The following is a 144179-nucleotide window of genomic DNA, read 5'->3' as shown; positions in this document are numbered from 1 at the left end:
ATGTACATTCCCACCATCAGTGTTTAAGGGTTTCCTTGCACCATCATCCACATTTTATTACTATTTTTAATTAATTAACTAATTTACATCCCAATCACAGCTTCCCTTCCCCCCTTCCCTAGTTCCTCTCATTTGTTGAAGATGCTTTTTTTTCCCATTGTATAGTTTTGACAAAAAATAAAGCGTCCGTAGGTGTGTGGGTTTATTTCTGAGTCTTCAATCCTATTTCTCTGATCAACTTGTCTGTTTTTAAGGAAATATCACACAGTTTCTATTACTACTGTTTTTTAGAATAGCTTGAAATGAGGTATGATGATACCGCTAGAATTTCTTTTATTGTACAGGATTGCTTTAGATATCCTAGCATTTCTGGTTTTTCTCTATGAAGGTGAGTATTGTTCTTTCAAGGTCCTTAAAAAATGTATTGGAATTTGATTGCAGTTGCATTGAATATGTAAATTGATTTTGGTAATTTTTATGATATAGTATTTAAATTGATATGGCCATTTTTACTATGTTAGTCCTATTGACCCATGAGCATGAGAAATCTATTTTCTGATGTCTTCTTCAGAGACTTGAAGTTCTTATACAGGTATTTCACTTGCTTGGTTATTGTGATTATTCTGGAGTGTTGTTTCTTTAATTTTTTTCTTCTACCTATTTATTGTTTGTGTAATGGAGGGGTAATGATTTTTTCAGTTAACTTTTTATTTAGCCGCTTTGTGAAAAAGTTTATATGCTGTAGGAATTCTGTATTAGAATATATGGGGTCACTTATGTATTTTATCATATCATCTGTGAATAGTCATACTTTGAGTTCATATTTTTCAAATTTTCCCCTTAATCTCCATTAGTTGTCTTAAAGCTATGGCTAAATATTTAAGTACTATATTGAATAGGTAATGAGAGAGTGGGCAGCCTTTTCATGTCCATGATTTTAGTAGAATTGCTGTAAGTTTCTCAGTTTAATTTGATGCTGGTTATCAGCTTGCTGTATATTGCCTTTATTGGGTTTATGTATTGGCCCTAAAACTTTGATCTCTCCAAGACTTTTATCATGAAGGGATGTTGGATTTTGTCAAAGGCTTTTTCAATATCTAATGTGATAATAATTTTTTCCCATTTAGTGTTTTTTTGTGTACTACATTGATGGGTTTTTGTATGTTGAACCATTTCTGCATCCCTGGGACGAAGCCTTCTTCATCATGGAGCATGATGTTTTGGATATGTTCTTGGATTTGGTTTGCATGAATTTTTGAATATTTTTAATCAATGTTCATAAGGGAAAATGGTCTGAAATTCTTTCATTGTTAAGTCTATTTGTGGTTTATGTATTAGAGTGACTGTGATGTCATGAATGAGTTTGGCAGTATTCCTTCTGTTTCTATTCTTTGGAGTAATTTGAGGCATATTGGTATTAGCTCTTCTTTGATCATCTGGTAGAATTCTGTGCTAAAGTCATCTGATCACATTTTTCCCCCTTGGGAGAAGTTTAACGACTGCTTCTATTTCTTTAAAAGGGTTAGGAGTCTACTTAAAATGTTTACATAGTTTTGATTTAATTTTGGTAAGTGGTATCTATCTAGAAAATGATTCATTTTATGGTTTTTAAATTAAGACTTATTTCCTCAGTATCTGATGCAATGTTTCCCTTTTCATTTCTGATTTTGTTAATTTGGATATTCTCACTCCACCTTTTAGTTAGTTTAACTAAGCATTTGTCATTTTTATTTTCTAACAAAAACATAAACGAATAAACAGACAAAACCAAACAACAAAACACCTATCCAGGATTACTTGTTGTTCTAGCTATTTCTAGTTTATTCATTTCAGCCCTAAATTTGATTATTTTCTGTCATTTATTTCTCTTGATTTGTTTGTTTGCTTGTTTGTTTGTTTGTTTGTAGAGTCTTCAGGTGTGCTGTTAAGTTGCTTGTATGTGATTTCTTCAATTTCTTTATGCATACTCTTAATGTTGTGAATTTTTTCTTAGTATTGTTTTCACTATATCACATGTCTTTGGGTATGAAGTGTCTTCATTTACTTTGAATTATAGAGATTCTTTAATTTCTTTCTTTATTTAAGCCTTGGTCATTGAGCAGAGAGTTGTTTGGTTCCTATGAATTTGTAAGCTTTCTTTGTTTCTGTTTTTGTTGAAGTCGAGCTTTAATCTATGGTAATGCTGATAAGATACAAGGGGATTCAATTTTCTTGTTTATGTTGAAGCTTGCTTTGTGACACAGCAGATGATCACTTTTGGAGAAGGTTCAGTGAGGTGCTGTAAAAGAGGTAAATTCTTTTGTGTGTGGGTGAGAAATTCAATAGATGTCAGTTAGGACCATTTAGTTCATAATATCTTTTATTTTCATATTTTTCTCTGTTTAGGGTCTGCCTGGATGACCTGTGCATTGGTAAGAGTGGAGTGTTAAAAATCTTCCCCTTTTAATGTATAGTGTACAATGTGCGATTTAAGCTTTAGTCATGTTTCTTTTGTGAATTTGGGTACCCATGCATTTGGGACATAGTTATTCAGAATTGAGCTATCATCTTGATGGATTTTTCTTTTGACAAATATAAAGTATCTTTTCCCATTTATGTTGGTTAATTTTGCTTGAACATCTATTTTATTAAACATTAAATCTTGCTTCTTCAGTCTATTTGGAAATCTTTTTTCCAGCCCTTTATTCTGAGTTAATGTTTATTTTTGATGCTGAGGTATATTTTTTACATGCAACAAAATGATGGATCCTATTTTCACATTTACTCTGTTAGCCTATGTTGTTTTATTGTGGACTTGAGTCCACTAATGTTGAGACATATTTGATGACCAATGATTGTTAACTCCTGTTATTTGATGTTATTTTGATCATATAATCTCTCTCTCCCTCCTCTTCTCTCTCTCCCAACTCTCCCTCTCTCCCTCCTCTCCCTCTCCTTCTCCCCCACCTCTCTCTCTCTCTCTCTCTCTCTCTCTCTCTCTCTCTCTCTCTCTCTCTGTGTGTGTGTGTGTGTGTGTGTGTGTGTGTGTGTTGCTTCCCTTCTTCTGGTGTTGTTGGTACAGGATTATTTCTTCTATTTTCTTGGTTATAGTTAGCCTCCTTGGGTTGGGGGGGTTTTTAATTAGTTTCTTCTATAGTGCTAGATTTGTTGATAAATATTTGTTTACATTTTCCTTGCAATATCTTGTTTTCTTCATCTATTGTGATTGAAAGTTTTGATAGGTATAGTAATATGGGCTGTCATCTGTGGTTTCTTAGAGACTGCAAAACATCCATCCAGGCTCTTCTGGATTTCAGAGTCTCTGTTGAGAAATCAGGTCTAATTACAATAGGACTGCCTTTATATGTTACTTGGTCTTTTTCCCTTGTAACTTTTTTATAGTCTTTCTTTATTCTGCATATTTAGTATTTTGAAAATTATGTGGCAGGAAAATTTTCTCTTATGGTCTAATCTATAAGCATCTCTTTCTTTAGTTTGGGGAAATTTTCTTCTATGATTTTGTTAAAAATATTTCCTGGTCCCAGAGATGGGAAGCTGCTTCTTCTATTCCTCCATTTCTTAGGTTTATCTTATCATAGTGTCCTTGAATTCCTATATATTTTGTGTTAGGAACTTTTACATTTAACATTTTTTGGCTGATATATCAATTTCTTCAATTATATCTTCTATGCCTGAGATTCTTTCTTCCATCTTGTATTCTCTTGGTGATGCTTGCATCTTACAGATCCTCTTCTCTTTCCTAGGTTTTCCATGTTCAAGATTCCCTAAGTTTTTGTTTTCATTACTGCTTCTATTTTCATTTTCAGGTCCTGAACAGTTTTATTCATTTTTTACACTGGTTTGCTTTTATTTTTTGTATTTCATTAAGGGGTTTCTTAATTTCTTATTTAAAGTTCTCTATCATCTTTATACATTTGGATTTAAGGTCATTTTGTTATGCTTTGGCTGTGCTAGGATATAAAAGGCTTGCTGTAGTAAGCTAGTTGGCCTATGGTGGTGCCAAATTGCCCTGTATGTTGTTGATTGTGTTCTTGTGCTGGCCTTTAGCCATCTTGGTTGTCCCTGGTAGTCCCAGATGCTGGCTGGCCTCTGAGAATGCAGGCAGACTTGTGGAAATGGTGTGCAGAGGACAGGATACAGTTTGCAGCTTCTTGGTGTACCTAAGGGGACCAGGTAAGCAAGGGCCTGGGACAGAGACCTACCTGGTTGTCCCAGATGTTGGTAGGCCTGGTTGTCCCTGGTTCATGGAGATGTCTGGAAATGCAAGCAGAGTTGGATGTCCCTGCTGTCAGCAGGCATCCAGAAAATGCTGTTTGAGTCATTCTGACTAAAGTGAGGTGAAGAGTCAGTATAAACTTGATTTGCATTTTTCCATAGCTAAGGGGAGAATAATTTTTTCCATATTTATTGGTCTTGGTTTTCTTTCTAAGTTTAGGTCTCTCAATAGCCACTATATCTGCAATTACTTCCTCCACCGAAATACTGAAGCCCTTAAAGTCATTCATAAATGTTAGACTAAGCTTTTGCCTAAACTCCTGTTTCTGTTGATATTTTGACCTCTTTTTATAAATCACAAATGTTCTTAATGAATCTAGGGTTGTAAATCTACTACAAAGGTTTATAACTTGCTTTGCTCAGAATTCTCCAGAAGATTCACTATTTGTAACAGTCACAATAAAACCTAAAATTTGGAATTGCTCCTTGATGTTCAAGCAGAAAAAATGGGATGTTATGTTAACATTATGAAAATAGTTCTAACCTCATTTTATGTCTCCATCAGAGCTCATGAATGACTAAATGCATCATCTACATGCAGTTATATTTTTAAAGGATTATGTTTTTCTGAATAGTAGTTATCAAAATCAATTTTAAAACCTCAATAAACTATGTAGTAAACAGATGTTCCATTATGCAAGTGTTGTTTTTGCATTTATAGTTCATGTCTATGATAGATTTAGCCTAACTCTTAATAGTTCTAGAATGCTGAGAATAATAATGAGCTTTGGTTTCAACTAAAGTGATTGGTTATATAAGTTCCTGATGCAGCAGTTAATTTATGCAATCAGGTATCCTCTGAAAAACTCTGGATCACTTGCTGTAACTTCAACATCAGCACTCTCAAACTCACTACATGCTTCAACTTATGAAGATGGTGTATGTCCTTACTCTTCCTGAACCATACTCTGATAGTTTCTCCATTTTATCTTCACCATTAATACTTCTTTTAGCTTTCAGATACCTAGACATTGTGAATTGGACTTTGGCTTAGGTGAATGCTATATCTGATTTCACTTATCTAGATCACCAAAACTTTCTTTCTGTTAACAGTAAGGCTATTCCCTGAAGAAATGCTTTTAATTTCCTCCAAGAACTTTTAATTTGCATTTGCATCTTAGCTAGCTGCCACAAGAGGTTAACTTTGTGATGTCTTGGCTGTTATCATACATGTCATTTACTAAGGTTTATCATTTCCAACTTTTGATTGAAGGCAAAAGATGAGTGATTATTCCTTTTAATACTAACATAGAAATCACTGTAGCATTATCAATTGGTTTCATTTAAATAGTTATATGCATCTGGGAAGAGAAAGCCCCGAGGAGAAGGAATGGGATAGGATTGGATGGAGTGTAGGTAAAACACACAGATTCATTAAGTTATATTAGCTTTCTTGTATTTCTTTCATATTTTTAAAGCATGAACAACATTCATTCAAATAAGCAGGTAGGCAATTGACAATAAGGAATACAGCTGTAGTGGTAGGGAAGTGTAGTGATGCCACCCCCTCCCCCAATCAGACAGGAGCTGATCTGATGCAATCACAATAGGGCCTTTTTATTTGAGCTAGCTTGGGCCTCCTAGCACACCATCATCATACAGGACAGTTTTGATGGTGGGGAGTCCTGGATGTCTTTCAGGGCAGACTTCATAGAAAGCTATAAGTGGGAGGGAGGGTGTCTAAGTATCTAATTGGAGAGCTACTATAGCCTTTAACATAATTGGCTGATGCTGGGAGTCCTATTATAAACTTAATTTTTGTTTTCTTCTACATTTGGTAGTTATTAGGCAGGGCTTGGGCTTGTAACCTCAGGGGTTACAGATCTGTTGGGATAATAACCTGGAGACACTGGTCATGTTGGGGATATAACTTGGAGACACAGGTCTTGTTGAGGGTGAGCCTAGAGACTGGATCTAGGCTCACATTTTGTTGCAGGGTAAATTGGAAACTAATATATGGTATTGGCCTGTTAATTTACCTGAGTTTAAACTTAGGTCAGGTTTTCTAAAATGGAGTCTGAGTTTAAAAGATTTGACCTCTTATGGCCAATAGCAATTTGTGTACAGAGAACCACATTGAAATGCATAGTCCATCTACTTCCAGCCCTGAGGTTTTTGTGACTATGAACAGAGGAGTAACATTGGAAACTGAATCCTGAAAAAGCTATTTCTAAAATTAAATACTAAAATGGTAAGACAGCCATTTTCTGTTTACTCAACATGTAGGGGAAGGCAAAGACCCAGTACATCAACTTCCTTGGATTGAGATCCTCGTAATTTATAATTTCACAGCCAAGACTGCCTGTCTATATCTAAGATACAGTGTGTGTTGTTTACTTTTGTTTGGTAGTCTTTAGAAAAGGAAAATCACAGTTTTCTTGTTAATCGACATTTCTTGTTTTCTAAAGGTATCTTTGAAGATTCAGAAATACTCATGTGAAGGGGAAATATTTGGCACAGGAGGGAAAATCAAGCTGATCCTGTTAAACACAATTCCCCTTCCTTTGTCCACTGATAATCCATTATTTTTAGTAATAAAGAAACTTGGCATGCTGCCACTACAGAGGTGCCTGGATTATGTTTAAATGACAGGTTCGTTAGTTTGCCCCTCCATTACTTGGAAGGTAATCCCATTAGACTATATTTACTAGCTATTGTATGCCCAGCTTTTCATAACTGTTCAGAAACAGTGGCATCCAAAGAATAATATGTAAAAGATTGTGTGCATATGTGCATGTGCATACATACATGTATATATGTATGTGTGCATGTATGTAAAAGCAAAGTTGTCATGTGTTAAAGAAGAGACACCTCAATAAAGTGAGGAAAAAAGTAAGCTATAAAACTATAGAGCCACCTCACTTCAAAAAAAAGTTACTTTGAAGTTTTTATTTGAGCCCCAATTTACAGCGATAAAATATCTGAAAGTGACAGGTATCTATCCCTCTACTGTCTGGTTGACCTTAGTTGTGCGATGTCTCGTAATCCTTCCAAGAAAGATTTACCCCCAAAGCTATTTGATATTTTTTAAGAAATGGCATCACCAGCTACTCATGTCAGGATGTTACTAATTACCCTCAAGTCTCCATTTCTGACTCTCTTCATTGTGCCCACATCCTTCTTTTTTTCTTTATCTTCCATTTCCTACCACTACCTCCTCTTAATGATACTCAAATCTCTGAGTGTCTGGGGTTGTCAATGGGAGGAGTGCTACATTTTGCTTGTGTGTGCTGGACAGGAGTCATCTTAGGCATGGTTTACTCCTCCCTCCTAGGCCTGTTCAGTACTTGATTGGTGATCATCAGGCTAGCTTCCTGTCCAGCCCCTATGGTGACAGTCTGGTGGTCCTTAGGCTCGATGCTCACACCAGCTTCCTGAGTGGCCCTATGTGTGGATTGTTTATCACAGCCTCACTCCTGCTTGAGGGCACTGAGTCCCAGGTGGGTGTTTGTGTGTGTGTGTGTGTGTGTGTGTGTGTGTGTGTGTGTGTGTGTGTGTGTGTTTTTCCATCTCTGGCTTGCTTCCAGGTTCTGGTCCTGGGAGCCATCAAGGCCTGAACAACACCAGAGTAGTAGTTCTCTTAGGCTAACTCCCTGTCTTGGCAAAGTACTGGTAGTCTTCTCAGGCTTTTTTCAGGGAATTTTAGGTTAGTAGTCATTCAGATGTCCATAGGTCAAAACACTGAGCATAGATAAAGCCTTTCTCCTCTCTGCCACCTACTGACACATAAGTGACACAGCAGCCACACCTGCATCACTTCTAGGGACAATTGTCACCATGTTTTTTATACTTTTATTTAAGTGGATGTTAGAAATCACTTCTAGGGAGTCTCAGTTTTGTTTTAGTATATTTTGTCCAGAATTTCTAGTTGCTAATTTCAGGCAGTTTAATTCCATAGGATCTATTCAGCTATTTTTAACTATTCTAAAAGCTAAAATTAGACGTAGATTTTTCTTTTAATTGCTTTTTTATTTTTTTATATTTTTATGTTGGCCCTGAATTTATGTCAATTCTCCTGCCTCTGCCTCACAAGTGTTAAGATTACAGGTGTGAGATACCACATCCAATCTTGTAATGTATATAAGGCAATCACACGTTATTTTTCTTCGTCTTGTTGTAATCATTAGCAATGGCATTATACAAACAATTATGATTTAAATAAGTGAGTCCTGAAACATAAAATACAATCTGGCCCTCTGGGTACCCAGCAAGCCCAGCAACTGAGACATATGTCCCATCCTTCCTGACCTCCATCCTCTGGTACGCACCTCTACCTGCAATCCTGGATCTTCACTACACTTCTCAGGCTACAGCTCTGCCTGCTTCCCAGGAGGCCTGCCACTGCCCTGGACAACAAGGAATGGCCAGTTCTATTTACAATCATAGAGACCTGTTACTTCTAAGGTATACAAGGCCAGTCAAAATCAGAGACAACCAGATGGCTCACAATAAGCACAAGAACATAATAGCCAATGCAAGATAAACAAACTGAAAGAAAAAAATTGCATGATCATCCCATTAGATGCTGAAAATCCTTTGACAGCATCCAACACCTTCATGTTTAAAGCAGACTTTCTGAAGATCAAATATGAAGACGTTTTTATGTTAGAAGTTAGTATGGTTTTGTCAAGAGACAAATTATCTACCTTGTGTCATATTAGTATTGAAGTTTTATATAGATAGTCTATATTTTATTTTCTGTCCTTACACTTACAGTAAGTTGTCAATTCCCAGTTTGTGAACTTTAGTTACTAGATAATGCTCTCATAGCTAACCTAGAAAGATTGTCTTCCCTGATTGTACATTTCTTCTAAGCCTTATTTCCATCCTAGTGCACATGAAGGTTTACAGAACTGTATTTGCAGCTTTTATTTTCTAGAGGGCTCAAAATTACTTCTATAAATTTAGGAATTCTATAAAATTCTTATTAGGAATTATGAAATCATCTATTTGTCTGCACAGAATTACTATGTGAAAGAGCATCTTCATATTTGATCTTCAGAAAATCTGCCAAATAAGGTGAGCTGTGCCCAAGAATCATTAGGGTATGTAATAGTGACAGAAATGGCTTATCAGCAGCAAGATGCAATCCTGGGATAAACTCTCTAAAGATCCTGAATTCTTACAGCCCACTCATTGCAGGCCCTGCAAAATGGTGAACTGTCTCCAGAAAAGTCACTGCACGCCTTAGATAGCTTCTGGAAAAAATCCAGCTATACAGCTCTTAGATATATACCCAAAAGATGCTCCATTATACCACAAAGACAGGTGTTCTACTATGTTAATAGCAACTTTATTTCTAATGGCCAGAATTAGAAACAACCTAGATATCCCTCAACTGAAAAATGGATATAGAAAATGTGGCTCATTTACACAATGGAGTACTCTCAGCTATTAAAAATAAGGACATCATGCAGACAAATGGATAGGGTTAGAAAATATCATCCTGGGTGAGGTAACCCACACTCAAAATGATGGACATGGTATGCACTCACTTATGAACAGATGATAGCCGTAAAGTACAGGATACCTACACTACAATCCACAAACCCAAAGAAGCTAAAAATGAAAGAAGGCCCAGGTGAGGAGGCATGAATCTCACTTAGAAGAGACTTGTCAATGAGTCATAGCAGGCAGATGGAGGGAGAGAACTAGGTGGGAGAGGGAATGAGGAGAGGAATGGGGACATTTAGGGTCATGTTGTGGGGGGAAAGAAAGAGGGCCAGAGGGCCAGAAGAATGAATAAAACTCTTGGGGGTAGAGGGGGTTGATGGGTGGGGGGCACCTGTAGGATGTGCCAGAGACCTCGGATGGGGTAGACTTACAGGAGTCTATGGGGGTGACTTTAGCTGAGACAGCAGTGGGGATATGGAACCTGAAGTAATCACCTCTTATAATCAGGACAGGAGGGATAAGGACACCAATCCACCCACAAAACTTTTGACCCAAAATTTGTTCAGTCTACAACAGGGAATACAGGAACAAAGATAGAACAGACGCTGAGAGTGGCCAACCAATAACTGGCCCAATGTGAGACCCATCCTGTGGGCAAGGATCCCTCACACTATTAATGATACTCTATTAAGCTTGCAAACAGGAGCCTAGCATAAATGCCCTCTGAGAGGCTCCACCCAGCAGCTGACTGGAACAGGTGCAGAGACCCACAGCCAAATATTGGATGGAGTTTGGGGAATCTTATGGAAGCATTAGGGGAAGAATTGTAGGCCCTGAAGGAGTAGGAACTCTAAAGACCAACAGAGTCAACTAACCTAGACCCTTGTGGGCTCTCTAAACCACCAGCCAAAGAGCATACATGGACTGGACCTAGGACCTCAGCACAGATGTAGCAGAAGTGCAGCTTGGTCTTCATGCAGTTCCCAAACAACTGAAGTGGGGGCTGTTCCCCCTAAAGCTGTTCCTGTCTGTGGATCTATTCTCCTAAGTGAGCTGCCTTGTTTATCCTGAGTGGGAGAGGACACATCCACCCCTGTAGAGACTTCATGTGCCAGAGTTGGGAGATACCCAGAGACTGGGGCTAGAGGTCTTTACCTTCTTAAAGAAAAAGGGAGGGAAGATAGAGGATGGCTATGCAAGGGTGGAACTGGGAGTAGGGGGCAACAATCAGGATGTAAAGTGAATAAATAATTAATGGGGAAAATAATATGATTATTAATAAAGAATCCATGTTTTTATGTCTGCTTGCTATTAATATGATGATTATGTGCAGATTAGTTGTTAATATTATTGACTTTTCTGAGATTTCACTCTTCGATTTTGAAAGATGGATGTCTAACTTAACTTCAGTTTTTCTGAAATGTTCAGTATATAAAATTACCAAATTTTGTGATATTATTTGTATTCATTTTTCTAAATTATCCTGTATAAATAGCTTGACCACATAAATATATTTCATTTTCTTGTTATTAAAAACATTCCTCTTTTCTAATGTCTACAAATTTCCAATACATTATTTGTATTTAACAAATTTTAATTTGTCATATTTTCACTTAAATCAATTTTATAGAGTTTTAATTATGTGTTCTTAATTCATAATTGATTTTAAAATAGAATTTTGTATTGAAACCTAAAGTAATTATAGATTTTAATAAAATTTGTGTATTTTTTTGCTCTACTAGCTGAAAAGTAGTTTGATATTAATTTTTATTATTTTTTAAATCTTATTTTCTTATCGGATTTTTAAATTTACATTTCAAATGTTATTCCCTTTCCTGGCTTCCCAGCCATAAACCCCCACTCCATTCCCATTCCCTCTTCTTATATGAGGGTATTCTCTGTCTCCAACCACCTCACTTCCTGCCCGCCTGCCCACCCTGACATTCCCCTACACTGGGGGGCGGGGGTTCCAGCCTGGGCAGGAACAAGGGTTTCTTCTCCCAGTGGTGCCCGACAAAGCCACCCTCTGCTACATATGCAGCTAGAGCCATGGGTCTATCTATATGTATACTCTTTGGGTAGTGGTTTAGTGCCGGGGGCCAGCCCCGACGTTGGTCTTCTTTCTCCTGTTGGTTCTTCTTGAGGCAGCGGAGAGGGAAGAGCGTCGGTGGAGGGTAAGACTTTGTCTTACAAGATATGGGGTAAGACTTTGTCTTAAGAGATATTTAGGGTTGCTGTATAATAATAAGTTTACTTATCTAAGTCTAAGTTACTGTGTTACTGTAGCTGATTTACTTATCTATGTCTAAATCATTATCATCCTCTGCTACTGTAACTGACATGACTTCTGTGTTCCTCTGAGGCCAGAAACTTCAGTCTCTGGCATTTAGCACCTCATGCTAAAACAGCAGGAGATAAAGTAGAGGATTAATTGCTAGAACCTTTTCCCTTTTGTTCCTATGCCTCTTGCTTGTCAGGCCAGGGAGAAGTTTGGAGCAATAAATTTCTATTGAACCAAAAGAAATGAATAGTGCTTGCAGAAGGAAAAGCTTCTACATAACCAAATACGCATAAACATATAATTTCACACATGGATTCAATAAATGCTCATTTATACATTTCTAATCTTTATTACATAGAGAAAGAAATAGCTTCTACCCTATTAATGCTAAGTGAATTAAACCCAAGTTTGTAAGAGAAAAGACTTGTTCCTTTTAATAAGACTAAGCCTGCGTTGTTATTGAGAAATGGCCTGTTCTGTCCCATAGTAAGGAAATCCTGCCTGCTCCTTCTGCTATCTCCAGCTTCTTTTTTTCCTCTTTTCCTCTGCATTCTGCACATTGCTCTGTTACCTATAGTCTCTAAGTTATTCCTCTCTGCATTTCTTCTCAGCCCAGATCTTTTTAGCTCAGTTCTACTTAGCTCAGTTCTCCTTAGCTCAAACCTCACTCTTCTGCTCAGTCCCTCTCTAGCTCAGTTCTTTTCTCTCTGTCCTTCTGTGTGTCTTCTCTTTGTCCTCAGCTCTTAAACATCTTTCAGAATACATGATCACGTGTTACAAAGTTCATCACAAATTCATATGAAAGATCAAAACATAAATTGAAATAGAAGTTTACAACCAAGAATGTTTACATGAATATCCAACAGGAGTAATTATCTGGCTAAACATTCATCACCAGTGTCAGCTCCTCAAGTTAAAGGTCCTCCTGAAGGTCTAAAAAGATATTTGTTAGTGAAGTTTTATAACGATAAACCCAGTCAATATTTTATCCTTTGTTCTTGCACCTGTAATAAATTGTTTGTTTTCTTTTTATGACTATTGATAATTGTTTTACAACCTCTTGGAATGTGTTCTGAGTAGGAGAAAGTTTGGTTACTAAGAGCAATTAACTGGTGACACCTGGGAGACTGGCACTCACTGCAATTTTGACTATTAGAGAGAGACTTAATAGCAGTCCCACTATAAAAGAGTTTAATAATCATTGATATAATTTTAGGAATTCTTATAAGATCATCATTAAGACTAAAGAAGTCATCTATTTGTCTATATAGCATTACTACGAGACAGTACATCTTTGTAGATCTGCAGAGATCTGCTCCAAAGGGGTGGGCTATTACTTAATGATAATTATATGTGTTTAATGATAACAGGAAAAGCCTTTTAATAGCAGGAATCTTTTCTAAAATGAATCCCTTATAGCCTTGCTTAATAAGGGCAAACCAGTCACAGATTATATAATAATCTGAGGCTGGCCATCTCAGGATGATTACCTACTAGTTATTAGCTTGTCCTGTTATGGCTCCTGACAGTTTAGTTCCTGAGAGCTCTGGTTGGTTGGTATTGTTATCCTTATGGGGTTGAAAGCCCCTTCATCTCCTTCAAATCTTTCTCTAACTCCTCCAACTAGGATCCTGTTCTCAGTTCAATGGTTTGCTGCTAGCATTCGCCTCTGTCATGCTCTGGCTGAACCTCTCAGGAGACAGCTATTATCAGGCTCCTGTCAGCATGAACTCATTGGCTTCATCAATATTTTCTAGGTTTGGTGACTGTATATATTTGGGCTGGATCCCCAGATGAGGCACGCTCTGGATGGCCATTCCTTCAGTGTCTGCTCCAAACTTTGTCTCCATATCTCCTCCTATGAATATTTCCCCCCTTTTAAGGAGGCCTGAAGCATCTGCACCTTGGTTGTCCTCCTTATTGAGCTTCATGTGACCTGTGGATTTTATCTTGGGTAATTCGAGCTTTTGGGCGAATATCCACATATCAGTGAGAGCATGCCATATGTGTTTTTCTGTGATTGAGTTACCTCACCCAGGATGAAATTTTCCAGTTCCATCCATTTGCCTATGAATTTCATAAAGTCATTGTTTATGATAGCTGAGTAGTATTCCATTGTGTAGATGTACCACATTTTCTGAATCCATTCCTCTGTTGAAGGGCATCTGGGTTCTTTCCAGCTTCTGGCTATTATAAATAAGGCTGCTATGAACATAGTGGAGCACGTGTCTTTGTTATATGTTGGGGCATCTTTTGGGTATATGCCCAAGAGAGGTATAACTGGGTCCTCAGGTAGTACAATGTTCAATTTCTGAGGAACTGCCAGACTGATTTCCAGAGTGGTTGTACCAGCTTGCAATCCTACCAACAATGGAGGAGTGTTCTTTCTCCACACCCTCATGAGCACCTGTTTTCACCTGAGTTTTTGATCTTAGCCGTTCTAACTGCTGTGTGGTGGAATCTCAGGGTTGTTTTGATTTGCATTTGATGACTAAAGATGTTGAACTTTTTTTATGTACCTCTCAGCCATTTGATATTCCTCAGCTGAGAATTCTTTGTTTAGCTCTGTACCCCATTTTTAATAGTGTTATTTGGCTCTCTGGAGTCTAACTTTGTGAGATACATATATATTGGATCTTAGCCCTCTATTGGATGTAGGACTGGTATAGATCTTTTCCCAATCTGTTGGTTCCCATTTTGTCCTAATGACAGTGTCCTTTGCCTTACAGAAGCTTTGTAGTTTTATGTGGTCCCATTTGTTGATTCTTGATCAGGAAATTTTCCCTGGTACCCATGTGTTCAAGGATCTTCCCCACTTTTTCTTCTATTAGTTTGAGTGTATCTGATTTTATGTGGAGGTCCTTGATCCACTTGGACTTAAGCTTTATACAGTCCAGTAAGAAAGGGTTAATTTTTATTTTTCTACATGCTGACTTCCAGTTGAACCAGCACCATTTGTTGAAAATGCTATCTATTTTTCCTCTGAATGGTTTAAGGTCCTTTGTTAAAGACAAAGTGACCATAGGTATGTGGGTTCATTTCTGGGTCTTCAATTCTTTTCCATTGATTTAACTGCCTGTCTCTGTACCAATACCATACAGTTTTTCATCACTATTGCTCTGTAATACTGCTTGAGGTCAGGGATGGTGATTCCCCCCAGAAGTTCTTTTGTTGTTGAGTATAGTTTTTGGTTTTAGTTATTCTAAATGAATTTGCTCTTTCTAACTCTATGAAGAATTGAGTTGGAATTTTGATGGGAATTGCATTGAATCTGTAGATTGATTTTTGAAAAATTACTCCGTATCCCATTTTCTCAATCCGCACACCTAGGGTCACTTGATCTTTGATAAAGAAGCTGAAACCATCCAGTGGAAAAAAGACAGTATTTTCTTTCTTTCTTTCCTTCTCTCTCTCTTTCTTTCCTTTTTTTTTTTTTTTTTTTTTTTTGTAAAAGATATATTTTTTTTTAGTTTATATGAGTACACTGTCTTTCTTCAGAGACACCAGAAGAGGGCATCAGATCTTGTTGCAGATGATTGTGAGCCACCATGTAGTTACTGGGAATTTAACTCAGGACCTCTAGAAGAGCAGTCAGTGCTCTTACCCCTGGAGCCATCTCACCAGCCCCATGTCTAAAGCTTTTTTTAATCTTGTTTTATTTTATGTTATTTGATAACAATGGGCCAATGTGACAATAATAAAAAAGACATAGCCATCCAGAGTGGAGCCCTGGGGGTTTGTAGTTCTGTACTTTGTGCCACGACAGTAGCTTGCCTATCCATAAAATGCAGTGAGGCCTTTTTAAGGCACTACAAGAATGCTGTCATGGCAGATCTTAAATGAGATGGTCCAGAGCGATTTTCCCAAGAATTGTAGTTTACATAGAACAGCGCTGAAATGTAATAAGGATATTAAGATATGGGTTCGGAGATTAAAATTTTATTATTATAAAATGGGTTTAACTATGAAATATATCATTCAGTAGTTTTCAATTCTATCAGGTCCACTCTAGCCTCTTTATAAACATGTAGATATTTTAAGTATATTCTTCATTTGGCCAATATCTGTTTTATGCTTGTTTTCTTTACTTACAAAATATATTGTAATATAGCTTACTTTATGTATTTTCATAAAATTAATAAATTATAACAGTAACTCTAGACAGTAGGTAACCTTCAGTTTATAACTAAGGATATTTACAAAAAAGGTTAAGTATAAAAATACCTTCTTAATTCATCAAGCAATGAAAATTTAGAATTTATATATAGGCATCTGCCTTTAGAATTAACATTGCAACAACTACTCATGGCTGTTTCATGGTAAAAGTCCTTTGTATAGAGTGAAGATTTGATAAACATTTCCTGATGGGATTACTTAGTCTGCAGATTTCTAGAGGCACATTATATTTGTTCATGTGCTAATTCTAAAACACTTTTAAATGACCCTACAAAGTAAATAAAAAAAAAGAAGAAGAAAAGGCATGGAAGTATTGAAGCAACCTTTGATGACTATTCCAGAACATGGCCATTATGTTGCTGCTCTAACATATGACAATATTCTCCCCATTTCATTCACATTCTGGCTTTCATGGGTCCTGCCTATTGGAGAGAAATTTGTTTTCAAATGTTAAAATAAGAGGAGCTAACTCTTTGGGATAGTGGCTAAATAAAGCAATGGCACTTATGATGAAAATAAGTATAATTGGATTATTCTGGAATACTGGATTATTCAGTATTGGTTGTTGGTGTTTGATGCTCCAGTATCACACTCAACTGCAGAGTATTCACATGTCTGCCTTTCCTGATTGATAAAATTAGCTACTCAACTCAGACTGCTTTACAATGGAGTTCCTATATGGAGTTTGAGAAAACTAATTTTCTTTATTTTTTTCCTTTACTTTGATAGACTAATTAACTTGGTACTTGAGGGAACTTAACATAGAGGTATCTGTGATACAGTGTGACTACTAGGCTGTAGCAAAGTTAGCCCACATCAGTTCATCTTCTCTGGCAGACTTGCAAGGAAGGAGCTGAATGGTAGAGTTGGTCTTGGGCAACAAACAATTCAGAATGGCAGTGTTCTATTTTAAAACTGTGTTTTTATTGTTTCCCTTACTTCTTATTTTATTGGATGTTTTATTTATTTGAATTTCAAATGTTATCCTCTTTCCTGGTTTCCCCTCTCGAAACCCCTTATGGCTCAGCCATTAAAGGCTAGGCTCACTACCAAAAATATTAGAGTTCTTATTTTATTAAAGTGGATTTCTGACAGCAGCTATTTTATGGACCAGTGAATCTTCTTAGTTTTCCACTTTTCACTCTGAAAAGCTTGCTAACTTACTGCTAGACCCAGTCTTCCAAAGTTCTCTCCTTTGTAGACAGGGAGAAGGGTTATGTTTTGGAGGGGTAGAATAGGAAATGAGTAGCAGGGGTACTTGGTTCTTTACGGTTCCCCATACTCCAAAGAGCAGGGCAATCCCTGGTGTGCTTATGGCAGATAGTTTTGATATTTTTTTCCTTTTAACCAAACCATCTGGCAGCCACAGAGCCCAATTCTTTGGTAATAATTGTGCTGCTTACTCCATCTGTACTTATAACCAGTTGTCTTTGCAAAACAAGCCAGCCCCATCTGTTCTTCATTTTATAAATGAGTTCAGAAGTTATACACCCTTCCATGAAAGTAAAAGCCGTGTAATTTAGAGAGCATGGGGCAGGAAGGCAGAGACTTTACTTCTTCCTGTAAGCTGAAAAGAGGAGATGAGTTCCCTGGACCTCACTCTGGAAGGAATCAGTGAGTCTGGCAAAGAGCTGGAGTCCTGACCAGTGTCTAACATCTGGGTGGGAAGCTTCAGGAAGGCTTTTCTGAGTGATAGGCACAGGGAAGTCTTTTGGGGAGTAAAACACACAGATTCTACTGAGAGCCAAGGCCTTAGGAAGGCAGAATCTTCTGCCTTTTTTTTTCCTATTCATTACTTGGTGGAATTGGAAGGAGTGGGCCATGCAAACCCCCAGAGGTTTGCATAACCCAGGGTGAAAACTACTGCCCTGTAATCACCTAAAAATAGAACCTCAACTGAGGAACTGCCTAGCTTATGTTGGCCTATGGGAACTTCTAATTTATTCAACTTATTGACAACTAACTTATTCAAGTAGATTTAATCTATGGGGTGGCACTTCTCTCTGGGCAGGGATTCATGAACAATATAGGACAGGAGAAAGTAAGTAACAAGGAAGGCTCTGCTTGTACATATGGACATTATATGACTATCTGCTTTTATTTCTTCCCTTGACTTCCCCTCAGTGGTAAACTGTAACCCAGAATTAAACTCTCCCCTTCCTTTTGTTGCATTTTGTCGATATTTGTCTTAGTACTAGTAATGGAAAGTAAGACATCAGACAATGATAGACAGACATTTCCCAAAATCTGGTAAGAAAGATGTGGCTGTAGAACTAGTTTCCCCATTTCCAGATTGCTTACATATATTATAAAGAATTGTGAAAAACTGACTAAGGCTCATTCATAGTCACAAGTTTGTGGATTAATCATTATTTTTTTTTTTTGAGTAAGTAAGCAAGTGCTGTCCTTGAACTACAAACCCATTATATGGACTTTATTTTTTTTAATGGACAGAGTCCTCCTATGTTTTGCAAACTGGTCTACAATACCCAAGCATGGCAAGACCTTGAAATTGCTGCCCTATTGCCTTAGCTTCCTGCCTGGCTAGCATTTAAATTTAGAATTTCTATTTTCTGAGAACTGCCAGACAGATTTCCAGAGTTGTTGTACCAGCTTGCAATCCCACCAACAATGGAGTTCCTCTTTCTCCACAGCCTCTCCAGCATCTGCTGTCATCTGAGTTTTTGGTCTTAGCCATTCTGACTGGTGTGAGGTAGAATCTCAGGGTTGTTTTGATTTGCACTTCCCTGATGACTAAGGATGTTGAACATCGTTAGGACCTTCTCAGCCTTCCAATATTCCACAGTTGAGAATTCTTTGTTTAGTTTGAACCCCATTTTTAATAGGGTTATTTGGCTCCATAGAGTCTAACTTCTTGAGTTATTTGTATATATTGGGTATTAGCCCTCTATAGGATGTAGGACTTGCATTCTTTTACATGCTAACCTCCAGTTGAACCAGCACCATTTGTCTTTTTTCACACTGGATGTTCTCTGCTCCTTTGTCAAAGATTACGTGACCCTAGGTCTGTGGATTCATTTCTGGGTATTCAATTCTAGTCCATTGATCTACCTGCCTATCTCTGTACCAACAGCATGCAGTTTTTTTATCACTATTGTTCTATAATACAGTTTGAGATCAGAGATGGTAATTCTCCCAGAAGTTCTTTATTGTTGAGAATAGTTTGTCACAAAAGAACACACATGGTATGCTTTCACTGATAAGTAGATATTAGCCTAAAACCTCGAAATACCCAAGATATAATTCACAGACCGTATGAAGCTCAAGAAGGAAGACCAAAATGTGGGTGCTTCAGTCCTTCTTTAAAGGAAGAACAAAATACTCACAGGAGGAAATACAGGGACAAAGAGTGGAGCACAGACTGAAGGAAAGGCCATCCAGAAACTGCCCCACTTGGGGATCCATCCCATATGAAGCCACCAAATGCAGTCACTATTGCTGATGCCAAGAAGTGCTTGCTGACAGGAGCAGGATATGGATGTCTCCTGAGGTTCTGTCAGAACTTTACTGAAACAGATGAGGATGCTTGTAGCTAACCATCACAGACACCTTCAATGTAGGAGCTAGATAAAGAACTGAAAGAGTTGAAGAGGTTTGCAACCCCATAGGAAGAACAACAATATCAATCAACCAGAGCCCCCAGATCTTCCAGGGACTAAACCACCAATCAAATAGCCAACATGGAGGAACCCATGGCTCCAGCTGCATATGTTGTAGAGAATGGCATTTTCTAGCAAAAAGAGGAGAAGCCCTTGTCCTGGGAAGGCTTGATGCCCCAGTGTAAGGGAATGGCAGGGTGTTGAAGGGGGAGTGGGTCGCTGGGAGGGGGAGCATCCTCATAGAAGCATGGGGAAGAAGTATGGGAGAGGGGGGAACTGATAAAGGGAATAACATTTGAAATGTAAATACATAAAATATCCAATACAAAATAAAAAATTTAGAATTTCTATTGGTATTCTCTTGGACTTTGATTCTGTATCCTTAAGATGAGATTTGATGATAAGATCTCAATCTACCCAATGTTGTTGTAAGTATCCTGTATATCTATAGGTTATTTTTAAAAATTAAATAGAAGACTTTTCCTGTCTGTCAATCATTGTAGTGATACTAACTATCATTTTGCTTAACTTTTCTGATGTATAAGACATCAGGCATGTATCGATACATAGATCCTTTCATTTACTTTGCCTTTGCCTTTATTACATTTCTTACCTTCATTGGTCAATTTGAGCTAAAGCGGGAACGCATACAACAGGTTGAGAAACTCTACAGAAGGAATGCCCAGAAACACATGCCATAGACTATGATATTAATACTACTGCTGATCGCAAAATATGTAATTAGAAAACAGCTTGGTGGCTCTTTATTTTCTCTTGAAATGCAGATAGTTTCAGTGTGTTTGAGATAATTGCTCTTTATGAGAGGGGAGTATCTGATAAATGGGGAAGTGGAGAGTGCTGACTCTTGGAAACCTCACCATAGATATATCAGTTCATTCTAAGAAATAGTGGTCTCTATACTCAGCCTGGGCCTACCTCCTCTTTCTACATTATATACTAAGATTCAAAGAGGAAATGTAAGGAACTGACATAGGTGAAATATCTGGAGAAAATATTCTCACTTTTACCCTAGAGTTTCCTGAAAGGTAGAAATGTCTATACTGAACCAAGACATTCAGAAAAAAAAGGAGATATTTTAGTAGAATTCCCAGCTGAGGAATATTGAATGGCTGAGACATACCTGAAGAAATGTTCAATACCCTTAGTCATCAGGGAAATGCAAATCAAAACAACCATGAGATTCCACCTCACACCAGTAAGAATGGCTAAGATCAAAAACTCAGGTGACAGCAGATGCTGGAGAGGATGTGGAGAAAGAGGAACACTCCTCCATTGTTGGTGAGATTGCATGCTTGTACAACCACTCTGGAAATCAGTCTGGAGATTCCTCAGAAAATTGCATATAGTACTACCTGAGTATCCAGCTATACCACTCCTGGGCATATACCCCAATGATGCTCCAGCATAAAAAAGGACACATACTCCACTGTGTTCATAGCAACCTTATTTATAATGGCCAGTGTTGTGGTTTGCCTTGGAGTTCTCTCTGTTTTGAAAATAAAGGCAAGAGCGTGAGATTTGGGCAGAGGGAGGAGTAGGGAGTGAGAGGGGAAGAGTCAGGAGGAGGGGAGGAGAAAGGAAAAAGCGAGGAGAGAGGAGTCGTGGGAGAAGGAGAAGCTGGAGACCTGGCAAATAAAAGGTACAAGTGAGGAGGGATTTGGGAGCGAGGAATAGGACAGTGTAGGGTGGATCTGCCCAATCTAGACGCTAGATTGTTTTCATATTAATCAAGTTGCGTTTTCTTTGTACGGGCCGATTCGGGTTGGAGAGGTTACTGCAACAGGCCAGAATCTGGAAAGAACCCAGATGCCCTTCAACAGAGGAATGGATCCAGAAAATATGGTACATCTACACAATGGAGTACGTCTCAGCTATCAAAAGCAATGACTTCATGAAATTCGTAGGTAAATGGATGGAACTAGAAAATGCCATCCTGATTGAGGAAACTCAATCACACACACACACACACACACACACACACACACACACACACACACACACTAAACACATACACATACACACACAGTATGTACTCACTGATAAGTAGATATTAGTCCAAAAGCTGGAATGACTAGCATACAATCCATAGACCACATGAAGCTCAAGAAGAAGGATGACCAAAGTACAGATGCTTCAGTTCTTCTTAAAAGGGGGAATAAAAATATTCATAGGAAGAGATATGGAGACAAAGTTTGAAGCAGAGACTGAAGGAATGACCATTCAAGGCCTGCCCCAAGTGGGGTTCCAGTCCATATATATGCAGCCACCAAACTTAGACGATATTGATGAAGTGAAGACATGCATGCTGACAGGAGCCTGATATAGTTGTCTCCTGAGAGGCTCAGCCAAGCATGACAAATGCAGAGCTGGATGCTAGCAGCAAACCATTGAACTGAGAACTAGGTCCCCATTGGAGGAATTAAAGAAAGGATTGAAGGAGCTGAAGGGGCTTGCAACCCTGTAAGAACAACAATACCAACCAGAGCTCTCAGGGACTAAATCACTACCCAAAGAGTACACAGACTCATGGCTCCAGCTACATATGTAGCAGAGGATGACCTTGTTTGGCACCAGTGGGAGGAGAAGCAGTTGTTCCTGCCAAGGCTAGCCCCCCCCCCCCAGTGTAGGGGAATGTAGGGTGGGGAGGTGAGATTGGAGGGAGTGGTTAGAGAGGGGAAATACCCTCATAGCAGAAGGGGGAGTGGGAATGGAATAGGGGCCTTATGGCTGGGAAGCTGGGAAAGGGAATAACATTTGAAAGGTAAATAAAATTATCTAATAAAAATGAATATATTTAGGACTGGTGATGTCATTGCGATGTTGATGAATAGTACCAGATAAACTGTGCTAATACCAAACATTTGTTTTTATGCACTTTTTATAAATGTGGCTTTCTTTATTATTTTGTATTCTCAGATGTAACCATACAAAAACTCTGAGAAAAAAAATAAACTTATCTCAAATGAAAAGAGACATCTTGAGCTTATTTTGCAAAATGCAGTAAATTTAATTAGCTCTTTGTTTTTATATTTGGGAATAAACTTTCTTGAAAGACCAAAAATGAATAGATTTGGTAAGTAGAAAGATACAGCTGATCTGTGTGTCTTTGCAGGATTCATCTCATTTGCTTTTCCTATATCAGTAAATTTATACTATTTGTCTAATGGTTGATATTGAATGATGGACTTTTAGAAATGGAAAGTCAACCTTCTCTTACATACTTTACAGACAGGCATTTCAGAGGCACAGGTTATTTTATGATCAGTACTATTAAATATAGTTTATTTGTTTAAGATTAGTAAATCATAACATAATGAGATCTATTAAAATAATTCATGTATTTTCAAATCTAGACAGTCCTCTTTCCTTACCACTATTGAAAAGCAGACCAAAGGTACTGACTAGTTCTCACATATTTTATTTCAGCTTTCTGGGTCTTTAAAACACTGATTGTCGGCAGCTCTCTGCTCCCAAACCCCGTGGGAGAGAGACCTCACCGCCTGGTCAGGTGGGCACTCCTGAGGCTGCAGAGCAGAGGAGACCACCAACACTGCCCACCCCTGCCCACATCCCTGGCCCAAGAGGAAACTGTATAAGGCCTCTGGGTTCCCGTAGGAGAGGGCCCGGGAGCGGCAGGACCCCTGCGCCTGAGACACCGCTGGAACCTGAAGGAAACAGACCGGATAAACAGTTCTCTGCACCCAAATCCCGTGGGAGGGAGAGCTAAACTTACAGAGAGGCAGACACGCCTGGGAAACCAGACGAGACTGCACTCTGTGCACATCCAGACGCCAGAGGAAAACACCAAACGCCATCTGGAACCCTGGTGCACGGAGGCTCCCGGAAAGAGCGGCCCAGATCTCCTCGGTTGCTGCCGCCGCGGAGAGGACTTAGGCAGTACCCCACGAGCACACTTGAGCCTCGGAACCTCAGGTAGGACCAACTTTTCCCCTGCAAGTGACCTGCCTGGTGAACTCAAGACACAGGCCCACAGGAACAGCTAAAGACCTGTAGAGAGGAAAAACTACAAGCCCCAAAGCAGAACACTCTGTCCCCATAACTGGCTGAAAGAAAACAGGAAAACAGGTCTACAGCACTCCTGACACACAGGCTTATAGGACAGTCTAGCTACTGTCAGAAATAGCAGAACAAAGTAACACTAGAGATAATCTGATGGCAGGAGGCAAGCGCAGGAACCCAAGCAACAGGAACCAAGACTACATGGCATCATCAGAGCCCAATTCTCCCACCAAAATAAACATGGAATATCCAAACACACCAGAAAAGCAAGATCTAGTTTCAAAATCATATTTGATCATGATGCTAGAGGCCTTCAAAAAAGACGTGAAGAACTCCTTTAGAGAAACACAGGAAAACATTAATAAACAAGTAGAAGCCTACAGAGAGGAATCGCAAAAATACCTGAAAGAATTCCAGGAAAACATAAATAAACAAGTAGAAGCCCATAGAGAGGAGACACAAAAATCCCTGAAAGAATTCCAGGAAAACACAATCAAACAGTTGAAGGAATTAAAAATGGAAATAGAAGCAATCAAGAAAGAACACATGGAAACAACCCTGGATATAGAAAATCAAAAGAAGAGACAAGGAGCTGTAGATAGAAGCCTCACCAACAGAATACAAGAGATGGAAGAGAGAATCTCGGGAGCAGAAGATTCCCTAGAAATCATTGACTCAACTGTCAAAGATAATGTAAAGCGGAAAAAGCTACTGGTCCAAAACATACAGGAAATCCAGGACTCAATGAGAAGATCAAACCTAAGGATAATAGGTATAGAAGAGAGTGAGGACTCCCAGCTCAAAGGACCAGTAAATATCTTCAACAAAATCATAGAAGAAAACTTCCCTAACCTAAAAAAAGAGATACCCATAGGCATACAAGAAGCCTACAGAACTCCAAATACATTGGACCAGAAAAGAAACACCTCCCATCACATAATAGTCAAAACACCAAACGCACAAAATAAAGAAAGAATATTAAAAGCAGTAAGGGAAAAAGGTCAAGTAACATATAAAGGCAGACCTATCAGAATCACACCAGACTTTTCGCCAGAAACTATGAAGGCCAGAAGATCCTGGACAGATGTCATACAGACCCTAAGAGAACACAAGTGCCAGCCCAGGTTACTGTATCCTGCAAAACTCTCAATTAACATAGATGGAGAAACCAAGATATTCCATGACAAAACCAAATTTACACAATATATTTCTACAAATCCAGCACTACAAAGGATAATAAAGGGTAAAGCCCAACATAAGGAGGCAAGCTATACCCTAGAAGAAGCAAGAAAATAATCGTCTTGGCAACAAAACAAAGAGAAGAAAAGCACACAAACATAACCTCACATCCAAATATGAATATAACAGGAAGCAATAATCACTATTCCTTAATATCTCTCAACATCAATGGCCTCAACTGCCCAATAAAAAGACATAGATTAACAAACTGGATACGAAACGAGGACCCTGCATTCTGCTGCCTACAGGAAACACACCTCAGAGACAAAGACAGACACTACCTCAGGGTGAAAGGCTGGAAAACAACTTTCCAAGCAAATGGTCAGAAGAAGCAAGCTGGAGTAGCCATTCTAATATCAAATAAAATCAATTTTCAATTAAAAGTCATCAAAAAAGATAAGGAAGGACACTTCATATTCATCAAAGGAAAAATCAACCAAGATGAACTCTCAATCCTAAATATCTATGCCCCAAATACAAGGGCACCTACATACATAAAAGAAACCTTACTAAAGCTCAAAACACACATTGCACCTCACACAATAATAGTGGGAGATTTCAACACCCCACTCTCATCAATGGACAGATCATGGAAACAGAAATTACACAGAGACGTAGACAGACTAAGAGAAGTCATGAGCCAAATGGACTTGACAGATATTTATAGAACATTCTATCCTAAAGCAAAAGGATATACCTTCTTCTCAGCTCCTCATGGTACTTTCTCCAAAATTGACCATATAGTTGGTCAAAAAACGGGCCTCAACAGGTACAGAAAGATAGAAATAATCCCATGCGTGCTATCAGACCACCACGGACTAAAACTGGTCTTCAATAACAATAAGGGACGAATGCCCACATATACGTGGAAATTGAACAATGCTCTACTCAATGATAACCTAGTCAAGGAAGAAATAAAGAAAGAAATTAAAACCTTTTTAGAATTTAATGAAAATGAAGGTACAACATACCCAAACTTATGGGACACAATGAAAGCTGTGCTAAGAGGAAAACTCATAGCGCTGAGTGCCTGCAGAAAGAAACAGGAAAGAGCATATGTCAGCAGCTTGACAGCACACCTAAAAGCTCTAGAACAAAGAGAAGCAAATACACCCAGGAGGAGTAGAAGGCAGGAAATAATCAAACTCAGAGCTGAAATCAACCAAGTAGAAACAAAAAGGACCATAGAAAGAATCAACAGAACCAAAAGTTGGTTCTTTGAGAAAATCAACAAGATAGATAAACCCTTAGCCAGACTAACGAGAGGACCCAGAGAGTGTGTCCAAATTAACAAAATCAGAAATGAAAAGGGAGACATAACTACAGATTCAGAGGAAATTCAAAAAATCATCAGATCTTACTATAAAAGCCTATATTCAACAAAACTTGAAAATCTACAGGAAATGGCCAATTTCCTAGACAAATATCAGGTACCGAAGTTAAATCAGGAACAGATAAACCAGTTAAACAACCCCATAACTCCTAAGGAAATAGAAGCAGTCATTAAAGGTCTCCCAACCAAAAAGAGCCCAGGTCCAGACGGGTTTAGTGCAGAATTCTATCAGACCTTCATAGAAGACCTCATACCAATATTATCCAAACTATTCCACAAAATTGAAACAGATGGAGCACTACCGAATTCCTTCTATGAAGCCACAATTACTCTTATACCTAAACCACACAAAGACCCAACAAAGAAAGAGAACTTCAGACCAATTTCCCTTATGAATATCGACGCAAAAATACTCAATAAAATTCTGGCAAACTGAATCCAAGAGCACATCAAAACAATCATCCACCATGATCAAGTAGGCTTCATCCCAGGCATGCAGGGATGGTTTAATATACGGAAAACCATCAACGTGATCCATTATATAAACAAACTGAAAGAACAGAACCACATGATCATTTCATTAGATGCTGAGAAAGCATTTGACAAAATTCAACACCCCTTCATGATAAAAGTCCTGGAAAGAATAGGAATTCAAGGCCCATACCTAAACATAGTAAAAGCCATATACAGCAAACCAGTTGCTAACATTAAACTAAATGGAGAGAAACTTGAAGCAATCCCACTAAAATCAGGGACTAGACAAGGCTGCCCACTCTCTCCCTACTTATTCAATATAGTTCTTGAAGTTCTAGCCAGAGCAATCAGACAACAAAAGGAGGTCAAGGGGATACAGATCGGAAAATAAGAAGTCAAAATATCACTATTTGCAGATGATATGATAGTTTATTTAAGTGATCCCAAAAGTTCCACCAGAGAACTACTAAATCTGATAAACAACTTTAGCAAAGTGGCTGGGTATAAAATTAACTCAAATAAATCAGTAGCCTTCCTCTACACAAAAGAGAAACAAGCCGAGAAAGAAATTAGGGAAACGACACCCTTCATAATAGACCCAAATAATATAAAGTACCTCGGTGTGACTTTAACCAAGCAAGTAAAAGATCTGTACAATAAGAACTTCAAGACACTGAAGAAAGAAATTGAAGAAGACCTCAGAAGATGGAAAGATCTCCCATGCTCATGGATTGGCAGGATTAATATAGTAAAAATGGCCATTTTACCAAAAGCGATCTACAGATTCAATGCAATCCCCATCAAAATACCAATCCAATTCTTCAAAGAGTTAGACATAACAATTTGCAAATTCATCTGGAATAACAAAAAACCCAGGATAGCTAAAACTATCCTCAACAATAAAAGGACTTCAGGGGGAATCACTATCCCTGAACTCAAGCAGTATTACAGAGCAATAGTGATAAAAACTGCATGGTATTGGTACAGAGACAGGCAGATAGACCAATGGAATAGAATTGAAGACCCAGAAATGAACCCACACACCTATGGTCACTTGATTTTTGACAAAGGAGCCAAAACCATCCAATGGAAAAAAAGATAGCATTTTCAGCAAATGGAGCTGGTTCAACTGGAGGGCAACATGTAGAAGAATGCAGATCGATCCATCCTTATCACCCTGTACAAAGCTTAAGTCCAAGTGGATCAAGGACCTCCACATCAAACCTGATACACTCAAACTTATAGAAGAAAAACTAGGGAAGCATCTGGAACACATGGGCACTGGAAAAAATTTCCTGAACAAAACACCAATGGCTTATGCTCTAAGATCAAGAATCGACAAATGGGATCTCATAAAACTGCAAAGCTTCTGTAAGGCAAAGGACACTGTGGTTAGGACAAATCGGCAACCAACAGATTGGGAAAAGATCTTTACCAATCCTACAACAGATAGAGGCCTTATATCCAAAATATACAAAGAACTCAAGAAGTTAGACCGCAGGGAAACAAATAACCCTATTAAAAAATGGGGTTCAGAGCTAAACAAAGAATTCACAGCTGAGGAATGCCGAATGACTGAGAAACACCTAAAGAAATGTTCAACATCTTTAGTCATAAGGGAAATGCAAATCAAAACAACCCTGAGATTTCACCTCACACCAGTGAGAATGGCTAAGATCAAAAACTCAGGTGACAGCAGATGCTGGCGAGGATGCGGAGAAAGAGGAACACTCCTCCATTGTTGGTGGGATTACAGACTGGTACAACCATTCTGGAAATCAGTCTGGAGGTTCCTCAGATAATTGGACATTGAACTGCCTGAGGATCCAGCTATACCTCTCTTGGGCATATACCCAAAATATGCCCCTAACATATACAAAAGGCACGTGCTCCACTATGTTCATCGCAGCCTTATTTATAATAGTCAGAAGCTGGAATGAACCCAGATGCCCTTCAACAGAGGAATGGATACAGAAAATATGGTACATCTACACAATGGAATATTACTCAGCTATCAAAAACAACGGCTTTATGAAATTCATAGGCAAATGGTTGGAACTGGAAAATATCATCCTGAGTGAGCTAACCCAAACACAGAAAGACATACATGGTATGCACTCACTGATAAGTGGCTATTAGCCCAAATGCTTGAATTACCCTAGATGCCTAGAACACATGAAACTCGAGACGGATGATCAAAATGTGAATGCTTCACTCCTTCTCTAAAAGGGGAACAAGAATACCCTTGGCAGGGAAGAGAGAGGCAAAGATTAAAACAGAGACTGAAGGAACTCCCATTCAGAGCCTGCCCCACATGTGGCCCATACATATACAGCCACCCAATTAGACAAGATGGATGAAGCAAAGAAGTGCAGACCGACAGGAGCCGGATGTAGATCTCTCCTGAGAGACACAGCCAGAATACAGCAAATACAGAGGCGAATGCCAGCAGCAAACCACTAAACTGAGAATAGGACCCCCGTTGAAGGAATCAGAGAAAGAACTGGAAGAGCTTGAAGGGGCTCGAGACCCCATATGTACAACAATGCTAAGCAACCAGAGCTTCCAGGGACTAAGCCACTACCTAAAGACTATGCATGAACTGATCCTGGACTCTGACCTCATAGGTAGGAATGAATATCCTAGCAAGAGCACCAGTGGAAGGGGAAGCCTTGGGTCCTGCTAAGACTGAACCCCCAGTGAACTAGACTGTTGGGGGGAGGGCGGCAATGGAGGGATGGTTGGGAGGGGAACACCCATAAGGAAGGGGAGGGGGGAGGGGGGAGGGGGGAGGGGGATGTTTGCCCGGAAACCGGGAAAGGGAATAACACTCGAAATGTATATAAGAAATACTCAAGTTAATAAAAAAAAAAAGAAGCAAAAAAAAAAAAAAAACACTGATTGTCAAGTTCACTCCTGCTGATTGCATAATTATATCAGTCCCTTTGCTTCTTTCTATGTGGTATACAGAGTGGCATCATGCATGAGTTCTTTAGAAATTTCCAAGCATTTGAACTTTAGAGAAATAGATATTTCCCAATATGTATTGTCTTTCTGATGTAAATATTTCTAGCCATGAGATGTATGCTTCAGAAACATTTATGCATTATAGTATGTGGCTTGTTCACTAAAGGTATGGCAAGAGGATAACAGATCAGAAATATATGGACAAAGAAAAGTGATTCCTCTCAGGCCGCATTAAGCTATTTTTTAAATAAACATTGTAATAATTGCATGAATAGAAACTGGGAAGCCACGGTCTACAATCCTTTACAAACCTGGATCAGGTGGAAAGTACTCTTATTTTTTCGTACATTGTAGCAATGCTATTGTTGAAACCAAGTGATGAATCCCTATGACAGAATCATTTAACAACTTCTAGTCTGCTGCTACATATTCAAAATTATGTTTTTCAAAGTTCTTTGCTTTTGTGAAGGCTACTTCCTTGCTAAAGGGAAGTAGAGTACAATCATATTACATAAAGAACGGCTCTTAGAGGAAGCCCTTGGTCCTGCCAAAACTGAATCCCCAGTGAACGTGATTGTTGGGGGGAGGGCGGTAATGGGGGGAGGATGGGGAGGGGAACACCAACATAGGAGGGGAGGGGGAGGGGTTAGGGGGATGTTGGCCCGGAAACGGGGAAAGGGAATAACAATCAAAATGTAAATAAGAATACTCAAGTTAATAAAGATAATAAAAAATTACTCTAAAAATAAAAAAATAAAAAAAGAATGGCCCTCAGATATATGAGCTTTGGTGTCATGCATGTGTGCAAACTAGTGGCCACATGACTGGATATAAGTTGGCCATTCTTCACATCAGGATTCTCTCTGAATTTCAGGGACTCAAAATCTCTCATGCACCTAAATTAACGCCCACCATTCTGTATTAATTTATTACTTTCTTTATCTTCTCTGTTACTGCTGTTTCTGACTTTTGCACAGTGTGACACATTTCCATCCATAAAGTTTACTCTTTTTTTTTCTTTTTTCTTTTTTTTTCAGAGCTGGGGACCGAACCCAGGGCCTTGCGCTCATAAAGTTTACTCTTAAGTACTATGTAAGAGGATTACAAAAATCACAAAAAAAAAATTTCATAATGTTTTAAGAAAGTTTATGCTGCTGTGTTGTACTGCACTCATAGAAATTCTGGACACTTGAGGCTCATGAATTGTGGATTGGATGTTTTATCTTCCAGATAATTGCACTAAGTGACAATGAGCCTGAATAATGGTATGCACAGGGAATATTCCCACAGATTTATGTTTGCCTCGTGGTCCCTAGTTGGTAGTGCCATTTAGTGGCTGTGGAAACCTTGGAGTGGGAAGAATGGTTGTTAAAGATGGAGCATTGGTAGTAGACTTTTGAAGATTTTAGCCAAATATTCCCATTTCTTCTGACTTATGATCAACCACACCACAAACACCTATCACCTTATGGTGAGCCTCTTCAGATACTATGCCTTCCTCACTATAAAACTGTAATCCAACTAAAATGAGTCATCCTTTAAGTTGCTTTGCTCAGGTATTCTGCTCCAGTGACATAAAATGTAAGTGAAACAAGTAGGATCTAATTTATACTATTGAAAGATTGCTCAGAAGAGTATTTAGGAAAGCTTGTTTTTAAGCATAGAACCTATAGAAATCCTATCTTTGTAGCTGACTAAATAAGCAGGAGGCTATTTCCTAAGCCTATTCTTGATTTTTTAATTGACAAAGTACAAACACCAAGTTGCATTCAGTGTATTATTAGCTGTATGTAATGATAACAATAAGAAGAAGTCATTTGTAGTTTCTTTGGGATATTGTGGCTCACTGTATTGAGATCATTGTCCTTTACATTCACTAATGCCTGCTGCATGCAGTCTTTTATAATTAATTTGATTTTAGGATTCTTTGCTGAAAAGAAGCTATTTTTCCTCCTGAATTGTTAAAACACTTTTCTTATTTTTTTTTTTGTGAGAATACTTTTACAAGAAGCCCAGGAAGGATTTCAAGACTCCCTCAACAGGGTGAGTTCACTGTCCTTCATGTTTGGCATTTCAATATTTTTCTCCTTAGTTTTTCTATTTCCATTTACGTATTTAATCTCAGTGCCTTTTATTATAAGCCACTTCATGACCTTTGTAGAAAGACTTAATCATACAATAAACATAAATATATAACATAAGACTCATTTTGAAAGGAAACATCTTACTATAAAAGCCATCTAGATAATCCAGATGAAGGGGTAAAAGTACTTAGTGTTCAGAAGCTGAGAACTCAGCAGTTAAATGGAGAGAGGGGATGAGACTTTGTCAGGGAGGATGCAGTGGGTAAGCTGTATGGCAATACCAAGGTCAGAGGGCTCTGAATGCCAAAAGACATGACCTTCTTTCCACTTAGAATCTGGCTGAAATGGGCAGTCTTGGTATGAGCAATGAAACAGAATCTAAACATCTATATATTCTCTGGGTAGCTGCTTCTTAACTCTATACTACTTAAAAGTACAGAATTAGAATCAGGGTGAGTCTCTAGGTGAGTCTCTTAAATCACTCTGCCCTTACCTTGGTGCTTATGTATTTCTTAAATTCCTGGTAAACTGTAATGGAAATGACTTGTAATGCTAAGGAAATAAAAGACTGAAGATGTGAAGTTGTATAGGTTGTCTGCAGTAGAAACTATATCACGCAGTTTTTCTTGTTTGTGTTTGGTGTTACTTTATTTGACACTATATATAGGCTTCCTACGACTCCTCAAAAAGGCTTGGCTTGTTAAGAGAAGTAGTGCACTTTACCATGTGGTACATGTTTTATCTGTGTAGCAACAAAGGAAAATGGTCTTGTTTCTTTAAAGCTGAACATATTTCAAGCTGCTGCTACTTCAATATTTTATATATCACTGTCAGCCTAGTGCTTCACACAAAACTCTAACTTTTCTGCTGCACATTGCAGGGGAAAAACTTTATGAATTAGTGTGATGTTTGTGTTGTAGTCAGCAAGGCCTGATTCTTTACAGTTTCTTCCCTCTCCTTTCTGGTGTTGAAACAAAATCTTACTTGAGGATTTCTGTCCAACTTATCTATATAGCCTCCTCATACCAATTCTGTTTTTTTTTTTTTTGTTGTTGTTGTTTTGATTTGGTTTGGGGTTTTTTGTTTGTTTGTTTTGGAAGGAGATTTTTCTGAATAATTTTATCTGATTACACCAACTTAAGTATCACCATTGCTTTATAAAATGATAGTTATGTGTATATACTTACTAGTATCCATGGGAAAAAAGATGATTGCTACCTTTGCTTATGCAGAGTCAGTTCACTGGGAGAGTATGACTAGTCTATACTACTACAAGCAACCAGATGATACAGTATCTCTTTTATGTGTTGCCTGCACTTTTAAATGCACATTTATTGCTCTGCAGATGTAAGATCTGCTGCAAGAATCAGTAAACCTGTTCAGAAGAGCACTTGTTTCATCTTTAAAAATTCCTACCATCCTAAGGCAAATTTTCAGTGCCTTAGCATTGCTGCCGGCTCCCAGTAACTGAAGTAACTGAAGTCTATAGTTATAGTCTTTAGTTGTGAAATTTATGTGTATCTCAAGCTTATCTTGTGGTAGATGTCTCAGATTCTTTGGAAAATGATTTTTCTGCATCCCATTCCTTATTTTCTTATTCCTTATTTTCTTATTCCTTATTTTCTTATTGTATAAGCAAGGCAATTTACAGAGAAACGGAGAGACGGCAAGTTCCTATTAGGAACTATGTAGGTTAACTTAATATATGCTAAAGCCATGCATTATCATAAAATCTGAATAGCCCAGTAATCCAATGCTAGTTATTTCCATACTGAATAGAAAGCAAGGTTCATTTATATGCTGCAGGTAAAACACTGACTTTAAACAGAAAAACACAAATGTACCAAACCCCCCCCCCCAAAAAAAAAACCAAAAAAGTGAAGGCGTATCTAGGTGGTGTGCACTTGTTTAGCTTTAGCATCTATAGAATTGTGTAATGAAATCTCAGTAATAAAACCCAAAAGATAAAAGAGAATGAAGGCATTTCTTAGTCAGTTTCTTTCTTTCTTTGTTTCTTTCTATCTCGTTTTTTTTTTTTTTTAACTTTTAAATTTTAGAACACCTCTGTTCAGGCCATAGGTTAAACTTTTCTTTGGTCCTTTTGTTTATGTAATCTGAATATTAGTCCTCTGTCAGATATGTAGCTAGCAAAGATTTTCTCCCATATTATGAGTTTATCTTTTCCTGGATTGATTATTTCTCTATCTGTGCAGAAGATTTTTAGTTGTGTAAAGAGTCACTTTTCAATTGTTGGCCTTAATTCTTGGGGAAAGAGAAATAGAAAAATCTACTGTGATATATGGTTATTCCAAGCCTCTCTATCAGTAATTGCTAAAAAGATAGATAAACAATCCTCTCTCTCTCTCTCTCTCTCTCTCTCTCTCTCTCTCTCTCTCTCTCTCTCTCTCTCTCTCTCTGTCTTTCTCTCTCTCTCCCCCTGTGTGTATGAATACATACATATATATGTATGTATTCTGAACTAGTAACTAGTAAAAACATACAAATCATATTCAAACAGGCCTAGTTATTTTAATCAATGAGCACTGTATACATACTTTAAACACTAACAGCAAAACACACATTTTTAGCAGGTGCATATGAAACATTTTCTAATGTAGATCACCTTCTCAGTTACAAGCAGTTCTGAACAAATAAAGGGAGGATTCAACTCACTCAGTTTTGATCTATTACCACAATAAAATAAAACCACATATCCTTAATGCAGACATACTTGTAAATTCATTTAATGTTGAGAATATAAATGCCATACTGCTAGATATCTCACTGATTTAAAAAAAAATCAGAAAATATCTTAACCTGAAAACTGGGGAACAGTGGGATCCCTGGAAACTATGAAGACTTTCTTGTTTCTTTGGATTTAATTCAGGATCTAGGACATTAGATGTTTTTAGTGAGATGGCTTTCAAACTCAGAGAATGAATTTCTGTAGTGGTGAATTAGTTAAAGCGCTTTTGGCAATCTAAAAGTCCTGCCTCCATCTTTCTGCCCAGCTATATGGAACTTCTTTATTAACAATTGAAGCCATCTAGGGGCAGGTCTGAGAGTGTGAAATATGACAAAGCATTAGAATCAATATCTAACAAATTTCACTGACAAAGAAAAAATAGTTTAAAATGGAGTTTTTTATATTTAAAGGAGGAGGTGTTAATACAGGAAAATGAAACAAAACAGAGCAAACAGGCAAGCCTGTATATCTATATAGTAAGAGGAACCCACAAAAGAGTTGAAGAGGATTCAAAAGGTGGTTGCCTTTGAGATTTTGTACAGAAGCTTTTTATAAGACATGGCCCCAAATTATAAATATTGGTTAATTCTTTGTGCATATTGTAAACTGAACCAATGGGGGTGTCTATGTTGTTGCCATGTTTCCTTTTCCAAACCATTGAGATGAGTGTGTGCTTCTCATCCAAGAATGGGGATAGTTGTACACTGAGCCCTTCCTCTGTTCACCATTGACTTGCCTTGTTAGCTGCTTACTGTGAATTGTCTTTTGTCCATCACTTTCCTCAGACAGTGTTGTCAGTAGCTCTCTTTGCTGGTGTTGATCTTGATGGGATCTATTAGCCATTAAGTAGATTATGCTCCCTTTGTTTACAGGTTTAGTGACCAGCTTATATTTTATCATGGGCTCTTGTCTTTATTACTTGTGGGGAGCTTACTTTCACCACAGTCACCAAGATGTAGCTGTATTTTTTCATTGTTATCTCATATTTATCTGCTTATCTGACTTATCAGAAATTGAGGAAAGAAGACAAAATGATAACCCAAGGGAATATTCCACAAACTTTGAGGCAATAACCTAGCACACAAATAAAATGGAAAAATCCATGAAAACATAGTTCACAAAAACTCACAGAGAAATAAATAGACAGACAAATATCTACAGAAGAAATCAAATTTTCGATAAAATATTTCTTGTAAAGAAAACTGTATGCACAAATTGTTCAATAAATTTTGTCAAATATTTATACATAAATGATAATAATAAAAATATGTATGTAAACTCTACAAAAATAAGACAGATCAAGAACTCAAGTCCACTTTACTTTTGGATTGATATTCCATAGACATTAAAACTGAGGTTAAAACAGTAAGATAAAATGATAATAAATATAAGTGCTGAACTCCTTGATGAAGTAATAGTAGACACAATTTCTCATTTGATGAAATTGGAAAATAAATGGCTCATGTTTGGTTTAACCCTCAAAACCAAGTAACTCACTGTAGTTTGATTTGCTAAGAGATAAAGAAGCAAGATACATAATGTAATCTCAACAAATGCAAGGAGAAAATGTAAAAGATCAACACATTTCATGATTGTTAGTTCCTAAACTCCAACCCCCCAAAATGACAATGAGTATTCTTCAGAAACCCGTGAAAGTTTACAATTGTCCAGTCAGATTTCTCTGTCTGCCAAGAAAAGCCGCTTCTCTTATTCCTCTTCCTCTGTTATATGGGGCATGTGGCTTCCTATTAGCACATACCTGTAACAAATTTCAAAGTCTCATGCTAACCTCCAGACTCCTTTGGTCCCTATCATTGCACGTTGATAATCTGTCCTGCAAGGCCCCTCCCTTTCTGCCATGCTGTTTGAGCTTGAGCTTCTGTCCTACTGCTGCTACCCTGCTCTTATTATAATTTACAAGGCCTCACCTACCTTATTTGCTACTTTCTCTGTTCCTGAAAGGTAGTCATGGTAGCTTTGGACTCCCCTAAATTCCTCTGGCTATTCTTTCTCTACCAACTACAAGGCAATTTCATATTTACAATAAGCATTCTTCTTACTCACGAAGCAGCTTAGTTTGTTGGTTTCACTGTGTTCTTGCTTACAATGATGGAATAATTTTAAAAAGTGTTTTACAAAAGAAAAGTTCTTCAACTTAATAGAAGTATCTATTTTGCTGAACTAAATAAGTGGATGTCCAAATTTTTTAGCCCCACTAAGGGACTCCTATTGGTTCTACTGTAAAAGATTTGCTCCATTGTTTTTTAATGCCATTATTGTCATTCCATATTCACAAAAAAAGAAATATGATTAAAAACAAATGCAGCAAGCAACACGATTCAAAACATTTCTTTCCCCTGACGAGCATTTTTAAATTGTCTTTTCCCACTTGTTCTTAATGTATATTGAAGGGCCTAGCTACTGTACTAAGGAAATGCAAGAAAAAAGACATTTAGTAGAAAAAGTAGTAAGGCAGTCTATTTGTAGATGATATGATAGTTTTGCCTAAATCTAGGAGTATGAAAAAAATACTACTTATTAGGGATTTAATTTTAAATGTGCCCTGGTAACTAAAGTGTTTAGGCACATTGTTTCCAGCTAGTCTGATTTAGGAGATTGTGGTATCTAAGGAAGACTTTGATGGGGAAAGGATGGGTGTCCACTCTTCTTCTGCTTTCTCATCTATGGAAATGTGAATAATAAACTTTGTGTTTCTGTAACCACAGAAGAACTAATCTCACTATTTTCCAACCATAGTGGACTTACATCTCCTTAAACCATGAGTCAAAATAATCTTTCCTGCATTTAATCACTCTTGTTAGGTATTCTGTTACAACATGAAAGAAAGTAATGGTTGTAAACCTAGGTGCAGTGAAGCCACTGAAACAGGCTACCCCATTGGTAGAAAGAAAGGTGTTTTGTTGTTTGTTTTGTATTTATTTTTTTAATTCAAACTCCTGGGGCTGTCTCACTGAGTGGCAAAGAGGATAGCAAAAATGTGGAAGAGCCTTGCCAGAGATTGAAACAGGGAGCAGGTATGTTAGCCAGAGAAGATCCTGGGAGTTTGATTTGTTACATGCTTCTTTGAGTTAATAGGGAACTGAATGCTCTAAAGAAAGTAATCAAAGCCTTGAGATAGAGCTCAGAAGCAAAGTACTTGGAGGTAGTTAGCTGCAGGGAGTAGATAAGGGAAGTAATGGCTTTTCTTGACAAACAGAAATACTTTTGACTTCTGGTATAGCAATTCTTCTGTTTACTCAGTCAGAGTTCAGCCCTAACTGTGCTCAAACTCTCATAAAGGGCACTGCCCTTTAGTGGGGTCTGCTTTGGACCTAACAATGGATATAGTCCAAGAATTGATAATTATGTTGAACACATTTGTAGAATAGAAGATCAATAGACAATGATTATTTGTAGTATTATATACCAAAATTAAACTACTGAAAAGTACAGTGAAAATATATTTGTTATAATACTATATACCTTGGAGTAAATTTAATGCAGTGAGGAACTCTCCATAAAAAGTCAAAGACTATTACTGAAAGAAATTCAAAATTACATGAATAAATCTGTAGGTATATTATGTTTCAGGTATTACAAGATATGATACTGTCAGGATATCAATTTTACTTTAAGTAATCTATAAATTCAGTAGAGTGCCAGTCACCAATCTCTGCAGGTTATATTCATAAAACTTCCCAAATTGAGATCTAAATTTTATGTGGAAATGCAAAAGATTTCGCACTGCACAATCAAATGAAAATGAAAACTAAAAGTATATTATATGTACTGAGTCAAAACTTACAAAGCTACCATATCAAGTTATAGCAAACAGAATGGGTGCCATTTGGAAAACTAGACATACATATCAATAAATTAGACTACAAAGCCTGAAAATTAATAAAATGCATATATATTCAACTGCTGTTTTGGGAAAACTGACACGATAAATAGGGGTTATTGAGAAGAATCAATGAATGATATCAGAACAATAGGATGGTAATTTAAGGCAAGGTACAATCTTTTATTTGCACTGTATAAAATCATTTCAAATAGTTTACCGACATATACATAATAGCAAATTTTTACATTTTCTTTTTTTATTAGATATATTTCTTTACTTACATTTCAAATGTTATTCTCCTTCCCAGTTTTCTGTCCATAAGCTCCCCCATCCCCTCCCCATCCCCCATACGAGTATTACCCCATCCATCCCCCTATATTCCCCTGTACTGGGGGTCCAACCTTGGCAGGGCCAAGGGCTTCCCTTTCCACTGGTGCCCCAACAAGACTATTAAATTCTATTATAATTTTTAAAAATTATAAAAGGGACTCAAAAAGGAAAAATGCATCTGAGTTAGAAATGATTTATTAATTATAATACAAATCCATAGAATACAAAAGCGAGTAAACAACTCTACCTGTGCAAATCCCTGGTCTCCATTCCTAGTGCTGTAGAAAAGCTAAAGCAAACACAGAAAAAACAAGTCACCTATATATTGAGTATCTTTAAATTAAAATGTTCTTCAAATGTATGTTAAAATATGAAAATGGAAACCCATACAAGGGAAATATGCAGAAATGTTTATCTAAGAAAGGATTGTAATCAGAGTAATTACAATGAATACAATCTAGATATTTGGATACTTCACAAAGAGGTATGGGAAGGACACATGAGTTTTAGGACAAGATTCAGCACCTTTAGCTATTAGGAAAATTTAATCCAAACCATACTAAATATATCATCCTCAACTTATAGAATGGCTAAGATTAAAATGATTATAAGTGTCAGGCTCTGGCTGGGATGGGGAGCAAAGGAAACTTTCCCTGTGTAGGAATCAAAATATTTCAGGAAACTTTTTCAGTAAAAAGTAGTTTACTTTTTACTATATATTTCTTGAGATAATATTAATTAATCTTTTCTTTAATTCTAGAAAACAATCCCAGGTGCACCCCTTCCCCTTACTGTCTTTTAAATTCATAATTTTTAAATATGTGTGTATTCCAAATATATGTATATAGAGAGAGTGAACTTATATATGTATATGTATGTGTATATTGATGTATATGCATATGCATATGTAGATGTAGGTGTTGATGTTGATGGTGATGTATATGATTGTGTATTATGTTCCATTTGACCTCTCAAATGGTTCTTAGTTTTAGCTGGCTCTTCCTGTATTTGCTTCTTCACTGCATTTCTCCTTCCTCTGCCCATCTGATCCTCTCATTTAGTTGCTATCTATAATTGTCCATGCATAATTCTTTAGTCTGTTTCCCTTTCCTAGGTAGATTCATTTCCCTTACTAGTTCCTTACTCTTTACCAACCCTCTGTGGTTATATGGATTCTAACTTATTTATCAGTGACTTACCAGTTGATATACATATATAAATGAATATATATCAAATTTGTATTTTTCATCTGGGTGACCTCACTTATGATGATTTTTCTAGCTCCACTTATTTATCTGCAAATTTCATAATTTAATAATTTTAACTTTAAGTAACAATCCATTGTATAAATATACCATGTTTTCTTTATCCATTTATCATTTAATAGACATCTAGGTCATTTCTAATATCTCTCCGTTAAGAATAAAGCAGCACTGAAGATGGTTAAACAAAGGTGTCTGCAGGAGAATAAATCATCCTTTGACTATATGGCCAAGAGTAGTATAGCTGGATCTTGAGGTAGGTAAAACTCAGTTTCCTGATTAACCACCTACTCAGTGACCTTAGAATTTGTACTCTCACCAGGAATGGATCAGTGTACCTCTTACTCAATTTCCTCACAAGAATGAGCAGCCATTTGTTTTATTGACCTTGGCTATTCTTCCTGATGTAATATGAAATCTCAAAGGAGTTTTGATTTGTATTTCTCTGATAACTAAGGATGTTAAAGGTTTGTTTAAGTGCCTTTCAGCTATTTGAGTTTCCTTTTTGGAGAATCCTGTTTAAATCTGTACCACATCTTTTAACTGGGTTATTTTCCTTGATGTCTAGTTTCTTGCTCATGCATATATGTTGGGTGTTATCACTCTGTTGGGTGTTTGGCTGATAAGTTTTTCCATTCCATTTCTGTCACTTTCTCCTCATAATAGTATCCTTTGCTGTACAGAAGATTTTCACTATAATGAGGTCCCATTTGTTAATTGATGCTCACAGTGCCTGTGCTATTGATGTTCTCTTCCGAAAGTTCTTTTCTCTATTAATGAGTTCAAGACTATTCCCCCTTTTCTCTTTTATCAATATATCTGACCATATGTTGAGGCCTTTGATCCATTTAGAGCAGATTTTTATGCAGAGTGATTAAGTATAGATCCCTTTGCATTACTTTATACGCAGACATATGGTTTGACCATTACCATTTGTTGAGGATGGATGCTCTCTTTTCTCCACTGTATTTTATAAATTCTTTACTAAAAACCATGTTTCCATGGGCAAGTGAACTTTTTTCTGTTCTTTAATTTGTTTTAATTCAGCAGTATATTTGTTTTTTTGGTGCTAATAGCATGCTGTTTTTTGTTTGTTTGTTTGTTTTACTATCTTTTTTGGTACAGTTTGAGAGTAGAGATGGTGATATTTCCAGCTGTTCCTTAGGGGGTGTTTTAGCTCTTCTGAGATTTTTGATATTTTATATGAAATTGAAAATTATTCTGTCATGTTCTATGAAGAATTGTGTTTCATTTTTGATTGGGTTTGCATTGAATCTGTAGGATGCTGTAGTATGGTCATTTTTACTGTATTAATCCAGTGGATCCATAAGCATAGAAGATCTTTCCATCTTCTGAAATCTTCTTCAGTCTCTTCAGCGGCTAGAAGACATTACTATATAGGTCTTTCACTTGTTTAGTTAGAATCACCAAATTTTATATTATTTGAAGCTACCAAGAAAGGTGTTGCTTCCCTGATTTCTTTCTTATTCCATTTTTCATTTGTATATAGAAAGGCTACTGATTTTTGTGAGTTAATTGTATATATTACTACTTTGTTGAATGTGTTTATCAGCTGTAGGAATTTTCTGACAGAAATTTTAGTTTTTCTAATATATAGAATCATATCAGCAAATAAAGATATTTTGTCTTTGTCCATTCCTGCTTGTATTCCTTCTGAAATCTCCAGTTGTTTTATTCCTTTAGCTAAGGTTTCAAGTACTATATTGAATAGGTATAGAGAGAGTAGACAACCTTGTATTGTTCCTTATTTTAAGGAAAATGCTTTGATTTTCTTTCCATTTAGGTTGGCGGTGGCTGTTGCATTGCTGTAAATTACCTCTATTATGTTGACATGGCTCTTTTATCCTAAGTCTTTTCAGGACTTTTACCAAAACTTTTTTGGATTTGATCAAAGACCATTTTTGCATCTAATGTGACCATCAAGTGGTGTTGTCTTTCAGTCTGTTTGTATGGTGACTTATATTTATTGATGTATACTTGTTGAGCCATCCTTGCATATTTAGGATGAATCCTACTTGGTCATGGTGAACGATCCTTTTTATTTAGTTTGCAAATATTTTGTGGAGAATTTTTACATCTTTCTTCATAAAAGGAAATTCGTCTGTAATTTTCTTTTTTATTGGGTCTTTCTGTGGTTTGGGTAGCACAGTTACCATGACTTCATAAAATGAATTGGACAATATTCCTTCTGTTTTTATTTTGTGGAATAATTTGAGGAGTATTGGAAATAACTTTTTTTAAAGTCTGGTAGAATTTTCTGCCAAAAATATCTGTCTCTGGGCTTTTTTGGTTATGAGATTTTTTTTCTGCTTCTATTTCACTGGGAGTAATAGGTCTCTTTGAATTGCTTCTTGGATCTTAATGTAATTTTTGTAAGTGTTACATATCAGGAATAGTGTCCATTTCTCTCTGATTTTGTAAGAAAAAAGTTATACTTTAATTTTAATTACTGAGCTTACCTTTATTTTAACCTTTCAACTTATTGCCCCAGTAAAGATACTTCTGTTAGCATTGAAAAACCCAAAATATCTCAAGCAGTCGCAAGAGTCCAGCAAAGATATTGAATTAGGAGCAAAACTAACCAATCAGTAACAACAGCACAGACCTGAAAGCTGACTGCATCTTCAAACATTCCTCTTAGTGAGTATTTAAGCAGATGACAAAAGTTTATTGTAGTCAGACTACTACGGATCACTCAGGAACGAAGAGCAGACTCAGAACAGGCATCTTTTTGTTTCATTGATTCTTTGTATTGGTTTTTATTGCTGCTGCAATTTTATTGATTTCAGGCCTCAGGTTGATTGTTTTTGCCATCTATACCTTTAGTGGCTATTTCTTCTTTGTATTCCAGATGTAATGACAAGGTTTTTACATTTATTTTTTCCTTATTTTTATTTTTTTACAGGATTTGGCATTTCTTTTTTTTTTAAATTAACTTGAGTATTTCTTATTTACATTTCGAGTGTTAATCCCTTTTCCTGTTTCCAGGCATTTTGAGTGTTATTCCCTTTCCCGGTTTCCAGGCAAATATCCCGCTAATCATTCCCCTCCCCATCCTCCCCCCATTGCCGCCCTCCCCCCAACAATCACATTCACTGGGGGTTCAGTCTTAGCAGGACCCAGGGCTTCCCCTTCCACTGGTGATCTTACTAGAATATTCATTGCTACCTATGAGGTCAGAGTACAGGGTCAGTCCATGAATAGTCTTTAGGTAGTGGCTTAGTTCCTGGAAGCTCTGGTTGCTTGGCATTGTTGTTCATAAGGGGTCTCGAGCTCCTTCCATCTCTTCCAGTTCTTTCTCTGATTCCTTCAACGGGGGTCCGATTCTCAGTTCAGTGGTTTGCTGCTGGCATTCGCCTCTGTATTTGCTGTATTCTGGCTGTGTCTCTCAGGAGAGATCTACATCCGGCTCCTGTCGGCCTGCACTTCTTTGCTTCATCCATCTTGTCTAATTGGATGGCTGTATATGTATGGGCCACATGTGGGGCAGGCTCTGAATGGGTGTTCCTTCAGTCTCTGTTTTAATCTTTGCCTCTCTCTTCCCTGCCAAGGGTATTCTTGTTCCCCTTTTAAAGAAGGAGTGAAGCATTCACATTTTGATTATCTGTCTTGAGTTTCATTTGTTCTAGGCATCTAGGGTAATTCAAGCATTTGGGCTAATAGCCACTTATCAATGAGTGCATACCATGTGTGTTTTTCTGTGATACCGCACTCAGGATGATATTTTCTAGTTCCAACCATTTGTCTACGAATTTCGTAAAGTCATTGTTTTTGATAGCTGAGTAATATTCCATTGTGTAGATGTACCACATTTTCTGTATCCATTCCTCTGTTGAAGGGCATCTGGGTTCTTTCCAGCTTCTGGCTATTATAAATAAGGCTGCTATGAACATAGTGGAGCACGTGTCTTTTTTATATGTTGGCGCATCTTTTGGGTATATGCCCAAGAGAGGTATAGCTGGATCCTCAGGCAGTTCAATGTCCAATTTTCTGAGGAACCTCCAGACTGATTTCCAGAATGGTTGTACGAGTCTGCAATCCCACCAACAATGGAGGAGTGTTCCTCTTTCTCTGCATCCTTGCCAGCATCTGCTGTCACCATAGTTTTTGATCTTAGCCATTCTCACTGGTGTGAGGTGAAATCTCAGGGTTGTTTGGATTTGCATTTCCCTTATGACTAAAGATGTTGAACATTTCTTTAGGTGTGTGGGTTCATTTCTGGGTCTTCAATTCTGTTCCATTGGTCTATCTGTCTGTCTCTGTACCAAAACCATGCAGTTTTTATCACTATTGCTCTGTAATACTGCTTGAGTTTAGGGATAGTGATTCCCCCTGAAGGACTCAACTTTATTGTTGAGGATAGTTTTAGCTATCCTGGGTTTTTTTTATTCCAGATGAATTTGCAAATTGATCTGTCTAACTCTTTGAAGAATTGGATTGGTATTTTGATGGGGATTGCATTGAATCTGTAGATCGCTTTTGGTAGAATGGCCATTTTTACTATATTAATCCTGCCAATCCATGAGCATGGGAGATCTTTCCATCTTCTGAGGTCTTCTTCAATTTCTTTCTTCAGAGTCTTGAAGTTCTTATTGTACAGATCTTTTACTTGTTTGGTTAAAGTCACAACGAGGTACTTTATATTATTTGGATCTATTATAAAGGGTGTCGTTTCCCTAATTTCTTTCTTGACTTGTTTCTCTTTTGTATAGAGGAATGGTACTGATTTATATGAGTTAATTTTATACCCAGCCACTTTGCTGAAGTTGTTTATCAGCTTTAGTAGTTCTCTGGTGGAACTTTTGGGATCACTTAAATATACTATCATATCATTTGCAAATAGTGATATTTTGACTTCTTTTCCAGTCTGTATCCCCTTGACCTCCTTTTGTTGTCTGATTGCTCTGGCTAGAATTTCAAGAACTATATTGAATAAATAGGGAGAGAGTGGGCAGCCTTGTCTAGTCCCTGATTTTAGTGGGATTGCTTCAAGTTTCTCTCCATTTAGTTTAATGTTAGCAACTGGTTTGCTGTATATGGCTTTTACTATGTTTAGGTATGGGCCTTGAATTCCTATTCTTTCCAGGACTTTTAACATGAAGGTGTGTTGAATTTTGTCAAATGCTTTCTCAGCATCTAATGAAATGATCATGTGGTTTTGTTTTTTCAGTGTGTTTATATAATGGATCACGTTGATGGTTTTCTGTATATTAAACCATCCCTCCATGCCTGGTATGAAGCCTATTTGATCATGATGGATGACTGTTTTGATGTGCTCTTGGATTCGGTTTGCCAGAATTTTATTGAGTATTTTTGTGTGGTTTAGGTATAAGATTAATTGTGGCTTCATAGAAGGAATTTGGTAGTGCTCCATCTGTTTCAATTTTGTGGAATAGTTTGGATAATATTTGTATGAGGTCTTCTATGAAGGTCTGATAGAATTCTGCACTAAACCCGTCTGGACCTGGGCTCTTTTTGGTTCGGAGACCTTTAATGATTGCTTCTATTTCCTTAGGATTTATGGGGTTGTTTAACTGGTTTATCTGTCCCTGATTTAACTTCGGTACCTGGTATCTGTCTAGGAAATTGTCCATTTCCTGGAGATTTTCAAGTTTTGTTGAATATAGACATTTGTAGTAGGATCTGATGATTTTTTAAATTTACTCTGATTCTGTAGTTATGTCTCCCTTTTCATTTCTGATTTTGTTAATTTGGACACACTCTCTGTGTCCTCTCGTTAGTCTGGCTAAGGGTTTATCTATCTTGTTGATTTTCTCAAAGAACCAACTTTTGGTTCTGTTGATTCTTTCTATGGTTCCTTTTGTTTCTACTTGGTTGATTTCAGCTTTGAGTTTGATTATTTCCTGCCTTCTACTCCTCCTGGGTGTGTTTGCTTCTTTTTGTTCTATAGCTTTTAGGTGTGCTGTTAAGCTGCTGATATATGCTCTCTCCTGTTTCTTTCTGCAGGCGCTCAGAGCTATGAGTTTTCCTCTTAGCACAGCTTTCATTGTGTCCCATAAGTTTGGGTATGTTGTACCTTCATTTTCATTAAATTTTAAAAGTCTTTAATTTCTTTCTTTATTTCTTTCCTGACCAGGTTATCATTGAGTAGAGCATTGTTCAATTTCCACGTATATGTGGGCATTCTTCCCTTATTGTTATTGAAGACGAGCTTTAGGCCGCGGTGGTCCGATAGGACTCATGGGATTATTTCTATCTTTCTGTACCTGTTGAGGCCCGTTTTTTGACCAATTATATGGTCAATTTTGGAGAAAGTACCATTAGGAGCTGAGAAGAAGGTATATCCTTTTGCTTTAGGACAGAATGTTCTATAAATATCTGTTAAGTCCATTTGGCTCATGACTTCTCTTAGTCTGTCTACGTCTCTGTTTAATTTCTGTTTCCATGATCTGTCCATTGATGAGAGTGGGGTGTCGAAATCTCCTAGTATTATTGTGTGAGGTGCAATGTGTGTTTTGAGCTTTAGTAAGGTTTCTTTTATGTATGTAGATGCCCTTGTATTTGGGGCATAGATATTTAGGATTCAGAGTTCATCTTGGTGGATTTTTCCTTTGATGAATATGAAGTGACCTTCCTTATCTTTTTTGATGACTTTTAGTTGAAAATTGATTTTATTTGATATTAGAATGGCTACTCCAGCTTGCTTCTTCTGACCATTTGCTTGGAAATTTATTTTCCAGCCTTTCACTCTGAGGTAATGTCTGTCTTTGTCTCTGAGGTGTGTTTCCTGTAGGCAGCAGAATGCAGGGTCCTCATTGTATATCCAGTTTGTTAATCTATGTCTTTTTATTGGAGAGTTGAGACCATTGATGTTGAGAGATATTAAGGAATAGTGATTATTGCTTCCTGGTATATTTATATGTGGATGTGAGATTATGTTTGTGTGCTTTTCTTGTCTTGTTCTGTTGCCCAGACGATTAGTTTCTTGCTTTTACTAGGGTGTAGCTTGCCTTCTTATTTTGGCTTTACCATTTATTATTGTTTGTAGCACTGGATTAGTAGAAAGATATTGTGTAAATTTGGATTTGTCATGGAATATCTTAGTTTCTCCATCTATGTTAATTGTGAGTTTTGCAGGATACAGTAACCTGGGCTGGCATTTGTGTTCTCTTAGGGTCTGTATGACATCTATCCAGGATCTTCTGGCTTTCATTGTCTCTGGTGAGAAGTCTGGTGCGATTCTGATAGGTCTGCCTTTATATGTTACTTGACCTTTTTCCCTTACTACTTTTAATATTCTTTCTTTATTTTGTGCATTTGGTACTTTGACTATTTATGACGGGAGGAGTTTCTTTTCTGGTCCAATCTATTTGGAGTTCTGTAGGCTTCTTGTATGTTTATAGACATTTCTTTCTTTAGGTTAGGGACGTTTTCTTCTATGATTTTGTTGAAGATATTTACTGGTCCTTTGAGCTGGGAGTCTTCACTCTCTTCTATACCTATTATCCTTATGTTTGATCTTCTCATTGAGTCCTGGATTTCCTGTATGTTTTGGAACAGTAGCTTTTTCCATTTTATATCATCTTTGACAGTTGTGTCAATGATTTCTATGGAGTCTTCTGCTCCTGAAATTCTCTCTTCCATCTCTTGTATTCTGTTGGTTATGCTTGCATCTATGTCTCCTTGTCTCTTCCTTTGGTTTTCTATATCCATGGTTGTTTTCCTGTGTCCTTTCTTTATTGCTTCTATTTTCATTTTTAGCTCCTTCACCTGTTTGATTATGTTTTCCTGGAATTCTTGCAGGGATTTTTGTGATTCCCCTCTATAGGCTTCTACTTGTTTATTTATGTTTCCCTGCGTTTCTCTAAGGGAGTTCTTCATGTCTTTCTTGAAGTCCTCCAGCATCGTGATCAAATGTGACTTTAAATCTAAATCATGCTTTTCTGGTGTGTTTTGATATTCAGTGTTTGCTTTGGTGGGAGAATTGGGGTCTGATGATGCCATGTAGTCTTGGTTTCTGTTGCTTGGGTTCCTGTGCTTGCCTCTCGCCCTCAAGTTTTCTCTGGTGTTACCTTGTTCTGCTATTTTTGAGAGTGGCTAGACCATCCTATAGGCCCGTGTTTCAGGAGTGCTGAAGACCTGTTTCCTGTTTTCTTTCAGCCAGTTATGGGAACAGAGTGTTGTGCTTTCGTGCGTGTAGTCTTTCCTGTCTCCTGGTCTTCAGCTGTTTCTGTGGCCCTGTGTCCTGAGTCCATCATGCAGGTCGCTTGGAGCAGAAAAGTTGGTCTTATCTGTTGTCCTGCATCTCAAATTGCTTGTGGTTGTCTGCTTTTGATCTCTTGGTGAGGGCAGCAACTAGGAGGGTCTGCGCCACCCTTTCCCGGAGCCCTTGTCCACCGTGGTTCTAGATGGCATTAGGTGTTTTCCTCTGGATTTAGAAATGTGGGCAGAGTGTAGCCTCTTCTGGCTTCCCAGGCATGTCTGCCCTTCTGAAGTTTTAGCTCTCCCTCCCATGGGATTTGGGTGCAGCGAACTGTTGACCAATTCCCTTCAGGTCTGGGTGGTGTCTGAACTGCAGGGGGTCTGCTGTAAGAGTGCCCTAAATAGTTTCCTCTTGGGCCAGGGATGTGGGCAGGGTTGGGCAGTATTGGTGGTCTCTCCAGCTCTGCAGTCTCAGGAGTCCCCACCTGTCCGGGTAGGGAGCTGTCTCTCCCAAGGGGTTTGGGAGCAGTGAGCTGTGGGCAGGGATCAGCGAGGCTGGGGCTCCAGCTAAAAACTGGAAGTGTCTGGTCCCAGAGGAATTTTGCCCCTGTGTGTCCTGAGTCCACCAGGCAGCTCGCTTCGAGCAGAAAAGTTGGCCTTACCTGTGGTCCCGTGACTCACGTTGCTCGTTGGTGGCTGCTTTTGAGTTCTCAGTGAGGGCAGCAACCAAGCGGGTCTGCGCTGCCTTTTGCAGGAGCCCCCGTGCACCGGGGTCCCAGATGGTGTTAGTTGTTTCCTCTGGAGTCAGAAATGTTGGCAGAGTGTAGTCTCTTCTGGCTTCCCAGGCATGTCTACCCCTCTGGTTGTTTAGCTCTCTCTCCCACCGGTTGGTAAAGTTTTAATAACTGCTTCTATTTATTTAGGAGATATGAGACTGTTTAGATGGCTTTTCTGATTCTGATTTAACTTTTTTTTTTAGCATTTTTTTTTTGGAGAGTTCTAGGTTCTCCGAGGCATAAGCCCAATTATATCTTTTTGTAATAGGCAATAATGGCTCTTTCAGTTTTCAGTCACAAAGTATTTAAAGTGAAACCTTGAACCTTTTTCTTTGTTTCATTTATATTAGTTTTCTGATTACAAAGCTTTCTAGAGTAGAGTTTTTCTTAATCACTTCATAGGCCTGGCCTAAAGGACTGGAACCAGCTAGAACACATCAGATGTCTACTCTGCCTTAGACTAGCCTTGAAATATGCCATATGTATCTGTACCGCCTTTAAAAAATTAGATCTTTGCCGTTTTTATATCTAAGCTTGTGATTAACTTCAAAGGAAAGCCTTTCTTGAGGCTTAAGAGTTGTGGATACTCTAATAGTACACAATGTTATCAAATATTTTTCATATTATATAGTCATTAAGATAATTTATGAAGAATGATTTGTGAGGTAGCTACTTTCTATAAATATTACTTATTAATCTCTTTGAGGTCATGGACCATATTTGTATTTTGCATGCGTATTTCTGGTACCTCACCCAAAGCATAAAATGTGAGATATGTTCCAAGTAGGCATATTGTATATAAAAACAACCACTCTGTTATTGTCTATCCCATCTTGTCTACCTTATAGGAACCATATTTCTCTTTTCTCTTCCCATTAACACCCTTAGTCCTTCAAAGGTCTCATGATTCTTTTGTCACTTTGAGTTTTGTTGTGGATTGGTTATAATGTTATTTGTTTTAATTAAGCTCCCCAAATTACATAGGAACCTGAAAGTCTGTGTGTAAGATGCTGAGGGTCCCTGTACCCAGTTGCCTTTGACTGATAAATAAAGTTGCTGGTAGCCAATGGCTGAATAGGGAGACAGAAGCAGAGCTTTAGGATTTGTGCACAAGGAACAGAAGAAGAAGGGGAATCACCATTGCTGAGAGGATGGAGGTTCAGACAGTTTCTAGAAAATATTTGAAGTATGGGAGTGTATTATTCTGGTATGCAGTAAAATTTGAACTAAGATGGGACGGTGAGTATACTATCCCTTCAGAACTTGTTAAAATGCAAATTCTCAGACCCTTGTTAAATCAAAAGAATCAGGAGGCCTGGAGATAAGCTTCAAGTTGTGCACCAACAAACTCTCTAGGTGAATTTGACTTTGATAACTCTTCAGCTAAAAAAAACACAGGACTTTGAGTCTGTAGGAATATCTGTGACTTAAAGAAATAAGTTTTAGTTCCTTGAAACACACACACACACACACACACACACACACACACACACACACATATGCATGTACCCATCTCCCACCTATTCTGACACTCAGAAACACATAATACATATACACACACATACACATGCCTTATGCACACACACCCTCACATACACATAGAAAAATCAAACTAGAAAGACTATTGAATCTGTAGTGCTATTTTAAAAGACTGAATTGACATTCTTTAAATGAATTCTGCATGGTATATAGAAAAACATCCCTCACTTTGGCACATTCAGGTGAAATAAGGACATAGTGAGAGTTCTAGGAACTGGGGAAGATTGTTTTCATGGTGTAGTAATGATGATATTGTCACCAAACATAAGAGATACAGAGACTAACAGATTGGAAAATGCGTTTGCTCTGTTGGTGAGGTTAAGCTGGACTGATTAGTATTTAGTATTATGAATTCCAAACATTTTATTTAGGTGCTATTTTCTTTCTCTTGTGAATTAATCATACAAATGGTGTATAACAATTCTTACTACTCATTTAGCACTTAGTATGATATACCTAGTTGTATTAAGCCTAAATTCCACTGAACCGTCACTGTCCAGACTCATAAAAATTTACCTCTATGATTTCAGAAGTCTTAATAACCTACTTGATTTGCTTACTTCTTTACAAAAGATATTTTTTGAGTAGAGTTGGTATAGTGTGTTTTGAATGAATATACAACTAAATTTTTAAGGCACATTTTTTGACAGTTTAACCACTTTATTTCAGAGTATTTTAGCAATTTATAACCCTCCTTACCACTAGGTATTCTTAAATATTATCCATGTATCATTCAATTTATAAGTTATTTGATACTCTGGAATCTTAAAGTGTAATAATGTCATTTTCTCTCCCTTGAACTGATCATTTTTAAATTATTCTCAAGTACTTAGGATTCAAATTTCATAATTGTGGGATTCTTTTGTTGTCTGCTTAGTAGTTTGTTTAAGTCAGAATATATTCAAAGGCTACATTCTGAATTGATTGAAATATCTCAAAATTAATATACACATATCCCCCCCACTTTATCTTGTCCTTTCCAGATTTATGTGTTGACTAGAATCTTTAATCCTACAGACCTTCTACAGTGTAAATTTTGAAGTTAGGATTATGATGATGTTATATAACCTGTGACTTCCTCTTTTCTTTTTTTTTCTATAATTAGGCAAGTGGATTGAGAAGCCTAATATGTCTCAGTTTTAGCATCTGGAAGGCACCTCTTTGATTAGAGACAGATGGAGACTGCTAGATACCTGAAAGTTAGAAGAAAATCACTCTGTTTGAAGCATGAATCCTCTGTTAATGTAAGTTTTAAAATTGCTGTTATTGTTGAGGTGTCTGATGATGAAACTTACTCGGAGATTTCTTTCTCAGGGAATTCTCCCAGAGAATGGGTGACAGATTGTCTAAATTGCCTCTAAGAAAATAGGTGAGTGAATTGCAGGTCATAATGGCTTATGCCTACAATTCTAGGAGAATTATACTGCGGAGGCTGAGGTATGAAGATCATAAAGTTCAGACCAGGCAGGACTATATAAAGAGATTTTGTGGCACTAAAAACAACAACCACGTGTGTTATGAGATGTAGAACAATCTTGATTTGAAATGCAACAAGAAGCGGATTTTTAATACTATTTGATCCCTAGACTTAAAACGATGGTCTAAGTTTAAGAAGTTAAGAAGTTGCCAGTTTTGACTTATATGACACTGCTGATACGTTTTTGAGGATTACATGATGAACACTCATTGACAGAAAAACTTGCCCTTCCTAAGATTTATAATTAACAAGTGTCAGAGGTAAGTCACTGCACAGGAGGCCACATCATTCTCTGCTAAAAGCCCATTAGTGTTTTGCAGATTCCTTGCCTTCATGCTCATATTTAGCTCCTGAGCAACTACATCTGTGACAACATGTGCTCTGCTCTTGCTGATTTTACACAATATCTAGATTGATTCTACCAAGTGATAATCCCAGTTTTTGAGTCCCTCAAGCTTCTCATTCCCTGGCCTTTACACAATTGTTGGTTGGTTTCCTCTTCCTAATAGCATTCTGGCCCTTAATTCTAGGTGTCTCTTACTATGACTTATTATGCTAATGCTTTGTTCTTCTGGTCCAATGCTCAGGTTTCTTTTTATAGGAATGTTTCCTGTGAGTTTGTTCTAAATCCGTGTTTCAAGTTACTTTAGCACAGCACTTCCTTTCATTTCTGTTATTGGTAACTACTTATATTACATTTTCCCAGATGATTGTCATACAGTAGACTAAAGAGGTCTGTAAGGAAGAGGTTCTTCAATCCCACTCCCTACTCTGTTCTAGCTATTGCTCACAGGTCAGATGCTTTAATATGATTTAAATAAAGGAGGAGAGCCAGGCTAACATTTTACATGGAATTTAGGATTAGGCAGACTCAACTGCTCCAATGGACACCAAAATGCTTTTCTCAGATCCTACCCAGGTCCTACAATTGCATGTTACCCAACTAGCCTCACTTCCTTGTTCTTCTATGACAGGTTTAATTCTTTTGGTGAACATGTGAATTTTTCGTCAGACTGTCCAGCAGTAAGGATGTCAGTGTCATTCATAGTAACTGTATTCCATGGACAATAAGACTTTCTTATAGCTGGGAATTTTTCAGGAAAGCATATTATGAGATGTGGGGGCAATATTTCATGAACATCATTTGTCACTTGCTCACACTGCAATTTCAAGTTACTTTAGCACAGCACTTCCTTTCTTTATGGAGCTGGTAGTTATGGAGGGAACAGGGGGCTCACTAATGCATGGAGTGTAATTAGTAACTATTTAGAAAGCCCCCCATGTTCCAAGAATCATATAAATTGTATTATTTTTGACTACCACTGATGAGTTGTAACTTATGCTAATTTTTCTTTCATAAATTACCTTCTCCCTTTGTTAAGTTCTGAAAGCACTCTCTTCTTAGTAGGACTCTGAAAATTAACACAGGTATTATTAGGGCATGAGTATTTATATGTATAAAATACAATTAATAAATAGCATGTCCATAACAGGGAGAAACTGAGTCTTTGTTATTTTTCTTTTTTAAAATTTAAAGTTATATTTAAATTGCTAAAATGTGACTTGTTGGGTGTTGTAATAAGGCTAAAACTGAGACTTTCTAATGCATTTGCAACCATCTAGATTTCTATGAGCAAGAAGGTCCCTACTGCCTGGATTGATGAATAGGATAATTTGCCTTATCTAGGTAGGCAGTTTACATTAATATCAATTGGCTCTGAGTTTATTGTGTGGACATTTTGTGGGGTGAGAATTTGCTGATATAAGACTGATTGATAATTTGCAAGCCTCTAGAGTTTTGATTTTATCAGGTTACAGTAGTTTGTGACAGCTAACCTCAAAATGGGTGAGTGTTACATGGGGCTGTCATGGCAGCAACCCACCCTGGGAACTTAGCGAGCTAAGTGGAGACATTTTGGGAGCACTGAGACAGACAGTGTGCTGAGATGAGAACATCTTGCCATGTGTTCTGCTGGTGCCAGCACTAGCATGAGATGGTGTTCATTTTTTATTATTTCCCATTACAACCTTAAATGGCTGACTTTCCAAAGGTAGAATCCTTTTAAAAATACGGATATGAAGATGCCGTGCTTTTCATGGTCAAAATGTCTACGAAGTGTGCCACACTCCTACAGTATTTATGACTAATATATATTAGTAAAAATCCCTATGGTTAACCATATAGTAGAGTGACTATGTGTATTCAATTTCAATAATCAGCAAAGTCAGTTTCTTGGGGAACAAAAATAATGTTTTATCCTTATTTATGATTTTTTTTTATGACATAGCTCTGTTTCATGTACAGAGCAAGTATCATATATATTGAACTACATTGAATATTTATCACTCTAAGTTAAGAATAGAAACAGAAGGAACACTACCCAATTCCTTCTGTGAAGCCACAATTATGCTTATACATAAACCACACAAAGGCCTTACAAAGAAAGAGACCAATTTCCCTCATGAATATCAATGCAAAAATACTCAATAAAATTCTCAAAAAACAAATCCAAGAACACATCAAAATGATCATTCACCATGATCAAGTAGGCTTTTTCACAGGGATGCAGGAATGGTTCAATATATGGAAATCCACCAACATAAAACACTATATAAACAAACTCAAAAAAAAACCCGCATGATCAACCTATTAGATGCTGAGAAAGCATTTGCCAAAATTCAGCACCCCTTCATGTTAAAATTCTTGGAAAGATAAGGAATTCAAGGCTCATGCTTAAGCATAGTAAAAGCAACATATAGCAAACCTGTTCCCAATATGAAACTGAATGGAAAAAAACTTGAAGTAATCCCCACTAAAATCATGGACTAGACAAGGCTGCCTACTTTCTCCCTTCTTATTCAATATAGTACTTAAAGTCACAGCCAGAGCAATTAGACAACAAAAAGAGGTCAAAGGGATGCAAAACAGAAAGGAAGGAGCCAAAATATCACTATTTGTAGATGACATGACAGTGTACTTAAGTGACCCAGAAAATTCTACCAGAGAACTACTAAGCCTGATAAACAACTTCAGCAATGTGGCTGGGTATAAAATTAACTCAAACAAATCAGTATCCTTCCCCTACTCAAAGGATAAACAGTATGAAAAAGACATTAGGGAAATGATACCCTTCACAATAGTCACAAATAATAAAAAATACCTTGATGGGACTCTAAACAAGCAAGAGAAAGATCTATATGACAAGAACTTTAAGTGTCTGAAGGAAGAAACCAGAGAAGATCTCAGAAGATAGAGAGATCCCCCATGCTCATGAATTGGCAGGCTTATTATATTAAAAATGGCCATCTTGCCAAAAGCAATCTAAAGATTCAATTCAATCCCCATCTAAACTCCAACTCCATTCTTCATAGAGTGAGAAAGAACAATTAGCAAATTCATTTGGTATAACAAAAAACCCAGGCTAGCAGAAATTACTATCAACAGTAAAAGAACTTCTGGGGTAATCAACATCGCTGACCTCAAGCTCTATTACCAAGTAACAGTAATAAAAACTGTATAGTATTGGTACAAACACAGAGAGGTAGATCAATGAAATAGATTTGAAGACCCAGTGATGAACCCATACACTTAAGGTCACTTGATCTTTAACAAAGGAGCTAAAACCATCCGGTGGAAAAAAGGCAGCATTTTCAACAAATGGTGCTGCTTCAACTGGTCGTCAGCATGTAGAAGAATGCAAATTGATCCATTCTTATCATGCTGTATAAAGCTCAAGTCCAAGTGGATCAAGGACCTTCACATAAAACTAGACATACTCAAACTATTAGAAGAGAAAGTGGGGAAGGTCTTGAACACATGGGCACAGGAAAAAATTTCCTGAAATGAACACCAATGGCTTATGCTCTAAGGTCCAGAATCTAAAATGGGGCCTCATAAAATTGCAAAGCTTCTGTAAGGCAAAGGACACTGTCAATAGAATAGAATGGCAACCAACAGATTGGATAAAGATCTTTACCAATCCTACATCCCATACTGTACTAATGTCTAATATTAAAATCAAATATAATGAACTCAAGAAGTTAGACCCCAGAGAACCAGATAACCCTATTAAAAATGGAATACAGAGAAAACAACGAATTCTCAACTGAGCAATATCAAATGGCTGAGAAGCAACTAAAGAAATCTTCAACATCCTCAGTCATCAGGGAAATGCAAATCAAAACAACCCTGATATTCCATCTCACATCAGTCAGAATGGCTAAGATCCAAAACTCAGGTGACAGCAGATGTTGGTAATGATGTGGAGAGAGAGGAACACTATCCAATGTTGGTTATTGCAAGCTGTTACAACCACTGTGGAAATCAGTCTGGCAGTTCCTCAGAAAATTGGACATAGTACTACCTGAGGTTCCAGCTATACCACTCCTGGGCATATACCCAAAAGATGCTCTATCATACTCGAAGGACACATGCTCTACTGTGCTCATCGCAGCCATATTTACAGTAGCCAGAAGCTGGAAAGAACCCAGACATTCTTCAGTGGAGCAATGAATAAAGAAAATGTGGCATGTTTTCACAATGGAATACTACTTAGCTATTAAAAACAATGACTTCATGAAATTCTTAGACAACTGGATGGAACTAGAAAATATCATCCTGAGTGAGGTAACCCAGTCACAGAAGAACACACATCGTATACACTCACTGATAAGTGGATATTAGGCCAAGAGCTCAAAAAACCCAAAATACAATTCACAGACCACATGAAGCTCAAGAAAAAGGAAGACCAAAATGTGGATGCTTCAGTGCTTCTTAGAAGGGAGAACAAAAATATGAATAGGAGGAAAAAGGAGACAAAATGAGGAGCAGAGACTGAAGGAAAGACCATCCAGAGACTGCCCCACCTGGAGATCCATACCATATGCAGCCAACAAATTCAATCACTATTACTGATGCCAAGAATTGCTTGCTGACAGGAGCCTGATATAGATGTCTCCTGAGAGGCTCCGCTAGACTCTTACTGAAATAGATTAAGATGCTTGCACAGGGACCCCAATAGAGAAGTTAGAGAAAGGACTGAAGGGTCTGACCTCATAGGAAGAACAACAATATCAACCAACCAGGCCCCTCATCCCCCAGAGCTACCAGGGTCTAAACTATCAACAAAAGAGTATACATCAGGGACCCATGGCTCCAGCCTCATATGTAGCAGAGGATGACATTGTCTAGCATCAATAGGAGGAGAATCCTTGGACTTGTAAAGGCTCATTCCCACAGTGTAGGGATATGCCATGGGTGGTGAGGTGGGTATGGGTGAGTAGGAGGGGGAGTATCCTCATAGAAGCAGGTGGAGATGGGATGGGAGAGGGGGGACCTGGGAAAGGGGATAGCATTAGAATTTTAAATACATAAAATATCCAGTAAAAGAGAATTTACTATAATCAGAAGCCTTTTTTGTTTATCTTTTTAAAAAAATCATTTTCGAGACCCGGTGAGAGAGAGACCCAACCGCCTGGTCAGGTGGGCACTCCTGAGGCTGCAGAGCAGAAGAGACCACCAACACTGCTCACCCCTGCCCACATCCCTGGCCCAAGAGGAAACTGTATAAGGCCTCTGGGCTCCCGTGGGGGAGGGCCCAGGAGCGGCAGGACCCCTGCACCTGAGACACCGCCGGAACCTGAAAGAAACAGACCGGATAAACAGTTCTCTGCACCCAAATCCCGTGGGAGGGAGAGCTAAACCTTCAGAGAGGCAGACAAGCCTGGGAAACCAGAAGAGACTGCTCCCTGCACACACATCTCGGACACCAGAGGAAAAAGCCAAAGACCATCTGGAACCCTGGTGCACTGAAGCTCCCGGAAGGGGCGGCACAGGTCTTCCTGGTTGCTGCCGCTGCAGAGAGCCCCTGGGCAGCACCCCACGAGCGAACTTGAGCCTCGGGACCACAGGTAAGACCAAATTTTCTGCTGCAAGAAAGCTGCCTGGTGAACTCAAGACACAGGCCCACAGGAACAGCTGAAGACCTGTAGAGAGGAAAAACTACACGCCCGAAAGCAGAACACTCTGTCCCCATAAATGAGTGAAAGAGAGGAAAACAGGTCTACAGCACTCCTGACACACAGGCTTATAGGACAGTCTAGCCACTGTCAGAAATAGCAACAAAGTAACACTAGAGATAATCTGATGGCGAGAGGCAAGCGCAGGAACCCAAGCAACAGAAACCAAGACTACATGCCATCATCGGAGCCCAATTCTCCCACCAAAACAAACATGGAATATCCAAACACACCAGAAAAGCAAGATCTAGTTTCAAAATCATATTTGATCATGATGCTGGAGGACTTCAAGAAAGACATGAACACACTTAGGGAAACACAGGAAAACATTAATAAACAAGTAGAAGCCTACAGAGAGGAATCGCAAAAATCCCTGAAAGAATTCCAGGAAAACACAATCAAACAGTTGAAGGAATTAAAAATGGAAATAGAAGCAATCAAGAAAGAACACATGGAAATAACCCTGGATATAGAAAACCAAAAGAAGAGACAAGGAGCTGTAGATACAAGCTTCACCAACAGAATACAAGAGATGGAAGAGAGAATCTCAGGAGCAGAAGATTCCATAGAAATCATTGACTCAACTGTCAAAGATAATGTAAAGCAGAAAAAGCTACTGGTCCAAAACATACAGGAAATCCAGGACTCAATGAGAAGATCAAACCTAAGGATAATAGGTATAGAAGAGAGTGAAGACTCCCAGCTCAAAGGACCAGTAAATATCTTCAACAAAATCATAGAAGAAAACTTCCCTAACCTAAAAAAAGAGATACCCATAGACATACAAGAAGCCTACAGAACTCCAAATAGATTGGACCAGAAAAGAAACACCTCCCGTCACATAATTGTCAAAACACCAAACGCACAAAATAAAGAAAGAATATTAAAAGCAGTAAGGGAAAAAGGTCAAGTAACATATAAAGGCAGACCTATCAGAATCACACCAGACTTCTCGCCAGAAACTATGAAGGCCAGAAGATCCTGGACTGATGTCATACAGACCCTAAGAGAACACAAATGCCAGCCCAGGTTACTGTATCCAGCAAAACTCTCAATTAACATTGATGGAGAAACCAAGATATTCCATGACAAAACCAAATTTACACAATATCTTTCTACAAATCCAGCACTACAAAGGATAATAAATGGTAAAGCCCAACATAAGGAGGCAAGCTATACCCTAGAAGAAGCAAGAAACTAATCGTCTTGGCAACAAAACAAACAGAATGAAAGCACACAAACATAACCTCACATCCAAATATGAATATAAAGGGAAACAATAATCACTATTCCTTAATATCTCTCAATATCAATGGCCTCAACTCCCCAATAAAAAGACATAGATTAACAAACTGGATACGCAACGAGGACCCTGCATTCTGCTGCCTACAGGAAACACACCTCAGAGACAAAGACAGACACTACCTCAGGGTGAAAGGCTGGAAAACAACTTTCCAAGCAAATGGTCAGAAGAAGCAAGCTGGAGTAGCCATTCTAATATCAAATAAAATCAATTTCCAACTAAAAGTCATCAAAAAAGATAAGGAAGGACACTTCATATTCATCAAAGGAAAAATCCACCAAGATGAACTCTCAATCCTAAATATCTATGCCCCAAATACAAGGGCACCTACATATGTAAAAGAAACCTTACTAAAGCTCAAAACACACATTGCACCTCACACAATAATAGTGGGAGATTTCAACACCCCACTCTCATCAATGGACAGATCAGGGAAACAGAAATTAAACAGTGATGTCGACAGACTAAGAGAAGTCATGAGCCAAATGGACTTAACGGATATTTATAGAACATTCTATCCTAAAGCAAAAGGATATACCTTCTTCTCAGCTCCTCATGGTACTTTCTCCAAAATTGACCATATAATTGGTCAAAAAACGGGCCTCAACAGGTACAGAAAGATAGAAATAATCCCATGCGTGCTATCGGACCACCACGGCCTAAAACTGGTCTTCAATAACAATAAGGGAAGAATGCCCACATATACGTGGAAATTGAACAATGCTCTACTCAATGATAACCTGGTCAAGGAAGAAATAAAGAAAGAAATTAAAAACTTTTTAGAATTTAATGAAAATGAAGATACAACATACTCAAACTTATGGGACACAATGAAAGCTGTGCTAAGAGGAAAACTCATAGCGCTGAGTGCCTGCAGAAAGAAACAGGTAAGAGCATATGTCAGCAGCTTGACAGCACACCTAAAAGCTCTAGAACAAAAAGAAGCAAATACACCCAGGAGGAATAGAAGGCAGGAAATAATCAAACTCAGAGCTGAAATCAACCAAGTAGAAACAAAAAGGACCATAGAAAGAATCAACAGAACCAAAAGTTGGTTCTTTGAGAAAATCAACAAGATAGATAAACCCTTAGCCAGACTAACGAGAGGACACAGAGAGTGCATCCAAATTAACAAAATCAGAAATGAAAAGGGAGACATAACTACAGATTCAGAGGAAATTCAAAAAATCATCAGATCTTACTATAAAAACCTATATTCAACAAAATTTGAATCTTCAGGAAATGGACAATTTCCTAGACAGATAACAGGTACCGAAGTTAAATCAGGAACAGTTAAACCAGTTAAACAACCCCATAACTCCTAAGGAAATAGAAGCAGTCATTAAAGGTCTCCCAACCAAAAAGAGCCCAGGTCCAGACTGGTTTAGTGCAGAATTCTATCAAGCCTTCATAGAAGACCTCATACCAATATTATCCAAACTATTCCACAAAATTGAATCTGATGGAGCCCTACCGAATTCCTTCTACGAAGCCACAATTACTCTTATACCTAAACCACACAAAGACACAACAAAGAAAGAGAACTTCAGACCAATTTCCCTTATGAATATCGACGCAAAAATACTCAATAAAATTCTGGCAAACCGAATTCAAGAGCACATCAAAACAATCATCCACCATGATCAAGTAGGCTTCATCCCAGGCATGCAGGGATGGTTTAATATACGGAAAACCATCAACATGATCCATTATATAAACAAACTGAAAGAACAGAACCACATGATCATTTCATTAGATGCTGAGAAAGCATTTGACAAAATTCAACACCCCTTCATGATAAAAGTCCTGGAAAGAATGGGAATTCAAGGCCCATACCTAAACATAGTAAAAGCCATATACAGCAAACCAGTTGCTAACATTAAACTAAATGGAGAGAAACTTGAAGCAATCCCACTAAAATCAGGGACTAGACAAGGCTGCCCACTCTCTCCCTTCTTATTCAATATAGTTCTTGAAGTTCTAGCCAGAGCAATCAGACAACAAAAGGAGATCAAAGGATACAGATCGGAAAAGAAGAGGTCAAAATATCACTATTTGCAGATGACATGATAGTATATTTAAGTGATCCCAAAAGTTCCACCAGAGAACTACTAAAGCTGATAAACACCTTCAGCAAAGTGGCTGGGTATAAAATTAACTCAAATAAATCAGTTGCCTTCCTCTATACAAAAGAGAAACAAGCCGAGAAAGAAATTAGGGAAACGAAACCCTTCATAATAGACCCAAATAATATAAAGTACCTCGGTGTGACTTTAACCAAGCAAGTAAAAGATCTGTACAATAAGAACTTCAAGACACTGAGGAAAGAAATTGAAGAAGACCTCAGAAGATGGAAAGATCTCCCATGCTCATGGATTGGCAGGATTAATATAGTAAAAATGGCCATTTTACCAAAAGCAATCTACAGATTCAATGCAATCCCCATCAAAATACCAATCCAATTCTTCAAAGAGTTAGACAGAACAATTTGCAAATTCATCTGGAATAACAAAAAACCCAGGATAGCTAAAGCTATCCTCAACAATAAAAGGACTTCAGGGGGAATCACTATCCCTGAACTCAAGCAGTATTACAGAGCAATAGTGATAAAAACTGCATGGTATTGGTACAGAGACAGACAGATAGACCAATGGAATAGAATTGAAGACCCAGAAATGAACCCACACACCTATGGTCACTTGATTTTTGACAAAGGAGCCAAAACCATCCAATGGAAAAAAGATAGCATTTTCAGCAAATGGTGCTGGTTCAACTGGAGGGCAACATGTAGAAGAATGCAGATCGATCCATCCTTATCACCCTGTACAAAGCTTAAGTCCAAGTGGATCAAGGACCTCCACATCAAACCAGACACACTCAAACTAATAGAACAAAAACTAGGGAAACATCTGGAACACATGGGCACTGGAAAAAATTTCCTGAACAAAACACCAATGGCTTATGCTCTAAGATCAAGAATCGACAAATGGGATCTCATAAAACTGCAAAGCTTCTGTAAGGCAAAGGACACTGTGGTTAGGACAAAACGGCAACCAACAGATTGGGAAAAGATCTTTACCAATCCTACAACAGATAGAGGCCTTATATCCAAAATATACAAAGAACTCAAGAAGTTAGACCGCAGGGAAACAAATAACCCTATTAAAAAATGGGGTTCAGAGCTAAACAAAGAATTCACAGCTGAGGAATGCCGAATGGCTGAGAAACACCTAAAGAAATGTTCAACATCTTTAGTCATAAGGGAAATGCAAATCAAAACAACCCTGAGATTTCACCTCACACCAGTGCGATTGGCTAAGATCAAAAACTCAGGTGACAGCAGATGCTGGCGAGGATGTGGAGAAAGAGGAACACTCCTCCATTGTTGGTGGGATTGCAGACTGGTAAAACCATTCTGGAAATCAGTCTGGAGGTTCCTCAGAAAATTGGACATTGAACTGCCTGAGGATCCAGCTATACCTCTCTTGGGCATATACCCAAAAGATGCCTCAACATATAAAAGAGACACGTGCTCCACTATGTTCATCGCAGCCTTATTTATAATAGCCGGAAAATGGAAAGAACCCAGATGCCCTTCAACAGAGGAATGGATACAGAAAATGTGGTACATCTACACAATGGAATATTACTCAGCTATCAAAAACAACGAGTTTATGAAATTCGTAGGCTAATGGTTGGAACTGGAAAATATCATCCTGAGTGAGCTAACCCAATCACAGAAAGACATACATGGTATGCACTCATTGATAAGTGGCTATTAGCCCAAATGCTTGAATTACCCTAGATCCCTAGAACAAACGAAACTCAAGACGGATGATCAAAATGTGAATGCTTCACTCCTTCTTTAAATGAGGAAAAAGAATACCCTTGGCAGGGAAGGGAGAGGCAAAGATTAAAACAGAGACTTAAGGAACACCCATTCAGAGCCTGCCCCACATGTGGCCCATACATATACAGCCACCCAATTAGACAAGATGGATGAAGCAAAGAAGTGCAGACCGACAGGAGCCGGATGTAGATCGCTCCTGAGAGACACAGCCAGAATACAGCAAATACAGAGGCGAATGCCAGCAGCAAACCACTGAACTGAGAATAGGTCCCCCGTTGAAGGAATCAGAGAAAGAACTGGAAGAGCTTGAAGGGGCTCGAGACCCCAAAAGTACAACAATGCCAAGCAACCAGAGCTTCCAGGGACTAAGCCACTACCTAAAGACTATACATGGACTGACCCTGGACTCTGACCCCATAGGTAGCAATGAATATCCTAGTAAGAGCACCAGTGGAAGGGGAAGCCCTGGGTCCTGCTAAGACTGAACCCCCAGTGAACTAGTCTATGGGGGGAGGGCGGCAATGGGGGGAGGGTTGGGAGGGGAACACCCATAAGGAAGGGGAGGGGGGAGGGGGATGTTTGCCCGGAAACCGGGAAAGGGAATAACACTCGAAATGTATATAAGAAATACTCAAGTTAATAAAAAAAAATCATTTTCAATGTTTTTTTTTTCAGTCCAGTTTTTATCCCCCCTTGGTCTGGTCTCTGGTCTTGCTCATTCCCTTTTTCCTCCCCTGTCTCCAAGAGGATGTCCCCACTCCTAATCCACTTTGCCAGGCCTCCCTACTCCGTGGGGCCTCAAGTGTCAGAACATTAGGTGTCTCTTCTCTCACTGAGGCCAGATGAGGTAGTTCTCTGCTCAGGGGCCTCGTACCAGCTATTACCTGCTTTCTGATTGATGGCTCAGTGTCAGAATCACTTGGGTCCAGGTTAGTTGAGATTACTAATCTTCCTATAGGGTTGCCGTCCTCTACAATTTCTTCTAGCCTTTTCCAGATTCAATCACAGGGGTCTGTAGCTTCTGTCTATTGGTTGGGTGTAAGTAAGTATCTGCATATGTCTCAGTCAGCTGCTTGTTTGGCCTCTCAGAGAAGTATCGTGGTAAGCTCCTGACTGTAAGCACACGATAGCATAGCAATAGTGTCATACCTTAGATTCTCCCCTTGATATGGATCCCAAGTTGGACTGGTGACTGGACCTCCATTCCCTCACTGTCTTTTCCATTTTCATCCCTGCAGTTTTTTTAGATAGGAACAATTCTGTGCCAGACTTTTTGACTGAGAGATGGCCACCCCGTCCATCTAGTTGGTGTCCTGTCTTTTTACTGGATGTGGACTCTAGGAATTCCCTCCCTCCACTGTTGGGCATTTCATCTAAGGTCCTTTTAGTCCTGCAAGTCTCTCACCTCCCAGGTCTCAAGCTATACTACAAAGCAATAGTGATAAAAATTTCATGGTATTGGTATACAGAAAGACAGGTTGATCAATGGAATGGAATTAAAGACCTAGATATAAAACCACAAACTTATGGACACTTGATCTTTGACAAAGAAGTCAAAACTACCCAATGGAAAAAAGAAAGCATCTTCAATAAATGGTGCTGGTCTACCTGGCAGTTGTTATATAATAGACCCATATTTGTCACCTTGCACAAAGCTCAAGTTCAAGTGTATCAAGGACTCAACATAAAACCAGATACTAATAGAAGAGAAAATCGAAAAGAATCTTGAACTCATTGGCATGGAGGAAGATTTCCTAAACAGAACTCCAATGGCTCAGGATCTAAGATCAAGGATTACTAAATGGGACCTCATGAAACTAAAAAGTTTCTGTAAGGTGAAGAATACAGTCAATAGGGACAAATCAGCAACCTACAGATTGGGAAAAACTATTCACTAACCACATCTGATAGAGGGCTAGTATCCAAAATATATAAATAACTCAAGAAACTAACTTTAAGAAATAAACAACAAAACAAACAAATAAAAACCAAATAACCCAATCAAAAAATGGGATATAGAACTAAATAAAGAATTAACAACAGAGGAATCTCAAATGGCTGACAAGCACTTAAATAAATGTTTAAAGTTCTTAGTCATCAGGGAAAAGCAAGTCAAAATTACCTTAAGATTCCACCTTACACCAATCAGAATGGCTAATATCAAAATCTCATGTGACAGCACATATAGGCAAGAATGTAGAGCAAGAGGAACACTTATTCATTGCTGGTAGGATTACAAACTGGTATATTCACTCTGAAATCAATCTGGAGGCTCCTCAGAAAATTGGAAATAAATACACCTAAAGAACCAGCTATACTCTTGGGCATATTCCCAAAAGGTGCCCTTCCATGCCACAGGAATACATGCTCCACTATATTCAAAGAGGTCTTATTTGTGAAAGTCAGAAGCTGTAAACAACCCAGATTTCCCACATTGGAAGAATTGATACAGAAAATGTGGTTCATTCTCACAACAGAATGCTATTTAGCTATTAAGAATGAGGACATCATGAGTTTTGCATGTAAATAGATGGAACTAGAAAATATCATCTGGAGTGAGGTAATATAGACCCAAAAGGGCAAGCATGGTATGTACTCACTAATAAGTGGATATTAGCCAAAGAATACAGAATACCCAGGATAGAATCCACAGAACTCAAGAAGGTTTAGAAGCCCAAGGGCCCAAGTGATGAAACCTCAATCTAATTTGGGCAGGAGCAGAAAGTAATAATTCAGGGCAGAAGGAAGGAGGAACATGGGTGGGAGAAGGGACAGTGAGGAGATACAGGGAACATGATTAGGTATTGGGAAAGGGGACAGGAGAGAAACCCTGAGGGCCAGGAGAATAAATAGAAACAGGCAACCTCAGGAGGTGTGAGGTGGGGAAGACCTTCTATCATAAGGCTTTAAAATATACTTTCATGAAAACATGTACAATTACATAGTCATGATCCAGCCATAGATACCAACATATTCAGCATCAGCATCTACAAGGGTGTTGCTAGATACTTGGAGATACAAAGAAGACCATGGCATTCAAGTGAGAACAGGCACCTCATAGGTAAATATGGCAGTAGACACACAATCAACTAATGATTGTATTTTGTTCTGTAGCAGTTTTACAAGTTAACAAAGAATGAAGTATGACTACAGTTGAGGTTTCTCCTCATACTAAGATACAATTCTTCATTTAAGATGGCTAATTCCCCAAAAGCTCAAATTACTCAAGATGCAATCTACAGACCACAAGAAGCTCAAGAAGAAGGAGGACCAAAAATGTGGATACTTCCACACCTTTTTAAAGGGGGAACAAAAATATTCATAGGAGGGAATATGGCAGCAAAGTTTGAAACAGAGACTGAAGGAATGGCCATTCAGAACCTGCCCCACATGTGGCCCATATATATACAGCCACCAAAACTAGATAAGTTTGATGAAGCTAAGAATTGCACGCTGAAAGAGACCAAATATAGATATCTCCTGAAAGACACAACCAGAGCATGTCCAATACAGAGGTCAATGCTAGCAGCAAACCACTGAACTGAGAATGAAACCCCCTTTCTGGGAATTAGAGGAAGAATTGAAAGAGCTGAAGTGGCTTGCAACACCATAAGAACAACAATGTCAACCAACCAGAGCTTCCAGGGACTAAACCGCTACCCAAAGACTATACATGGACTGACCCTGGGCTCAAACTGCATATGTAGCAGCGAATAGCCTTGTTGGGCCACCAGTGGAAGGGGAAGCCCTTGGTCCTGCCAAGGTTGGACCCCCAGTACAGGGGAATGTCTCAGGGGGGGTGGTAAGAGGGGTTTAATGGGGGGTACACCCTTATGGGGGAGGGGAAGGGGATAGGGGGCTTATGGGCAGGAAACCGGGAAAGGGAATAACATTTGAAATGTAAATAAAGAAATATATCCAATAAAAATAAATAAATAAAAAAAGGAAAAAAACGAAAGAATGACAATAAACTTTTGAACGCATTTAAAAATGGCTAATTCCAAAGTCACGAACATTTTATTGTTTGAAATTGGATTCTTACTCCCAAAATACCATTTGACAAAACATTTCAGTAGTAGAGAGCTCTTCTGAAGAATCCCTTTCTTCTGTGCCTGGTAACTTGACAGATGTCTTGAAGGTGTTTTGCTAAAGCTCACTTTCTTTTGATTGACATAATGCTAATATATTTTTTAAGTATGATAATTCAAGGCATTATGAAATGGTCTTTATGACATTCTTGGTACAAAAGTTCCAAACGTGTTCTGCAGGAATTCAAGTTCTGTGAGTTTGAATTTCAAAAGCAGTGTGTAAATGTGTGTGTGTGTGTGTGTGTGTGTGTGTGTGTGTGTGTATGTGTGTGTTGCTCTGATTAGGGTGAGGGTGGATATCTCTTATTATTTCTAAATGTAGCACAATAAAAACTGTTTGAGTTCTCACTTGTCATTTATGTCATGACAAGTTTTCTGTGTGGATGCAATAAACTTCATATTCAATTTGTTTATTTTTCATGAGTAACAATGCTTTCTAACCAAAGGAATTCAAAATTCTTAATAGACATGAGCCTTCTTACAGAATATGTCTCACAGAGAAAAGACTAAGCAGATGCAATTCAGTTTCTAAAAGTATCCCATATTATTATGATTAGTCTTTCTGATGCAGTCAAAAAGTACTCATCTTGGAGATTCATGCACACCCACACACACATATGTGCATACCTATATGTATGAATATACTCATTGACATGCACATATACACATGTGCTCATAAACACGTATACATGTCCTCACACACATATATAGATGCTCACACTGTCACTCACTCTTTTGCCTCATTTACTCTACTATTTTCTCAAAGTAGCATAATCTAGAGATTCATTATTTCTTTTAGATGCTTATTATTTCTGTTTACTTTGTTTTTCTTATTTTGATATCCCCTCATCTACTTTCTTCATGATTTATTATGTATTAGCAGAATGATGCATCTGTTACATAGAAACAAAGGATTGATGATATTTGACCATTTAAATTAGAAAATCAAGACTGTTTCATAAATTATCACTTTGTCTGCCCCTCATTTAGATTGTCTCTTTCAAACATGGCTGCTTCCTTTTACAAACTAACTTTACCATCATTGTTTGGGATTAAAGGCATGTATTAAGAATGTGTCTATATTCCAGCCAGAGGATTCAGTGGTCTGTAGCATGTCTGCAATCCATCTGGATCACACAGACCTAGGATTTTCTATGTGATCCTTTGCCGGAGTAGCCATGTTGGTGGATTAAAATTTTTCTACAGACACATATTGGTTATAATACTTAATTCTATTCCTTATTCAGAAATTTATTTAGGCAGCAAGATAAAATTTCTTTCATAAGATATATTTAAGTGATGGATAAAATCTGTACCCTTACTATTATTAAAATGGCATTTTGAAGAATGTAAACAATGCTTTAGTAAATATAGGAATATGATTATCTTTGTAGCATACTGAATTTTCTTCCTTTGGATAATCATTTAAGAGTGGGATTTCTACATCACAGCTAAGTCTGCTTTTAATATTTTAAAAAACTTTTACAGTTCCCCATAATGATTTACAAATTTTTATTCATTTGGGGATCAGTAAGGCTGTGCCCTCTGTTCCATAGCAGGATGACAATTCTGAAAAGTATTCTTCCAAACCATTAACTTGCCTTTATTGGCATCTTCTCCTAAACATGCAGTATAATAGGATAAGAGAATTGCTTTTAAGTTATGTGAAATCAGTGGTAGAATTTTTTTTACAGGATATTATTTTCTTATCTAAAACAAATGCACACACACACACACACACACACACACACACACACACGCACACACATATACACACAGACCACTAGAATTCTTTTTTTACAATAAGTAATTTTCATAAAAAGTAAAATTTAATTTTCATGCTATTCAAGTCAGCAAGATATTTCAAATATGAAGTAAAAATTTGATATAACAAACAAAAGTATCATGTCCTATAATTTATAACCTGTGGCCCACGGGCAGTAATAATACATGCTCCAGTCTCCTTGTCTGTATATCTTTGTAATATCTCTGTTGATTCTGAACCTGTTTAAAAGCAGGTTTGTGTGACATCCTAGTGGCTGGAGACTGCTGAGCAGAGAGCTCTCATGGTCCCAAACTTTCACAGATGTCTCTCAGTAGACACCTCAGTGGCCAAGTCTACCCATATGGAGGGCAACAGCCACCACATTGAGCTTACAGGGAGGGACATTTCAGCACTAACACTTTAAATTGTCAGGAAATGGCACCAGTTTGGCTTGGATTTACTTTCACTGTTATATTAATTTTACTTCCTTACTTTAAACTAAAACATCATATGAAATTGTAATTTCAAATTATCAAATTGTTATCTTTCAAATGAGAACAGAGTCACTATAACTCTGATTTTCATCCATTGCTGAGCCAAAGTGATCAAAGGTTTTGATAATTCCATGGGGAATGTGGATCTGGAGCCTACACATTCTCTTGATGGTGTCCTGGACCTTACAAGACTGTGATTAATGTAATGGTTGGGCTCTATTTTCATCTGAATGTCAGGCAAGGAAAGAATCTCTCAGCTGTTGAAAATTGTGCGATTGGTGTCCTGGCATGTGGCTTGTCTAGGAGGCATTCTTCATGTTCTCAGACCAGGTAGCTTGTTATCATAAGGCTTCCAAGAGTATGTCTTCCCATGATGCTTTGAGTTCAGTCCTGTCAACATCATTTCTTTATAGGAAATCATAATCAGCTGATTTGGAAACATGATGACATCCACAAAATCTTGTTATTTGTCTGTTAGATTAAAGTAAGTCAAAGGTTGCTAAGGTGTGAATTGTTTCTTCCCCAGACTTGTGCTTTTAAGTCTTAATACTAATTCCATGGTTAAAATGTGTCCTCAACAAATTTCAGGGATTGTTGAATTGATGGAGTTGAGGCCTCTAAAAAAATGCATAGGCGAAGAGTGCTTCTTCATGTTAAAAATGATCAGTTCTATGAGAAGCCTTCTTTCCTCTGTCGCAGTATGTGTTCTTAGAGATCTTAGCGTTCTACTCTTCATAGTATACAGACTTATCAGACAATATCACCTGTGAAGTCTTTGGTTTCCAACTTCTATCAGAGTTATGCAGAAATAAGTTTGCATTATTTATATGTTTCCAAGTGGATTTAAGAGATGCACCTGACCAAGATTGGGATAAAACAGTCATTAACAACCCAAGGATAAAACTCTTAAGTGAAACTATCTTGCTTCCCTTTTCCCCTTTGATTTCCTGCTGGATTAAATGGGAAAATAATTACAGTTGTTTAAGTTCAGTTCCAGAAATTTGTGCCAAAATTCTTTGAAGACTAATGTACAGGTTCAGTTCAGTCTCAAGGCTAGGAGTTATACTAGATTTAAACACCAGAGAAGAAATTATGGGTTCGACTCTAGTACTGATGTTCTATACTGGTGCTGTTCAGGATCAGACTCTCCTAATTTCAGTTTATAGTGGTTCACACTTCCTCATATCCCAGCAATGGAATTTGAGCGTGGGTACTTACTTGTCTTTTAATGTTGGTGGTGAATCTGAATCCCATTTTTTTTTAAAGTGTCTGAATATCACAATTTCTTTTTTTTTTTACATTTTATTTTTTTTTTATTAACTTGAGTATTTCTTATATACATTTCGAGTGTTATTCCCTTTCCCGGTATCCGGGCAAACATCCCCCTCTCCCCTCCCCTTCCTTATGGGTGTTTCCCTCCCAACCCTCCCCCCATTGCCACCCTCCCCCCACCAGTCTAGTTCACTGGGGGTTCAGTCTTAGCAGGACCCAGGGCTTCCCCTTCCACTGGTGCTCTTACTAGGATATTCATTGCTACCTATGAGTCAGTGCAAACTCCTAAATCTTTCCTAAGATAGTAAATTCTTCCTACTTTGGTCTGTCAATAATTGCGATAGGCAGAGCCTTTCTTCCAGTGAACACTAAGCACACACCATGAACAGTAAGTCTGCCTGTAATATTTCAAGTTCCTTGTATTTTGTAGTTTATTATAATACCATAATTGAACTTAAAATAAAGAGAGAAGGGGTTGGGGATTTAGCTCAGTGGTAGAGCGCTTGCTTAGCAAGTGCAAGGCCCTGGGTTTGGTCCTCAGCTCCTAAGAGAGAGAGAGAGAGAGAGAGAGAGAGAGAGAGAGAGAGAGAGAGAGAGAGAGAGAGAAAAGAGAAATGGGGTGGAATAGTTTTATACTGTTAATAAACTTGGGCAGTTAAAATAGAAGTGATAAAAGCTAAAACACCTTTATTTGTACAAAATTATAAAGTAATACAATTGATTCTTTACACTTTTAGCTGGTTCCAGAAGTTTATATGATAGACCCTAAATGAGATGAGTAAAGTAACCTGAACTTCAGAGGAAACTGGGATATATTTCTCAAAGCTTACTGTGACCAACCGTTTATAAAAACAAACCAATCCTTGTACTTATCAGAGACTATGACAGTATTTTGAAGAAACTGTATGACTTGCTTATAAAACTCACCAGAGCTATGAAATGAATAATTTTGAAGAATTAAAGTTCTATATCATTTCATGGTGCCTAAAGTCTTCCATTTTATCACATGTCTTCTTTTTTCTACTTCTAATCATCTCATGTACTCCCCATCTCTCCCTCTTTCTTTCTCTTCTTCCCTTCTCCCTTCCCCTTGTCTTTCTTATACTTTATTTTGTTTACATTTTTAGCAATTGTCCATGGTGTCCTAATAGCAGAATTGAAAATAATCCTTTGGTATTAAATAAATCTGAAAAAGATGTACAGGATGTTTCACTTTTATAATTATGAAAGGCATTGCAGTCAGAATGCATAGATGGACTAAGCTGGGACAGCTCTGTAATCAGATTAATTTATAATTCCTAAGGAGTTTCTGTTAGCAGCAGATGGAGCTCTACTATGGGGTTGTTTTTCTGTTCTCCACACTGCTATCTTCAGATAATTGCTTCCAGGTGCAGTGCTTCAGGCCAGATAAGTGAAAGAATGCTTACTCTATCTAAGGGAATCAAGCAATCTATCCCCTTTTGGCCGGTGATTCATATGTCAAATTTGGTGGCTTACTTTTGTGGAAGAAGTCATTTGACTTCTTCTCCCAGGTCATTGTGTCCACTCAAGTATTCCCTGTAATGTCAAAGCCTCTTTGGAAGATACATCTTTCTTAGTTAGGAGACAGACAGAAAGAAATAATAGACAAGAAGAAAAAACACTGAGAAGAAAGGTCACTTGGGGAACAAGCTTGAAAGAAAACCTGCTTCCTGGCTAGTGTTCTACTGTCAGGTTCACATACACAAATTTTATATACATATAGATATTATTTTATTTTATTTTATATACAGGAGGATTACCAATTAGCACATGGAATGAGGGTAATGAGAGTTCTGGTTACTATGGAGACTAAAGTGGAGCCTGTTAGGAACAAGAGTTTTGATTTTTAAATGTTAATGTTTTTCTTGAATTTTTATAAATTTCTTAAATTGCTTTAATTAGAAGCATTTAACATCTACTGTGAAATGGGTTTGATTATGTCTAGACATGTATAGCATTTGTAATGTGTACCTTTGTTATTCCACAGATGTGTCTGATTTTTTTTTACTTTGTAATGAAGGTCTACAATCATAGAGGCTGTTTCCTGAACATTGATGAGGCTGTTAGACTGCACTTGAACATATTTATATTTTTAAATTTGAGTAAACAAATAAGAGGGCTAGTTAAAAACACAAACCGAGGGATAAAATACTTCCATGTGTTGAGTTTATCTCTGTAATCATTGTACTCTTTATTGAATAGGTAAACCAAATGGGCACTTTTTTATATTTTAAAATTGGATTAGTAATTAGTCAAAATGGTTTGCTTAACTGTAGGATTACTGATTTATGCTAGCCTCATTAGTTTCAAAGAATTCCTGCTTGGTATATTGCTGAACATCTGTATCTGAACACTTAGGTTTAGGAGTTACTAAATTAAGATTCTGAGTGCAAGACCACCCTGGGCTGCATCATAAGATTCTGTTGCAAAGTGTGCAAGTTTGTGTTTATGTCCATATGTGTGTTCATGACCCTGTGTATTGGGGTGTGTGTGTGTGTGTGTGTGTGTGTGTGTGTGTGTGTGTGTATAAGCTGTTTTTTCCTTCTTTCTTCTTTCTTTTATTGGATATTTTCTTTATTTAGATTTCAAATGTTATCCCCTTTCCTGGTTTCCCCTCCAGAAACTCCCCCATCCCATGTCCCTACCCCCTGCCTTCATAAGGGTGCTCCCCAGCCTACCCACCCACTCCCTCCAGCCTCCCTGCCCTGGCATTAATCTACGTTGGGTTATTAAGCCTTCAAATGACCAAGGGCCTCTTCTCCTACTGATGCCTGACAAAGCCCATTCTCTGCTACATTGTGATTTGAGCCCTGGGTCGCTCCATTTATACTCTTGGGTTGGTTGTTTAGTCCCTGGGAGCCATTAGAGACTGAGAAAACATTTGACAAAATTCAATAGCCCTTCATGTCAAAACTGTTGGAAAGATCAGAAATTCAAGGCCCATACCTAAACATGGTAAAAGCAATATACAATAAAACATAGCCAACATCAAACTAAATGGAGAGAAATTTGAAGCAATCCCCACTAAAATCAGGGACTAGACAAGGCTGCCCACTCTCTCCCTACCTATTCAATACAGTACTTGAAAGTCCTAGCCAGAGCAATTAGACAACAAAAAGAGGTCAAAAGGATACAAATTGGAAAGGAAGAAGTCAAAATATCACTATTTCTCTGATGATATGATACCCCCAAAATTCCACCAGAGAACTCCTAAACCTAATAAACAACTTCGGCAAGGTGGCTGGATATAAAGTTATCTCAAACAAATAAGTAGTCTTCTTGTACTCAAAGGATGAACAGGCTGAGAAAGACATTAGGGAGTGGTAATCACAAATAACATAAAATACCTTGGTGTGACTCTAACCAAGTAAGTGAAAGATCTGTACAACAAAAACTTCAAGTCTCTAAAGAAAGAAATCGAAGATCTCAGAAGATGGGAAGACCTTCCATGTTCATGGATCGGCAGGATTAATATAGTAAAAAATGGCCATTTGCCAAAAGCAATCTATAGATTCAATGCAATCCCCATCAAAACTCCAACTTAATTCTTCATAAACTGTTTCATTAAAACTTTAACATTAAGGCATTTTTCTTTAAAACTGGTATGAAATATATTCCATAACACATTTCCAAGATCAGTGACAAATGAGTGAAAGGGAATGACGGGATCTAGGAACACTGATGTCAAACCCCAGATGCTTACTGTGCTTCACTGTGTGTCACGTCAGTGAATTCTTCTGCCCTTCATCCACTTTGCATAGTCAAGTCTACCCCATCTTCAATAACATTTTATTTTCTTCACACGTCTTCCCCTCCTGTGTGCCACATTTCTGAAACATGTTCCTGTATATCATACTCTCTCCTCAGTATTCTCCACATCATTAGTCTTCCCCTATTCTACTGCATTTCTATTTGATAGAGTGTGGCTTGCAAGCCAAAAAACATGACCACACAACCATGTTCGCTACTTTCTTCAATTCTAGGATGAAATACCCAACAAAACAAGGAAAAGGGTTTACTTTGACTCAGTTTGTGAGTACAGTCCATCATGGCAGGAAAGACATGGCAGCAAGAGTATGAGCTACCTGGTCACATTGCATCTGTATTCAAGTAGCAAAGAGAAATGAATTCTGGTACTTAGCAGCTTACTTTCTACTTTCTTCCTTTTTATTCATTCTAGGACCGCAGACCATGGTATGGTTTTAGTGGCATTCAGGATGGGTTTTCCTTGTTCATTGTAACTTCTTTCTGGAAATATCCTTCTAGAAATGACATGAAGTGTGTCTCCTAGATTATTCTAAATCCAGTCTGCCTTAGGCATCTCAATCATACTCATACTCAGAGTGCTTCTACGAGGTCTATTCATTAGTGGGAAGAGAAGATGAAAAGTAGAGCTTACAAGTCTGTGATTTGGCTCTCACTCATTCCCCTCTCCACCTCATCAGTCATACCAAAGTTTTTCAGATGTGCCTCTGCATACTCCTCATTATATGGCCTGGTGGTTGTAGTTGACTTTCACTTCTACAATTGATACATAGATCTTTCTGTCTCAGAGACTTTGCTTTTATTGTTCTATTGTCTGGACTATTCTTCTCTTCTCCTACTTGGTACATCTTTAAATCTTGTCCCAGATGTCTGTTCCAGGGAAATAATTTAATCATCTCCAGATTCGATTTAGCATATACTGCATGACACCCCATACCATTTGCTTATGTTAATTTAATTAATATTTACCATCAAAAAGCACAAGTGTATACAGAGGTTACATTCATTCTTATCTATCCAATAAGATTTAGTTACTGGTATTTCATTTCCATCTGAGATACAATTACACCTTGTTTGAAATTGTTCTTAGATATTCTTTAAATCCCTTTCAGATAACTCACTATTCTCTCATTTCAAGAACTTATTAAAGGCTCTCCTCTTTTCTCTTAGGATGTGTTCGGTTACTGGAGCTTATAGAGATTTTATATAAATATATATATATTTCTCATTAACATATTTAATCCTGCTGAGCTCTGGTTGTGATATAAATGTGGCCTTTATTATCCTAGTCCTGTCCAGAGATGTGCTTTTCTGCACATAGGTGCTGATTTTCTCTTGTTTGTCAGGAAAAGAGGCTGGTTGGTGAAGGAAACTTGTGTTTTTTATGTTTTTACTGAAGCTGATGAAGTCTGAATGCTTTGAGTTCTTCAATCTATGTTAAAAATCTTTGCCTCCTTCATAGGTGATGGTTCCATGAGTAGAGTCTTTACAAAGAGATCAAAGCACTAGGAACGGGTTTAAAGGTTCTTATAAAAGAGATTGCCCCATCTCCAAAGAGCCTTCATCTCTTCTCATATGAGGCCATGCTAGATAGTTAATATCTGTGAACTAGAAAGTATGTTTTGACCAAACACCTAATATACCTTGATCTCAGATTCTCCTGCCTCCAGAAGAGTGAAAAGTAAATTTTGTGAGAAATAAAAGCTGTGGTGCTTTGTCATGAAAGACAAAATATACTGAGACATCACTCACTGGAGGCTGTATTTCAGGAGCTGCCTCAGGCAAGTATGCCTAGATATTTCACTTAATTCTAGTGACTATGCATAAATGTAGTTTTAAATGTGGCAGTTTATCTCTATCCTGGCTAGCTTCCAAATGAAGTAGACTGAGACTATAAGATTTATTTAATAAGATTTATGGCTCAGTAACTGAGGAGTCATTGATCTATTCTAATCCTCTAAGATAGTCTAGCTACTTCCCAGTCAAAATCCACAAGATACTTGCATTTTAGTATTGATCGGCCTCTTTCTGCTCCAGGTGTGTTTTCCTGTGATATCTCCGATATTCTCTCCATGTGTCCTATCACCTTTCTTCCTTCTCTCTTTTTTTCTTTACCCTGCTCCTCTAGATGGCAGAAGTTCTGCCCTATTCTCTTTTCTGCCTAGCCATTGGCTGGTCAGCTTTTACTGACAAGTAAGAGGATAAATGTGGAACAATGTTTACATAAATTTGAAACAGGAGATACTTAGAATAAGCATGACAATGCAATCTCTAGATATTCATAAGATATGGGGGCAGACAAATCAGCATTGAAATAATACAATGCTAATCTTTATACACTGCACAAAAATATTATGCCTACAACTATGAGTCTGTAGTATCACAGTGGAGTGTGATTTTCTCATAACATGTGCCTTCTTCACAGCATCATGAAGCTTAACTCTAGCTCAAACTGTGTCAGGAAGAGGTAGACTCCAGCCCCTTACCTTGACAATAAGTGTGAAATTCAGGCTTGTTTATGTTCCTATATCCCAAATCAGAGCCTCCTATCTCCAATTGAAAGCTACCTCCTCACTGTCTTTCTCTTCTTAGTATTCAGAGCCAACTTCTGATTTTAGTGTTTTCTCCTTGACTCCCAATGAATAAAAGTCCTGACTGTAAAATGAACTTTTGGAAAGCTATATCAAAAATTACAGCACATTAAAGTTACACTGAGAACTTCAACTTAATTATTTTTATAAGATGATTTACTCCTTCTAGGACTATAAGGAACATTTAAGAAGAAAATGACTGATTATTATAGGAGATAAAAATGGCAGGTAATATGAGAGCATCTATACTCATCCAGGAGACAAATCTGTAGTTGGGGCTGTGAGGGCATTTTTAGAGTAAACAGAATTTTGTAGCCATACTCTGAATGTGGAGGACAACACTGCATGGACTTGGGGCAGCAGATTGAGTAGAAAGCAGAAAACACCTGAATTATAGCATTCATTGCTTTCTGTTTTTTGATTGGATGCAATGTGACCAGTTTCTTTACTTTTCAGCTGCCATATATTCATAGGCATGATTCAGTGTACCATCAAACTCAGCCAAAAACAAACTTCTTTTCTTAACCTTTTTTGGGGGCGGGGGTTCAGGCATTTTTCATAGTGATGAATAAGTAATGAGCAGTTATTTCCTAAAATATTGTCATGTGTATAGTATATTGTTTATTTTTATATTTCCATAAAATTACAGCTCTCCAAGATTGAATAATATTCTTGAAATTTTTGATGGATCTTTTGGTTCTCAACTTGACTTCATGTAGAATTGACTACACTTCCAAAATCAGTGAGCACACCTGTGAGGGAGTTTAGTTTAATTAAATAATTTCAAGTGGGAAGATACACAACTAATCTAGGTCCTTGAGGTGAGAAGATGGACCTCTAATCTGTGCCACTCCTTCTCCTGGAAGCCTATATAAAGGACAAGGAAAAAGGAAGTCTTGTTTTTTGTTTGCTTACTCTTGACCTCCCTAGAAAGTTCATCTCTTCACTGGGATTAGAACCTACTTCTTCAAGATTCCAATGTATACTGGAGACTAGCTGACTAGCTGAGATAACCAGCCTTATGAGTTGAACAACTCCTGGACTCTTGACCCTGTTGTTCATAGGCAGCCATTGTTAGATGATTGTTAGATTAGCTGGACCACAGCTTGAAGTCATTCTAATAAATCACACACACACACACACACACACACACACACACACACACACACACACACGAGTCAATCTGTTACTCTAGAGAACCCTTACTAATATAGTATTATACACTGTTGCTCATTGGTGTTTTTTTATTAATAAGTACTACCAAAGAAATGAATATGCAGCAATAAGAAGAGCAAAGGGAAACCAGTGCTTTCAGTTCCCATTCCTCTGAGAAATGATGCTGCAAGCTTGAATGGAGTAGATTGTCTGGAATATATTTATTTTCCCTATATCTTCTAATATGATGAAGGTTTTTTACCATGTCTGTTGTGAATAGTGTATACACACTGTCCTTTCTTTAGCTTCATGAGAACAGGAGGACATAAATATGTGTATGGGAGACAGAGACAATCGGTACCCTCATTAAGGTTTAGTAGTATCACAAGCTTGTCTTCTCTGTCTGTCTCCACATCTAAAGTAGCATTTTATCGTGGTTCTTATGCAGATGAAACAGAAAAAGATGACGGGTTTATGCATCTAATGTCATCTATGAGTGCTTCCATTTAGTAATTTGGATTCTAAATACATGTGTGCGTGTGTGTGTGTGCGTGTGTGCGTGTGTGTGTGTGTGTGTATGTGTAGATAGAGAGAGTAAAAGAGAGAAAGAGAGAGAGATATGCATATAGTATATATGAGTGCTTACGTATAGATGCACATGTGTATGTTGGTACATGTAAATATATAGAAGCCAGAAGTTGACATCAAATATTTTCCTCAATAACTCTGTCTTATATATTTGGTCAATGTCTCTCACTTGAGGCCAAAGGTCACTTATTTCGTTAATCTAGTTAGCCAGATTGCTCTGAAAAATCCCCAGATTTGTTTTTTGAGAACTGGAATTCTAAATGGCTACCATACTAACTGGCATTTACACAGGTTTTAATCACTGATCCCCCTCATACTTGTATAGCCACCTCTTTAACCACTGAGCCATCTCCATATCCCTCCTGTACTTTATTTCTTTCAGCAGAGAGAAGAGATTAGTGTTCATTCTGCCTTCTGCCTTGTAGACATTTTTTCATCATATTTTTACAACAAAGATTAAGACTCATCTCCCTCAAAAGCAGTTAACAATTTACCTATATGTGGCAGCATTTTGATGCTGTAGTGTGGATAGTTGAACTAAACATCATTTGTGGACTTAGAATAAAGTTCTACCCTCTTTATTGTCTTATACTATACATTGTGTCAATTTTTAAATTTATTTTTATATGTGTGTTTGCTTGCTTGTCTATACATGTACCACATACGTGCAAGAGCCCTCAGAGACCAGAAGAGGGAGTTAGATTCCCTGGAACTTGAGTTCTAGGTGTTTTTGAGCCAACCGATGTCCATACTGGGAAATTAACTTGGATTATCTGTAAGAACAACATGTGCTGTTAACTGCTGAGTCATCTCTCTAACTCTCTTGAATTTCTTTTGTATGTTAATGTTCATATACTAAAGGACAGAGAATATTTATTTGACTGTTCTTATACTAATTTTACCTTTTCTGTGGCAGCACCATTATATTAAGATTTTTTCAGTAAAAGTAAGCAAGATTTATTTTCTCTCAGACAAGGTTATGTCCCTAACATTGACTGAAAGACTAACAGGTTGGTTACCAAGGGTTTTTAGCTATATAGGAAACTGACTGAATATGTCAAAATTATTTAGCAGAACATCTTATCTAATCATGGTGAAGGTTATTATCTTAGTTATAATTTCTATTGCTGTGAAGAGACACAGTGACCATGGCAATTATTTTTTAATTCATTTTATTAGATTTTTTATTTACATTTCAAATGTTACTTCCTTTCCTGGTTTCATGTCCATAAGTCCCATGTGCCCTCCCTGAACCCCTTCTTCTATAAGGGTGTTCCCCTACCCATTCATCCTCCCATCCAACCCCCACCCCAACATTACCTTACACTTGGGATCCAACCTTGGCAGGACTAAGGGCTTCTCCTTCCTTTGGTGTTCAACAAGGCCATCCTCCGCTACATATGCAGTTGGAGCCATAGGTCAGTCCATGTATAGTCTTTGGGTAGTGGTTCAGTCCTGAGGAGATCTGGTTGGTTGGCATTGTTTTTATGGGGTTGCAAGTCCCTTCAGCTCTTTCAATCCTTTCTCTAATTCCTCCAACGGGCATCTGGTTCTCAGTTCAATGATTTGCTGCTAGATTCTCCTCTGTATTTGACATGCTCTGGCTGTGTCTCTTAGGAGACATTTATATCTGGTTCCTGTCACAATGCACTTCTTAGGTTCATCAATATTGTCTAGTTTTGGTGGCTGAATATACATGGGTCACATGTGGGGCAGGTTCTGAATGGCCGTGCCTTCAGCCTCTACTCCAAACTTTGGCTCCAAATCCCCTCCTATGAATATTTTTGTTCCCCCTTTTAAGAAGGACTGAAGCATCTGCACTTTGGTCAGCCTTCTTATTGAGCTTCATGTGATCTGTGGATTGTATCTTGGGTAATTTGAACTTTTGACCTAATATCCACTTATCAGTAAGGGCATTCCATGTGTGTTTTGCTGTGATTGGGATACCTCACTCAGGATGATATTTTATTGTTAAATCCATTTGCCTATGAATTCCATGAAGCCATTGTTTTTGATAGCTGAGTAGTACTCCATTGTGTAGATGTACCATTTTCTGTATCCATTCCTCTGTTGAAAGGCATCTGGGTTCTTTTCAGCTTATAGCTATTATAAGGCTGCTGTGAACATAGTGGAACATTTGTCTTAGTTGCATATTGACACCTTTTGGTTATATGCCCAGGAGTGGTTTAGCTAGGTCCTCAGGTAGTGGAATTTCCAATTTTCTGAGGAACTTCCAGACTGATTTCCAGAGGGGTTGTACCAGTTCACAATCCCACCAACAATGGGGGAGTGTTCCTCTTTTTCCACATCCTTGCCAGCATCTGTTGTCACCTGAGATTTTTATCTTGGCCATTGAAAAGCAGTCACGCACAAACGAAATCTATACAGCTGTTGCCCAGGGATAAGGTTAGGAGAAATGGGGACAACCTTTTTTTTAAAAGAGCTGCTGCAGACTACAGAGCTGTCTCCATCCCAGCCTACTGCTAGTAGTCCCTGCCATCCTATACTGTCCCCAGTATTTTCTTGCCTTTTACCCTGAAGTAATTTCTGTCTTTGTCTCTCAGGTGTGTTTCCTGTATGCAGCAAAATGCTGGGTGTTCTTTACATATCTAGTCTGTTAGTCTATGTCTTTTTATTGGGGAATTGAGTCCATTGACATTAAGAGATATTAAGGAATAGTGATTATTATTTTTGTTGTTAGAGGTGGAATTATGTTTGTGTGTCTCTCTTCTTTTGGTTTCCTCACAAGGAGATTACTTTCTTGCTTTATGTAGGGTGTAGTTTCCCTCCTTGTGTTGGGGTTTTCCATCTATTATTCTTTGTAGGGCTGGATTTGTAGAAAGATAGTGTGCAAATTTGGTTTTGTCATGGAATATCTTGGTTTCTCAATCTATGTTAATTGAGAGTTTTGCTGGATATAGTAGCCTGGACTGGCATTTGTGTTCTCTTAGGGTCTGTATGACATCTGACCAGGATCTTTTGACTTTCATAGTCTGTGGTGAGAAGTCTGGTGTAATTCTTATAGGTCTGCCTTTATATGTTACTTGACCTTTTTCCCTTAATGCTTTTAAAATTCTTTCTTTGTTTTGTCATTTGATGTTTTGACTATTATGTGATGGGAGGAATTTCTTTTCTGGTCCAATGAATTTGGAGTTCTGTAGGCTTCTTGTTTGTTTTTGTTGAAGATATTTACTGGCCCTTTAATTTGGGAGTCTTCACTCTCTTCTATACCAGTTATCCTTAGGTTTGATCTTCTCATTGTGCCCTAGATTTCCTGGATGTTTTCTCTTAGGAGCTTTTTGCATTTTACATTATCTTTGATGCTTGTGTCGATGTTTTCCATGGTATCTTCTGCCCGTGAGATTCTTTCTTCTATCTTTTGTATTCTTTTTGTGATGCTTGCATCTTAGACTCCTGATCTCTTCCCTAGGTTTTCTATCTCCAGGGTTGTCTCCCTTTGTGCTTTTTTTATTGTTTCTATTTCCATTTTTCAATCCTGGATGGTTTTGTCCATTTCCTTCACCTGTTACTTGTGTTTTCCTGTAATTCTTTAAGGGATTCTTTAAGGGATTTTTGTGTTTCTTCTTTAAGGGCTTGTATTTGTTTACTTGTGTAGTCCTGTATTTATTTAAGAGAGTTATGTATGTCCATCTTAAATCTTCCATCATCATCCTAAAATATGATTTTAAATCCAAATCTTGCTCTTCTGGTGCGTTTTGATATCCAGTATTTATTTTGGTCGAGAGGTGGGCTCTGATGAATCCAAGTAGTCTTGGTTTCTGTTGCTTAGGGTCGTGCAAGTGCCTTTAGCTGTCTCTGAAACTGGCTTGGCCCTCGTGTAGGCCTGTGTGTGAGACTTGGTTTCTTTCAGCTGGATCTGGGAACAGAGAGCTCTGCTCTCAGGTGTGTAGGTACTCCTGGGGACTGACTTTCAACTCTTGGCACAGGCAGAAACCTGAAGGGTCCTGCCCCTGACTGTGCCTAGGTTCCTGTGCCTAGAGCACACAGATGGCACTAAGTGATTTCCTCTTGGGTCAGGAATATCTGCATAAAGTAGTTGTCTTCTCGGAGTTCTCCAGAGTGTCTGTACTTCTGAGGGTCCAGCTCTCTCCCTCATGGGATTTGGGTGCAGGGAGCTGTGGTACTGGTTCAGTTCAATTCCAGGCACAGCCAGAAACTGCCTGGTTCCTGCCGCTGGTTGCTCCTATATTCCTGTATCCAGAGGCACTATGAACTTTCCTCTTGGGCCAGGAATATAGGAAGAAGTGGGCAGAAGTTCTGGTCTGTTCTGAGGTCTCAGGATTGTCTGCACTTCTGGGAGTTCAGCTCTCTCCCCCATGGGATTTGGGTACAGGGCTAAGAATTATTATAATACATTTCCAAAGCACGATGTTATAAAGTTCCTATCCCCAGAGGCATTGCTTTATGTCTATAGCAAATTTTCTTTCTTTCAAAACGGTATGGTTTGGAGGAAAAAAAAGATTTTAGGCCTCAGACACACAAAACAGAGCTCTGAGGAGTCTGAGAGACCCATGGGAGCTCTGAAAGGTTACTTTTGGGAACCAGCATCCAGCATGAGCCTTAGCTGCAGCCCACGCTGCTTCTCTACTGTGACTTGGAAAGTACTAGGTAGCTATGTTTCCTGCAACATGCAAGCAAAACAGACATGCCCAGTGATCCTTGGGCCAACAGACTCTTCGTTCATATCCACCCTGCCAAAGGGCACAGTTTCTTTCAGAGGCAGAACTCAGGGACTTTGACTGTTCTTACCCCACGATGTCAGGAGAGGTACCAGGATATACTGAAGTACAGAGAAACTGTTCTGAGGGTAGAAAAGCACAGGCTGGGCATGCAGTGAGGCCAGGGCCTTGGGGTTTTCAGACTCTTGTATATTCAGGCACTTCGGGGAGCTATAGAAGAATGAAGTTGGGGCCCAGTGGCTGGGGAAAACATTTATCCTGGGCCAGAGAGAAAAAGGGGAACTCAGGCTTGTCCCACCTGGTGATTGTCCTAAGCTTGGAGAGGCAGGTTTGGTGGCAGTCATGGCTTCTATGGAAGAATTAAGCTATGACTCTGTAGGTGCATGTCTTCTTCATGGTAGATCTTGATGAAAAGAGGCAGTCCATTGTTCTAAACAGTTATTATTGTTATAGTAGAAAATGAATGCATAAAACCATACCCAACTTCTCAGGATAGGCCTGATATTAAATACTATTTCCCAGGAAGGAATGTCTGGGATGAGAAGCTTAGTTTAGGTACCTCATTACCATGGAGAACTCTGTTTTGGGCCTACATGATCATAGGACATGTTTCTTTTAGGTGAGGAGTATGGTATGTGTTCCAAGTCAGGAGTTTGGCAGGGAGCTGGGAATCACCTAAGCCTCAGGTATGCATCCTCCCTTCACCCCCACCTGCCCACCGAGTCTCCCAGTCTCAAATTGCTCTACTTTACCAAACTTCCTGTCACACAGTAAACACCAGGGTCAGAGAGGTCCCAATGGAGCAGTTAAAGAATTGAAGAAGCTGAAGGAGTTTGCAACCCCATAAGAACAATAATACCAACCATCCAGAGCTCCCAGGGACTAAACCACCATCCAAAGAGTACACATGGACAGACCCATGGCTCCAGCTGCATATGTAGCAGAGGATGGTGTTGCTGGGCACCAATAGGAGGAGAAGCCCTTGGCTCTGCAAAGGCTGGAGCCCCCAGTATAGGGGAATATCAAGGCAGGGAGACAGGAAGGGGTGGTTGGAGGAACACCCTCATAGAAGAAGGGGTAGGGAGGGTGGAATAGGGAGTTTATAGAAGGAAAACCAAGAAAAGAAAAAAAATAAAAGAAAGAAAGAAGGAACTCATAGAGCCTGGCCCATGTTCTCTGCCTAATTGGAAAATCATTCTGACTCTGGGCAACAGCAGGGTATCCAAGATGATTCTGGGTAATAGTCTAATATTTATGGTGATTTAGAAACCAGAAATTTTGTACCAGATCAAAAACTCATTGGAATGGATATATTTTAGGTTAATTTTGTTGGGAATTAGTCTAGGCTCCACCCCACAGTTACCTGTCAGCAGCCAGGTGTGCTTGAACTACTGTAAAAGGGGTTTTTTGCTCCCTCCTCTCTCTTGCTCTCTTGCTCTGTCCTCTTGCTCCTGCTCCTCCTCCCTCCCCATTTCCCTCCTCCTTCTCTCTCCATATGCTCATATGCTCATGACCAGACTCTCTCTCTCTCCTCTCTCTCTCTCCTCTCTCTCCTCTCTCTCTCTCTCTCTCTCTCTCTCTCTCTCTCTCTCTCTCTCTCTTCTATTCCCTCCCTTCTGCAAATCCTGAATAAACTCTATTCTATACTATGAGGTAATGTGGCTGGTCTCTCAGTGGGAAGGGATGCCCCAATGTGAGCCCATAGAGGCACCCCTTTCCTCCACAACTTATCACAACTTCACAAAACATATCTCTGGTCTTTTTATTTTTATAAAACATAACAAATTTATTTTCTGTTTTTGTGTATGAGCATTTTGCCTACAAGCACAGACGTGCACCACATGTATGTCTGGTGCCATGGATCCTTTGGAACTGGAGTTATGGGCAGATGTGCACTGCCATGGGGTGGGGTTCAAATTAAATTCACGTCCTCTGCAAAAACAGCCAATACTCTTAGCTGTTGAACAATTTCTCTGGCCCCTGGAATGAATATTTGCATTTAAAGTTTTTTTTGGGACAAATACTATATAACACTAAATTTTCCAATGTCACTATGATGAAAAATTATGGGGTACAGAAATGAGAAAGATTTAGAAAAAGGAGCAAGAGAGACAGAGCTGGAGATATGGCGAGAGTGACTGCTGTGAAAAATGGTTACAGTGGACTGGGGAACATATCTTTGTTGAGTGGAACTGACAGGGTGGTATACAGCAGTCTGGAGCTTATATAAACTCTGCACATATACCTCTTCTATCAACTGCATGATTACCCTGGTTCTGACCAGCAAGACATCCAAGGTGAAAAACAGTTCATTTTCTGGGTTGGACTTCTCGTAAGATCTCTACGGTCAGTGCTGCCCTTAAACCACTGTGGTATAAGTGGTCCACTGCAACAAGGCTGTGTTGAATGAAGTCCTACAGCAGGTAGGGGTTGTGTGTTGATGTTTGTGGTCCATGTACCACCAAAGGTGGATGCCTGTGGTCTATACTGCTGTCTGAAGCTATGTTGATGTGAGAGGCCTCCACTCCACCCAAGGCTATGTTGTTCTTGGCCAGTGCTGGCACCAAGGGCTATGATGGTGTTTGTTGAGGTTTGATTGGTTGTTCTTATATATTATAATGCTAAATATTTCCCCTCCTCACCACCAAGATCTGGTTTTTCCCATGAGGACATGCTCAAAGACAAGAAAACCCTCATGCATACTAAGTGATGCTATGTAACCTTGCTCCTTAATTTAAAACTATTGGTTAAAGATGTCAACAGCCTGTAACTGGACAGAAGAGAGAGAGATAAGCAGGGTTTCAGTATCAGGGCCTGGGGTCTGAAGCAGAGATGATGAGGAGAGAAAAGAAATAGGAGAAGAAAGAAGATATCATGTGGTAGGCAGATCCTGAGAACATAGCCATGAGAACTGACCAGTTGGAGTAATAGTGGCCCAGATGAAACATGGCAAGTTATAACTTGGGGTCATTGACAGAGAAGTAGACAACCCAGCATAGAGGGTGGATATCTTTCAAGCATTAGTGTTTTTAAGGCTTATTATAAATATAAAGGTTTTGTGATTTTTGCTTGGGAACTAAATGATCTAAAGTAGGATAGGAACCCCACGTGTGATCTGTGTTGCAGCAGAGAACTGTGTTGATATCCATAGTCTGTCCTCCCACCAGAGATCATGCTGAGGTCTGTGTCATGCAAGAGACCATGTGGAAGTATATGATCTATACTACCTCTGACTGAAAGGGCAAGGAAGCTACTTTTGCCATACTACTGATGACTGCAGACTCACAGTTGAGAAAGGGACAACACCAACCCCTATACAACCCCCAATAAAAGTAACAGTCTAGACAGAAAGCCATCAAAGAAAACTCTTTAAAAATATGGTAAGAATGTTGAAGTGTAGTTCTCCATAACTGATAGCTTCTGGTGAGGTAGAGGTGAGGAAAGACATGATTTTCATTAAGGAGCTGGCCACCAAGACTTTGACCTGGCTACAGTGAGTATATGGGCCACACAAATTGTGGTTTATTTTACCTTTTTGTTCTTTTGTGGTGATGGGAGGTCACAAAGGTAGAAGCCTGACATGGGAGGATTGAGAAGTGGCTTTGATCAGGGTTCATAATGCGAAATTCCCAAATAATACAAATATTTTGAAAGAAAATAGTTTGTTTTAAATGATACTGGAAATGCATAATTGCAGTCTCAGTATGGAGAAATTAATACAGAAATGTAGAAGGTAAAAATTTTAAAAATTGTTATTTTCTTCATTCCCATTTTATCTCTTTACCTAAAATAAACCAGCATTCATGATATGCAAATATCTGTATATCTTTCTCTCATTTGTATACAGATGTATTTTAATTTTTATGTGATTTAGTTTATGCTAAGTATAATTTACCTGTTCATTAAGGTATCTTTAGGAGAAGTTGTTCATTCAGGATATGAAATATCCTTTTCTTTTACTAAGCTGCACAGTATGCAATTGCATGAATGCAGAGTAGTTTATATAGCCATTTCTCCACTGGCATAGTTTGGAAGTTTCCATCACCTTCTACTGTCACTGTAAATCCTTAATTAAATAGTATATCATGTGGGATAGATTCCTAGAGGTAGAATTGCTAGTCAAATACATCATATACTTCTTCAAATGAGCATTTTTTAAAAGCCTGTTTTATTAAGGAAGTCTTGCTGGGCACCTCCACCTGCACACATGGCAGATCAACCTGCCTGTTCCCCCATCCAATCGTCTTGCCTGTTTCCCAGGAGGACTGCTCTAAGCAGGAACACAGGTGAGATCTCTCCCCAATACCCACACCATTTGGGGACCCACCGAGCCCAGCAGACATGGGATCTCTCCCAATCTCTCAGGCTTCCAGCTCCCTTCTGATCCACACCTTCTCCTTCTCCTACTTGTTTGTGATGGATTATTGTTTTAATGTGCTCTCGGATTCAGTTTGCAAGAATTTTATTGAGTATTTTTGCTTTGATATTCATAAGGGAGATTGGTTGGAAGTTGCACCCAAATCCGGTGGGAGGGAGAGCCAAACCTTCAGAGGGGCAGACATCCCTGAGAAGGCAGACGAGATTACACTATGCCCACATTTCTGAATCCAGAGGAAAACACCTAACACCATCTGGGACTCTGGTGCATGGGGGCTCTGGCAAAAGTCGGTGCAGACCCTCCTGGTTGCCACCCTCACTGAGAGCTCAAAAGCAGCCCACACAAGCAACTTGAGCTGCAGGACCACAGGTAAGACCAACTTCTCTGGTCCAGGTGACCTTCCTGGTTGACTCAGGACACATGCCCACAGAAAGAGCTGAATATCAGTAGACAGGAAAGACTACATGCCCAAAAGCAGAACACTCTGTTCCCATAACTGGCTGAAAGAAAACAGGAAAACAGGTCTACAGCACTCCTGAAACACAGGCATATAGGACAGTCTAGCACTGTCAGAAATAGCAGAACAAGGTAATAGCAGAGAAAACCTGATGGCAACAGACAAGTGCATGAACCCAAGCAACAGAAACCAAGACTACATGGCATCATCGGAGCCCAATTCTCCCACCAAAGTAAACACTGAATATCCAAATACACTAGAAAAGCATGATCTATATTTAAAATCACATATGATCATGATGCTGGAGGACTTCAAGAAAGACATGAAGAACTCCCTTTGTGAAATGCAGGAAAACATAAATAAACAAGTAGAAGCCTATAGAGAGGAATCACAATGAATTCCAGGAAAACATACTCAAACAGGTGAAAGAGTTAAAAATGGAAATAGAAGCAATAAAGAAAGGACGCAGGGAAACAGCCCTGGATATAGAAAACCAAAGGAAGAGAGAAGGAGGTGTGGATATAAGCATCAAAAACAGAATACGAGAGATAGAACAGAGAATCTCAGGACCAGAAGATTGCAAAGAAATCATCGACACAATAGTCAAAGAAAATGTAAAACGGAAAAAGCTACTGGTCCAAAAACAAAACAAAACAAAAACAAACAAACAAACAAACAAACCGCCCCCCCAAAAAAAAACAAAAAACAAAAAAAAACCCCAGGAAATCCGGGACTCAATGAGAAGATGAAACCTAAGCATAATAGGTATGGAAGAGAGTGAAGACTCCAGCTCAAAGGATCAGTAAATATCTTCAACAAAATCATAGAAGAAAACTTCCCTAACCTAAAAAAGGAGATACCCATAGGCATACAAGAAGCCTACAGAACTGCAAATAGATTGGACCAGAAAAGAAACTCCTCCCATCACATAATAGTCAAAACACCAAACGCACAAAATAAAGAAAGAATATTAAAAGCAGTAAGGGAAAAAGGTCAAGTAACATATAAAGGCAGACCTATCAGAATCACACCAGAATTTTTGCCAGAGACTATGAAAGCCAGAAGATCCTGGACTGATGTCCAGACCCTAAGAGAACACAAATGCCAGCCCAGGTTACTGTATCCTGTAAAAACTCTCAATTAACATAGATTGAGAAACCAAGATATTCCATGACAAAACCAAATTTACACAATATCTTTCTACAAATCCAGTGCTACAAAGGATAATAAATGGTAAAGCCCAACATAAGGAGGCAGGCTACACCCTAGAAAAAGCAAGAAACCAATCGTCTTGGCAACAAAACAAAGAGAAGAAAAGCACACAAACATAACCTCACATCAAATATAAATATAACAGGAAGCAATAATCACTATTTCTTAATATCTCTCAACATCAATGGGCTCAACTCCCCAATAAAAAGACATAGATTAACAAACTGGATACTCAATGAGTACCCTGCATGCTGCTGCCTACAGAAAACACACCTCAGAGACAAAGACAGACAGTACCTCAGAATGAAAGGCTGGAAAATAAATTTCCAAGCAAATGGTCTGAAGAAGCAAGCTGGAGTAGCCATTCTAATATCAAATAAAATCAATTTTCAACTAAAAGTCATCAAGAAAGATAAGGAAGGTCACTTCATATTCATCAAAGGAAAAATCCACCAAGATGAACTCTGAATCCTAAATATCTATGCCCCAAATACAAGGGCACCTACATACATAAAAGAAACCTTACTAAAGCTCAAAACACACATTGCACCTCACACAATAATACTAGGAGATTTCGACACCCCACTCTCATCAATGGACAGATCATGGAAACAGAAATTAAACAGAGACGTAGACAGACTAAGAAGTGATGAGCCAAATGGACTTAACAGATATTTATAGAACATTCTACCCTAATGCAAAAGGATATACCTTCTTCTCAGCTCCTAATGGTACTTTCTCCAAAATTGACCATATAATTGGTCAAAAAACGGGCCTCAATAGGTACAGAAAGATAGAAATAATCCCATGCGTGCTATCGGACCACCACGGCCTAAAACTGGTCTTCAATAACAATCAAGGAAGAATGCCCACATATACTTGGAAATTGAACAATGCTCTACTCAATGATAACCTGGTCAAGGAAGAAATAAAGAAAGAAATTAAAAACTTTTTAGAATTTAATGAAAATAAAGGTACAACATACCCAAACTTATGGGACACAATGAAAGCTGTGCTAAGAGGAAAACTCATAGCGCTGAGTGCCTGCAGAAAGAAACAGGAAGGAGCATATGTCAGCAGCTTGACAGCACACCTAAAAGCTCTAGAACAAAAAGAAGCAAATACACCCAGGAGGAGTAGGAGGCAGGAAATAATCAAACTCAGAGCTGAAATCAACCCAGTAGAAACAAAAAGGACCATAGAAAGAATCAACAGAACCAAAAGTTGGTTCTTTGAGAAAATCAACAAGATAGATAAACCCTTAGCCAGACTAACGAGAGGACACAGAGAGTGCGTCCAAATTAACAAAATCAGAAATGGAAAGGGAGACATAACTACAGACTCAGAGGAAATTCAAAAAATCATCAGATCTTACTATAAAAATCTATATTCAACAAAACTTGAAAATCTTCAGGAAATGGACAATTTCCTAGACAGATACGAGGTATCGAAGTTAAATCAGGAACAGATAAACCAGTTAAACAACCCCATAACTCCTAAGGAAATAGAAGCAGTCATTAAAGGTCTCCCAACCAAAAAGAGCCCAGGTCCAGACGGGTTTAGTGCAGAATTCTATCAAACCTTCATAGAAGACCTCATACCAATATTATCCAAACTATTCCACAAAATTGAAACAGATGGATCACTACCAAATACCTTCTACGAAGCCACAATTACTCTTATACCTAAACCACACAAAGACACAACAAAGAAAGAGAACTTCAGACCAATTTCCCTTATGAATATCGACGCAAAAATACTCAATTAAATTCTGGCAAACCGAATTCAAGATCACATCAAAACAATCATCCACCATGATCAAGTAGGCTTCATCCCAGACATGCAGGGATGGTTTAATATACGGAAAACCATCAACGTGATCCATTATATAAACAAACTGAAAGAACAAAACCACATGATCATTTCATTAGATGCTGAGAAAGCATTTGACAAAATTCAACACCCCTTCATGATAAAAGTCCTGGAAAGAATAGGAATTCAAGGCCCATACCTAAACATAGTAAAAGCCATATACAGCAAACCAGTTGCTAACATTAAACTAAATGGAGAGAAACTTGAAGCAATCCCACTAAAATCAGGGACTAGACAAGGCTGCCCACTCTCTCCCCACTTATTCAATATAGTTCTTGAAGTTCTAGCCAGAGCAATCAGACAACAAAAGGATGTCAAGGGGATACAGATCAGAAAAGAAGAAGTCAAAATATCACTATTTGCAGATGATATGATAGTATATTTAAGTGATCCCAAAAGTTCCACCAGAGAACTACTAAAGCTGATAAACAACTTCAGCAAAGTGGCTGGGTATAAAATTAACTCAAATAAATCAGTAGCCTTCCTCTACACAAAAGAGAAACAAGCCGAGAAAGAAATTAGGGAAACGACACCCTTCATAATAGATCCAAATAATATAAAGTACCTCCGTGTGACTTTAACCAAACAAGTAAAAGATCTGTACAATAAGAACTTCAAGAATCTGAAGGAAGAAATTGAAGAAGACCTCAGAAGATGGAAAGATCTCCCATGCTCATGGATTGGCAGGATTAATATAGTAAAAATGGCCATTCTACCAAATGCGATCTACAGATTCAATGCAATCCCCATCAAAATACCAATCCAATTCTTCAAAGAGTTAGACAGATCAATTTGCAAATTCATCTGGAATAAAAAAAAACCAGGATAGCTAAAACTATCCTCAACAATAAAGTTGAGTCCTTCAGGGGGAATCACTATCCCTAAACTCAAGCAGTATTACTGAGCAATAGTGATAAAACCTGCATGGTATTGGTACAGAGACAGACAGATAGACCAATGGAACAGAATTGAAGACCCAGAAATGAACCCACACACCTAAAGAAATGTTCAACATCTTTAGTCATAAGGGAAATGCAAATCCAAACAACCCTGAGATTTCACCTCACACCAGTGAGAATGGCTAAGATCAAAAACTCAGGTGACAGCAGATGCTTGCGAGGATGCGGAGAAAGAGGAACACTCTTCCATTGTTGGTGGGATTGCAGACTGGTACAACCATTCTGGAAATCAGTCTGGAGGTTCCTCAGAAAATTGGACATTGAACTGCCTGAGGATCCAGGTATACCTCTCTTGGGTATATACCCAAAAGATGCCCCAACATATAAAAAAGACACGTGCTCCACTATGGTCACCGCAGCCTTATTTATAATAGCCAGAATCTGGAAAGAACCCAGATGCCCTTCAACAGAGGAATGGATACAGAAAATGTGGTACATCTACACAATGGAATATTACTCAGCTATCAAAAACAATGACTTTATGAAATTCGTAGGCAAATGGTTGGAACTGGAAAATATCATCCTGAGTGAGGTAACTCAATCACAGAAAAACACACATGGCATGCACTCATTGATAAGTGGCTATTAGCTCAAATTCTTGAATTACCCTAGATGCCTAGAACAAATGAAACTCAAGACAGATGATCAAAATGTCAATGCTTCACTCCTTCTTTAAAAGGGGAACAAGAATACCCTTGGCAGGGAATAGAGAGGAAAAGATTAAAACAGACACAGAAGGAACACCCATTCAGAGCCTGCCCCACATGTGGCCCACACATATACAGCCATCCAATTAGACAAGATGGATGAAGCAATGAAGGGCAGACTGACAGTAACCGGATGTAGATCTCTCCTGAGAGACACAGCCAGAATACAGCAAATACAGAGGCGAATGCCAGCAGCAAACCACTGAACTGAGAATAGGACCCCCGTTGAAGGAATCAGAGTAAAGTCTGGAAGAGCTTGAAGGGCTTGAGACCCCATATGAGCAACAATGCCAACCAACCAGAGCTTCAAGGGACTAAGCCACTTTTCAAAGACTATACAGAGACTGACCCTGGGCTCTAACTTCATAAGTTGCAATGAATAGCCTGGTAAGAGCACCAGTGGAAGGGGAAGCCCTTAGTCCTGCCAAGACTAAACCCCCAGTGAACGTGGTTGTTGAGGGGAGGGTGGTAATGGGGGAAGGATGTGGAGGCAAAGCCCATATAGAAGGGGAGGGGGAGGTCTTAGGGGGATGTTGGCCCAGAAACTGGGAAGGGGAATAATAATCAAAATGTAAATAATAATACTCAAGTTGATAGAGATAAAAAAAGAGAATAATTGTGGCTTCATAGGAGTAATTCAGTAGTGCTCCATCTGTTTCAATTTTGTGGAATTGTTTGGATAGTATTGGTATCAGGTCTTCTATGAAGGTCTGATAGAATTCTTCACTGAACCCATCTGGACCTGGTCCCTTTTTCGTTGGGAGACTTTTAATGACTGCTTCTATTTCTTTAGGAGTTATGGGGGTTTATAAATGGTTTACCTGTGCCTGATTTAACTTTTCTAATTAATTTTCTCCAGATTTTCACTTTTTGTCGAATATTGGGTTTTGTAGTAAGATCTGATGATTTTTTGAATTTCCTCTGATTCTATAGTTAGGTCTCCCTTTTCATTTCTGATTTTGTTAATTTGGACAGACTCTCTGTGTCCTCTGGTTAGTCTGGATGAGGGTTTATCTATCCTGTTGATTTTCTCAAAGAACCAACTTTTGGTTCTGTTGATTCTTTGTATGGTCCTTTTTCTTTCTACTTGGTTGATTTCAGCTTTGAGTTTGATTACTTCCTGCCTTCTACTCCTCCTGGGTGTATTTGGTTCTTTTTGTTCTAGCGCTTCTAGGTGTGCTGTCAAGCTGCTGATATATGCTCTCCCCTGTTTCTTTCTGCAGGCACTCAGAGCTATGAGTTTTCCTCTTAGCACAGCTTTCATTGTGTCCCACAAGTTTGAATATGTTGTACCTTCATTTTCATTACATTCTATGAAGTCTTTAATTTCTTTCTTTATTTCTTCCTTGACCAGATTATCATTGAGTATAGCATTGTTGTTTCCATGTATATGTGGGCGTTCTTCCCTCATTGTTGTTGAAGACCATCTTTAGCCTGTGGTGGTCTGTTAGGATGTATGGGATTATTTCTAACTTTCTGTTGAGTTATTTTTTGAGGCCTGTTTTATGACTGATTATATGGTCAGTTTTGGAGAAAGTACCATGAGATGGTGAGAAGAATGTATTTCCTTATGTTTTAGGATAGAATGTTCTATAAATATCTGTTAAATCCTTTTGGTTCTTGATTTCTCTTAGTGTGTCTATGTCTCTGTTTAATCTGATAGATATCTTGCCAGATGCACACATCCCAATTCTATGGTAGCCCAGTGTCTCTAGCCACCTCAGCACGGTCTTACACTTAAATCACTATGTGACAGGCACACACACACAATAACCTCTGAATCAATTGATTAGATATAATTGCCTACCTAAACATACAAATCCCTGTACACATCCATCCCTTAAGAATATTCATAACAACCTGTAAAAGTACAGGGTGGAATCTTAACATCAGCTTCCATGTTGTCCCACCACTACTCTGCCATCTCCACCTCCCTCCTCCTCTTCCGTCAAATTTTCCCCTGCCCATCTTTCCTTCTTGTCCAATGACAGGCCTAGTTCTATCCTGTACTGGCCCTCAGTTGTATTTTACAAAGTAAGTGGTGAGAAGGTTCTGATGAAGTCACTTGAGTCCTGAGTAGTGATTAGGGTGACTAGGCAGAGGGCAGCAGAATTAGCATCAAAATACAGATAACTCCAGGGTAAACTACAACATACAAGGAAATGGAGTCAGCCTTGAATCCATGAGCCACAATAAATTTTCCTCCTTTAAGTCATTTTCTTGAGTATTTTCACAACAACGGAAATTAAAACCAAGATCTATTTGAAGAATGATATTATATTAAGGTAAAACTTTAGTCATCTTAATATTTTTTTCAGTGTGTGTGTGTGTGTGTGTGTGTGTGTGCGTGTGTGCGTGTGTGCGTGTGTGCGTGTGTGCGTGTGTGCGTGTGTGCGTGTGTGCGTGTGTGCGTGTTTGCGTGTGTGTGTGTGTGTGTGTGTGTGTGTGTGCATGCGCATGGTTGAAGTCAGAGAATAACTTGTGAAGAGTCTGTCCTCTCCTTATTACGTGTGAGTCCTAGTAATCAAATTAAAATCATTAAGCTTAGTGGCAAGTGGCTTTATCTGATGAACCTTCTTTCTAGACCCTAGACAATTTAAAAATAAAGAATTTTACCTTGGTGCTGAAAAAACAATAAATGAATGAGTGAGAATTTAGCTTTGCTTGAATAGCCAAGAGTTAGGAAAAGATTAGGGGTATGTTTGGAGAGACAGAACCTAATTAAGATGGAGCTTCTAGAAAGCATTTTTGGAAGTATACTTTCAATTCTAATTAAATCTCCTGTTGCCTTTAAAAGAATTAACAGACAGAAAAGTCCAAGAGATAATTTTTGGTTTGCTGAGAGCCATTTTCCTCAGTTTTTCAAGCTGCATTTTGAGGTAAAAACACCTTTTAAGTGAATAAGGATGTGGGAATACAAACTGGGAATTGTATATTCTCAGTTTCCCCTCTCTTTTTTCTTCACTGTGCCCAACAAGTAATAATACTTTCTTTTAAAGCAATCTTTAACTTTTTAAATCACATAGATTGTAAAGGAAGAGACTTAAGAGAAACTGAAAATTAAGTAACTAACCATTTTTTGAACTTCTTTTCTTTTAAATATTTCTGCACTTCACCCATGGAAACACAATGTCTTAAAAAGGTACTGCATGTAGTGACTATGAAATCACCAAGAAAACTACAAGACTTTATGCTTGCCATCCACAAACTTGAGTGATTCTAATTCTCCTAACTTTTGATACTTCCAACTAGTCTTAACTGCCCACTATTTTATAGTCTATAAACTAACTGGGTGGCAACAACTACTCATAATACGTCCAGTACACAAGCTTGTAAAAAGCAAGAGAGATATCATTAAGCTATTAGTGACTACATTATTTTGTGTGTATGTTTTTTTTGTTTTTTTTGTAAGCTATTAGTGACTACATTATTTTGTGTGTATGTTTTAAAGGAAAACAAATTGAGTTTGAAAACTTTCAGTGCTTTTCATCCTTCTAGGTTTAGTTTTTAGGCAATACCTTAGTTAGAGGAGGATTCTGTCAAGGAAGTGTGAACTTCACTACTATAGGGCTGAGTCCTGAGTCTTTGGAGGTCTTACCAATATGACATTGAAAAAAATTATCAATATTTCTCTTTAACTCTATAATTACATGTTATTTGTCCAATCTGAAAGTTTCTACAGTTTGTCCATGTGCTTTATGTAAATTACTTTTCTATTGCCAGAACAAAACATAATGGCCATGGCAACTTATAAAACATTTATGTAGGGTTGATGCCTCCAGAGAGTTAGAGTCTGACTTAGTACTCTATTGCTGTGAAATGACACTATAAGCATGGAAACTCTTATGAAAGAAAGCATTTATTTGGGACTTACGATTTTGAAGAATTAATTCATTATTATCATGGGAGAGAGCACAGTGACACATAGAGAGACATAGTGCTGAAGAAGTAACAGAGAGTTCTATATCTAGAAATGCAGGCAGCAAAAGGAAAGAGCCACTGGGCCTGGCTTGGGCTTTGGACACCTCAAAGCCCATTGTGCAGTGACCCACTTCCTCCAGCAAGTCACATGCCCAAATCCTTCTTAATTTTTTTCTCTCCCTGAAGACTAAGGGAGTCTTACTGTATGAGCCTGTGAGGGCCATTCATATTCAAACCACCACAGAGTCCATGAACATCATGATGGAAAGCATAACAGCAGATAAGCAGATATGTTATTGGAGCAGCGTCTGAGAATTTACTTCTGATATACAAGAGAATGAGAGAGTAGCTAACTAGGAATGTCATGAGCTTTTGAAACCCCAAAGCCTGACCCCAGTGATAAACCTTTTCTAACAAGACCACACCTATTGATCCTTCCACCAAAATTTTATTGATTGTGAAACAATTAAAATATTTGGGCCGATAGGGGAGTATTCCCATTGAAACCATCATACTCCTTACAGTCACTGAGTATAGTAAACATCAGTTATTTCTTTATGTTTAATATTAATACTTTTGGTGATACTGGACTAGATGCCCAAGATACTGTCAGTAGTTGTAGCAGGACTGGTGGGGCCACCTCTATATCAATGCTGGGAACTGTTCCAAGTGGCAAATCATCTCCTGCTTGGGACTAATTGAGGACTGCCTGAGAGACCAAGGATTGTTGGTGCAGACAGTGCCAGTCAATAATGTTCAGAAAAGATGCTTTCTTGGGACCAATGGGGCACTGGTGGAGGATATTAAAGGGGTTTGCAGCAGTGTTCAGATGAGCTGCTGCACATTTCTCACCTGCTCCCAAAGTCTCTGTGGAGTTAACTCTGTACTATCTTACCTTCCACCCCCAAAGGCAGGTAGGGGTAGGCTATGAGTAGTCCGGGACATAGTCAGCAAGTAGCTGAAGAAATTAGAGATGTATATTTGTTTTACTTCTATGAGCCTTATAAAGCATAATGAAGAGGAGATGCTTAAGGAAGCACTTAAGGATTTATTTTAGATTATGGTTCTAGAGGCATAAAGTCTACAATTGCAGGGAAAGCATAGGATTAGGAGCAGGAGGCAGAAAGACAAAACAGGAAGTGAGACAAAACTGTACATCTTCAATGCCCATACCCACAGAAAACCTGTACATCCTAAAGGTACCTTCCCTAACAAGATCATCATCTGAAGAGTACATGACTCTTTTAGGACATTTCTTTTATAAACTAACATACAAGGTTTACATGGAAGTGTCAACTGAAAGTTAATTCATTTTCTTTAAGATTAAAGAGTATAAACAGCAATTAAAATTTTTTTTACTTTAAAAGGTATATAATTGATGGTCTTTTATAAATATCAGTAACTAGAATCCCATGTAGGACATATCTTTCTGCTTGTAGTTCTGCCAAGCCAATGTGTGTGGCCAGAAAAATACAAGTATTCTGTCTTGCTTTATACACTAAAAACAAAACTGTCACTTAGACTTTGGTTCTAGAGTCCTTATTGTTGGTTCTAACTTATGAAGCAAAGAGCAAAACACAACATGATTGTTTAATATGTCACAATGAGTTGTCAGGTCCCAAAATCTTGTTTTAACTTTTAAACTGTACTTGAAATTAGAGCTATGAAGCAGGCACATATATGAATAACCAATATTTGTAGAAAAATCCCAGATTTATTGATATATTCTTCTAACTTTAAATATTTGTAAGTAGAGTAAGAAGTAAAAAAAAATAGGGATTGGGATAAAGACTTCAAGATATCTTCTTTTTTTTTTTTTTTTTTTTTTTTTTTTTTTTTTTTATTTTATTTTTTTTTTATTTTATTAACTTGAGTATTTCTTTTTTTTTTTTTTTTTTTTTTTTTTTTTTTTTTTTTTTTTTTTTTTTTTATTAACTTGAGTATTTCTTATATACATTTCGAGTGTTATTCCCTTTCCCGGTTTCCGGGCAAACATCCCCCTCCCCCCTCCCCTTCCTTATGGGTGTTCCCCTCCCAACCCTCCCACCATTGCCGCCCTCCCCCCATAGACTAGTTCACTGGGGGTTCAGTCTTAGCAGGACCCAGGGCTTCCCCTTCCACTGGTGCTCTTACTAGTATATTCATTGCTACCTATGGGGTCAGAGTCCAGGGTCAGTCCATGTATAGTCTTTAGGTAGTGGCTTAGTCCCTGGAGGCTCTGGTTGCTTGGCATTGTTGTACTTTTGGGGTCTCGAGCCCCTTCAAGCTCTTCCAGTTCTTTCTCTGATTCCTTCAATAGGGGACCTATTCTCAGTTCAGTGGTTTGCTGCTGGCATTCGCCTCTGTATTTGCTGTATTCTGGCTGTGTCTCTCAGGAGCGATCTACATCCGGCTCCTGTCGGTCTGCACTTCTTTGCTTCATCCATCTAGTCCAATTGGGTGGCTGTATATGTATGGGCCAAATGTGGGACAGGCTCTGAATGGGTGTTCCTTCAGTCTCTGTTTTAATCTTTGCCTCTCCCTTCCCTGCCAAGGGTATTCTTTTTCCTCATTTAAAGAAGGAGTGAAGCATTCACATTTTGATCATCCGTCTTGAGTTTCGTTTGTTCTAGGGATCTAGGGTAATTCAAGCATTTGGGCTAATAGCCACTTATCAATGAGTGCATACCATGTATGTCTTTCTGTGATTGGGTTAGTTCACTCAGGATGATATTTTCCAGTTCCAACCATTTGCCTACGAATTTCATAAACTCGTTGTTTTTGATAGCTGAGTAATATTCCATTGTGTAGATGTACCACATTTTCTGTATCCATTCCTCTGTTGAAGGGCATCTGGGTTCTTTCCATTTTCTGGCTATTATAAATAAGGCTGCAATGAACATAGTGGAGCACGTGTCTCTTTTATATGTTGAGGCATCTTTTGGGTATATGCCCAAGAGAGGTATAGCTGGATCCTCAGGCAGTTCAATGTCCAATTTTCTGAGGGACCTCCAGACTGATTTCCAGAATGGTTTTACCAGTCTGCAATCCCACCAACAATGGAGGAGTGTTCCTCTTTCTCCACATCCTCGCCAGCATCTGCTGTCACCTGAGTTTTTGATCTTAGCCAATCGCACTGGTGTGAGGTGAAATCTCAGGGTTGTTTTGATTTGCATTTCCCTTATGACTAAAGATGTTGAACATTTCTTTAGGTGTTTCTCAGCCATTCGGCATTCCTCAGCTGTGAATTCTTTGTTTAGCTCTGAACCCCATTTTTTAATAGGGTTATTTGTTTCCCTGCGGTCTAATTGATCATGGTGGATGATTGTTTTGATGTGCTCTTGAATTCGGTTTGCCAGAATTTTATTGAGTATTTTTGCGTCGATATTCATAAGGGAAATTGGTCTGAAGTTCTCTTTCTTTGTTGTGTCTTTGTGTGGTTTAGGTATAAGAGTAATTGTAGCTTCGTAGAAGGAATTTGGTAGGGCTCCATCTGTTTCAATTTTGTGGAATAGTTTGGATAATATTGGTATGAGGTCTTCTATGAAGGTTTGATAGAATTCTGCACTAAACCCATCTGGACCTGGGCTCTTTTTGGTTGGGAGACCTTTAATGACTGCTTCTATTTCCTTAGGAGTTATGGGGTTGTTTAACTGGTTTATCTGTTCCTGATTTAACTTTGATACCTGGTATCTATCTAGGAAATTGTCCATTTCCTGAAGATTTTCAAATTTTGTTGAATATAGGTTTTTATAGTAAGATCTGATGATTTTTTGAATTTCCTCTGAATCTGTAGTTATGTCTCCCTTTTCATTTCTGATTTTGTTAATTTGGACGCACTCTCTGTGTCCTCTCGTTAGTCTGGCTAAGGGTTTATCTATCTTGTTGATTTTCTCAAAGAACCAACTTTTGGTCCTGTTGATTCTTTCTATGGCCCTTTTTGTTTCTACTTGGTTGATTTCAGCTCTGAGTTTGATTATTTCCTGCCTTCTACTCCTCCTGGGTGTATTTGTTTCTTTTTGTTCTAGAGCTTTTAGGTGTGCTGTCAAGCTGCTGACATATGCTCTTTCCTGTTTCTTTCTGCAGGCACTCAGCGCTATGAGTTTTCCTCTTAGCACAGCTTTCATTGTGTCCCATAAGTTTGAGTATGTTGTATCCTCATTTTCATTAAATTCTAAAAAGTTTTTAATTTCTTTCTTTATTTCTTCCTTGACCAGGTTATCATTGAGTAGAGCATTGTTCAATTTCCACGTATATGTGGGCATTCTTCCCTTATTGTTATTGAAGACCAGTTTTAGGCCGTGGTGGTCTGATAGCACGCATGGGATTATTTCTATCTTTTTGTACCTGTTGAGGCCCGTTTTTTGACCAATTATATGGTCAATTTTGGAGAAAGTACCATGAGGAGCTGAGAAGAAGGTATATCCTTTTGCTTTAGGATAGAATGTTCTATAAATATCCGTTAAGTCCATTTGGCTCATGACTTCTCTTAGTCTGTCGACATCACTGTTTAATTTCTGTTTCCATGATCTGTCCATTGATGAGAGTGGGGTGTTAAAATCTCCCACTATTATTGTGTGAGGTGCAATGTGTGTTTTGAGCTTTAGTAAGGTTTCTTTTACGTATGTAGGTGCCCTTGTATTTGGGGCATAGATATTTAGGATTGAGAGTTCATCTTGGTGGATCTTTCCTTTGATGAATATGAAGTGTCCTTCCTTATCTTTTTTGATGACTTTTAGTTGGAAATTGATTTTATTTGATATTAGAATGGCTACTCCAGCTTGCTTCTTCTGACCATTTGCTTGGAAAGTTGTTTTCCAGCCTTTCACTCTGAGGTAGTGTCTATCTTTGTCTCTGAGGTGTGTTTCCTGTAGGCAGCAGAATGCAGGGTCCTCGTTGCGTATCCAGTTTGTTAATCTATGTCTTTTTATTGGGGAGTTGAGGCCATTGATATTGAGAGATATTAAGGAATAGTGATTATTGCTTCCCGTTATATTCATATTTGGATGAAAGGTTATGTTTGTGTGCTTTCATTCTCTTTGTTTTGTTGCCAAGAGGATTAGTTTCTTGCTTCTTCTAGGGTATAGCTTGCCTCCTTATGTTGGGCTTTACCATTTATTATCCTTTGTAGTGCTGGATTTGTAGAAAGATATTGTGTAAATTTGGTTTTGTCATGGAATATCTTGGTTTCTCCATCAATGTTAATTGAGAGTTTTGCTGGATACAGTAACCTGGGCTGGCATTTGTGTTCTCTTAGGGTCTGTATGACATCAGTCCAGGATCTTCTGGCCTTCATAGTTTCTGGCGAGAAGTCTGGTGTGATTCTGATAGGTCTCCCTTTATATGTTACTTGACCTTTTTCCCTTACTGCTTTTAATATTCTTTCTTTATTTTGTGCGTTTGGTGTTTTGACAATTATGTGACGGGAGGTGTTTCTTTTCTGGTCCAATCTATTTGGAGTTCTGTAGGCTTCTTGTATGCCTATGGGTATCTCTTTTTTTAGGTTAGGGAAGTTTTCTTCTATGATTTTGTTGAAGATATTTACTGGTCCTTTGAGCTGGGAGTCTTCACTCTCTTCTATACCTATTATCCTTAGGTTTGATCTTCTCATTGAGTCCTGGATTTCCTGTATGTTTTGGACCAGTAGCTTTTTCCGCTTTACATTATCTTTGACAGTTGAATCAATGATTTCTATGGAATCTTCTGCTCCTGAGATTCTCTCTTCCATCTCTGGTATTCTGTTGGTGAAGCTTGTATCTACAGCTCCTTGTCTCTTCTTTTGGTTTTCTATATCCAGGGTTGTTTCCATGTGTTCTTTCTTGATTGCTTCTATTTCCATTTTTAATTCCTTCATCTGTTTGATTGTGTTTTCCTGGAATTCTTTCAGGGATTTTTGCCATTCCTCTTTGTAGGCTTCTACTTGTTTATTAATGATTTCCTGTGTTTCCCTAAGTGTGTTCATGTCTTTCTTGAAGTCCTCCAGCATCATGATCAAATATGATTTTGAAACTAGATCTTGCTTTTCTGGTGTGTTTGGATATTCCATGTTTGTTTTGGTGGGAGAATTGGGCTCCGATGATGGCATGCAGTCTTGGTTTCTGTTGCTTGTGTTCCTGCGCTTGCCTCTCGCCATCAGATTATCTCTAGTGTTACTTTGTTCTGCTATTTCTGACAGTGGGTAGACTGACCTATAAGCCTGTGTGTCAGGAGTGCTGTAGACCTGTTTTCCTCTCTTTCCGTCAGTTATGGGGACAGTGTGTTCTGCTTTCGGGCGTGTAGTTTTTCCTCTCTACAGGTCTTCAGCTGTTCCTGTGGGCCTGTGTCTTGAGTTCACCAGGCAGCTTTCTTGCGGCAGAAAATTTGGTCTTACCTGTGGTCCCGAGGCTCAGGTTCGCTCGTGGGGTGCTGCCCAGGGGCTCTCTGCAGCGGCAGCAACCAGGAAGACCTGTGCCGCCCCTTCCGGGAGCTTCAGTGCACCAGGGTTCCAGATGGTCTTTGGCTTTTTCCTCTGGCGTCCGAGATGTGTGTGCAGGGAGCAGTCTCTTCTGGTTTCCCAGGCTTGTCTGCCTCTCTGAAGGTTTAGCTCTCCCTCCCACGGGATTTGGGTGCAGAGAACTGTTTATCCGGTCTGTTTCTTTCAGGATCCGGCGGTGTCTCAGGCGCAGAAGTCCTGCCGCTCCTGGGCCCTCCCCCACGGGTGCCCAGAGGCCTTATACAGTTTCCTCTTGGGCCAGGGATGTGGGCAGGGGTGAGCAGTGTTGGTGGTCTCTTCTGCTCTGCAGCCTCAGGAGTGCCCACCTGACCAGGCGGTTGGGTCTCTCTCTCACCGGGTCTGGGAGCAGAGAGCTGCTGCGGGCCGGGATCCGCGGGTGTGGGACTTCCGGTAAACACAGACCGTGCGGGGTCCTAGAGAAATTCTCCTTCCGTGTGTCCCAAGCTCACCAGGCAGCTTTCTTGCAGCAGAAAATTTGGTCCTACCTGTGGTCCCGAGGCTCAGGTTCGCTCGTGGGGTGCTGCCCAGGGGCTCTCTGCAGCGGCAGCAACCAGGAAGACCTGTGCCGCCCCTTCCGGGAGCTTCAGTGCACCAGGGTTCCAGATGGTCTTTGGCTTTTTCCTCTGGCGTCCGAGATGTGTGTGCAGGGAGCAGTCTCTTCTGGTTTCCCAGGCTTGTCTGCCTCTCTGAAGGTTTAGCTCTCCCTCCCACGGGATTTGGGTGCAGAGAACTGTTTATCCGGTCTGTTTCTTTCAGGATCCGGCGGTGTCTCAGGCGCAGAAGTCCTGCCGCTCCTGGGCCCTCCCCCACGGGTGCCCAGAGGCCTTATACAGTTTCCTCTTGGGCCAGGGATGTGGGCAGGGGTGAGCAGTGTTGGTGGTCTCTTCTGCTCTGCAGCCTCAGGAGTGCCCACCTGACCAGGCGGTTGGGTCTCTCTCTCACCGGGTCTGGGAGCAGAGAGCTGCTGCAGGCCGGGATCCGCGTGTGTGGGACTTCCGGTAAACACAGACCGTGCGGGGTCCTAGAGAAATTCTCCTTCCGTGTGTCCCAAGCTCACCAGGCAGCTTTCTTGCAGCAGAAAATTTGGTCCTACCTGTGGTCCCGAGGCTCAGGTTCGCTCGTGGGGTGCTGCCCAGGGGCTCTCTGCAGCGGCAGCAACCAGGAAGACCTGTGCCGCCCCTTCCGGGAGCTTCAGTGCACCAGGGTTCCAGATGGTCTTTGGCTTTTTCCTCTGGCGTCCGAGATGTGTGTGCAGGGAGCAGTCTCTTCTGGTTTCCCAGGCTTGTCTGCCTCTCTGAAGGTTTAGCTCTCCCTCCCACGGGATTTGGGTGCAGAGAACTGTTTATCCGGTCTGTTTCTTTCAGGATCCGGCGGTGTCTCAGGCGCAGAAGTCCTGCCGCTCCTGGGCCCTCCCCCACGGGTGCCTCAAGATATCTTCTGCAGTTTGTATGTAATGAGGCTAATGAAGGAACAAATAAACACTGATAATACCTGCTGTACCCTGAATTTACTCATTGTGTAAAGTAAGTGAGCTCTTTTTGCATAGGGGCTGGAAAACTAGTGGTTGGCTTATATCAAATTGTCTGACATTAATTAAAGAAGGAAAATTCCAGCTACTGCAGATGATATTGAATATTCAATGATGTTTCCTGGAGAAATGATTTCTATACATCCTATATGAAGAGGAATATGTCAGACCAAATATACAATCCAACAATTTTCTTTGTGTTACTCACAGGAGGATGCATGGGGAGTTTCTTACAGGAACATGGGTACATCAGACATCTGCATTTCTGAAAAATCTTTGTTAGCATTAAGACTTCAACTGTGAATATTATTGAGCAACTTACAGATGGCTCTATTACTCATCTCTCCCTTAGCAGCGGTTATTGTGACCTTTGGAAAGCCTTTCTTATGAGTTTTATTGCAGTTTCATTGTCCTTTTGAACTGCCTTTCTCCCTCTTCAAGGAAATATGGAATTATAAGCCTCAACCTTATGAGAGTTCCCAGTAGGTGATCCAGACTACTCTGATTCAGAATAGTGTTGGTGATATCTGAACCTGAGGAATCAGCTATTCAAAATTGAAATAAATAGCAAGTACAGATGAGTAAGATGTTCAGTATGAGTGGTTGATATTTTTGCAAATATCTACCAAAAATTCTGTCATGTGTGGGATCCAGAAACACTTTGAAATAAAGAGGAAAAATAATTCTTCAAGATCAGGATCTTGGGACCTTGAGATAAGGCCATCTGAATAATGTGTTAATATTTGATCCCATTCACTATATAAATGCCTGTATGGATGCTCTTATTTTACTTGACTTTTCTAATATAAAATAGCCTCATCTTTTCTTCCATATGTGTATGTAAATAATAGGCATAACTTCTTCAATTACACTTCATACCTTGCAAAGGGCATTTCAAGTTTCCCTTGATTGATTCTGTATGATAAATTGATATAAAAAGACCCAATTTATAGATGAGGGGGAATAAGGCACAGAAAAGATATTTCAGTTGCAACTCACAAAATATGGTTATACAATAGCCAAGATTAAAATTATTCTAGATTTCTTGGACTGCAAATGAAGGTTGAAAAATTTGGAATAGTTGTGCTACTGTAAAATTAACTACAGTGGAACCCTTAATCACATTAGTGTAGGATAGGTATCTCAAGACAGGTGGAGAGAGCTGCCATTTTCTCTTTACTTATGAAGTCATAAGCAAGCACAAAATATGTGAGAACTGGAACACTTCTGTTTGTACCTGGTATGGAATATACAATGGTTTTAGTAGCAAGGACAATAAAACAGCTAAACAAACAAATATAAAATAAAAAGCAAGCATGCTCATCCCATTCCTATTACTACTCTACGTGATAGAAAAGCAGAAAAAGCATTTCAAAACCATGAAATACAAACGTGCCTCCAGTAGCTACACAGAAAAAATAAATAAATCTGTGGTGAACACAATAATAGGTTTTTCAAAAATGTCCATATTTAAAACATGCATATATACATACACACATACAGATAGAGAGATAGATGATAGATAGATGATAGATAGATAGATAGATAGATAGATAGATAGATAGATGCTGTCTTGAATGCAAAAGAGAATTGGTTGATGAAGTTACATCAAGAATGTATAGAAAGGCTCTGCACCCAAATCCTGTGGGAGGGAGAGCTAAATATTCAGAAGGGGCAGACATGGGGAGGCCAGAAGAGACTACACTCTGCCAACATTTCTGAATCCAGAGGAAAACACCTAACACCATCTGGGACCCCGGTGCACAAGGACTCCAGGAAAAGGCAGCGCAGGCCCTCCTGGTTGCTGCCCTCACAGAAAGCTCAAAAGCGGCCCCACCCCACCCTCACGAGCAACTTGAGCCATGGGAACACAGGTAAGACCAAATTTTCTGCTCCAAGCAACCTGCCTGGTGGACTCAGGACACACAGAGGCAAAATTCCTCTGGGAGTGGACACTTCCAATTTTTAGCTGGAGTCTGAACCTCGCTGATCCAAGCCCCCAGCTCCCTGCTCCCAAATCCCGTGGGAGAGAGAGCTCACCACCCAGACAGGTGGGCACTTCTGAGACTGCAGAGTGGGAGAGACAACCAATAATGCTCACCCCTGCCCACATCCCTGGCCCAAGAGGAAATTGTATAGGGCCTCTGGGAACCGGAAGGCAGGGGCACTGGAGCTGCAGGCCCCCCACGGTCCAGACATCACCCAAACCTTAATTAAGGGACTGATCAACAGCTCTCTGCACCCAAATCCAGTGGGAGGGAGAGCTAAACCTTCAGAGGGGCAGACATGAGAGACTACACTCTGCCCACATTTCTGACTTCAGAGGAAAACACCTAACGCCATCTGGGACCCTGGTGCACAGGGGCTACAGAAAAGGGCTGCACAGGCCCTCCTGGTTGCCACCCTCCTGGTTGGTGCCCTCACAGAGAGCTCAAAAGCAGCCACCAAGAGGATCTTGAGCCGCGGGACCACAGGTAAGACCAACTTTTCTGCTCCAAGCGACGTGCCTGGTGGACACAGGACACAGTCCCACAGGAACAGGTGAAGACCAGTAGGCAGGAAAAAACTACACGCCCGAAAGCAGAACACTCTGTTCCCACAACTGTCTCAAAGAAAACAGGAAAAGAAGTCTACAGCACTCCTGACACCCAGGCCTAAAGGAAGGTCTAGCCACTGTCAGAAATAGCAGAACAAGGTAACACCAGAGACAACCTGAGGGCGAGAGGCAAGCACAGGAACCCAAGCAATAAAAACCAAGAGTACATGCCATTCTCCCACCAAAGCAAACACTGAATATCTAAACATACCAGAAAAGCAAGATCTAGATTTAAAATCACATTTGATTATAATGCTAGAGGACTTCAAGAAAGACATGAAGAACTCCCTTAGTGAAACAGAGGAATACATAGATAAAAGAATAGAAGCCTATAGAGAGGAATCACAAAAATCCCTGAAAGAATTCCAAGAAAACACAATCAAACAGATGAAGGAATTAAAATTGGAGATAGAAGCAATCAATAAAGAATACAAGGAAACAACCCTGGATATAGAAAACCAAAGGAAGAGACAAGGAGCCATAGATACAAGCATCACCAAAAGAATACAAAAGATAGAAGAGAGAATCTCAGGAGCAGAAGATTCCATAGAAATCATCGACACAACTGTTAAAGACAATGTAAAACGGAAAAAGCTACTGGTATAAAACATACAGGAAATCCAGGACTCAATGAGAAGATGAAACCTAAGAATAATAGGTATGGAAGAGAGTGAAGACTCCAGCTCAAAGGATCAGTAAATATCTTCAACAAAATCATAGAAGAAAACTTCCCTAACCTAAAGAAAGAGATGCCCATGAACATACAAGAAGCCTACAGAACTCCAAATAGATTGGACCAGAAAAGAAACTCCTCCCATCACATAATAGTCAAAACACCAAATAAACAAGATAAATAAAGAATATTATAAGCAGTAAGGGAAAAAGGTCAAGTAACATATAAAGGCAGACATACCAGAATCACACCAGCGTTTTCGCCAGAGACTATGAAAACCAGAAGATCCTGGACAGATGTCATACAGACCCTAGGAGAACACAAATGCCAGCCCAGGTTACTGTATCCTGCAAAACTCTCAATTAACATAGATGGAGAAACCAAGATATTCCATGACAAAACAAAATTTACACAATATCTTTCTACAAATCCAGTGCTACAAAGGATAATAAATGGTAAAGCCCAACATAAGGAGGCAAGCTAAACCCTAGAAAAAGCAAGAAACTAATTGCCTTGGCAACAAAACAAAGAGCACAAAAGCACACAAACATAATCTCACATCCAAATATGAATATAACAGGAAGCAATAATCACTATTCCTTAATATCTCTCAAAATCAATCGTCTCAACTCCCCAATAAAAAGAGTTAGATCAAAATCTGGATACGCAATGAGGACCCTGCATTCTGAAGCCTACAGGAAACACACCTCAGAAACAAAGACAGACAGTACCTCAGAGAGGAAGGCTGGAAAACAACTTTCCAAGCAAATGGTCTGAAGAAGCAAGCTGGAGTAGTCATTCTAATATCGAATAAAATTGATTTTCAACTAAAAGTCATAAAAAATATACGGACACTTCATATTCACTAAAGGAAAAATCCACCAAGATTAATGCTCAATCCTAAATATCTATGCTCCAAATACAAGGGCACCTACATACATAAAAGAAACCTTACTAAAGCTCAAAGCAAACATACCACCTCACACAATAGTAGTAGGAAATTTCAACACCCCTCTCTCATTAATGGACAGATCATGGAAACAGAAATTAAACAGAGACATAGACAGACTAAGAGAAGTCATGAACCAAATGGACTTAACAGATATTTATAGAACATTCTATCCTAAAACAAAAGGATATACATTCTTCTCAGCACCTCACGGTACTTTCTTCAAAATTGACCATATAATTGGTCAAAAAACAGGCCTCAACAGATACAGAAAGATAGAAATAATTCCATGCATCCTATCAGATGACCATGCCCTAAAAGTGGTCTTCAATAACAATAAGGGAAGAACGCCCACATATAAATGGAAGTTGAACAATGCTCTACACAATGATAATCAGGTCAAGGAAGAAATAAAGAAAGAAATTAAAGACTTCTAAGAATTTAATGAAAATGAAAATACAACATACCCAAACTTATGGGACACAATGAAAGCTGTGCTAAGAGGAAAACTCATAGCTCTGAGTGCCTGCAGAAAGAAACAGGAGAGAGCATATATCAGCAGCTTGACAGCACACCTAAAAGCTCTAGAACAAAAATAGGAAATACACCCAGGAGGAGTAGAAGGCAGGAAATATTGAAACTCAGGGTGGAAATAAACCAAGTAGAAACAAAAAGAACCATACAAAGAATCAATAGAACCAAAAGTTGGTTCTTTGATAAAGTAAACAAGATAGATTAAACCCTTAGGCAGACTAACCAGAGGACACAGAGCGTCTGTCCAAATTAACAAAATCAGAAATGAAAAGGAAGACATAACTACAGAATCAGAGGAAATTCAAAAAATCATCAGATCCTTCTACAAAAGCCTATATTCAATAAAACTTGAAAATCTGGAGGAAATAGATAATTTCCTAGACAGATAAAAGGTACCGAAGTTAAAACAGGAAGAGATAAACCATTTAAACAACCCCATAACTCCTAAGGAAATAGAAGCAGTCATTAAAGGTCTCCCAACCAAATAGAGCCCACGTCCAGACGGGTTCAGTGCAGAATTCTATCAGACCTTCATAGAAGACCTCATACCAATACTATCCAAACTATTCCACAAAATTCAAATATATGGAGCGCTACTAAATTCCTTCTATGAAGCCACAATTACTCTTATACCTAAACCACACAAAGACCCAACGAATAAAGAGAACTTCAGTCCAATTTCCCTTATGAATTATCGACGCAAAAACACTCAATAATATTCTGGCAAACTGAATCCAGGAGCACATCAAAATAATCATCCACCATGATCAAGTACACATCATCCCAGGCATGCAGGGGTGGTTCAATATACAGAAAACCATCAACGTGATCCATTATATAAACAAACAGAAAGAACAAATCCACATGATCATTTCATTAGATGCTGAGAAAGCATTTGACAAATTTCAACACCCCTTCATGATAAAAGTCCTGGGAAGAATAGGAATTCAAGGCCCATACTTAAACATACTAAAAGTCATATACAGCAAACCAGTCACTAACATTAAACTAAATAGAGAGAAACTTGAAGCAATGCCACTAAAATCTGGGACTAGACATGGCTGCCCACTCTCTCCCTACTTATTCAATATAGTTCTTGAAGTTCTAGCCAGAGCAATCAGACAACAAAAGGAGATCAAGGGGATACAGATTGGAAAACAAGAAGTCAAAATATAACTATTTGCAGATGATATGATAGTATATTTAAGTGATCCCAAAAGTTCCACTTAGAACTACTAAAGCTGATAAACAACTTCAGCAAAGTGGCTGGGTATAAAACTAACTCAAATGAATCAGTATCCTTCCTCTACACAAAAGAGAAACAAGCCGAGAAAAAATTAGGGAAACGACACCCTTTGTAATAGTCCCAAGTAATATAAAATACCTCGGTGTATCTTTAACCAAGCAACTGAAAGATCTGTATGATAAGAACTTCAAGCCTCTGAAGAAAGAAATTGAAGAAGACCTCAGAAGATGGAAAGATCTCCCATGCTCATGGATTGGCAGGATTAATATAGTAAAAATGGCCATTTCACCAAAAGCGATCTACAGTTTCACTGCAATCCCCATCAAAATACCAACCCAATTCTTCAGAGAGTTAGACAGAACAATTTGCAAATTCATATGGAATAACAAAAAACCTAGGATGGCCAAAACTATCGCCAACAATAAAAGGAATTCTGGGGGAATCAATATCCCTGAACTCAAGCCATATTACAGAGCAATAGTGATAAAAAACTGCATGGTATTGGTACAGAGACAGTCAGATAGACCAATGGAATAGAATTGAAGACCCAGAAATGAACCCACATACCTATGGTCACTTGACTTTGACAAAGGAGCCAAAACCATCCAATGGAAAAAAGATAGCATTTCAGCAAATGGTGCTGGTTCAAGTAGCGGTCTGCATGTAAAAGAATGCAAATTGATCCATTCTTATCACCCTGTACAAAGCTAAAATCCAAGTAGATCAAGGACCTCCACATCAAACTAGAAACACTCAAACTAATACAAGAAAAAGTGGGGAAGCATCTCGAACACATGGGCACTGGAAAAAATTTACTTAACAAAATATCATTGGCTTATGCTCTAAGGTCAAGAATCGACAAAGGGATCTCATAAAACTGCAAAGCTTCTGTAAGGCAAAGGACACTTTGTTAGGACAACAGGACAACAAACAGATTGGGAAAAGATCTTTACAAATCCTTCAACAGATAGAGGGCTTATATCCAAAACATACAAAGAACCCAAGAAGTTAAACCACAGGGAGACAAATAACCCTATTTAAAAATGGGGTTCAGAGCTAAACAAAGAATACACAGTTGAGGAATGCCATATGGCTGAGAAACACCTAAAGACATGTTCAACATCTTTAGTCATAAGGGGGGAAATGCAAATCAAAACAATGCTGAGATTTTACCTCATACCAGTGAGAATGACTAAGATCAAAAACTCAGGTGACAGCAAATGCTGGTGAGGATGTGGAGAAGGAGGAACTCTCCTCCATTGTTGGTGGGATTGCAGACTGGTACAACCATTTTGGAAATCAGTCTGGACATTGAACTACCTGAGGATCCAGCTATACCTCTCTTGGGCATATACCCAAAAGATGCCCCAACATATAACAAAGACACGTGCTCTACTATGTTCATAACAGCCTTATTTAAAATAGCCAGAAGCTGTAAAGAACCCAGATGCCCTTCAACAGAGGAATGGATACAGAAAATGTGGTACATCTACACAATGGAATATTACTCAGCTATCAAAAACAATGACTTTATGAAATTCATAGGCAAATGGATGGAACTGGAAAATATCATCCTGAGGTAACCCAATCACAGAAAAACATACATGCTATGCATGCATTGATAAGTGGCTATTAGCCCAAATGCTTGAATTACCCTAGATGCACAGAACATATGAAACTCATGAAGTATGACCAAAATTCGAATGCTTCACTCCTTCTTTACAAGGGAAACAAGAATATTCTTGGCAGGGAATAGGGAGGCAAAGTTTAGAACAGAGGCAGAAGGAACACCCATTCAGGTCTGCCCCTCCTGTGGCCTATACATAGACAGCCACCAAGCTAGATAAGATGGATGAAGCAAAGAAGTGCAGGCTGACAGGAACCGGATATAGATCTCTCCTGAGAGACACCAGCCAGAATACTGTAAATTCATAGCGAATGCCAGCAGCAAACCACTGAACTGAGAATGGGACCCCTGTTGAAGGAATCAGAGAAAGAACTGGATGAGCTTGAAGGGGCTTAAGACCCCATATGAACAACAATGCCAAGCAACCAGAGCTTCCATGGACTAAGCCACTACCCAAAGGTTATATATGGACTGACCCTGGGTTCCCACCTCGTAGGTAGCAATGAATATCCTAGTAAGAGCACCAGTGGAAGGCGAAGAAGCCCTTGGTCCTGCCAAGACTGAACACCTAGTGAACATGATTGTTGGGGGGAGGGTGGTAATGGGGGGAGGATGGGGAGGGGAAGCCCATATAGAAGGGGAGGGTGACGGGTTAGGGGATATTTGCTTGGAAATCGGGAAGGTGAAGAACAATCCAAATGTAAATAAGAAATACTCAAGTTAATACAGATAAAAAAATAAGAATTATCAAAAAAAAAAAGAATGTATAGAAAGGGGAGTATGCTGTACCACATGGGTAAGGCGGTCTGTCATAAGTACCATCATTCTTAGGATCAGAGAAAAGTCATGACAATGAATTTGGGAGTGTTAAATATGCTAGATGCTGGCCCTTAAGATGAGAAGACATAAGGCAGGTAATACAAGCAGCCTATGGAGAGGTAGGGAAACAACATGTCCATCAGAAGCACTGTCATGCCAATACTTTTACTGTATCTCAGTGAGTATGTTTAGACTTTAGAGTATAAAAATATAAGAAAGTAAATCTGGCATTAGGTTACTAAATCTGTGATAATTGGTTACAGGAATCACTATGAAGCAGTATTGTAGGCAGCACTAGAACTGTATGTGAATTCCTGAAACGAAATCTAGGCATGTGGGGACAATTTAGAGTTGACAGTTGTAGACTGCAAAAAGAGGGGTTAGACTTCTAGAAAAAAATTTCTTCCGGAAATTAAACCTGATGTGTTACACTTTCCTCATTCTTGAGGGAGTAGCTATGTGCTTCTGGAACCACTTGAATGTGTTCTTAAATTACAACCCAAAAGATGAGTTTACTTTCTTTCCTGTGTGACTCAGGAATGGGATGTGAAATAAAGAGGTGAAAGATGTTATAACTGCAGCCCCCTACGTTTTATAAGGAATGTGACTTGCAGAGGAAATAGTGTGTTTGGTGGACAGAGTCATGTCAAGATGTCAAGGGCTTGGGTCTAGGGTCTAGACTCAAAGTGTATTAGACAGAGAGAGAGAGAGAGAGAGAGAGAGAGAGAGAGAGAGAGAGAGAGAGAGAGAGAGAGAGAGAGAACAAGCCAGCCATGATTTTGATAGTGGTTTTCTGAAGGGTAAAGCAGAAAATGGGATAACATTTAAAATGTAAATTTAAAAAACCAATTAGTAAAAGAATATAATGTCACAGGCAATAACCAGAAAAAATAAATTGTTATGTATTATATTTAAAAATAAAAATAAAAAAAAGAATTGATCTTGTAGCTATAAGAAGATGCATCACAGCCACGTTCTGTGGGGAGAGAGTGGACATAACCTAAATGGCTGTCAGCAGGGAAGTGGCTGGACATGCATCTGTTAAAGAGAACGATGACACTGTGCACTGGCTAGTAACGACCCCCAGCTGTGCTATTAAGTGAAGGAAATGATCTGTGTGTCAGACATACACATGTCTAACGAAAAAAAAAACAGCTGTACTGAGGTGTCATTGATAGAAAATAAACACAAACCAGTACAATTAAAAAAAAAAAAGAGGTGCCCTGAAAAGAAACAAGTCTTGGCATATCACCCTCGATAAGTCCTTGGATTAAGGCTAATACTGGGAAGAAAATAAACCTTGGGCGACTTGAGGAAAGGCAATATCTTGGAAATGACTTGTTTTTAAAACTCAACAAGCAGCACTCTCCAGAGCTTTGGGAATTGATGTTTCTATTGGGAGAAACAAAGGGTTAGAATCAGTGTTCAAAAATTTATTAGTGACTATTTTTACTTTGTAACACTAACAATGTTGTTGAGACAAAATAACTGTATAATTATGCTCAAAGCTCAATAGAGGGAGACAAATGTATAAAAACAAAGAGAAAAATAAATGATAACAGCATATGCATGATGAAGTGATGTGTGTGTGTGTGTGTGTGTGTGTGTGTGTGTGTGTGTGTGTGTGTAATGCACAGAAGTAATTAAAAGGTAACTTGTGAGTTTAGCTAGCAATTCTGTGCCTAGGTATTCTGTGAGACTTGAAACAATCTATCTTTCTGGAGAACTGTGCATGGATATCCATGGCATGTGTGACTACCAGACTGAGGTTATCTCTACCCTCAATGGGGTGTCCATTATATCAATCACTAATTAAGAGAATGTCATGTATATTTGTCTGTTTATAACCCAATCTTATGGAAGCATTTTGTCAATTGAAGTTCTCTCCTTTTAGATGACTATCTCTTTCATTAAGTTGACATTAAACTAGCCAGCACAATGCTCATAAAGTTAAAAACATTCTAAAAGTCACATAATTACACTCTTAGCATGAGTGATTTTATAAGATATGAATTATTTGCCTCAAAGTTTTTAATAAGATGATCCAAGACTATATGGCTATTCCTTTTGCAAGACTCAGTTGAAATTATACAGACTACAAAAGAATAATGAAGACTACTGCATGAAATTTATTCAGAAGTAAAATATTTGTTGTCTATTCAGATGTGTCTAGAAATATTATTTTAGACAGTACAAGATGGGCTGGGGAGATGAATCAGTGGGAAAAATGCATGGTAACCAAACCTGAAGACCTGATTCAAATACCCTGACTCTAGTGAGCTAGGGTCAAGGGAGAATTGAGATTGCTTTGCGTATTTCATATTTATTTTTCTTATCAAATTTGTTAAAATATATGTAGATTACATATAAAAGACTTAAATGACAAAAGTCACATTGATGGAAAGTGCTATATAAATATATATATTTATTAGTAAAAAGCACAAAATACTTGTGAGGCAAAAATAACCACAGATGAAATCATGTTTTTAAGAATAATGTATTCTGAAATGATGAACTGTAAAACGGACTGAAAAGCAGAAAAAAGAACCATATGAGAGATGCAAGTGAAATTCATATTTGGAGAAGAGAAAAGTCCCACTGATTTATATGGTGAGGGTGATCTTCTGATGATCAGTAGCATGCAGAGTAAACATAGATTGTGAATTAATTGTCATAGAGCGAAACTTTAGCAAGTCTTGTAGATGATGGAACGCAAACTAAGGGACAATGGCTTAATGGGTAAAGCATTTGACAAGTGAGCATGAGTACTAGAATTTAGATCTACCACACCCATGTAAATGTCAGCTGGATATGGCAACCAGCCTATAATTTTTGTACTCAGAAGGCTTTCACAGGGGTTCTTAAGAGAAAGATGGCTAGCTAGTCTGCCATCTTAACCATCTCTGAGATCATTTGAGAGGATCAGCTTTAATAACTAAGTTGGAGAATAATCAAGGAGACTCAGTACATAACATCACATGTACATACACAGAGCCACATATTTGTTCACACTCATACAAATGTACATATGTGCACCCCCCCACACACACAGACAAACCCTAAAATACGTTAAAAAGACAATACCACAATTGTGGATGGAGAATGAGTCTGTCTACATATCTACAATCAAGCAGAGAACATGACCTGTAGTAATAAACTAAGATATTGCAAGGAGCAAATGAAGCTAAAGGACTGTTCTATAAGGAGACAACTATAGCTAGCTGAAGATGAAGTCTTATTTAACTGGCAGACATTTGTTGAGTACCTAATTATACCTACAAGTCATTGTGTAACAGTTAAGATTTTAATTGTGCTGTATAGATGCTGTGGAAGTTGCAAAGCATGAAAAGTACACAGATGTTATATATACCAGATTGGACTTTTATAAATGGAGAAACATAGGCAGGTATATCCCCATAGACAAAAAACAAACTACCATTTGATCACGAATGTATTGTGATCAAAGCCTTAAAAAGTAACATTCTCTTTCGAGTTCTATACTGTTTTGAAAAGAAATCAGTTTCTATCTTTTATTATTTTTCTGATTAAACATGAACCAGCACAGGCTTACCTTTCAACAGAAGGAACAGTATTTTTAGTTCATTAATGTATTAGGAAAATTGAAGCTTCCATTTGCATTTTATTTAAAAACACTGGAAGCATTAGAAATTACACTGAAATGGATTTATTTTAGGGAATACTTTTTGGCTTTTAAACTATCACCTTTTCTACATTCACCTCAGAAGGAATGCTCTAGTGTTTTTTTTTTCAATTAGAATTTTAGAGCAAATGCTAATTATGTTTCTGCTACTTAATAACCCTTTCCTTCAATTAGAAGATGGATGTGAAATGTAATTTATGATAAAATGTGCCAAAATATAATTGTCTAAATTTAAAAGCCTTCTCAACGTTTCCACCTCATGCATACAAAGACACACACACATGCACACACACATGCCATTTTCTTTTTTCTTTTTCCATTTGTTTGGTTTTTTTTATAGAAGAAAACATTTAATTGGAGACTTGCTTACAATTTCAATTTCACAAGGCTAATCCACGATGATTCATAGAACATGAGGGCAGCAGGTAGCTAGAGTAATAGCTGAGAGCTTAACCCTAACACACAAACACACATACATACACACACACACACACACACACACACACACACACACGCACACACACACACACACACACACGCACACACACAGATAGAGAGAAAGAGAGAGAGAGAGACAGAGAGAGAGAGAGACAGAGACAGACAGAGACAGAGACAGACAGAGAGACAGATAGGTTAGCGACACAGAGACATGGTGGCAGAAACAGAGAAACAGAAATAGGTAGAGAAACAGAAAGAATGGGCCTTGCATGAGCTTTTGAAAACTCAAAGTGACACAATTCTTCCCATAAGGCCATACTTCCTAAACCTTCTTAAAGAGTTCTTCCAACTGAAAACTAAGTATTTAATTATATGAGCTTATACAGGCCATTCTCCTACAAACCAGCACAGCCTCCTATTTTCATTTTTTAATCTTTTTGTGTATGATCTATTGAGATTTATTACATTGGCATGGACATTGGTGGTAATAGGGTTATTTATGGTAGCATGAGAAATGTATCAGTGGCTACATCCCTGTAGAAAATAAGGTCTCCTTCTCCTAGCAATCATAAACTGACAATAATCTCTCAGAGATGGATAAGGATTCATAAACACCTGTTTCATTCATGATAAGTTGTTGACAGTCCCAGTCTTCTGTAAATCTTACACAGTAACCATAGCTGCAGTGAGTACATATTACAATAGTCATGTAATTTCCAGAAGACACTTTTGAAGTGTATCTCCCTATCATCTGGTTCTTACATTCTTTTCAATCCATCTTCTGAAATGTTTCCTGAGTCATGGTGAGAATGATACAGACATCCTATTTGGTAGTGAATATTCAATATTATTTATTTTTAGCACATTGACCAGCTACGAGTCTGTGTTAACCACAGGCCACTGTAATAGTAAGCTTTCTGATTCAGGTTGAGATTACCACTAATTTTTGGATAAAAGTGTATGTGGTTTGACAACAAAAATGAAGGTAGTTAGAAAACATATTATTATAGCAAAAATAACAGAGGTAGGTTCTCTCTAGGACCTTTAACATCCCTAGCCATAGTCTCCTAACTAGGTTTCCAGTACCAAGCATGAGTTTATTCTTGAGAAGTATGACCCAAATCTAAATAGAGATGATTGATTACCCCATAACATTCATAGTGCTATTCACCAAAGGGTACATCTTGCTTCAAAGGTTAAGACTCAGATCGTTTATGATTTTTTATTAACTTATTTATTCAGTATACATCCACAAAACAGCTTCCAGCACCCAGTCTTCCTACTACTTCTCCTTTAAAAAGAGGGAGCTCCACATGGTAACACAAACAAACAATCCTACCCCACCTCTGGAACATCAAGTCACTGCAGGACTAGGAGCATCCTTTTCCACTGAGACAGAACAAGGTGGTCACATTAGGAGACCAGGATCCAGAGAAAGTCAACAGATTCAGCAACAGCCCCTGCTACAGTTTTTTGGGGACTTCCACAAAGACTAAACTATACATTTGCTACATTTATGTAGAGGACGTAGGTCAAGTCCTTGTATGTTCTTTGGATGGTGGTTCACTTTCTGGAAGCCCCCAAATTTTTAAGTTAGTAGACGCTTTTAGTCTTCCTGTGGAATCCTTGATCTCTTTAGTCGCTCAATTCCTTCCCCAACTCTTACACAGGACTCCCCTAGCTCTATCCCAGGTTTGACTGTTGGTGTCTGCATCTGTTTCAGTTAGTTACTGGGTGGAATCTCTCAGAAGATAGATACACTAGGTCCTGTCTGCAAGCATAACAGAATATCATTAATAGTGTCAGTAATTTTTTCATGTCCATGGGAGTTGTCTTAATTTGAGCCAGTAATTGTTTGGTGATTCCCTCCATCTCTGATCTATCTCTGTACATCTTGTAGGCAGGACACATTTTGGGTCAAAGGTTTTATGGGTGGGTTGGTGTCTTTATTCCTCCACTGGGAGTCCTGCCTAGTGACAGGAAGTGGCCACTTCATGATTCATATCACACACTACCAGAAGTCTTGGTTAGAGTCCCCACCCTTCACCCTCTAGACACCTTGGGCCTGCACTACATCCCAGGTCCCTCGCATATCCTAGAGATGCCAAACCCCCAACATCTAATTTCCCTGCTTTCCCTACATTTGATCACCCACACCCAACTCTCCTTCCTGTCCTCTTACCCACCCAGTTCCATTTTTCAATCCACCTCCAATATCTATTTTATTTCCAGTCACATGGCCCATCCTTGTTATTTGGCATTTATGGGCCTGTGCATTGTATACTCCTACAAGCAAAGTAAGAGAATTCTCCTTTCTATACATCCTTGCTTGCATGTGCTTACCCATTTTGATGTGTGTAAAGTAGAAACCCAAAGTCATTTTGATTTCCATTTCAATGATGACTAAGGATGTTGAATATTTCTTTAAGTGTTTTTCACACATTTGAGATTCATCTCTTGTAAATTCTCTATCTCTCTACCCCAATTTTTTTTTATTAACTTGAGTATTTCTTATATACATTTCGAGTGTTATTCCCTTTCCCGGTTTCCGGGCAAACATCCCCCTCCCCCCTCCCCTTCCTTATGGGTGTTCCCCTCCCAACCCTCCCCCCATTGCCGCCCTCCCCCCATAGACTAGTTCACTGGGGGTTCAGTCTTAGCAGGACCCAGGGCTTCCCCTTCCACTGGTGCTCTTACTAGGATATTCATTGCTACCAATGGGGTCAGAGTCCAGGGTCAGTCCATGTATAGTCTTTAGGTAGAGGCTTAGTCCCTGGAAGCTCTGGTTGCTTGGCATTGTTGTACTTTTGGGGTTTCGAGCCCCTTCAAGCTCTTCCAGTTCTTTCTCTGATTCCTTCAATAGGGGACCTATTCTCAGTTCAGTGGTTTGCTGCTGGCATTCGCCTCTGTATTTGCTGTATTCTGGCTGTGTCTCTCAGGAGCGATCTACATCCGGCTCCTGTCGGTCTGCACTTCTTTGCTTCATCCATCTTGTCTAATTGGGTGGCTGTATATGTATGGGCCACATGTGGGGCAGACTCTGAATGGGTGTTCCTTAAGTCTCTGTTTTAATCTTTGCCTCTCCCTTCCCTGCCAAGGGTATTCTTTTTCCTCATTTAAAGAAGGAGTGAAGCATTCACATTTTGATCATCCGTCTTGAGTTTCGTTTGTTCTAGGCATCTAGGGTAATTCAAGCATTTGGGCTAATAGCCACTTATCAATGAGTGCATACCATGTATGTCTTTCTGTGATTGGGTTAGCTCACTCAGGATGATATTTTCCAGTTCCAACCATTTGCCTACGAATTTCATAAACTGGTTGTTTTTGATAGCTGAGTAATATTCCATTGTGTAGATGTACCACAAAATCTGTATCCATTCCTCTGTTGAAGGGCATCTGGGTTCTTTCCATTTTCTGGCTATTATAAATAAGGCTGCGATGAACATAGTGGAGCACGTGTCTCTTTTATATGTTGAGGCATCTTTTGGGTATATGCCCAAGAGAGGTATAGCTGGATCCTCAGGCAGTTCAATGTCCAATTTTCTGAGGAACCTCCAGACTGATTTCCAGAATGGTTTTACCAGTCTGCAATCCCACCAACAATGGAGGAGTGTTCCTCTTTCTCCACATCCTCGCCAGCATCTGCTGTCACCTGAGTTTTTGATCTTAGCCAATCGCACTGGTGTGAGGTGAAATCTCAGGGTTGTTTTGATTTGCATTTCCCTTATGACTAAAGATGTTGAACATTTCTTTAGGTGTTTCTCAGTCATTCGGCATTCCTCAGCTGTGAATTCTTTGTTTAGCTCTGAACCCCATTTTTAAATAGGGTTATTTGTTTCCCTGCGGTCTAACTTCTTGAGTTCTTTGTATATTTTGGATATAAGGCCTCTATCTGTTGTAGGATTGGTAAAGATCTTTTCCCAATCTGTTGGTTGCCGTTTTGTCCTAACCACAGTGTCCTTTGCCTTACAGAAGCTTTGCAGTTTTATGAGATCCCATTTGTCGATTCTTGATCTTAGAGCATAAGCCATTGGTGTTTTGTTCAGGAAAGGTTTTCCAGTGCCCATGTGTTCCAGATGCTTCCCTAGTTTTCCTTCTATTAGTTTGAGTGTGCCTGGTTTGATGTGGAGGTCCTTGATCCACTTGGACTTAAGCTATGTACAGGGTGATAAGGATGGATCGATCTGCATTCTTCTACATGTTGCCCTCCAGTTGAACCAGCACCATTTGCTGAAAATGCTATCTTTTTTCCATTGGATGGTTTTGGCTCCTTTGTCAAAAATCAAGTGACCATAGGTGTGTGGGTTCATTTCTGGGTTTTCAATTCTATTCCATTGGTCTATCTGTCTGTCTCTGTACCAATACCATGCAGTTTTTATCACTATTGCTCTGTAATACTGCTTGAGTTCAGGGATAGTGATTCCCCCTGAAGTCCTTTTATTGTTGAGGATAGCTTTAGCTATCCTGGGTTTTTTGTTATTCCAGATGAATTTGCAAATTGTTCTGTCTAACTCTTTGAAGAATTGGATTGGTATTTTGATGGGGATTGCATTGAATCTGTAGATCGCTTTTGGTAAAATGGCCATTTTTACTATATTAATCCTGCCAATCCATGAGCATGGGAGATCTTTCCATCTTCTGAGGTCTTCTTCAATTTCTTTCCTCAGTGTCTTGAAGTTCTTATTGTACAGATCTTTTACTTGCTTGGTTAAAGTCACACCGAGGTACTTTATATTATTTGGGTCTATTATGAAGGGTGGTGTTTCCCTAATTTCTTTCTCGGCTTGTTTCTCTTTTGTATAGAGGAAGGCAACTGATTTATTTGAGTTAATTTTATACCCAGCCACTTTGCTGAAGTTGTTTATCAGCTTTAGTAGTTCTCTGGTGGAACTTTTGGGATCACTTAAATATACTATCATGTCATCTGCAAATAGTGATATTTTGACCTCTTCTTTTCTGATCTATATCCCCTTGATCTCCTTTTGTTGTCTGATTGCTCTGGCTAGAACGTCAAGAACTATATTGAATAAGTAGGGAGAGAGTGGGCAGCCTTGTCTAGTCCCTGATTTTAGTGGGATTGCTTCAAGTTTCTCTCCATTTAGTTTAATGTTAGCAACTGGTTTGCTGTATATGGCTTTTACTATGTTTAGGTATGGGCCTTGAATTCCTATTCTTCCCAGGACTTTTATCATGAAGGGGTGTTGAATTTTGTCAAATGCTTTCTCAGCATCTAATGAAATGATCATGTGGTTCTGTTCTTTCAGTTTGTTTATATAATGGATCACGTTGATGGTTTTCCGTATATTAAACCATCCCTGCATGCCTGGGATGAAGCCTACTTGATCATGGTGGATGATTGTTTTGATGTGCTCTTGAATTCGGTTTGCCAGAATTTTATTGAGTATTTTTGCGTCGATATTCATAAGGGAAATTGGTCTGAAGTTCTCTTTCTTTGTTGTGTCTTAGTGTGGCTTAGGTATAAGAGTAATTGTGGCTTCGTAGAAGGAATTCGGTAGGGCTCCATCTGTTTCAATTTTGTGGAATAGTTTGGATAATATTGGTATGAGGTCTTCTATGAAGGTTTGATAGAATTCTGCACTAAACCCGTCTGGACCTGGGCTCTTTTTGGTTGGGAGACCTTTAATGACTGCTTCTATTTCCTTAGGAGTTATGGGGTTGTTTAACTGGTTTATCTGTTCCTGATTTAACTTCGATACCTGGTATCTGTCTAGGAAATTGTCCATTTCCTGAAGATTTTCAAATTTTGTTGAATATAGGTTTTTATAGTAAGATCTGATGATTTTTTGAATTTCCTCTGAATCTGTAGTTATGTCTCCCTTTTCATTTCTGATTTTGTTAATTTGGACGCACTCTCTGTGTCCTCTCGTTAGTCTGGCTAAGGGTTTATCTATCTTGTTGATTTTCTCAAAGAACCAACTTTTGGTTCTGTTGATTCTTTCTATGGTCCTTTTTGTTTCTACTTGGTTGATTTCAGCTCTGAGTTTGATTATTTCCTGCCTTCTACTCCTCCTGGGTGTATTTGCTTCTTTTTGTTCTAGAGCTTTTAGGTGTGCTGTCAAGCTGCTGACATATGCTCTTTCCTGTTTCTTTCTGCAGGCACTCAGCGCTATGAGTTTTCCTCCTAGCACAGCTTTCAGTGTGTCCCATAAGTCTGAGTATGTTGTATCTTCATTTTCATTAAATTCTAATAAGTTTTTAATTTCTTTCTTTATTTCTTCCTTGACCAGGTTATCATTGAGTAGAGCATTGTTCAATTTCCACGTATATGTGGGCATTCTTCCCTTATTGTTATTGAAGACCAGTTTTAGGCCGTGGTGGTCCGATAGCACGCATGGGATTATTTCTATCTTTCTGTACCTGTTGAGGCCCGTTTTTTGACCAATTATATGGTCAATTTTGGAGAAAGTACCATGAGGAGCTGAGAAGAAGGTATATCCTTTTGCTTTAGGATAGAATGTTCTATAAATATCCGTTAAGTCCATTTGGCTCATGACTTCTCTTAGTCTGTCGACATCACTGTTTAATTTCTGTTTCCATGATCTGTCCATTGATGAGAGTGGGGTGCTGAAATCTCCCACTATTATTGTGTGAGGTGCAATGTGTGTTTTGAGCTTTAGTAAGGTTTCTTTTACGTATGTAGGTGCCCTTGTATTTGGGGCATAGATATTTAGGATTGAGAGTTCATCTTCGTGGATTTTTCCTTTGATGAATATGAAGTGTCCTTCCTTATCTTTTTTGATGACTTTTAGTTGGAAATTGATTTTATTTGATATTAGAATGGCTACTCCAGCTTGCTTCTTCTGACCATTTGCTTGGAAAGTTGTTTTCCAGCCTTTCACTCTGAGGTAGTGTCTGTCTTTGTCTCTGAGGTGTGTTTCCTGTAGGCAGCAGAATGCAGGGTCCTCGTTGCGTATCCAGTTTGTTAATCTATGTCTTTTTATTGGGGAGTTGAGGCCATTGATATTGAGAGATATTAAGGAATAGTGATTATTGTTTCCCTTTATATTCATATTTGGATGTGAGGTTATGTTTGTGTGCTTTCATTCTCTTTGTTTTGTTGCCAAGACGATTAGTTTCTTGCTTCTTCTAGGGTATAGCTTGCCTCCTTATGTTGGGCTTTACCATTTATTATCCTTTGTAGTGCTGGATTTGTAGAAAGATATTGTGTAAATTTGGTTTTGTCATGGAATATCTTGGTTTCTCCATCAATGTTAATTGAGAGTTTTGCTGGATACAGTAACCTGGGCTGGCATTTGTGTTCTTTTAGGGTCTGTATGACATCAGTCCAGGATCTTCTGGCCTTCATAGTTTCTGGCGAGAAGTCTGGTGTGATTCTGATAGGTCTCCCTTTATATGTTACTTGACCTTTTTCCCTTACTGCTTTTAATATTCTTTCTTTATTTTGTGCGTTTGGTGTTTTGACAATTATGTGACGGGAGGTGTTTCTTTTCTGGTCCAATCTATTTGGAGTTCTGTAGGCTTCTTGTATGTCTATGGGTATCTCTTTTTTTAGGTTAGGGAAGTTTTCTTCTATGATTTTGTTGAAGATATTTACTGGTCCTTTGAGCTGGGAGTCTTCACTCTCTTCTATACCTATTATCCTTAGGTTTGATCTTCTCATTGAGTCCTGGATTTCCTGTATGTTTTGGACCAGTAGCTTTTTCCGCTTTACATTATCTTTGACAGTTGAGTCAATGATTTCTATGGAATCTTCTGCTCCTGAGATTCTCTCTTCCATCTCTTGTATTCTGTTGGTGAAGCTTGTATCTACAGCTCCTTGTCTCTTCTTTTGGTTTTCTATATCCAGGGTTATTTCCATGTGTTCTTTCTTGATTGCTTCTATTTCCATTTTTAATTCCTTCAACTGTTTGATTGTGTTTTCCTGGAATTCTTTCAGGGATTTTTGCGATTCCTCTCTGTAGGCTTCTACTTGTTTATTAATGTTTTCCTGTGTTTCCCTAAGTGTGTTCATGTCTTTCTTGAAGTCCTCCAGCATCATGATCAAATATGATTTTGAAACTAGATCTTGCTTTTCTGGTGTGTTTGGATATTCCATGTTTGTTTTGGTGGGAGAATTAGGCTCCGATGATGGCATGTAGTCTTGGTTTCTGTTGCTTGTGTTCCTGCGCTTGCCTCTCGCCATCAGATTATCTCTAGTGTTACTTTGTTCTGCTATTTCTGACAGTGGCTAGACTGTCCTATAAGCCTGTGTGTCAGGAGTGCTGTAGACCTGTTTTCCTCTCTTTCAGTCAGTTATGGGGACAGAGTGTTCTGCTTTCGGGCGTGTAGTTTTTCCTCTCTACAGGTCTTCAGCTGTTCCTGTGGGCCTGTGTCTTGAGTTCACCAGGCAGCTTTCTTGCAGCAGAAAATTTGGTCTTACCTGTGGTCCCGAGGCTCAGGTTCGCTCGTGGGGTGCTGCCCAGGGGCTCTCTGCAGCGGCAGCAACCAGGAAGACCTGTGCCGCCCCTTCTGGGAGCTTCAGTGCACCAGGGTTCCAGATGGTCTTTGGCTTTTTCCTCTGGCGTCCGAGATGTGTGTGCAGGGAGCAGTCTCTTCTGGTTTCCCAGGCTTGTCTGCCTCTCTGAAGGTTTAGCTCTCGCTCCCACGGGATTTGGGTGCAGAGAACTGTTTATCTGGTCTGTTTCTTTCAGGTTCCGGCAGTGTCTCAGGCAGGTGTCCTGCTGCTCCTGGGCCCTCCCCCACGGGAGCCCAGAGGCCTTATACAGTTTCCTCTTGGGCCAGGGATGTGGGCAGGGGTGAGCAGTGTTGGTGGTCTCTTCCGCTCTGCAGCCTCAGGAGTGCCCACCTGACCAGGCGGTTGGGTCTCTCTCTCACCGGGTCTGGGAGCAGAGAGCGGCTGCGGGCCGGGATCCGCGGGTGTGGGACTTCTGGTAAACACAGAATGTGCCTGGTCCTAGAGAAATTCTGCTTCCGTGTGTCCCAAGCTCACCAGGCAGCTTTCTTGCAGCAGAAAATTTGGTCTTACCTGTGGTTCCGAGGCTCAGGTTCGCTCGTGGGGTGCTGCCCAGGGGCTCTCTGCAGCGGCAGCAACCAGGAAGATCTGTGCCGCCCCTTCCGGGAACTTCAGTGCACCAGGGTTCCAGATGGTCTTTGGCTTTTTCCTCTGGCGTCCGATATGTGTGTGCAGGGAGCAGTCTCTTCTGGTTTCCCAGGCTTGTCTGCCTCTCTGAAGGTTTAGCTCTCCCTCCCACGGGATTTGGGTGCAGAGAACTGTTTATCTGGTCTGTTTCTTTCTGGTTCCGGCGGTGTCTCAGGCAGGTGTCCTGCTGCTCCTGGGCCCTCCCCCACGGGAGCCCAGAGGCCTTATACAGTTTCCTCTTGGGCCAGGGATGTGGGCAGTGGTGAGCAGTGTTGGTGGTTTCTTCCGCTCTGCAGCCTCAGGTGTGCCCACCTGACCAGGCGGTTGGGTCTCTCTCTCACCGGGTCTGGGAGCAGAGAGCGGCTGCGGGCCGGGATCCGTGGGTGTGGGACTTCCGGTAAACACAGAACGTGCCTGGTCCTAGAGAAATTCTGCTTCCGTGTGTCCCAAGCTCACCAGGCAGCTTTCTTGCAGCAGAAAATTTGGTCTTACCTGTGGTTCCGAGGCTCAGGTTCGCTCGTGGGGTGCTGCCCAGGGGCTCTCTGCAGCGGCAGCAACCAGGAAGATCTGTGCCGCCCCTTCCGGGAGCTTCAGTGCACCAGGGTTCCAGAGCGTCTTTGGCTTTTTCCTCTGGCGTCCGAGATGTGTGTGCAGGGAGAAGTCTCTTCTGGTTTCCCAGGCTTGTCTGCCTCTCTGAAGGTTTAGCTCTCCCTCCCACGGGATTTGGGTGCAGAGAACTGTTTATCTGGTCTGTTTCTTTCAGGTTCCAGCGGTGTCTCAGGCAGGTGTCCTGCTGCTCCTGGGCCCTCCCCCACGGGAGCCCAGAGGCCTTATACAGTTTCCTCTTGGGCCAGGGATGTGGGCAGGGGTGAGCAGTGTTGGTGGTCTCTTCCGCTCTGCAGCCTCAGGAGTGCCCACCTGACCAGGCGGTTGGGTCTCTCTCTCACCGGGTCTGGGAGCAGAGAGCGGCTGCGGGCCGGGATCCGCGGGTGTGGGACTTCCGGTAAACACAGAACGTGCCTGGTCCTAGAGAAATTCTGCTTCCGTGTGTCCCAAGCTCACCAGGCAGCTTTCTTGCAGCAGAAAATTTGGTCTTACCTGTGGTTCCGAGGCTCAGGTTCGCTCGTGGGGTGCTGCCCAGGGGCTCTCTGCAGCGGCAGCAACCAGGAAGATCTGTGCCGCCCCTTCCGGGAGCTTCAGTGCACCAGGGTTCCAGAGGGTCTTTGGCTTTTTCCTCTGGCGTCCGAGATGTGTGTGCAGGGAGCAGTCTCTTCTGGTTTCCCAGGCTTGTCTGCCTCTCTGAAGGTTTAGCTCTCCCTCCCACGGGATTTGGGTGCAGAGAACTGTTTATCTGGTCTGTTTCTTTCAGGTTCCGGCGGTGTCTCAGGCAGGTGTCCTGCTGCTCCTGGGCCCTCCCCCACGGGAGCCCAGAGGCCTTATACAGTTTCCTCTTGGGCCAGGGATGTGGGCAGGGGTGAGCAGTGTTGGTGGTCTCTTCTGCTCTGCAGCCTCAGGAGTGCCCACCTGACCAGGCGGTTGGGTCTCTCTCTCACCGGGTCTGGGAGCAGAGAGCGGCTGCGGGCCAGGATCCGCGGGTGTGGCTCTCTACCCCAATTTTAAACTGGAGTATTTGGTTTGTTGGTGTTCAACTTCTTGATTTCTTTATATATTTTAGATATCAGCCATCTGTCAGTTGTAAAGTAAGTGAAGATATTTTCCCAATCTATAGGCTCTCAATTTATCATATTGATGGTGTCCTTTGACTTACAGAAGATATTCAGTCACATAAGGTTCCATTTATTAATTGTTGAACTTAGTGCCTGAGCCAGTGGTGTTCTGTTCAGTAAGCTGTCTCCAATGAGGTCAAGGCTATTGCTTACTTTCTCTTCTGTTAGATTTAGTGTATACGGTTTTATGTTGTGGTCTTTAATCTACTTAGACTTGAGTTTTATACAGGGTGATACACACACGCGCACACACACACACACACACACACACACATGGATCAATTTTCATTCTTTTTATTGTATTACTTTTCTTTTTAAAAATTTTGTATTATATATTTCTTTACTTACATTTCAAAGGTTATTTCCCTTCCCGGTTTCCTGTCCATAAGCCCCCATTCCCTCCCCTACCTGACCCCATACGGGTATTCTCTATATAGATTCCCCTTATTGCCCTCCCCCGTATTCCTCTGCACTGAGGGTCCAACCTTGGCAAGAACAAGAGCTTTCACTTCCGATGGTGCACCAACAAGGCCATTCTCTGCCACATATGCAGTTGGAGCCCTGGGTCAGTCCATGCATAGTCTTTCAGTAGTGGTTTGTCCCTGGAAGCTCTGGTTGGTTAGCATTGTTGTTTTTATGGGGTTGCAAGCTCCTTCAACTCTTTCAATACTTCCTCTAATTCCCCCCAAGGGGGTCCTATTCTCAGTTCAGTAGTTTGCTGCTAGCATTGACCTCTGTATTGGACATGCTCTGGATGTGTCTCTCAGGAGAGATCTATATCCAGTCCCTTTTCACATGCATTTTTTAGCTTAATCAATCTTATCTAGTTTTGGGGGCTGTATATATATGGGCCACATGTGTGTCAGGCTCTGAATGGCTATTCCTTGAGTCACTGCTCTAAACTTTGCTTCCATATCCCCTCCTAAGAATATTTTCCCCCTTTTAAGAAGGAGTGGGAGCATCTAAATTTTGGTCATCCTTTTACTTGAGCTTCCTGTGGTCTGTAGATTTCATCTTGGGTAATTTGAACTTTTGGCTAATGTCCACTTATCAATTAGTGCATACCAAGTATGCTTTTCTGTGATTGAGTAACCACACTCAGGATGATATTTTCTAGTTCATTCCATTTGCCTGTGAATTTCATGAAGTCATTGTTTTTGATAGCTGTGTAGTACTCCATTGTGTAGATGTACCACATTTATTTTTTAATCCATTCCTCTGTTGAAGGGCATCTGGGTTGTTTCCAGCTACTGGCTATTATAAATAAGGTTGCTATGAACATAGTGGAGCATGTGTCTTTGTTGTATGTTGGAGCATCTTTTGGGTATATGCCCAAGAGAGGTATAGCTGGGTCCTCAGGTAGTGTAATGTCCAATTTTCTGAGGAACCTCCACATTGATTTCCAGAATGATTCTACCAGTTTGCAATCCCACCAACAATGGAGGAGTGTTCCTCTTTCTCCATATCCTCGTCAGCATCTGCTGTCACCTGAGTTTATTATCTTAGCCATTCTGACTGGTATAAGGTGGAATATCAGGGTTGTTTTGATTTGCATTTCCCTGATGATTAAGGATGTTGAACATTTCTTTAGGTGCTTTTTTGGCATTCGATAATCCTCAGCTGAGAATGTTTTATGTATCTCTGCACCCATTTTTAATAGGGTGATTTGGCTTTCTGGAGTCTAACTTCTTGAGTTCTTTGTATATTTTGGATATTAGTCCTCTATCAGATGTAGGATTCGTAAAGATCTTTTCTGAGTTTGTTGCCATTTTGTCATAATGACAGTGTCTTTTACTTTACAAAAGCTTTGCAGTTTTATAAGGTCTCATTTGTTGATTCTTGATCTTAGAGCATAAGCCATTGTTGTTTTGTTCAGGAAATTTCCCCCAGAGCCCATGTATTCGAGACTCTTCCCCATTTTTTCTTCTATAAGTTTGAGTGTATCTGGTTTGATGTGGAGGTCCTTGATCCACTTGGACTTAAGCTTTGTACATGGTGATAAGAATGGATCGACTTGCATCTACATCCTGACCTCCAGTTGAACCAGCACCATTTGATGAAAATGCTATCTTTTTTTCATTGGATGATTTAAGCTCCTTTGCCAAAGATAAAAGGTGTCTGGGTTCATTTCTGGGTCTTCAATTCTATTCCACTGTTCTATCTGCCAAAGATCAAAGGTGTGTGGGTTCATTTCTGGGTCTTCAATTCTATTCCTCTGTTCTATTGCTCTGTAATACTGCTTGAAGTCAGGGATGGTGATTCCCCCAGAAGTTCTTTTGTTATTGAGTATAGTTTTAGCTATCCTGGGCTTTTTGTTATTCCAAATGAATTTGCAAATTGCTCTTTCTATCTCTATAAAGAATTGTGTAGGAATTTTGATGGGGATTTCATTGAATCTGTAGATTGCTTTTGGCAAAATGGCCATCTTTACTATATTAATCCTGCCTGTCCATGAGCATGGAAGATCTTTCCATCTTCTGAGATCTCAATTTCTTTTTTCAGAGACTTGAAGTTCTTGTCATACAGATCTTTCACTTGCTTGGTTAAAGTCTCACCAAGATATTTTATGCTATTGGGGACTATTGTGAAGGGTGTCATTTCCTTAATTTCTTTCTCAGCCTGTTTATCCTTTGAGTAGAGGAAGGCGACTGATTTGTTTGAGTTAATTTTATATCCTGACACTTTGCTGAAGTTGTTTATCAGGTTAAGTATTTCTCTGGTGGAACTTTTGGGGTCGCTTAAGTACACTGTCATATTATCTGCAAATAGTGATATTTTGATTTCTTCCCTTCCGTTTTGTATCTTTTTCACATCTTTTCGCTGTCTGATTGCTCTGGCTAGGACTTCGACTACTATATTGAATAAATAGGGAGAGAGTGGGCAGCCTTGTCTAATCCCTGATTTTCATGGGATTGCTTCAAGTTTCTCTCCATTTTGTTTGATGTTAGCTACTGATTTGCTGTATATTGCTTTTACTATGTTTAGATATGGTTCTTGAATTCCTGATCTTTCCAGGACTTTTATCATGAAGGTGTGTTGAATTTTGTCAAATGCTTTCTCAGCATCTAGTGAAATGACCATGTGTTTCTTATCTTTGAGTTTGTTTATATAGTGGATTACATTGATGGATTTTCGTATATTAAACCATTCCTGCATCCCTGGAATGAAGCATATTTGATCATGATGGATGAGCATTTTGATATATTCTTGAAATCAGTTTGCAAGAATTTTATTAAGTATTTTTACATCAATAACCATAAAGGAAATGGTTTGAAGTTCTCTTTCTTTTTTTTTTTTTTCATTAACTTGAGTGTTATTCCCTTTCCCGGTTTCCAGGCAAACATCCCCCTAATCCCTCCCCCTCCCCTTCTTCTTTGTGTGGTTTTGCTGTAAGAGTAATTGTGGTTTCATAGAAGGAATTCGGTAATGTTGCATCTGTTTCAATTTTGTGGAATAGTTTAGATAGTATTGGTATGAGGTCTTCTATAAAGTTCTGATAGAATTCTGCACTGAACCCATCTTGACCTGGGTTCTTTTTGGTTGGGAGACTTTTAATAACTGCTTCTATTTCTTTAGGAGTTATGTGGCTATTTAGATGATTTATTTGTTCCTGATTTAAGTTTGGTACCTGGTATCTGTCTAGAAAATTGTCCACTTCCTCTAGATTTTCCAGTTTTGTTGAATATAGGCTTTTGTATTAGGATCTGATGATTTCTTTTTAAATTTCTTCAGGTTCTATTGTTATGTCTTCCTTTTTCATTTCTGATTTTGTTAATTTGGATACACTCTCTGTGCCCTCTGGTTTGTCTGGCTAAGGGTTTATCTATCTTGTTGACTTTCTCAAAGAACCAGCTCCTGGTTTTGTTGATTCTTTGTATAGTCCTTTTTGTTTCTACTTGGTTGATTTTGGCTCTGATTTTGATTATTTCCTGCCTTCTACTCCTCTTGGGTTTATTTATTTCTTTTTGTTCTAGAGGTTTAAGGTATGCTGTCAAGCTGCTGACATATGCTCTCTCCTGTTTCCTTTTTCAGGCACTCAGAGCTATGAGTTTTCCTCTTAGTACCACTTTCATTGTTTCCTATAAGTTTGGGAATGTTGTATCTTCATTTTCTTTAAATTCTAAGACGTCTCTAATTTCTTTCTTTATTTCATCTTTGACCAAGTTGTCATTGAGTAGAGCATTGTTTAATTTCCGGGTATATGTGGGCTTTCTGTCATTATTGTTCTTATTGAAGACGAGTCATAGTGCGTGGTGATCTGATAGGATGCATGGGGTTATTTCTATCTTCCTGTATCTGTTGAGGCCTGTTTTGTGACTGATTATATGGTCAATTTTGGATAAGGTTCCATGAGGTGCTGAGAAGGAGGTATATCCTTTTGTTTTAGGATGTAATGTTCTATAAATATCTGTTAAATCCAATTGGTTCTTAACTTCTGTTAATTTCTCTACATCTCTGTTTAATTTCGTGTCCATGATCTGTCCATTGATAAGAGTGGGGTGTTGAAATCTCCTACTATTATTGTGTGAGGTGTAATGTGTGCTTTGAGCTTTAGTAAGGTTTCTTTTATGAATGTAGGTGCCCTTGCATTTGGGGCAAAGATATTTAGGATTGAGAGTTCATCTTGGTGGATTTTTCCTTTGATGAACATGAAATGTCCTTCTTTATCTTTTTTAATGACTCTTGGTTGAAAATCAATTTTATTTGATATTAGAATGGCCACTCCAGCTTGTTTCTTCGGGCCATTTGCTTAGAAACTATTATGTGATGGGAGGTGTTTCTTTTCTGGTCCAATCTATTTGGAGTTCTGTAGGCTTCTTGTATGCCTATGGGTATCTCTTTTTTTAGGTTAGGGAAGTTTTCTTCTATGATTTTGTTGAAGATATTTACTGGTCCTTTGAGCTGGGAGTCTTCACTCTCTTCTATACCTATTATCCTTAGGTTTGATCTTCTCATTGAGTCCTGGATTTCCTGTATGTTTTGGGCCAGTAGGTTTTTCCATTTTACATTATCTTTGACAGTTGTGTCGATGTTTTCTATGGAATCTTCTGCTCCTGAGATTCTCTCTTCTATCTCTTGTATTCTCTTGGTGATGCTTGTGTCTACGGCTCCTGTGTCTTCCTTCTGTTTTCTATATCCAGGGTTGTCTCCTTTTATGTTTTCTTTATTGTTTCTATTTCCATTTTCAATTACTTTACCTGTTAGGTTGTGTTATCCTGTAATTCTTTCAGTGATTTTTGTGTTTCCTCTCTAAGGGCTTCTACTTGTTTACTTGTGCTTTCCTGCATTTCTCTAAGGGCATTCTTTATGTCTTTCTTAAAGTCTTTCATCATTAACAAAAAATTTGATTTCAAATCTAAATCTTGCTTTTCTTGTGTGTTTGAATATCCAGTAATTTCTTTGGTGGGAGAACTTGGCTCTGATGGTGCCAAGTAGTCTTGGTTTCTGTTGATTAAGTTCCTGCACTTGCCTCTAGCCATTGGGTTGTCTCTGGTGTTTTCTTGTCTTGCTGTTTATGGGAGTGACTTTGCCCTGCTGTAGGCCTCTGTGTCAGCACTCCTGTAGAACTGTTTTCCTGTTTTCTTTCAGCCTTTCCTGAGAACAGGTGCTCTGCTCTCAGCTGTGGAAGTGCTCGAGGAAACTGTCTTCCAGCTCTAGGGTCCTGCCCCTGATTGCTTGTATAGGTCCTTGCACCCAGTCGGCACAGTTGGCACTATGCGATTCCCTCTTGGATCTGGACTTTGGGCAGAGGGTATTCTCCTCTGACTTTTCAGGAGTATCCACACTTCTAAGGTTTCAGCTCTCTCCCCCATGGGATTTGGGTGCAGGGAGCTGTTTGGAATCAGTTTGGTCCTGGGCTCAGACCAGAACCATGGGTACCAGAGGCTGTTTGTTCCTTATATCCCTCTATCCAGAGACAGTGTTCAGTTTCTTCTTGGACCAGGGATGTGGGCCGAGGTATGTAGAGGTGGCAGTCTGTCCTGCGGCTTCGAGATGTCTGCACTCCTGGGTGGTCCACTCTCTTCCCCACGAGATTTGGGTGCAGAGAAATCTGGATATTTTTTTAAATTTACCTTTCAAAGGTTATTCCCTTTCCCAGTTTCCTGTCCATAAGCCCCCTATCCCATCCCCCTCCCTTCTTCCATAAGGGTGTTCCCCTCCTCATCCAGGCCCCCTTACTGCCCCCTGACATTCCCCCATATTGGGACTCCAACCTTGGCAGAACCAAGGACTTCTCCTTTCATTGGTGCCCAACAAGGCCATCTTCTGCTACATATGCAGTTGGAGCCATGGGTCAGTCCATGTCTTTCGGTAATGGTTTAGTCCCTGGGAGCTCTGGTTGGTTGGCCCTGTTCTTATGGGGGTGTAAGCCCCTTCAGCTCTTTCAGTCCTTTCTCTAATTCCTTCAACCAGGGTCCTGTTCTCACTTCTGTGGTTTGCTGCTAGCATTCATCTCTGTATTTGACATGCTCTGGCTGTAACACTCAGGAGACATCAATATTTGGTTCCTGTCAGCATGAATTTACATCCTTCTACATACAGGCATCTAGTTAGTCCAGCACCATTTGTTGAAGATGTTTTCTTTTTTCTTTTGTATGGTTTTGGCTTCTTTGTCAAAAAGCAAGTGCATATAGGGTTGTGGGTTTATTTGTAGGTCTTCAGTTCTAGTCTATTCTATTCATAAGCCTTTCAGTTTTTATGACAATACCATGCAGTTATTATTATTATTGTTCTGCAATACAATTTGAATCAGGGATGGCAATACATCCAGAGGTTCTTTTATTGAACAGGGTTGTTCTAGCTATCTTCATTTGCTTTTTTTATTTTATTTTTATTTTTTGTCATATAATGTTGAGAACTTTTCTTTCAAGGTATATAAAGAATGTTTTTGGAATTTTGACTGGAATTGCATTGAATCTTTAGATTACTTTTGGTAAAATGGCCATTTTCAATATGGTAATCCTAAAAATCCATGAACATGGGAGATTGTCCAGTATTCTGATATTCTCTTCAATTCCTTTTTTTCGGAGATTTGAAGTTCCTGTCATACAGATTTTTCACTTGCTTGGTTAAAGTTATACCAAGATATTTTATATTATTTGTGCTATTGTAAAGGGTGTTGTTTCACTAATTTCTTTGTCAGACTGTTTATCAATCATATTAAGGAAGGCTATTGATTTCTTTGAGTTCATTTTGTATGCTGTGACTTTGCTAAATTTATCTATCAGCTGTAGTAGTTCTCTGTGGAGTTTTGGGGGTCTTCATGCACACTATCATATCATTCTTTGACTTATTACTTTCCAGTTTGTATACCCTTGAATTCCTTTTGTTGTAGTCTTTCTCTGGCTAGAACTTCAAATACTGTTTTGAATGATTAGGTGGAAATGGGCACCCTTGTCTTGTCCCATATTTTAGTGGAATTGCTTTAAGTTTCTATCCATTTAATTCAATGTTTGTTATTGGCTTGCTGTATTTTGCTTTAATTATTTTATGTACATTCCTTGAATCACTGATCTCTCCAAGACTTTTAGCAGAAATGGATATTGGATTTTGTGAAAGTATTTTTCAGCATCTAATGAAATGATAATGTGATTTTTTTTCTTTCGGTTTGTTTATATGGTAGATTACATTGATGGATATTTGTTTATTGAACCATCCTGGTATCCACTGGGGTGAAGACTATAAGTTCATGGTGGATGGTGTTTTCTTGGATTCACTTTGTGAGTATTTTAATATTTTTGCATCAATGTTAATAAGGAAATTGGTTTGAAATTATCTTTCTTTGTGGAATATATAGACTATATTTCAGAGAGACTGTGGTCTCATAGAATAAATTTTTCAAGTCTCTTCTGATTTTACTTTGTTGTATAATTTATGTAATATTGGCACTAGCTCGTCTATGGAAGTCTGGGAGAATTCTGCCATAAAACCATTTGGTCCTTGGCTTTTTTTGCTTGGAAGAATGTTATGGTTGATTCTACTTTGTTTTTAAGGTGGTATAGACTATTTAAGTTGTTTACTTGATCGATTCTAATCTTGATTCAACTTTGGTAGGTATTATCTGTCTAGAAAATCAACTATTTCACTTAGATTTTTCTATTTTGTAGAGTGCAGGATTTGGAGGTAAAACCTAATGATTCTTTGAACTTTCACAGTGTCAATTGTTATGTTTCCATATTCATTTCTGATATTGTTAATTTGTGTACTGTTTCCCTGCCTTGTAGTTAGTATGGCTAAGGTTTGCATATCTTTATGATTTTCTAAAAAAAAACAGATCTTTTTTATTGATGCTTAATATTATTCTTTTTGTTTCTAACTGATTGATTTAAGATTTTCATTATTTTTGGCTATCTACTTTTCTTTATTGTGTTTTATCCCTCCTTCTTTTCTTCTGGGATATTTTATGTATTTATATTTCACATGTTATCACCTTTCCTGATTCCCCCCTCTCCCATGCCCCTTCTGCCTGCTTATATAAGGATGCTCTCGGGGCTGGGGATTTAGCTCAGTGGTAGAGCGCTTACCTAGGAAGCGCAAGGCCCTGGGTTCGGTCCCCAGCTCCGAAAAAAAAAAAAAAAAGAACCACAAAAAAAAAGGATGCTCTCCCTCCCACCCACCCACTCAAACATCAACACCCTGGCATTCTCCTCTACTAGTGAAAAGAGTTTTCACAGGACCAAGGGCTTCTCCTTCTATTGATGCTAGACAACGTCATCTTCTGCCATATATGTGGCTGGAGCCACGGGTCCCTCTAAGTGTACTCTTTGGTTGGTGGTTTAGTCCCTGAGAGTTCTAGGCGGTCTGGTTGGTTAATATTGTTGTTCTTCCTATGGGGTTGCAACCCCCTTCAGCTCCTTCAGTCCTTTCTCTAACATCTCCATTGGCGTCCACATGCTCAGTCCAATGGTTGGCCACAAGCAAACTCATCTGTATCAGTAAGACTTTGACAGAGGCTCTCAGGAGATAGCAATATGAGGTTCCTGTCAATAAGCACTTATTAGCATCACCAATAGTGACTGGGTTTGGTAGCTGCCTATGGGCTGGATCCCCAGATGGGGTAGTCTCTGGATGGCCTTTCCTTCAGTCCCTGCTCCACACTTTGTTCCTGTATTTCCTCCAGTGAGTATTTTTGTTCCCCTTCTAAGTAGTACTGATGCATCCATATTTGGGTCTTCATTGTTCTTGAACTTCATATGTCTGTGAATTGTATCTTGGGTAATCTGAGCTTTTGGGCTAACATCTAGTTATCAGTGAATGAATACCACGGGTGTTCTTATGTAACTGGGTTACCTCTCAGGATGATATTTTCTAGTCCCATCCATTTTCCTATGAATTTCATGAAGTCATAGTTTTTAATAGCTGGATAGTACTCCATTGTGTAAATGGACCACATTTTCTGTATTCATCACTGTGTTGAAGGACATCTGGACTTTTTCCAGCTTCTGGCTATTATAAATAAGACTGCTATGAACATAGTGGAGCATGTTCTTGTTATATGTTGGAGCATCTTTTGGGTATAGTTGGGTCCTCAGATGGCACTATGCCCAATTATCTGAGGAACCACCAAATTGATTTCCACGGTGGTTTTACCAGCTTACAATGTCACCAAAAAAAGAGAAATGTTCCTCTTTCTCCAAATCCTTGCCAGGATCGGCTGTCACCTGAGTTTTTGATCTTACCTATTCTGACTGGTAAGAGGTAAGATCTCAGGGTTGTTTTGATTTTCATTTCCCTGATGACTAAGGCTATTGAACATTTCTTCTTCTCCTCCTCCTGCTCCTTCTCCTCCTCCTCCTCCTCCTCCTCTTCCTCCTCCTTCTCTTTCTCCTCCTCCTTCCTCTTCCTCTTCTTCTTTTTCTTCTTCTTCTTCTTCTTCTTCTTCTTCTTCTTCTTCTTCTTCTTATTATTATTATTATTATTATTATTATTATTAGTGTTGTTGCTGTTGTTATTATCATTACTTATTTTTATTGAATATTTTTATTTACATTTCAAATATCATTCCCGTTCCCAGTTTCCTCTTCAGAAACCCCATAGCCCATCACCCATAACCCTGCCTCCATGAGGATGTTTGCCTACCCTACCACCCACTTCTTCCTTCCTCTGAAACCTGACATTCCTCTGCACTGGGAGGTCAAGCCTTGGCAAGTCCAAGGGCTTCTCCTCCCATTGGTGCCCTATGAGGCCATCCTCTTCTACATATGTAGTTGGGGTCATGAGTCTGGCCATGGGTACTTTTTGGACAATGGTTTAGTCCCTGGGAGCTTTGGTTGGTTGGTACCATGCTTATGGGGTTGGAAACCTTTTAAGTCCTTCAATCATTTCTTTAACTCCTCCAATGGAGACCCCATTCTCAGTTCAATGGTTGGCTGTGAGCATCAGCCTCTGTATCTGTCATGCCCTGGCAGAGCTTCTCAGGAGACAGCTCTATCAGGCTTCTGTCAGCATGCACTTCTTGAAATGAGCAATATTCTCTGGGTTTGGTGTCTGTATGTCTATGGGCTGTATCCCTAGGTGGGGCAGGGTCGGAATGGCCATTCCTTCAGTCTCTGCTCCAAACTTTACCTCCATATCCCCTCCTATGGATATTTTTGTTCCCCCTTCTAAGAAGGAGTGAAGCATCTTCACTTTGGTCATCTCTTTAGCTTAATATGGTCTGTGAGTTGTTTCTTGGGTATTCTGAGCTTTTGGGCTAATATCCACTTATCAGTGAGTGCATACCATGTGTGTTCCTTTGTGACTGGGTTACCTCACTCAGGAAGATATTCTCTAGCTCCATCCATTTGCCTAAGAATTTCATGTAGTCATTGCTTTTAATAGCTGAGTAGTACTCCATTGTATAAATTACCACATTTTCTGTATCCATTCTTCTGTTGAAGGACATTTGTGTTCTTTCCAGTCTCTGGCTATTATACACAAGGCTGCTATGAATGAAGTGAGAGCATGTGTCCTTGTTATATCTTGGAGCATCTTTTGGCTGTATGCCCAGGAGTGGTATAGCTGGGTCCTCATATGGTATTATGTTCAATTTTCTGAGGAACTGCCAGACTGATTTCTAGAGTAACTCTACCAGCTTCCTCAATTTCTTTCTTCAGAGACTCGGAAATTTTGTCATATAGATCTTTCACTTGCTTGGTTAGAGTCACACCAAGGTATTTTATATTATTTGTGGCTATTGTGAAGGGTGTCCTTTCCCTAATTTCTTTCTCAGTCTGTTTATCCTTTGAGTAGAGGAAAGCAACTCATTTCTTTGACTTAATTTTATATCTAGCCACGTTGCTGAAGTTGTTTATCAGCTTTAGGAATTCTCTGGAGGAATGTTTGGGGTCACTTCAGTTTACTATCATATCATCTGCAAATTGTGATATTTTAACTTCTTCCTTTCTTATTTGTATCCCTTTGACCTTCCTTTGTTGTCTGATTGTTCTGACTAGGATTTCGAGTATTATATTGAATAGGTAGGGAGAGAGTGGGCAGCCTTGTCTAGTGCCTGATTTTAGTGGGATTTCTTCAAGTTTCTCTCCATTTAGTTTGATGTCAGCTACTGGTTTGCTGCATATTGTTTTAACTATGTTTAGGTATGGACCTTGAATTCCTTATATTTCCAAGACTTTTACCATGAAGAGATGTTGAATTTTGTCAAATGCCTTATTAGCATATAATGAGATGATCATGGTTTTTTTTGTTTGTTTCTTTATATAGTGGATTACATTGATGGATTTCCATATATTGAACCATTTCTACATCCATGAGTTGAAGCCTACTTGATCATAATGGATGAACATTGTCATGTGTTCTTGGATTTGGTTTGTGAGGATTTTATTGAGTATTTCTGCATTGACATAAGGGAAATTGGTCTGAAGTTCTCTTTTGTTGGGCCTTTGTGTATAAGTGTAATTTTGTCTTCAAGTAACAAATTGGGTAGTATACGCTCTGTTTCTATTTTGTGGAATAGGTTGAAGAGTATTGGTATTAGGTCTTCTTTGAAGGTCTAATAGAATTCTGCTCTAAATCTATCTGGTCCTGGGCTTTTTTTTGCGGGGGGGGGGGGGGCTTTCTATTTCTTTAGTGATTATGAACAGTTTAGATGGTTTATCTGATACTACTTTAACTTTGGTACCTGGTATCTCTCTAGAAAATTGTCCATTTCATCCAGATTTTCTAAATTTGTTGAGTATAGTTTTTGTAGTAGGAGCTGATAAGTTTTTTTAATCTTCTCAGTTTCTCTTGTTATATCTCCCTTTTTATTTCTGATTTTGATAATTTGGATACTGTCTGTGTACCCTCTGGTTAGTCTGGCTAATGGATTCTCTATCTTATTGATTTTTCAAAGAACCAGCTCCTGGATTTGTTGATTCTTTGTATAGTTCTTTTCTTTCTACATGGTTGATTTCAGTTCTGTGTTTGATTATTTCCTGCTATCTACTCCTCCTGGGTGTATTTGCTACTTTTTGTTCTAGATATTTCAGGTGTGCTGACAAGCTGGTAATGCATGCTTTCTCCAGTTTATTTTTGAGGCATTCAGTCCTATGAGTTTTCCTCTTAGCACTGCTTTCATTCTGTCCCATAAGTTTGCCTTCTTTTTCATTAAATTCTAAAAATTCTTTAATTTCTTTCTTTATTCCTCCCTTAAAGTTAAGTAGAGTAACAATGCTCCCTTAAGTAGAGCATTGTTCAGCTTCCAAATGTATGTGGGCTTTCTGTTATTTTTGTTTTTATTGAACACCAGCCTTAGTCCATGATGGTCTTATGGGATGTATGGGATTACTTCAATCATCTTGTATCTGTTGAGGTCTGTTTTGTGCCAGATTATGTGGTCAGTTTAGGGGGAGGTACCGTGAAGTTCTGAGAAGAAGATATATTCTTTTGTTTTAGGATGAAATGTTCAATAGATGTCTGTTAAATCTATTTGGTTTGCAACTTCTGTTAGTTTTACTGTGTCTCTGTTTAATTTCTATTTCCATGATTTGTCCATTGATGAGAGTGTGGTGTTAAAGTCTCCCACTATTTTTGTTTATGGTGCAATGTATACTTTGTGCTTTAGTAAGGTTTATTTTATGAATGTATGTGTCCTTGTTTTTGGAGCATAGGTATTCAGAATTCAGAGCTCATCTTAGTAGATTTTTTTCCTTTGATGTGTATGAAGTGTCTATCTTTATCTTTTTTGATAACTTTTTGTTGAAAGTTGATTTTATTTAATATTGGAGTGGCTACTCCAGCTTGTTTCTTGGGACCATTTGCTTTGAAATTTTTTTCAACCTTTTACTCTAGAGTAGTGTCTCTCTTCGTTGTTGAAATGCATTACCTGTATGCAGTAGAATTCTGGGTCTGTTTATATATCCAATCTGTTAGTCTATATCTTTTTATTAGGTAATTGAGTCTATTGATGTTAAAAGATAATAAGGAAGAGTGATTATTGTTTTCTGTTATTTTTGGTCTTAGAGGTGGAATTATGTTCTTGTGACTATCTTCTTTTGGGTTTCTTGAAAGAAGATTACTTTCTTGTTTTTTCTAGGGTGTAGTTTCCTTCCTCATATTGGAGTTTTCCATCTATTATCCATTGTAGAGCTGGATTTGTGGAAAGATGTTGTATAAATTTGTTTTTGCTATGGAACTTGTTGGTGTCTCCATCCATGGCAATTCAGTGTTTTGCCTGATATAGTAGCCTAGGCTGGTATTTTTGTTCTCTTAGGGTCTGTATGACATCTGTCCAGGATCTTTTGGCTTTCATAGTCTGTGGTGAGAAGTCTGGTGTAATTCTTATAGGTCTGCCTTTATATGTCACTTAACCTTTGTAGGCCCTTTGCTTGGTGGTTCAGTTTCTGAGAACCTCAAGAGATCAGGATATTTAACTCTGATGGTCTTCTTGTGGTGTTTCTATCCCTTTCAAAGCCTTCAGTCCTTCTGTCAAGTCTTCCATAAGAGTCCCTGACCTCCCTCCAATGCTTGGCTGTGAGTATCTGCATGTTTCAGCCAGCTGCTGGGTAGAACCTTTCAGAGGACAATTATGCTAAGCTCTTGTCTGCAAACATAACAGAGTATTATTAGTAGTGTCAGAGATTAGTGCTTGCACATGGGATAGATCTCATTTGGGCCTGTTATTGGTTGGCCATTCTTTCAGTTTCTGCTTCATCTTTGTCCCTGCATTTCTTTTAGACAAGACAAACTTTGGGTAGAGACTTTTGTAGGTAGGTTGCTGTTCTTATCCTTCCACTTGTGCCTTACCTGGCTACAGGAGGTGAATTCTTCAGGTTCCATTGTCTCATTGTTACGCATCAGATAAGGTTACCATCATTGACTCATATGACCCTCTCTCATCCCAGGTCTCTGGGACTTGAGGGGGGAGATGCAGGAGAGAGAACTTGAAGGTTAGGAAAATGAATGGAAGTCTACAGTTGATTGTGTTCTTATGCTAGCCTTTAATCATCTAGTTGTTCCTAGTATTGGAAGGACTGGTAGTCCCTGATGAGGGTAAGTCTCTGAAGCTGTAGGTAGAGCTCCCTGATGTCAGCAGGCCTCTCAGATTGCAAGTAGTGCTGGTTGTCCCTGGTGGTTGTAGGATTTCTTGTCCTGGGCATCAGTAGGCCTTCAGGAATGTAGACAGAGTTGTGGCTGACATAATTTATGCAGAGTAGAGCTCATTGCTGCTGGGCTTACTCTTAGGGGAAGGTAGGCAAGTGGTCTCTGATGGATTCAGTTGTTTGGGTTTGTGGTTAGAAGTGTAGACCATAAGATGGAGTTTAGGGCTTGAAGAACATATTTGGTTGTCCCTGGTAGTAGCAGGCCTCCAGAGATTCAGGTGGAGATATGACCAGAGAGATGGAGTGCAGAGGAGCCAGGGGAGAACTTTCTGCTGCTTGGTTTGCCCAGAGCTGTAGCTTTCTGAGAATTGGGATAGGGGTCTCACTTGTTAGTTCCTGATGGCTGTAGTGTCTGGAATTGTAGGTAGAAGTGTGGACAGAAGGGTGGAGTGAAAAGAGGGCAGGGAAGAAGCAATGCTTGCTGGGCTTACATGGTATTCAGCAGGTAGGAGATTAGGGCTTGGAGAACTCACCTAGTTGACCCTCACATCAGTGGGCCTTCAGAATTGTAGCCAGGGAAATAGAGAAAAGTTGGTACTTTTAAAAGGTTGTGTTGACAAAGCCAGATGTCATTCAATACTCATTTTTCTTTTAAATTGAGGTTCTTTCCCCTTATATGCTATAACTAATTGATATGAAATAGCTTCTCTCTCTCTCTCTCTCTCTCTCTCTCTCTCTCTCTGTATGTATGTATGTATGTATGTATGTATGTATGTATGTATGTATGATAGACAGACAGAAACAGAGATACAGAGAGTCTGTAGTATATTTGTGTATAGGTCTGTAAACATTCATGACGAGATCAGAGGTTGACTTTGAGTCTCTTCTTACATAGTATCAATCAACTTTGTCTTTTGAAATGCTCATCCTGCCTATAAAGCATGGGAATCTGAATTAGGTTCACAATACTTGAGTAAAGTCCTGGATTGTTGGAGTGCCTGCAATCCTACCACTGAGAAATAGGTGAGTCCCTGGAGCTCATTGCCTAGGCAATCTAACCATCAGTAAGATGGGTTTATTTTTCATTAATAGAAGTAAACTATATAGA

The 144179-nt window shown here is 39.0% G+C and overlaps 1 non-coding gene across 1 annotated transcript; it reads right to left on the bottom strand.

Annotated features, from left to right (window-relative positions):
- Window positions 1-7913: 7913 nt before the first annotated feature.
- LOC120101294 (small nucleolar RNA SNORA17) lies at window positions 7914-8045 on the bottom strand. The gene has a single exon (XR_015679376.1). It is a non-coding gene; the product is annotated as a small nucleolar RNA SNORA17 (small nucleolar RNA).
- Window positions 8046-144179: the final 136134 nt, after the last annotated feature.

Source organism: Rattus norvegicus, chromosome 2 (assembly GCF_021556685.1).
Source record: "Rattus norvegicus strain SHRSP/BbbUtx chromosome 2, alternate assembly SHRSP_T2T, whole genome shotgun sequence".
NCBI lineage: Eukaryota > Metazoa > Chordata > Mammalia > Rodentia > Muridae > Rattus > Rattus norvegicus.
Note: the sequence above shows the minus strand (reverse complement) of the source record. Positions and strands in the feature narration are given on the sequence as shown.